The sequence below is a fragment of the Lissotriton helveticus genome, chromosome 5_1 (assembly GCF_964261635.1).
Source record: "Lissotriton helveticus chromosome 5_1, aLisHel1.1, whole genome shotgun sequence".
In the NCBI taxonomy this organism is placed as follows: Eukaryota; Metazoa; Chordata; class Amphibia; order Caudata; family Salamandridae; genus Lissotriton; species Lissotriton helveticus.
The window spans coordinates 394,557,365-394,683,465 of NC_136065.1; the positions used below are offsets into that span (position 1 = coordinate 394,557,365).

At 44.5% G+C, this 126,101-nt stretch overlaps 1 protein-coding gene across 1 annotated transcript; it reads right to left on the minus strand.

Moving 5' to 3' along the window:
- Positions 1-24,726: 24,726 nt before the first annotated feature.
- On the minus strand, positions 24,727-80,345 carry LOC144754600 (chymotrypsin-like elastase family member 3B). Its single transcript, XM_078642607.1, has 8 exons — positions 80,261-80,345; positions 72,388-72,473; positions 71,103-71,200; positions 68,217-68,351; positions 40,119-40,255; positions 36,329-36,471; positions 26,398-26,550; positions 24,727-24,971 (listed from the first exon to the last, which is right to left on the minus strand). Exons 1-8 carry the CDS (start codon positions 80,337-80,339, stop codon positions 24,954-24,956), a joined length of 849 nt encoding a protein of 282 aa, XP_078498733.1. The 5' UTR covers positions 80,340-80,345; the 3' UTR covers positions 24,727-24,953.
- Positions 80,346-126,101: the final 45,756 nt, after the last annotated feature.

A 126,101-nucleotide genomic window follows, 5' to 3' on the forward strand; every position in this document is an offset into this window, starting at 1 on the left:
AGTAGGCGGAGTTTGTAACAGTCGCGAAAGATAAGGCATAAAGTGGGTGTAACAAGAGGTGTGTACAGGGCGTATACATAGACATGTGATGTAAACGTAACAGAATATGTCATAAAAAGGGGCGGAAACATGGGGGGGCTACCTGAGCAGCTGGGACCTTTAACCTAGTGGTGCGCGCAAACTGGCAATGACGTGTTACTAGGGAGAACTGGGGGCTATGACTTCTGCACTAGAAGAGGAGACGAAAGTCTGGAGTGTCAGAGCGACATGTACCCAGGCATATCTAGTATCTGTTGTTTAGAGTACATGTTGATAGAATCCAAAAGTTATCAGGGCAAAGGCTAACAGACACTAAGACTGGTGCATGCATTATTCTACATGTAATGCTTGTGCGAGGAATATTTTATGTATATTAATACAGTATTTCTCTTACATGGAGACATAAAGGCTAGACCATGACGGAAACTATTGATGCGATTCAGTAGCTTAGGAATGCAGAGAAGGAGGGCTGGACTGATAACTAGAATCATAACATATTCTTGGCAGACTGGCAGGCAGAGCCAGGCCGAGCCGGGCACTGCATGGCAAGAAGCTAAGGGTCAGGGATATAGGTGGGGGCTGTATCGCTCCTCGGAGAGGGTTCAGGAATCTGAGTCCGGGCCCTTTTGAGGCCTAGAAACGGGGATAATTCAATGAATTAACGTGCACACTGTAAAACGTGACAACGTAGCTTTACATAGGCCTGATATTCGTTGTATTCACGAGGACTGGGAACTGGCATACTAGAGGTGGACACAACTGTAATTGCGTCTTTAATCGATCAGAGGGGAATACATGCATATCGATCATGCACATATATCATAACATGGGGAACACGTAGGCACATATAACATGGCAAAATTTACTTTTCCACATTACTGCTAATTCTGTATCCGGTGGCCTGGTACTATGCATGCATTGTGATTATAGTCTAAACTGTGTACATGTGAATGCACTCTTTGGTGACTTGTTTTGGCTGAAAATTTCAAAATAAAGTTTAAAAAAAAAAAGAAAAAAGATTCCAGTCCAGAGGAAGGTCTCCTCGGCGGAGAGAAAGATCTCTGGACCAAGGACACAAGTCTCCCCAGAGGGAGCCCTCTGAGAAAAGATAAAACCTTAGAAATAGGGATAATTTAAAGAAACCTGATAGATATCAAGATATTGATACACGTCCCTCTCAATCTTTTCAGACTTCCTCGCAGAAATCGGAAAGAAGAGGACGGTCAGAACACAGGGAAGTGCACGTCAAGTCCAAAGTCAAGGAACCTGCTCATCAAAGTAAAAAATTACAATTTCCAAAAAAGAAGGTAGCCAGTATTAAAGTAATCAAACATGCCGAGGATACTGAGGACACAGCTGAAAAACGGAGAGTGGGCTCAGACAATGCTAGACAGCGCAGCAGAAGTGAGCATAGCTCGCAAGATCCTGATGAATCATCTGGAGACAGTGGACACGAATGAATACATTCAGGTGGAATCTGCAGACACCAGAGTTAGCAAACCTCATAAAATATATACGAAATAACATTACGTATAGAGGGAGATAAGACTAGGAAAATAAGGGTTCTATTTTGGGATAATCTGTCCAAAGGCTATGACATCCTTTTAGCTGAAAAAGACTGGCCACCGGAGTTTGTCAGGGAGTGCCCTCATGGCGAAGAAATGATTATGCCTGCCTTCTCAAATCACATTCCAATTCATAAAAAATATACACTTGCAAGAAAGTGGGCAGTAGCCCAAGCTCCTGCATTATATAAAAATCATGTTGGATGGGATGAGGACTCTCCTCCTCACAAAATCCAGTTAAAATCACAACCAACTGCACAGAGGCAGTACCCAATTAAGCAAGAAGCTAAAAAACAGGTCAGGGAGATCTTAGATCAACTTGAATACCAAGGGGTGATTGAAACTTGCACCTCACAAATGAATAACCCTTTGTTTCCTGTCTCCAAGCCAGACGATTCATATCGTCTAGTTTTGGACTACAGACACCTTAACTCATGTTGCAAAACCTTTGCAGTACAAAACTCACACAGTGCAGCACTAATGAATAACATAGTGCGCAAAAAATACAAAACAACATTAGACATCTCTAATGGATTCTTTTGTCAAAATATAGCACCTGAAAGCAGATATTTGACCGCTTTCTCAATAAATGGCTCGCAGAAAATTTCTGTCGTTTGCCACAGGGGTTCAAGAACAGCCCAGGATTATTCTCAGCGAGAGTAACAGAGTTACTACAAACGTATGATGATGAGGCATTATCTTATGTCGATGACATCTATCTAACAGATGATGACTTGGATACTCACTTGAAAAGAGTGAACACCATAATACTTGGGTTCGCAGCAGAGGGTTACAAATTCAACTTCAAAAAGTCAAGAATTGCCCATCTAACTGTCCTGTTTTTAGGATATGAATTATCAAGTGAAGGCAAAAGCCTGGCTGACAATTTCCTAGAGAAATGTGCTGTAATCCAAGCACCAAGAACGCTGAAAAACTTACAATCAATTCTAGGTTTCCTGAATTTCGGAAGAACTTACATTCTAAATTATGCAGAGAGGGTTAAACCTCTCTATGAACTAATAAAACCGGATTTTAAAACAATCAATTGGACTCAAAAACACACAGAAATTTTGAGATCATTGCAAACAGACATGTTAGCTAAAACAAAATTGCAAACACGCGAAAAATCATGTGATTCGAGTCATCCCAGGAAGATGCGGATTCACATACCTAACCTCTAATGAAGGAGAAACGGTACCAATAGCTTACAAATCACATTTGTACACAGAAGCTGAAAAAACATTCAGTATTAAGGAAAACATTGTACATGCGGTTCAAACAGCTATAGCAAAAGAAAGAGCCCAGGCCCAAGGCAGATGGATTACTGTGTTAACAGCAGAATCAGCTTTTGAGGCATTAACAAGCCCATGTAACTTAACTAACGTGGCATTAAATCCAAAATGAATACAATGGGAAAATTCTCTTGCTACAGACAAAGTGAAATACTATTTTGGACCGAACATGAAAAAACTAAAAAATCTAGAATATGAAAGAGAATATCCTCTGCCAATCGACATTCTGCCCATACAACAGTACGCCTGTGTAATATATACAGACGGATATGCACAACCCTCGGTTTGGGGAAAACAAGCCTATAACGCCACATGCGAGATTATTAAATACGTGTGGCGCGGAGGTAAATTGAGACCTCTGGTAACAAAATCACACTCAGTAGAAAACAATTCAGAACAACAAACTGAAATAATAGCGTTAAAAATGGCGCTAGATAATGCGGATCGCGAATTCCCGACACTACTAGTTTGCGATTCATATTACTGCGTCAAATCGTATAATAACGATTTGCAGAAATGGGTTCAAAACGGTTACAAAGATGAAAAAGGTGCCACAATCAAGCAAAAATCACTTTGGGAACAAGTTGTTCTTTTACAGAAAGAACTACCAAAGACTCACGTGATACACTCACTGAGTCATGAACGTGATGGCGTTCACGTTTCAGGGAATTCATTGGCTGAGACAGCCACAGCTGAAGCAACTAAATCGGCTTCCGTAGCTACAAAAAAGCGTTCAGGAAAATACATAGACGGGGAAACAATGCTGGCAGTTAAAACGTCATCAAAAGGCGACTGTGCAGCGCTACCCGTCAACTATCCACTCAATTATACATACATAATCGATGCAAACTCCGTTCCTTTTGCTCAAATCGCTGGAGTGGGGGATAGAGTAATTCCAAACACGAACAGGAGAATCTTCTTAATACAAGAAGCACATATGGGATTAGGTCTAAGGCATCAGATGATCAAAGAATCTCTGACAGAATTAAAATCAGTATACTGGTGGCCGGAAATGAACGTGGATAATCACAAATTTGCCAAAAACTGTGAAAAACTGCAACAGAGATCGCAGTGGCGAACCGGCCGAAGTAGTGCCAGAATACCTAATAGAAAGCATAAGGCGATTTATACGCATGATTAAACAGGAAACATGCGTCCCGATGTATATTATTAGAGACTAGATACACTTAAAATGTAGACCCCAGCTCTCGGCTGACGCCAGAACTGTTATAAAAGATTTGCGAGTCTATAGCGGCATATACGCGATTGGCATGCTACACTCTGACCAGTGTCCTGCTTTTAAGCTCTCGAGCTTGTGGGGAGGCAATGGCCAGCATGGGCATTGCATTGCGGGACTCTTATCACTTCCTTCCTGAGGGAAATGGGATGGTGGAAAGAAAAAACCGAGGCATAGAGCAATCTATAACGGCGAGGGTATTAGGTTCAAGGGCTGGGTGGGTCAAACATTTAATAAGTGTCCAACGTAATCTTAATAATCTGCCAAGAAATTCTCTAAAAGGTCTCAGTCCGTACGAACTATTGTTCGGGACTAGAATGCTAATCCAGGACCTCGATAGTCATACTTCAGTGGTGAAAGAAAAATGCTTTGATATCAAAGATCGTTTGGCTATTTTACAGGACTTAAATGAAACAAGAAAAAACCTGAGCAACATAAAGTTGAAACAACAGCCAACAGCCACTGAAGAGAAACCACCTGTCCCAGCAAGGCCTGTCTGGATTCCAAAGATTGGGGATCTGGTCAGAGAGAAAATCGCGGTGAAGAAGGAATTTGGGCCTTCTTACAGAAAAACAGTACCTGTCTTAGCTGTCAACGGAACAAGATCAGTTGTACTACCGCCCCTTGCTGGTAAAAAGGAGAACCGAGTTGTATCCATCGACCTGGTTAAACCACAATCATGTGGCCAATAATAAGTAGTAGGCCAAGTGGACTCCCAAGAAGTAGCAGAACACCAAAGTTTGCTACAAAATAAGAGGTTCGTACTGAGAGACTAATCACATTTGATAAACCTACAGTGAATCAACAAGGACTATGCAACAAAGAAATGAATGAAATGAAAATTTGATTTATAAAGCGCTACAGTTGCCCTGAGGCGTCCAGGCGCTGGAAAACAGAAAGTGCCCTCATAGGGTAGCTATTTGTTAAACAGGAGAGTTTTGAGCTGCTTCCGGAAACTGGTTAAATTGGACGTCTTTCGCAACTGTGGAGGGAGGGTGTTCCACAGTTTGGAAACATTATACGAGAATGATCGTCCTCTTGCTCTGGCTCTAAAAATCCTGGGTGTTTTGGCCAGTGATGCCATTGAGGAGCGAAGATTCCTGTTGGGCATGTAGGGGGAAATCAGGGGGGAGTTCATTTTTGGGCCCGTTTTCCAAAAAGTCCGGTGGGCGATACATAGAGCCTTGAACTTCACTCTGTTCCTAACCGGGAGCCAGTGTAAAGTTCTAAGGCCCGTTTTTATTGAGGTCCTCCGTGGGACTCCCAGTAGCGCCCGGGCAGCACAGTTTTGAGTGCGCTGAAGTTTTTGGAGAGTGTAGTCTGGTGCTCCCAGATAAAGGGCATTATTAAAATCCAGCCGGGATTGAATCAGGCCCTGTATAATTATTTGTCTGGCCTCGAAAGGGAGAAGAGGAAGAATTTTTTTAATCACCCTAAGGAGGCCAAAACAAATAGCTGACACCTTGGTGGCCTGTGTATTAAGGCTCAGCGACTTATCGAGCCATACCCCCAGGCTTTTGATGTTGTCTCTGGGGGGTGGGGGCACTCCCATGCTTGAAGGCCATATCAGCTCCAAGGAGGAGGGAGCCGCCGGGCCCAGGAGCATGAGCTCAGTTTTGTCGTCGTTTAACTTCAGACATGAGCTCATCATCCAGCTTTTTACATCCTCCAGGCAAGCCGCTAGATCTGGCGGGGACTGGAGGCCGCTCTTCTGTGCAAGAGAAACCACCAGCTGGGTGTCGTCCGCATAGGAGATGATATTGACACCATGCGGACGAACAATCCCAGCCAGCGGCCTCATGTATGCATTGAAGAGCGTTGGACTTAAGGAAGAGCCCTGCGGAACTCCGCACCCCAAAGGCCTACTTGTTGAGAGAGATGTACCGTCAAAGACCTGGAAGGTTCTGCCCGATAGAAAGGACTCGACCCAAGCCAGGGCATCTCCGGACACTCCTAAGTTGGCAAGGCGGTTCACCAAGATTTTGTGATGTACCGTGTCAAACGCGGCACTCAGATCGAGGAGGATCACTGCCACTGACCCTCCTTGATCCAAGATCCGTCTTGCCTCCTCAGTTACGGCCAGTAGGGCGGTCTCTGTCCCGTGTTTTGGGCGAAAGCCCGTCTGGGAAGGGTCGAGGAGATGGTTTTCCTCGAGGAACATCGTCAGGGTAGTATTGACGTGTTTCTCCAGAATCTTGGACGCCCATGGGAGCAGAGAGATCGGGCGGTAGTTGCTCGGGTTGGCTGGATCAAGGGACGTTTTTTTTAATAGTGCCCGCACCATGGCGTGTTTCCAGGTTGCGGGTACTATCCCACTCAGTATGGAGGAGTTTAACAATTCCAGAAGAGTGGGGAGGATGGTTTTAGTGGCCAATCCCAGCGAGCTTGGGGGGGCAGGGTCACACGGTGAGCCAGTTTTTGTTTTTTGCGCTAGATTCATTAGGGTTTCCAATGTTATTAGAGGAAGAGACTCCAACCCCTTATCACTGTTAGGAGCTAAATCCAGAGTTTGAGAGGGCGGATCGGCGGGTGGGTTTGGAAAGGAAAGATACATTTTATTCACTTTTTGAAAAAAAAATTCAATCAGGTCGTTACATTTGGACAGTGAACTGTTATTATCTGTGGCAGTTAGGGGTGGTTTTATCAGGGAGTTTACTATGCGGTATATTTCTTTCGGCTTTGATTTGGCCGTGGTTATTTTGAAATTATAATAAGCTGCTTGCGACGATTTTATAGCCAGCTTGTAGTTCCTAATCATTTCCCTGTAAGTGGTTTTTTCTGCAAGATTAAAGGATGAGCGCCATTTCCTCTCTTGTCTCTTACAGAGACGTTTTTGACGCCTAAGGTCTTCCGTATACCATGGAGCTGATTTACTGATTCCATGGCTGATTTACAAAGCCATGGAACTTAAACCTCTTGAAACCCAAATCGCAATAATGCATCAAGAAACACCAGTCTACAATGATGTAACCACAGACTATGCTAATGAAACAAAGAAAATTCCAAAAGCAAAAAGAAATCCAGAAGCAATTGAAACAATTGACAGAACTGCATCAGGCTACTTCATCAACTTCGATGACTTTTCTGAGAATCCGAGCGAACCTGAGGAATAGCCGAAAACATCAAAGATTTTTAAAGACAAAGCAAAAGAACTCTTTCATCAACTCAAAGCAGCCTATCTGATTTCCCCATGGATTGAATTTTGGGTGGTGCAAGGTGTATTTGTCCTCATACTTTGGCTCATCATGGTAATATGCTTGGGACATTTCATTTAGGGAAAATATGTTACAATGGACACAGCAAGTCAGAATATCAACTTGGTCCTGAAGCCACACAAGTCTTCACACATCGAGAAAAGAGAACTTTCTTCAGTAAACTTCACAGCCAATCCTATACCCGGTGGGGTAGCATGGGACAAAACTGATTACGAAATATATGGCCCGGTCGAGCTCTTGAAGTATCCACATCAATTCAAGGTTTCATTAAGTGACTTTGCAAAACCGAGCACATTTTCTGATGATTGGGACTTTGAAAGTATTAATGATATGATGTCGGACTTAGGTATGTCAGCAAAATTTACAGAACATGATTATTTACAGGGTTCATCTAATTATGACCAGATGTACTGTTACAATCACTATTCTAACCATTATTTGCATAAATCTGCTCAACCTAGAAATGTTTTTAATTATAATCAATGGGAACATTGTGCAACTCCACCAAAAGGCAGTTCAAAAACATTTTATGATAAATTCTCATACTTCTCAGGGTTTAACACAAGTGATGCAGAAACGTTTTATTTCAAACTGTTAAATAAGACAGGAATGAAAACCATGCTGACAAACACAAAATTAATCTATTCAGAAACATTTTTTGAAAAAAAGAATACATTTGGTTTTGATTTCTGGAACAATAATATTGAAACGAAAACCATTTGGGGTACCAAAGATTGGCAGGTCCAAGGTATAGAATTATTATTTAGAGCCTGCATGATCCCAGAACAAATTATATTTTTGAATGACACAATTCAACAGACAACCTGTCTTGGCTTAGCCAAAATTAAAGACTTAAACAAACCGTCTATTCCGAAGCCAACACCTGACAGTAATAGCACTACAGATGTTGAGATAGACGTATCCCATATTTTAAACCAAAACAGAACACATCCTGATTGGAAAAAATGGTTGATCTGGCCCACAGACACAAATAACTGTCAAGATAGATTCCTGAACAAAATACAGGGTTTCAAATTGACCAGGCCAGACCCTAGATACTCCCAGAGACAACATCCAGGGATTGTAACTACATACAGTGTAGGGAAACTCTGCCTCGAATGGCTACGAACATCCACACTGGCAAAAATTAAGCAACACTTGACTTTACTTAAAGAGGGTGCTGACTTGCGTGATTTCATTATGGGACCACGCAAACAGCATCAAAAACGTTTCATAGCGGCCTCAATATATGCAGCTTACAACGAAGCTTGGAAAGAAACTCAAATTGAGACAGCAGAGAAAATACGGGAAATTGACCGTATTAATTTGGAAAAATCACTTTCTGTTGTGGACAATGGGTTAATGACTCTGTCTTCCAGAATATATTCACTGGACAGTATTGTATCATCTGCAATCGATATAATAGAGCAAGACTTACTGATGTTGCAACACGGTCAGTCCCAATTGCGTTCTATTGTACAGCTTGGCTGGACGTTACAAAATCTGCGTTCAGGCTACGTGCCTTGGCGTTTAATCAACACAACGTCATTATTCTCTATCTATAACCTTACTGATACACAAATCAGCTTGGCACAAAAGGGAGCAGAATATACAATTCTGAGCATTGAAAAACTCGAGAGATTACCATTGCCAATGTCAGAACGACCTGTCATTGAATGGATAATACACGGAATCATAACTATTCAGATAACAACTTTCCAATTTCGATACTGCCAAAAGTATATACAGACAGGCCAGTATGAAAGGTTGGGTAAAGGATACATTAAGTCAACATGGAAATTACCTTATACACACACATGTTATAGTGAAAAAGGACAGAGTGTATTTCTTAGTGGTAATAATTGTGAAAAATCACTAAGTGGTATACTTCTGTGTCAGGGCATAAATTTGCATGGGGCCTGTGAGGGGACTTCAAATAACCTTTCATGTCACCAGCTTGGCACACCTGCAACTCGAATAGAGCCATTCTTTAGACGGCTTTCTAACGGGAACTACATTCTAATTGTGGATCACAGATGTTGTGGCTTGCTGACAGGAAAAACGTATCTGGTAAGCGTGAGTTCCATGGTCACTTGCTGTGAGCGAGTATTGTTTCCAAACGACACTCCAGACAGGGAGGGAAAAATTTGGCCCAGTTTGAATATCTCTTCTATTCGAATTGATACTTTAAGCAGAATGAAGACTGTGCTTCTACAGACGCCAGTGCACTTGACGTCATCAAAAGAAACGTATGATCTCCAAGTTGCAAGGGCAACGACAGAGATACATGCATTATTATCAACAAATTGCCCCCTACACTTCGCAGAAATGCTAAACGAAATCTTAAACATTTCTGATACGAATGGTATCGCGAGTGTATTTAAGACCGTTTTTTCGGGACTGTTAACACCCTTCAAAGCAGTCGTGGGTATTTTTCCTAATTTTGTCCATTCTGTCTTTGGCGGACTTCCACTCCTGTTGGGACTTGTAGCATATATGAAACACAGTGAGCAACCCAGTATACCCTTGAGGGCTTGGGTAAGGGATAATCAAATAGGTAGAAGGTGCCTCCAAGGGAGTTTGATAGGAGAAATATTCAACTTTTTTTGTGTTTTTTTTTTTGAAAAATGATTTAAAGAAGGCTACTTAATAGTCCTAGTTGAGTTGAGTTCAAATGATTATAGACAACAGAGTTTTTCACACTTAACATGCAACAGTTACAATAGACAATTAACATTAAACAAAAACATCGGACATGTGTGTAGACAACAAATAGATTTTATCAAAGAAATTTCATGGGATTTTAAAATGCAAAAATACAAATATACAAACAGGAATACAGGAGAAATATAATACAATCAAATCAGTTTCTCTGTAGAGCCTGTAAAAACTTATCCAAAACAAAAAGTTAGTCTGAGTTTTTTGGATAAAGGTACACGGTCGACGTTTCGGTCTCCTATGTGTTAATCCTTGAGACCATCATCAGGACTGGTAGATGGATATTTGTAAAGCCCTATTGTAAAACGAAATACATATATTTACTATTACAATTTTTACATACTTTAAAAAAAGTCACAAAGCACTATACACACACAGTTAACAATTAGACTAGCTAAACATACCAAACATTACATACTAAACTGGTGACAATAAGTATAAACAAACAAATAACAAATATAGTCATGTATATCTTAGTGAGACCTCAATTTCATCGTTATATGATAGATCCCTATACTGTATAAAGAATCTTGTTACTATCAATGTATCAATGGAAGTTACTGTGGTGTATTAAAAAAACGGATTTGGAACCTTAATAGTTAACAGAGATAGATGGTACTTCAACAGTATATACACACATTAGGACCATCGATACCTTGTTTTTAGCGATCAACGAGGTGGTCTGTACAATATTTGCTGGAGTAAAAGGTCTGTTATAAGCAAGTCTGTGGGAAATAGAGAAATTGCTAAATATCTTTGGTACTGTAAACTAATAAGTACACAAGGAGAATAAGGAAATTAACAGTCATACCTCTAAGGGTGATCCTGATTGCGCCTCAGAGAGGGTGACACTTTAGGACCTCACAAAGGGTCTCGTAAGTGTATCTATAAGTGATTAATATTAATTTCATATTAGTAACGATAAGGTGCTACATACAGTCAATGAATAGAAGAAATAGCGTTATCTATAACTTTGTCGGGTTCCACAGGTATATTTAGAAAAATATATCACGAGAGTTTGTAGTCTCACAAATCGAAATTAACTGTCTCTCTAAAAGAACAGGAAAAATCGGGAGAAATTGACCATAAATTTAACGTTGTATATAATGCCTGTTTAAAATACGGCATCATGTAAAGCAATTACCTTGAAGAGAGGATCAAAACATTTAACTTTGCTCCAAGTCGAGTATTTTAGAGGAGTAGGGATCGTCAAAAGATCGATCTACAACGAAAACGGGCACTTATTACTAAATAGTCACACCGCTTTTACATAAGTCTAGAAACAAAATTAGCACACATTTCTGTGTAGCTATAAACTCAGTTACCTGAAAAGCAGTAACACTCTCCTCTAAAATACTCGACTTGGAGCAAAGTTAAATGTTTTGATCCTCTCTTCAAGGTAATTGCTTTACATGATGCCGTATTTTAAACAGGCATTATATACAACGTTAAATTTATGGTCAATTTCTCCCGATTTTTCCTGTTCTTTTAGAGAGACAGTTAATTTCGATTTGTGAGACTACAAACTCTCGTGATATATTTTTCTAAATATACCTGTGGAACCCGACAAAGGTATAGATAACGCTATTTCTTCTATTCATTGACTGTATGTAGCACCTTATCGTTACTAATATGAAATTAATATTAATCACTTATAGATACACTTACGAGACCCTTTGTGAGGTCCTAAAGTGTCACCCTCTCTGAGGCGCAATCAGGATCACCCTTAGAGGTATGACTGTTAATTTCCTTATTCTCCTTGTGTACTTATTAGTTTACAGTACCAAAGACATTTAGCAATTTCTCTATTTCCCACAGACTTGCTTATAACAGACCATTTTACTCCAGCAAATATTGTACAGACCACCTCGTTGATCGCTAAAAACAAGGTATCGATGGTCCTAATGTGTGTATATACTGTTGAAGTACCATCTATCTCTGTTAACTATTAAGGTTCCAAATCCGTTTTTTTAATACACCACAGCAACTTCCATTGATACATTGATAGTAACAACATTCTTTATACAGTATAGGGATCTATCATATAACGATGAAATTGAGGTCTCACTAAGATATACATGACTATATTTGTTATTTGTTTGTTTATACTTATTGTCACCAGTTTAGTATGTAATGTTTGGTATGTTTAGCTAGTCTAATTGTTAACTGTGTGTGTATAGTGCTTTGTGATTTTTTTTAAAGTATGTAAAAATTGTAATAGTAAATATATGTATTTCGTTTTACAATAGGGCTTTACAAATATCCATCTACCAGTCCTGATGATGGTCTCAAGGATTAACACATAGGTGACCGAAACGTCGACCGTGTACCTTTATCCAAAAAACTCAGACTAACTTTTTGTTTTGGATAAGTGTTTACAGGCTCTACAGAGAAACTGATTTGATTGTATTATATTTCTCCTGTATTCCTGTTTGTATGTTTGTATTTTTGCATTTTAAAATCCCATGAAATTTCTTTGATAAAATCTATTTGTTGCCTACACACATGTCCGATGTTTTTGTTTAATGTTAATTGTCTATTGTAACTGTTGCATGTTAAGTGTGAAAAACTCTGTTGTCTATAATCATTTGAACTCAACTCAACTAGGACTATTAAGTAGCCTTCTTTAAATCATTTTTCAAAAAAAAAAAAAAAAAAAAGTTGAATATTTCTCCTATCAAACTCCCTTGGGACTTGTAGCAGGCATCTTATTTTTGCTACTCCTGCTTCGTTATGGCAAGCCATGTCACAGACAAGACTCCAGCATCAATGGAAGAAACGATCCTAGCTATACGCTATCGGGACCGCATAACTAAAGTCCTTGGATTAGCCCGGCTACGAGATCTGAATATGACCTGGTTTCTTTCATTCAGACCCACCTGGCAGAATTGTATCTTACCTGTGTTATAATGTATGCTGTGCGGCGAAGAATGCGTGTTGGACACCTGTCTTTCACTACAATCAGAAGTACCATTGGATACATATACTTTGCTAAGTCCAGTAAAGGCTCATGCATTGTGTTGTCCCCAGCGGTTACCTATCCTGATGACGGCATTCGTGGAAACTTCACCACTACGACTGAAGGGTGGTGAAGTACAAGATGAGAGCAGCATCAACCAGGTACGACCTTCTGTAAGCAATGCTGATCAAAACATCGATGAGAGCAATCATGCGCACGACTGCATGGTAGCAGCATTCTCCAACTTGGTTGAACTTTCACCTGAGGCAGTAGACTGTTTTTTTGAAAGTCTGTCTGAAATGATGTTTCCCCCCGAACAAAGAGAATAACTTTAAGCAAACGAGCACACAGCGTTCCCTGAACTCTGAATTTGGCCTTCAGCTTTAAAAAACAAAAGCTACTGGGACTATTTGGAACTTTTTTCTTCCCCTGAAAACGAAAATATTTTTCCACGATTCCAAAATATTTACTTTTTTACACTCATCGTCTGCTTAAAGTAGAACTATTCTTAGAGAACAGAGCTTCTATTATTAGGAACTCTAGAAACAATATATTAAACTCAACCTCTAGCATATTTACAAGAAACTGTATTTATATGTGATGGAATGGTCTCGCATTTTTTTTCTGTATTAAGAGCCATTTCATGTGTAATTTTCGCAAATCATTCATGCTGATATAAATGTGCATCTTTTTGAATGATTACACTGCTTGAAAGCGTACAGTACCTATACTCATTTCGTGTATCTCGCATATACCATTTCAGATGCAAATTAATGTATTTTGGGGTGGATCGGTATACACATGCACCGTTAGATATGTTTACTATTGCTTAGTTTAGTAATTATGGACATGAATTCGTGGAGTGGGTGTAGTGTGTTTTATCTAGGTACCTGAATCAATATCCTATTCTTTGCCCATGTCCGGTTATTAATCAATAATATCCCTACAACGGCATAGAAACACGTTTCATAAATTAGTCATAGCGCATGCTGTCACATTAAGCAAGCTCTATTCCTCCAGCCCCCTAGAAAGCACACCGAGTTCTTAAACAAATCCAAGCCTCCAGCAAACCTGGGAAATCCCCGCCTGCTATTGTTTTGATTCGTCCGAGAACTCCTGTAAAGAACTGTAAGAACGACCCGTTCTTAGTGACATCTTATTGACGTCTTATGTCCATCCTTACGTCAAACCCAGCACCTTTCAGGTATAAATATACCAACGCTGCCTTAAGCAAAGACACTGTGGTGGTGAATCTGGAGCAGCTATCTACTTGCCGAGAGCCCAGCTGATGAGAGCCCACGGACGCTGCCCCTCCCTTTTGACGCGCTGAGAGAGACGCTGTCTTTTCTCCTGCCGAGAAATCCAGCTTCCAGCGTTTCCAGCTCGCCTTCGCGGGTGACTGGGATATCGAGTTCTGAGAGAGAGATACCAGCCCTCCTGCCTTCAAATCCCTAGGTACTGAACTGACTAAACCCTTACAGAGAATTCTTGAGTCAGATTCTTGGCAAACCAAACTTAACTTAAACTGCTACTTACTTACTCCCTCCCATGTATTAGGCTTAGGTCAGGTACACCGGGGTAGGCGTAGTTAGAAGCACCAGTTGAGTACGATTAGTCAATGTATATATGTATGTATCTATTTTATCCATTTTAAGGTATCATATGGCTAAGAAACCATATCAATGCTTTTACAGTATTATTTCATAATCCTACTTTTACTGTATGCACTTTACTTAACTATAAGTATTGCAATCGTAGCAATTCATTTCTCTTGTATGAGGAAAGAGACTGCTCAATAAATAACACCTTTTATTGAAAACGCCCATCTCTCTTTTTCTCTGCAAATCTGGTGAAACTAAGTACGCACGTATTGACTGAGTAAAATAGCTGTCTTTTGTTTTCACACGACTCTAGAGATACACTCTTAATCAGGGAGAGCAAAGTTGTCATGTTTTATGGTTGTCAGAAACTAAATCCCTTCTTGTCTATCCAGGGAGGTTAAACTCCTCCTTGCCTACTCGAGAAAGTTTCTAGTGAACTCTGAGCTAGCTGGCACACAAAACTTAAGTCTTATATAGTCAGTAGAAGACCTAGTTAACCTCTGTCCTACGTCTATACTACTGAAGATATTATTCCAATGCGCAGAGCCTATTGGGAATATAGGAACTACACTACAATAAATTCACTATACACTCTCCTTGCAGTACTCTAATGATCCAGTCTCTACGTACGTACTTGTACAATGACTGAGACAAAGTTACATAACCGAAGTTTTCCCCACTGCCAGAGGTTGCATATGCTGTCCACAGGACAATGTAATGTGGTAGGGCTCAGGGGCAGCATCTTGCATACATAATGAGCACACGGACACAGTTAGATAGATAGTGGAACTGGGTACGGGCACATGCGCTCGACTCCTTTTTATTACCAGGGTCACATGTCCAGTTATGTCTGTGCTGGATGCGTGTGGGGTGAGTGTAAGCCAGCCCTCAGGGAATAGCTGTTGCTGGCAACAAGTACAACAGTAATCATCGGATCACATACAGAGATTCAATCATAAAGGGTCCATGACTTGTGCTGCACTAAGTTAGGGGCACTAGATGTGAAATAATACACAAACGATTCTATCGGAAAGGGTTCATGACTTGTGGTACACTGAGGTAGGGGCATCCACAAAAGATTCTATCATAAAGGGTCCATGAGTTGTGGTGCACTGAGATAGGGGCAGCAGAAGCATTCCACGTGTGCACAGCTAGCGATGATGAGTGGTCCGGGAGGGCCGCACTGGTAGCAATGTCTGTTGCCTCCTGGACCGCGTCATCTGCAATCGCAACTCGATCTGAATTGTGAGCCCTGCAGTCTGCAATGTAGATGGAAGGCAGTAGTCAGCACAGACATCAAGGAATGCTTTTTGTCACTTCCTCTTGACAAAATCCGAGGACATAGAGTACAATTCTGTCTGCAAGTAATAAGTCGAGACTGAATTCAAATTGTGAGCTCTGCTGACCGCAGTGTAGGTAACAAAAGATGGAATATGTTTGGAATACATTGTCGCAATGCATAGGTTTCAGGGACATTATAGTTAGTTGCCTACTGGTCTCTGAAATTAATGAATCATGACTGAATTTGAATTGTGAGCCCGCTGACCACAGTTTAGGCCGTAGGCAGTGGCCAGTAAAGGTCCACAGCCACGTGGCGTTCATTTGAGCTGCACAGATTGGGAGCATTTGGTTTTCTTAATCGATTATAGTCTCTTACACAATTTGCATCGGTACTAATCTTGAATTGTGAGCCCTGCTGACCGCAGTGTAGACCGGAGGCAGTGGTCAGGAAGGGCCCACAGCCACGTGGCGTTGAGTTGAGCTGTATAGAGTTAGTGGTAGGTGTGGCCCTCAGCGTGTGCGCAGCCAGCGATGATGCGTGGTGTGGGAAGGCCACACTACAACTCCCATCATCCTCTAAATTTCTCGTGTGATTTAAACGATCATATTTAGGAAATGGCGTTTTGCGTTTTCTGAATATGATCGTTTAAATCACACGAGAAATTTAGAGGATGATGGGAGTTGTAGTGTTTGGGTTAGGCATGGACGGTTCAGGTGTGAATTGTTAAGTGGTAAAAGGATGGCGTGTACAGAGAAAAGAGGTGGGAAGGTTGAGTTAAAAGGAAAGGAGGGGTTAGTGGATAACGTAGAATCCGCTGGGAAGATGGAAACACGAGGATGACTACTGTTGAGCAGGTACGCGCAAAGGGGTTAATGGAAGGAAACAAGGTGTATAAACAGTTGACGAGTGTTTGTAAGTTTGTAAGAGGGTGAGGGACACAGGATACGGCAGAGAGAAGGCGGATAGAGAGGGGGGATGAGACTTCTACTGAGCCATCTAGGAATGTTAGTTTACGTGTCATTTAGATCTTTGAAGCTTTGTAATATTTGAGCAAATATGTGGAGGCGCAGTATTTATAAGGATGTTTTTGTTGTTATTTACAGTTACCCCTGACGAAGGACCCGTGGGGGTCCGAAATGCATTAGGCTGGAATAAACTGCTAGTGACGAACAAGATGAATGGTGTTTTCTGCATGTATTCTTGAACATGAGAAACTACGAAAAATTGGCATTTACCTTGCATGACTTTTTGAAGGACATAAAGAGTATAAAAATGAGTAAATGAAAACAGAGTACAAAAAACAGAAGTAACTTAAAAGAGGAGGAAAAGAATTGTTGAATTAAAGATAACTGGATGCAAATGCATATTAAAAAAGAGGCTGTCGCCACTGTCTTTGGGGCAAAGAGAAGCCCCAAAACAACGTTGTTCTGTTCAAGCACGTGCTGTTTGGGCTTGGCCCGCTAAAAGTGAGAACGCCACATGTTGAAGCTGCTGGATGATTTGAGTAAAAAAACTGGTGAAAATTTTGTAATGAAAAACGGAGTGCTACCCAGATATTTTTGACTTCACACAAGTGAACCACGCCCAGAGCCCCGGCCTATTTATTCACACTTCTACGCTGGAGTGGCGTACGTTGGACCAGCCCACTGCGCTTCCACTTACAGGGGACGACGACACAGGTACATGACCGAGATCTTCCCCACTGCCTGAGGTAACATGGTTGCGTCCTCTGTCCACAACACTACACGCACCAGCAGTATATGTACACATGGAGAGGTTTGTGCTCTGCATAGTGAGGTCTGTCCAACACATCACCGCTACACTTGGTATTGTGTGCATTATTATTGGTGGGTGACTTGCGTTCTTCACACATGTTTGGTTGCCACATCTCTCAACATTCAGCTATTGTGTGGCTGAGGGGCCATGCCGTTTTTGGAAAGTCTGCTGTCTTGTTGTGCGCTGTCTCGGTGGTAGTGGGTGGGTGTTCCGGAGGGGAGGTCCTGAGGGTGGTGGCAGTGGGTTTTGTGGCCTTCTTGGGGGTCAGAGGTGCATGATCAGTAGCTCTATGACATGTGTTGGTCTTCAGATGTGATTCTGGGCTGGGCTCCTTTTCACACTGTTGGTAGTCGTCCTACTTTACACTAGTAAAAGGCAGATGTTACATTCCTACTGCTAATGCAGCTTATCGCCTGTATTGGATCGCACCGCAGATTTGGCTGCTCGTTGAAAATATTGGGAAGTGGTATTTTCGTGTTTTTTTTGCACAGGAACGCCTACTCTGCATATTGTTAGCGTTAGTTGTTGCTCTCATTTGTGGCGATTTCTTTTTGCAGATGCTTTTGCTGGAAAACTAGCGATATCGGCTGTTTTCACCAGGTTGAGAATGGAATGATAATTTAAAATCACTGAAAAAACTATAGGTTTAATGAACTTTATAATTAGAAATTAGCATTTAAAAAAACATTGAAATTCACTGAAAAAAACCATAGGTTTCAGGGATGTTATAGTTAGAAATTAGCATTTACAAAACCTTTGAAATTAACTGCAAAAAACCATAATTTTCAGGGACGTTATAGTTAGTTGGACATTTCACTCGTACCAAACCAGAGAAATTTGAACGTTATAGTTATTAGAGCTAACCATAACTTGCGCCCCCGCAATGCACTGCTGATGATGTCACATATTACATCACTCATGACATGGTCAGTGACATCACTGATGACATCTCAAATGATATCACTGATGACATCACTGATGACATCATGTGCATGATAATCTGATGCACCTCCTCCCACCCTAATTTAATCTGTGATACACCCACTCTAAAATACAAACTACCATTTTTGAAACCATAGACAAATCAATAGCAGTTACTATATACCCACTGACTAATTCCTAGCTATACACACACATTCATTCATTCACCCATACAGTTACTCATACATGCAGACACTCATCAATACAGCACTATTATATGTACCCATACACCTATACAAACACTCATACATCGTCACTCATCCATAGAGTTATTGACACACCTTGCTAGACATGTAAAGAATCAATAACACTACCATTTCCTCACCTATACAGTTACTCAGTTACCAGTTTTTCTGATGGTAGACATGAAGTGCAGCAATGGGTTGCGGTCCTTCAACCACTCCAGAAATTTTTGTATAGTTCCTCCATCACCTTTCCATATCAGCAAGATGTCATCAATGTATCTGCGCTATAGTCTGATGTTTTGGGACCACGAGTTTCCTTCATTGTAAATGTGTTCATTCTCAGAAACTCCAATGTACAGGCCCACCAGACTCGGGGTGAAGGTACGTCCCATGGGTCTGTAGATATAGAGTGCCCTCAAATTCAAAGAAGTTCTTTGTGAGAGCAATTTCAGCCAGGTTCAAGATGAAGGACCTGGGATTTTGGTATAGCCAATCTTCAGCCTCTAGGAGGTCCTCAAGTACTCTCAAAGTTTCTCTCTGGGGGATATTCATGTACAAGGCCTCGATATCCAGGCCCAGCAGATACTCATTCTGTGGGTCAAATTCCAAGTCTTGAATCAGATTTAAAATGTCCTGAGTATCCTGTAAGTAAGCTTTCATCCTTTGCACCACAGGTTTAAGGTAGAAGTCACAGAACTGTGATAAGGGTTCCAAAATGGACCCAACCGCTGGCACAATCGGTCTCCCTGGAGGAGGACATGTTGGTTTGTGTATTTTAGGGAGTATGTGAAAGTAAGGCATCACAGATTGGTATTTGTTGAGGTAGTCTGCATTGAACACTTGCCACTATTTTATTGTGTATTTTCCTACTCCTTTAAGTGTATTTCAGCAGTGATGGGCTACCTGACTATGCACTAGTTTATAGTGCTTGTGTCCTTTTGGTTGGACGTCCTGCAATGGCTAGCCTGACATGCGCATTATAAACCTCTCAACCCATTGAGAGACTGTACAAGCCTCCAGTGTCCTTAGGAGGGGTGAGACAGGCTGCTCCCACCAGTCAGGGCACTGCTCACATGCAGCACCAGGATTGGTTAAGCCCGACTAGGCGTAACGTGATGTGAGGAGAAGAAGATGACCGGAGCGAGGAGGAAGTGTCTCCGTAAAATGTGGAAAGTACATTTTCTTCTTTTGTGTGTGTTATTGTATTTATGTGCCTTTTTAAAAATGTGTTAAACTTTTTTCCCGCCCCTCTAACCGGCGGATTTTCCAGCAATCACTGCCATTAAGATACCTGCTGCAGAGATCTTTGTGTGCACAGAAATTTGAGGGGATTATTATAGCAGTGAAACAACTCTGGGGGTTACTGCAGTTCTGGGAGTGCTCTCTGTTCTTGCCAGTCACAGGTTTCACTCATAACGTAGCATAGAAGGTTAATGTGCCTGTGGCAAAGCACATCGTGTAACATTCTGCTCACAGATTTGTAGTTTAAGTAGGAAGGCTAGTGGGCTTTTGACACTGAGATCATTTTGTAACTTCCAGTTCATAAGGTGCAATCCTTCTAATATAGCACAGTGATCTATTTAAAAGCATCGAGGAGCTGCATACAAAGTGTACTTCACATGTATGTGCACTAATTATATAGCAGGAATCTGGCCAAAAAGGCAGAGGAGTTATGTACTGGGTCAAAGGCAAGTATACAGTCAACAAGTGATAGGATCGTCTTTATTGAGCACATTTGTGACAGGTTGTTATAGAGAGAATGTAGTCTCCCACCATGTAATATATGTCTATATACAGAGTTAAATACTACAAATGAAAGTTATCATAAATGTTCAGAACATGATTTGCATTTCTATTTTAATTTTGCAATGACCACACTTCTGAGATCATCAACCAATATAACATGAAGATCTTTCAGTTTTACCAAACAGATTCAGTGCAGAGACAGCTGCGTGTCCAGGTAAAATAATTAAAAACCTTACTTGTCTAATTATACAATTTGCACACTACAGTATATGTAGAACATATTTATTGTAGTAAGAGATGAGGCAGTATTTTATGTGTTTAAATATTTCAAGACTACATAATCACGATTGCTTCATAAACTTTTGTGCTTTCTCCCTAAATTCTTTATTCAAATTTGCTTTAAAATTCACTATTTTCCACTCTTTATTTTCAAACTTTTCTCAGGGCAAAGACAAACCTTCCTAATAAATTGTATTGGACCACTTTGCTACGTAAAACTCAGCTGAAACCTTTTCCCCCACCACTTTGAAATATCACGAGCGGCCACTGCTTGAATTTTTTAATATTTATTAAATAAGACAGACTTGATGACAATTATAGCTTAAACAATGTCAATGTATACACTGGAGTAAGTTAATTGGCAGTGTTTACTAGCCACACTATAATACATTTACACTCGAATAGGACCATCAGGTGTCACTGAGGGTTTCCGTTGCATCTCGGGTGGGGACTGTCATGTTTTCTGTGAGTTTGTCCTGCCAGCCACAATGAGCTGCTGCAGGACAACAAATGTAGTCCTGGGCATGAAATGTCGCTCCACTTGCAAAGTTTTTTCCAACCGCGCAGGGTTACGAAAAACTCCAGAGTGGAGTTTTTTTACTCACTCGCACTCGCCACTGTTAGGTTGTCGAGTACGAGCAAGAGAAATCTTACTCCAGGCCACCTCCCGGTGAGATTTCTCAATGCGGGCGGTCACGGATAGTCACTACTGCTTGCTTCGAGAAACCTTCCTTTTGTGTTGAGGAAGCTGCAGCTCGAGTAGAACATCTACTCAAGCAGCAGAAAGAAGCAGCGCTCTCTTGGGCGGCGTGTGGTGCAGTTCGCACTGATTTTACATCACAGGACAAACACCCAGCCCTACAAATCAGCTCAAACAGCGAGATGTAAAGCACTGCGCCACTTGCAAAGCTCCGTGTAGTGCGGCAGAGTTTCTTCTGAACTCCACCCAGGCTTAGACAAATGCCCCTCTTTTTGCCATTGACCAGACAATCAAGAATGAAGGACTGGAGCTGCCATGACAGACATGTTGATTGAGGATGTCCAAGTCTAACTATTTCACACTTATATTAACTGTTAAAAGGCACCTCACTGAGCCTGGAGGGGATGAGCTGCAGCACAGGATGAGGGGTATAGCTTTAGAAACGCAGATACAGAATCCTTCCACCTGGCATCAACCATCCCTATAATTGTGAATTATTCCATACTCAGGTCCTGTAATGGGAATATTCCTTAGGTGTTTATTTTTTCAATTGAGCATATTTCAAAGTGCTCACTTATTGTAAGGTTAGTGAAAGAGGCATAGTAAGAGTATGATTTGTCCAAATCAAAAAAGTGTCTTAAAGTAAATTAAGACTGCAACACATTAATAGTTGTTATACCTTTACCACCACATTGAATTTTAACAAATAGGAGACTGCCTCTCTCCCACAGATATTATCCAGCCCAGTTTTCTTTTTTAACCATTCTCTTACTACCAGCTTTTAGACTGATCCAAATATTTTCAATCATGCCAAAAAGTGTAAGCAGAGGAATAGTTTCAAAAGAGGATTGCCCGAGAGCATGCAATTTGGAGAAAATGGGAAGGCTTGGATTAAAAACCGTGTCTCCTGGTTCCACACCACCCAACTAGCCTACTAGCCCACAACTAGTTTGGCACTGATTTGAATGGCAAGGTCAAGGGACCACTCATGACAGGGTTGCCTCTAAATGTTAGCCCTGCCAAGTTTACAGTCAGGGCCGTACCTGCCGTAGCGGGCACCGGGCAATTCCCCGGTGCGCCGCAAAGGTGGGGGGCCGTTTTTGTTGCAGGGCTGTTTTTGCAGCATAGCAACAAAATCTGAAAACCGGCCCTGGCAAAGAGCTCGGTGGCACCCACCACCCACAACCCCCCCCCCCAAAAAAAATTAGAGGCATCGTTGATCAAACTTTCATGCAGCACAGTAAGCTACCTTGCTGCTCTGCGTGTAAGGGAAAGTACAGAAATGAGGTGTATTCATCATTATATAGTGCATTCCTGTCCTTTCTTTGCACTGGTACACGAACTGCTGCCTAGTTCCAGGGCAGGCACCCTTGCACCATGGAGCAAGGGTGACTGCGTTGCAGACAGGATTGTTTTGTGCAGGAAAGCGCACTTTCCTGCACAAAACCAATCCTCTGCTTCATTTTCTTCTTTTTAGTGTGCTGTATTCAAATCAGGACACAAAAAAGAGGAAAAAATAATGAGAAATAAAGATACGTCTCCTTGTTGCGTGTCACCTGGGGTGTGTAGCATTTTGATGCATTCCTACCACTAATAGTAAATCTGGGAATGCGCCAAAATCCATGGGTGGATGCATGGGAACACCCACACTTCATCCTTGGACCAGCTCCCTGGGTCAGAGTAACACAACGCTTCAATTTGCTCTGCGTTGCATTACTCTAGATTTATCAAGCCACGCAGGGTGATGCAAAGTGGCCTTGTGTGACTTTACAAATCTTACTTAGTGGTTGCATCGCTTTTGCGCCCCAAGTCTTCACGCAAGGGCGATACGAGTGCTCAATAAATCTGTCTCAAAGTGTCATAGTTACATTCACTCTATTGCATCTTGTTCTGTTTTCTATGCACCCCAGTGACTTTTCCTTCATTTTTAGGAGCCCCATCAAAGATTATTTTTTTAACGCACTATCTGTATTTAGACTGTTTTTAAGTTTCATCAATATTTTCATATGATGGGAAAAAATTTAAGTAGATTGTGAAACCTTTTCTTTGGGTTCTGTGGCAGTAGGTGGTCCATAATGGGCGCTAATATTTACTATTGGTGTTTGGTTGCCTAAGACTATTTCATTCTATTTTGGATAACAGAGCTATTCATTTTGTAAACTTGTCTCTTAAAAGTGAAACTAGAGAGACTTACACCAGGAAGAGGTAAATGCATTGGAACTCAAATTCATAATGTCATAGTAATTTCCATTCGATAAACTAAATATGTGGCAGAGTTATATATTTTAACATCACCTGATTTAGAGGAGCAGCTATTGGAATGACTCATGCTCCTGCTCGCCATGCACACTAGGGTCAGATTTATTAAATTCTCATGCAATGCAGTGTAGCAGCCAAAAATGCTTTGCTACGTTGTGTGAGAAGGAGAGAGCAGGAGAGAGCCATATCTACCGAGACCACGGCACAGGATTTTGCTGCCGAGCGTCACACACACATCTTTTTGCCACAGTGCAAGAGTATGCGCATGAGTCTAGCTTAGGTTTTGTACTGGATGGGTTCCCTTCTAGTACAAAATTCCATGCCTAGACAACTTTTTAAAGTATTTTCTACTTTGTCTGCTGCACAGTACAGCACACATGCAAAGTCGGAAAAGAAAGGAGAAATGAAAACATTTTTCCTTATATCACCTGCTTTCAATTAGCATTCATTTTTTACGCAAAACCCAGTTTCAAATTTTTGGTAGATAGGGTTTTGAGTCAGAAAGCATGGGTTGTTACATGGGAACGCCCATGTACCCATGTACCGCCCCCTTGACACTAAGTAACACAAAGCAGCGCTTTGAGCTACTTAGAGTTACTTATAGGCAACTTTTCAGCACACATTTTTGGCTGTAAAGTACATAACAAAAATACATAGGGCTGGTTTGCATCACTTTTGTGAAGCAAACACAGCCCAAAATGTTTGTAAATCTGGCCCAAAGGGTCTCCACACCTACAGATTGTCCTGAGAAGTGATGATGGAAAGTTTGTCACTATACTCGGGCCCTACTGCTATCGAGCCTCCTAGTTTTTGCGGTTTGGCTCTGAAAATGTCTGTCTCAAAAAAGTGAGTAGAGGAGGAAGAAAAGTAAATAAATAGAGAAATGAAAACAGAACTTGTGAGAAGTTTATTATTTTTCAGGTATCAAAAGGAGGAACATGCCAATTTGTCAAGAACACGGGGTGATGCCCGGAGCTCGGTAGAGACAGGATCCTTCTCTTCTAGGGATCACATCAGTAAATCTCTGCCAGGATCGTGGATTGGAAGGCTTTGAGTGGCAAAGGTCATCACCTCGGTACAACACAGCGCCCCCTAGAGTCAGTCATCTTAGGCTACTGCCTAATTCTGAGCCATCGTCTGAAAAAAACGAGAAGGAGGAATAAGTCATAAAAACAGTCACAAATGTCTCAGTAATCTGACAGCATTCACGAGTGGGACTCGCCTACTGGAAAACTGTGATATTTCCCCTGCGGTGTTGACTGTGGAAGAGAGGGTTGGCTACGGCCGGTCGCATATCATACTCATCAAAATACACCTATTTGAGTCCCATTTGAGGGGTTCAGACAGAGTTAAATGAGAGGCAATCCATGGTCACAAATACAACATATTCAGCAGATCTAGGGTAATACTTTTGATCCTGACTGGGATAATATCTCCACTGCAACAGGGAGTTATGTCTGATTTAGTGCACCATTCATAATGAAGGCCTAGATGTGTCTTTTAGAGTTCGGGGAGGAAGGCATAAATTGGCAGAGCCTCACCTTCCCCCACCCACTGAATTTGTCCCCCCCACCTCATTTAGTGAAGCTGAAACCACTAGGGGGCTCACGTAGGAGAAATGTAGCATCACTGGCTGAAATCAGTGATGCAACACTTCTCAGTGTGCCCTCCTTGCGACATGATGGATGCTTCATATTTACTGTATGAAGCATCATGTGGCAAGGAATGACAGATACGTCAGTATTACTGACGTGTCTGTCGGTGCAAAAGTGGGTCATTGCTGGGGTGTGTCTGAAATCAGACGCAACTCCAGCAATGTGTCCTTTCACACGGGGCAAGCCGCATGTGAAAGGACCTGTGTTACCCCTACTCCATGAGGCAGGCGTAAGGTTTTGCCGCATTGGCTTCCTGAAAAGTGGCGCAGTGAAATCTTTCACTGCACCAATCCTACAACCCTTTCTTTCAGGGGAACGCCCACCCTGCATACATTATTCCTGATGCAGTTATAATGTAGCGCAGGGGTTTATGAAGTGACCCATCTGCCTAGATGCGTCCCTTCATAAATATGGCACTGGAGCATTATTTACATTGGTGCAGCATCACAAAAAGTGACACAACGGCGGCATATATGTGATGCAGGTTGCCAGAGCCACAGTTCACTCTGCCATTGGAAACACATGACCAGGTGGTCCATCTATCACAGGACCTGTGGGTCACAGTGGAAATGGACCTACATTACAAGTACAGGGCCACTGTTGCAGAACCGAAACCTCCCTGCCCTTCAGGGCCATTGGTATTTTGCTCTTCAGATACTAACTCCTGCTTTGAGCAAAATGAGCTGAGCGGGCCAAAAACATGGCACCCTGCTCTGAATTCAGTTGTGCCTTCAGTGCATCAACCGCACAAGTGAATGCACTGCAGGCGCATAGACCTCCTCCAGGCAGGCAGATATCTCTAAAGATGGTGGGTAGTTTACGAATGGGAAAAGTAGTCAAGGGCCTTCAGTGACCCTTCAGTGACCCAGCTGTCAAACTTGGAAGACAGTGAATGGCAATACACTTACCTCCTCTACCCAATCATTGAAGGCAGAGACCCGAGTGAAGACGGTGGGCTTCTTCAGGGCATTGCAACCAGCGGAGGATACAAAGCTAGCAATGCCATGGACGTGCCATGTCCCATCTCCAGCCTGGCAGTTCAGGGGGCCACCAGAATCACCCTGAAAATAACAAAATGAAAGGACAGGATGCATAATCTGGACGAAGAATAGCCAATCTGATTTTAAAAGTTTCTTTCATTAAATACTGTTGCAGTTTGCAGATCTAGCATCTATTTAATATATTGCATGGGCACCCACACATCCCAACGTATATGTCCTACCCTTTCTCTTAAGAAAGTACCTAGACTTGTCAGTGTACTTGCATCAACATCACCTTCTGTCACAATTATGCCAATTGAAGCACGGCTGTCTGTCAGATGGGTGCACCATTGGGCAAGACTCTTCAATCAAACAATTGTCCACCCAAATGACCGTGCTCATGTCTACTGCGGAAGGAGGAAACTTGGTAAGATTACAACCAGATACCTGAACGGGATTAATTATTGCCATTCTGCAAATACCTACTTAAGGTCTCTCAGCTGCTATACTTGCATTGTCAATAAAAGTTGGCCTTCTACATTTTATTCCATTTTGCATCATTCTAATTTTCCCATTCAAGATGGATCTAGCCCTGATCTCTTGACTGGGTGAGAGTACTCTGCTTAATTCAGAGACTCTGTCCATCACCACCCCTTGTTGTAAATATTTTTGTCCACCCTAAGCGTGGAAGGGTATACTCAGATGTGAGTCCCTTGCTCATTGCACCATCAGGATTCAAGCAAGCCGGGCCGAAGACGGCTGAAATGCCAGAAACCGGTCCCCGGAAGCTTGTTTCCTTCCCAGTGTAAGAATTGGCTTTTGTAGTCTGGTCTGCCCTGTTCCCATGATGCACTGGGCCAGGGACAGACTAATTTGCATACAGCCAGGTTCTGAAACTGGGATGGTGCAATGAGCTAAAAAACGGTGTTGGATCTAGCCCTGATCTCTTGACTGGGTGAGAGTACTCTGCTTAATTCAGAGACTCTGTCCATCACCACCCCTTGTTGTAAATATTTTTGTCCACCCTAAGCGTGGAAGGGTATACTCAGATGTGAGTCCCTTGCTCATTGCACCATCAGGATTCAAGCAAGCCGGGCCGAAGACCGCTGAAATGCCAGAAACCGGTCCCCGGAAGCTTGTTTCCTTCCCAGTGTAAGAATTGGCTTTTGTAGTCTGGTCTGCCCTGTTCCCATGATGCACTGGGCCAGGGACAGACTAATTTGCATACAGCCAGGTTCTGAAACTGGGATGGTGCAATGAGCTAAAAAACGGTGTTGGATCTAGCCCTGATCTCTTGACTGGGTGAGAGTACTCTGCTTAATTCAGAGACTCTGTCCATCACCACCCCTTGTTGTAAATATTTTTGTCCACCCTAAGCGTGGAAGGGTATACTCAGATGTGAGTCCCTTGCTCATTGCACCATCAGGATTCAAGCAAGCCGGGCCGAAGACGGCTGAAATGCCAGAAACCGGTCCCCGGAAGCTTGTTTCCTTCCCAGTGTAAGAATTGGCTTTTGTAGTCTGGTCTGCCCTGTTCCCATGATGCACTGGGCCAGGGACAGACTAATTTGCATACAGCCAGGTTCTGAAACTGGGATGGTGCAATGAGCTAAAAAACGGTGTTGGATCTAGCCCTGATCTCTTGACTGGGTGAGAGTACTCTGCTTAATTCAGAGACTCTGTCCATCACCACCCCTTGTTGTAAATATTTTTGTCCACCCTAAGCGTGGAAGGGTATACTCAGATGTGAGTCCCTTGCTCATTGCACCATCAGGATTCAAGCAAGCCGGGCCGAAGACGGCTGAAATGCCAGAAACCGGTCCCCGGAAGCTTGTTTCCTTCCCAGTGTAAGAATTGGCTTTTGTAGTCTGGTCTGCCCTGTTCCCATGATGCACTGGGCCAGGGACAGACTAATTTGCATACAGCCAGGTTCTGAAACTGGGATGGTGCAATGAGCTAAAAAACGGTGTTGGATCTAGCCCTGATCTCTTGACTGGGTGAGAGTACTCTGCTTAATTCAGAGACTCTGTCCATCACCACCCCTTGTTGTAAATAATTTTGTCAATGTGGCATGCGTATCATTTGAATTTAAAACTCATTGGGCAATGCTTGTAGAAGCACTAGCGAATACCATATTTAAAATTAAATTGATTCATATCCTTTATTCATAAGCAGAAGCACTTTACTAAGATTGAGGAAAACGATGCTCTCCTCAATGAAGTAAATAATATAGTGAAGTAGGTGGAACTGAACTTGGTTTTGAATTTATGTAAATTATTCTAAAGTAATGTTAAGGATATTTTATGTTGGGGGCGTGGCCAAGCAGCATGGCTGACAGGACGTGAGCTCCTTCAGCTCCCGGCCGGCTCAGCTTATAAATCCTGATTAATAGCAGATCCTGTCGATCTCGGACCGAGAAACGGAGGTCCAGGAGTCCTGATCGCCTGGGGCTTCTCCCGGACCCGGGGGTCGAACGGCGGACGGCCGCTGACTGGAGGAGGTGACCGGGCTGCGGCTCGCCGGACCCGTAATTCACGCGAGGCCGGTGCTGTGGCCTGGTCGCGGCCTATCGCCCGAGGTCCCCTGCGGTCGCAAGTAAGGACTGCGTGTAGGCAGAGGAGGAGCCCGCTGTCATCCGGGTCCTCTTGTGAGGGGTAGATCCTGTCCCGCGAAGGTCGGACCATGGGACTGCGGCAGCGCCCTGCATTGGAGCGGAGGAATAGACCGGAGCTCCCGGGACCCATCGGGGTCTACTGCTTGGTGGAGCCGCGGCGAGAGGGCGCCCACTGCCTTCGGAGGCCTCCTGGCACTGCGGAACCCCTAAAGTAATCTGGCCCTGCGGAGGGCGGACGTGAGGCGGCGACGACGGCTCGGGATCCTGGTGTCCATACCTTGGGCCTAGTGTGGAGCTTGTCCGGCCCTGCGGTGGGCGGAAGTTGTGATCGCGGCGATGGCCGGAGCTTGAGTGGCGGAGCTGTCGGGCTCCTGGGACCCCTCACATCGGGCCTAGCGGGTGGTGGCCGGGAAGGCGCCTGATACCGCCGGAGCTCTGGGAACTAGTACACTTTTACTTGGAAACACCTGGCCTGCCCTCAACAATTCAGGGGAACCTCCGCGGCTGCTGGGGGGACCCCAGCCATATCCTGAAAACCCTGGGGACGGCGACTGGAGGAGTAGTGGGACCGGGATTGCGGCCTGCAACAGCGGAACCAGAGGACTGAAGGGGGTGCTCCCTGGCCACATTGCCACCCTGGTTGGATGTCGGGTGGTGCGAGGAGACTGCTGAGTTATCCTGGGCACTTAAAATGGTCCCCGCTGTCCGAGTTCAGGGCGGAACCTTCTCCCCGGGACGGCCACTACGCAGCTGACACGGCGGTGAGTGGGATCTAGAACTGTACGTGGCCGTGGTGGCGCACCGTCAGTGGAACTGCCGGGGGACCCTCAGCATCTCCGAGGACCATTGGAGAGGGGACTGTCTGGAGGCACCTCGATCGTTCAGACATCTGGGAGGGGTCCCCATAGACTCCTATAATGCGAAAAGACAGGATGGCCAAAGCCTCGCAGCCGAGCACCATCACACAGTACACCACCCAGCGGTTCCCTTCACGGTGCATCACGGTCAGGATGGGGAGGGTGAAGTCCCTGGCGACCTCGGTGAGCCCTCCCGGGCAGAGCTAATGAAAGCGATACAGGGGTCCCACACCGCCTTGGGAAGACAGATCGAGACGGTGTCCATAGATGTGAACCTCCTGAGAGCAGATCTGCGTAAAGTGATGGATAAAGTCACCACTGCGGAGGGGAATATAGTCCAGCTGCAGGAGGAGGTGGCGTCCCTCAAACCATCCTTGGAATTCCGGAACGCGCGGAGATGGGGAACGCTGAGCGCTTCCTGGAACAATGGATCCGCACCACACTTTGCCCTATGGGACTGTCCGATGTGTTTGTGATCGAGCGCGCCCATAGAGCGTTGGTCCCGCCGCAGAGGCCCGGCGCTCCCCCGCGGGCCCTCATCTCCAAACTCCTAAACTATCGAGACAGGGACTGTATCCTGAGAGCGACCAGGGAAACCGGGACCTCACTCTGTGTCCGTTTACCCAGATTACACTCGCCAAGTTCAGGAACAACGAAAATCCTTTTTGGCGGTCAAGCAGAAGCTCCAAGACCTACACCTGCAGTACATGCTCCTTTACCCCACAAAACTTAAGGTCATTTCCCAGGGGAAGGCACATTTCTTTGACGGCCCTGAGGAGGTATGGGAGTGGCTGGAGATCAGAGGGGATGCCCTCCCGCCGGGGGAACGGGGTGGAACCAGGAGTACATGGGGGACACGTCCTGCAAGGAACGGTAGAACCAGACTCCGGCGCTCGCCTGACAACACTGAGCATGGTGCCCCCTCTCGCCGTTTCTGTTTGCCCTGGCAATAGAGCCTTTGGCAGTTCGAGTCCGTACGGAAATGGCACAGTGGGGCATAATGGTAGGGGACACGTGCAATGTGGTTTCCTTGTACACGGATGACACCCTTTTTTACTTGATGGCCCCGCGGGAATCGCTGCCTATCCTGCTAAAACACCTGGACCGCTTCGGCGAGGCTTCGGGTCTGAAACTTAATTGCGGTACGTCTTTAATCTTCCCTCTGGTGGGATATGGTCCAGGGCCGCTGACAGATCTGCCGAACCTTGGGCTGCGCTGGGAACAGGAGGCATTCCGTTATCTCGGAATCCAAGTGGCCCCAACGGACGCCCAGCTGTTGGCCCGAAATGTCTATCGGATTCTTACGACCTTACAGCAATCTGTGTCCTTTTGGAACTCCCTGCCACTCTCCCTTATGGGGCGGCTAGCCGTCGCTAAGATGGTAATGCTCCCCAGGACGCTTTACGTCCTCCAGAATTCATTGTGCCCTCTCCCCCGCGAGTATTCCGCACACTAAACACGTTGCTTACGTCCCTACTTTGGGCAGGACGGCGTAGCAGGGTCGCCCTTCATACTCTTGTCCGAAGCTGGGAGGAGGGAGGTCTGGAGGCGCCGCGATTTGATTTATACTATTACGCAGCACAACTACTGCCGGCAGCACGGTGGTTCGCAGACGCAGACAGCTGGCAGATGAAACTTTTGGCCGGTAGAGCAAATGTGCGGACACTACAGGTTGCTTTGATGCAGGGACGGGGAGCTGACAAGGCCCTCCCATATGTGGTACGCCACACGGCAGGCATCTGGAAGTGGTTTGTGGAAAAGATTTTACGACGGGCCCCCTTCCATAGGGAGCTGCCGGTTTGGATTCTGGCCCCTATAGTTGCCATGGAAGAGCACATGTCCTTTCGAGACTGGCGAGCGGGAGGCTGCGAGACCTTGGCTGACCTCTACCCCAGCGAGTCCTTCCTGTCTTTTGAACAGGCCGAGGAGAACTTTGGACTTGGAGGTGGGCAATACTTACATTACCGGGGGGTCCAAGATGTGGTGAAGGTGGCCTGGCCCCAATTCCCGGACGAGCCCAAATGTCCCATACCCTGAACATCCTTCTTTCCTGTGGTAGAGGGCGTAGATTAATCTCCCTGCTATATTCAGCTATGAGGCAGGACTCAGCCCCGCCGGTCCCGCCTTCCTGGAGGGCTTGGGAGGCAGATATCGGTACGGCCCTGGAACAGGGGCAGCGGAAGCGTATAGGGAGCCTCATGCGCAAGGTATCGTGCAATGCGCGGTTCAAATTAATATACTTCAATTTCATGCATCGCACCTATCTGACTCCGATTTCATTTAAATGCATTTCTGGGGATAGGGGGGACAGCTGCCCTAGATGTGGTATGGAGGGGGCGGGATTCCTGCATTTGGCCTGGGACTGCCCATTGGTCAGGAGCTTCTGGACGGCGGTGGTGGAACATATAACCTCTGCCACCGGCCTTCGGATAGTCTTGAACCCGCTTCCTTGCTTGCTGGCTCTGGTCCCCAAGCCAAAGAAAAGGAACCTTTCCTACAAACTATTACAACTAATGTTGGTACTGGCTAGACGGAGGGTAGCGATTACCTGGATGGGGCGGAGGGCTCCCGAGGTGCCTGCCTGGCTTAGGGATGTGAGGAAGTGGTCCCTGGCCGAGGAGACACATATGCAGCTTACACGCAGGGAGGAGAAACTGCAGGATGATTTACTCACCTGGCGAGTCATGTGTACTTCGGGGTTGTCTCTGAGTGACTCTGATGGGACGAGTGATGAACTGTTTTCGCCAGAGAGGTCGGGGTCTGATGGGGAGGGGGGGGGACTGTTAGGTCTTTCTTATTGTGAGGGATTGTCTTGTGCTCAGTTGCTTCCTCATGCTCCTTTTCTGTTTATTTTATGCTTCTGTCATTCCTCATGGACTCAGCTTGTCCCACTGACGCCTGTACCCACCAGTGCCATAATGAGGTCATCGAACTGTCTACACGTGTTTTTATTGATGCCAATTGAAGGGGGGGATTTTTTTATACATGTTGTATAATCAAAAATAAAGTAAAAAAAAAAGGATATTTTATGTTCTAAATGTTTGAAATCATTTTTGCAGTTCTGGCTGGATTTTCCAGTGGATTTAAATGAATGCATTTCTTTGTATATTCGTACAGAAATACTAATCATTTAAGAAAACGTGATTCAAAGGTTTTTGCACTAAACCATTTGTGAAAAACAGAAGAGCCTCATGCAGAGAGCATTTGTTTTGCATAGTTAGGGATTCTATGCCATGGCCCTTATTAGGCGTGCCCTCTTAATTCTGATTTGGGTGAAAACAGGAGTTTCTACCAAATTAGAATTATGAGTCATGTGGTATAACTGAATTCAGGAATACCGCATGGGATAAGGCGGACAAATCCACTGGTCACATCTTTTAGATATGTCTCGGCTTTCCTGTTTTTAGTTTCTATTTTTGGCAAAATCTGGTGGGGGTTTTTCAGTTTTTTCAATACCTTAAAAAAACAGTAGTTATCAGTGGATACACATTTTCGCGGTGTTATAAACAACAGAAACCGTGTTTTTCCGGTGTTTATGGAATTTTAATTTAATTTACATTTTTGCTAGCCTTCCACACTGATAGTGCATGTGTATAGATACCGTGTGCACAAGGTACATGAGGTCCAAATAAATTTTTAGTGCACCAGAATGGACCACAAAGTCAATAGCATTCTTCATTATCTCTGAAGATTGAAACGGTGCTTTCAGCATACCATCTAGCCAGTGACAATGATCTCTTTCAGGGAAGCACTTCAGCTCAGGTGTCGATTTTGACAGGCCATCGTACAATTTTTTCATATACGTAGCTGAATTACTGCAAATACAAACAATATCACTCCAATCTTTGTTGAACTTGGTAGGAACTTTTTCCAGCAGCATTCCAGACACTGCATACCATGTTTACTAAACATCTGGCGCCAGATGTAGATAAGTTCCATTTACCGATTCTAAAATACTGAATTTTACCGATTCGGTATTTCAGAATCGGTAAATGGTATGCAGGTAAGTATTTGGTAAAGTTTACCGAATCGGTAATATTCGATAATTACCAATTTGGTAAATACCAAATCGGTAATTCCCATTCATTCCTATGGGCTCGGAGGCCCATAGGAATGAATGGGAATTACCGAATCGGTATTTACCGATTCGGTAATGGGGGAACACATTCAAGGGTGGCAGGGTGTCACATTGACACCCTGTTGCACCCCTGAATAGTGCATGGGTACACATGTGGCACACATACATGCCCTGAGGGCATGTATGTCTGCCACATGGCACTTTTGAAAAAGGCACACATTTGCTTTTTCAAATGTTTTCAATATTTACCACCAACTTTTATTTGGTGGTAAATACCGAATCCTTAACCATGCAATGCACTCATTTGAGTGTTCCCTACATTTCAGATTCAGTAATTTACCTATTCGGTATTTTAACCTTTTCCGTGCGACCGCGATTCCCCCTCCGGTGCTGGGCCGTAATAAAAAAGGGTGTGGTTGTGACGGAACCGTTCCGTCATGAGCATGGAAGGGGTTAAGGAATCGGTAATTTACCGATTCCTTAAATTACCGATTCGGTAAATTACCGAATCTGAAATGTAGCCACCTACATCTCAATAGCCTAATACCGGTCGGTAACGGCCAAAATTCTGTAATTTCGGCCATTACCGACCGGTATTGGGCTACCTACATCTGGCCCCTGGTGTCATATTTTCACCACTATCTCAGATGCTTGGTGACAACATTCTTTTCACATATACCTGTCACTACATCTTGCATTGAATGTTTAAAGCCTGGCGTGTTTGGCAATTCACTTACAATCAATATTGACTCACTAGAAAAGGGGGCTGATGTATCAAAGGATTTCACCTATTCTCTGTCTGTGGATACATGTGATGATACATATTAGGAAAGATTCTTATGAAACCAGCCATTTTACCTATCAGTTGAATCAAATGTAGCCAAAATACCAAGTATGATTTTGATACTTCTTGATTCTCTGCAGTCTATAAAATAACTAAGACCTAAAACATGTATCTAAACACTCCATCTTTAGACTAAAGACCACAAAACTAAAAAAAACAGAAGGAAGAAGAGACAATGTTTTAGTGACATCTCTAAACAACAAAACTCAAGCAGAGTAATGTTACCCCAGTCTTTCTTGATGCTACCTTGTTTAACAAAGTTACATTGTATTGACCCCTTCAGGAAAAAACAAAAATGACTCTTTCACTCATCTTTTCCATTCTTTGAACGGCACTTAGTTTGTGGTTGTAAAGGTGTTTTTTCAGTGTTTATATGTTTACACCGGTGATGGCTATTTTCCTTCTGGTGGGGTTGTATCAGTTATTATAGGTTTAAACCTAAAACCAGATAGCCTAGGTATGTTCCTGGAAGAAGGTCAGGAAACAGGGAATTTCATGTTGAAATTGGGAAGGCAATATCAATTTGTCCATGTTAATCTATATTCCAGATGATCAACTCATAATGGCCAATATAAGCTATGGGCATACAGTGCAGTATCTGTAAGGATGTGTGTGGTTTAACCACACTTGTTTACTAGGCCACATGTATTGATGATCAATACTGTCTCCATAAGGATTTATCGTGTCATGCTTCCATTTCTATGGCCCCTTAGTGCTTTCAGACACTGGATGCTCTTAGTGGTTCTGGAATTGTGTTTAAAGGGACTTAGAAGCATATTTACAAGGAGTTAACGCCACTAGAATGTCACTTTTTCCACACTCTGGTGGTGTTTATTCCTTCGACTTATTTACAAGGCGGCATTAGGACGTAGCTTTATGACACCTTGTAAATAATACTCAAAGGGGCGTACATTGAGTGTTGCATGGGGCACTCTGCCACAACACCCATTGCTTTTTGACGCTGCCCCATATTTACGAGATATGGGGCAGCACTAAAAAAAAAATGGTCTTAAGCAGGCGATACGAGGAGAAATGTTTCATTTCTCCTTGTATTTTGCTCTTTCCACGTGTGCACACATAGATAGAGCAAATCACTTGTAAAGATTGTTTATATGCAGGACGATGTCCCTTCCTACACATACAATTGCCCCTGCAGCACATGCACCCTAGCAAAATGGCACTAAGGTGTCTGCGCTGGCTCTATGCAGCTTTTTAGCGCCAGCGCTGCGGGTAGCATAAGGGTGCACTGCATTGTTGTGAATACGGCGCCTACCTGTGTTTTGAAACTGTCAGAGCACAGCTTTACCAATTTTGGCGTAACACAGCGCTCCGCAAGTTTCTTGTACATATGCCCATTAAAGTGTTGCCTCTCTCTTTCGCAAACACATAACACATGTGTGCATGTACGCTTGTGCACACACACGGTGACAAGCACCTATCTCATAATCACTTAAATATGGTACTCACATTGCAGCCAGCTTTGATGTCCCCGCCAGCACAGACCATAATATCCTTGACAGTACTGCCCCACCAGTCCCTCTGGGTGCAATGAGCATGGTCTACCGCTGGGAGCAGTGCTTGCTGCAGAGTGCCAGGAAGAGCTCCACCGGCTACAAAGGAAAAAAAAACAAGTGGATTCAAAACAACAGCGAAGCGCTCGCTGATTGGTCTGTTTATGTAACTAGGGATTTGTCCCCGCCCCCCCTTTACCCTGGAAAGGCCCCGCTGACCTATAGGATCCTTCCAAAATTCGTCATCGCGGAGACTGCTTGCAGAATGTGTAAGAAGCATTGAACTTGCTTGAAAATCATGCACTGAACTTGCTCTTGGTGCCTATAAAATCACCTAGCACTCTAAAAGTAGATTTACAAAAACTCTAAAATAAATAAATGCTCCACATAGTCTGAACGACTTCCATTTGGAACTGGGAAATTATGTTTCACAATCTCCAGAGGCAGATAATATCTCAAAACAATGGGCAGCAGTGGTCATGCATGCAGAACACCATAATGTCATGTTTACGTGACATACGCATTGGATTGTACTTGGATAGTTGTTTGTGGAGACTGTTATGACAGCGCTCTCACATTACTCAGCTCTGTCCATGAGAGACTCAGCTAGTCCTGGTATTTTGCTTTGCATTCTGGTATTTTTAGTTCTCCGTATTGCATTATTTATTTGGGCCTAGAATGCAAAGAAAAATCCAGGGGCCTCATTTATGAGAAATGACGCATCGCTGCGTGAAAGCAGCGATGCGTCACTTCTCAGTGCGCACTCCTTGCGACATACCTGATGCGTCATATTTAATGTATGACGCATCATGTCGCAAGGAGTTACAGATACGTATCTGTAAGCGCAAAAGTGACGCATTGCTGGAGTGTGTCACAAAAGTGACGAAACTCCAGCAATGCTTCCTTTCACATGGGGCATGTGAAAGGGCTTGCGTCAGTCTTACGCCTGCTGTGAGGCAGGCGCAAGATTTTGACGCAACGGTGTCCTAGAAGTGACGCAGTGAAATCTCATAGATTTCACTGCGTCACTTCTACGAAGCTTTTTGCGGGGAAACGCCCCCCTGCATACATTATACCTGACGCAGGTATAATGTAGCACAGGAGTTTACAAAGTGACGCATCTGCTTAGATGCGTCACTTTGTAAATAGAGCGCAACAGGACACATGTTTTACGCCACAGATGCATCACAAAAAGTGACGCATCGGAAGCGCAAAACTGACGCAAGGCCTCATAAATGAGGCCCCAGGACTGGGCGAGCTACATACTGTTTCCTGTTAGTTTTCCACATAACTCCTGGACACCTTCCTGCACATAAACAATCAATGATGTTTTGCTGTTTCCATGTGCGCTGTACAATGCAGCACACATAGAAACAGCAAAAACGAGGAGAAATAAAGCATTTCTCCTGGTTTTACCAGGGTAAGACCAGGTTTTGTTCTTAATTTCGGCACTGCCCCATATTTACGCTACCCCTGAAATATGGGGCAGAGTCAAAATCAATGGGTCAATGGGTGTTGCGGCAGAACGCCCACCGCAACACCCATTGCTATCCCCTTACACGCTAAGTATAGCGTGAAAGGGTGCCTTATTTACAAGGAGGCTTTAAACCACGTTAAGGGGCTTAACTCTGCCTTGTCAATAAGGCGAAGCCCCTATCGCCACCACAACTCACTAAAAGTGATGTTCTAGAGGTAATAGGGGCTTGTAAATATGCCCCTGAGTGCCCTCATGCACAGCTTCCATAAAGGGATTCCATTGGGATGTCGGGCTACGATATATTGTGAATCCTATTCAACAGGTGCTTCTGGACTGAACATGGCTACATTGTTAAGAAATTGGGATGCTTCTGAAAAGCATTAAAGGTGTTCATGGATTGATATTGTCTGCTCAAACTGGATTTTCCTCAAGTAAGTCAAGTATTGTCTGTATGAGTGCGTTATGGGCATTTGTTCCAACATGGTCTACCCAACCAACCACAGTAATGAGGTCACTCCCTCAGAATCCAACATCTGAGGTAATACTGTGAAATCGATGAGATTTTGAGACTACAATTTCCCACAATAAAATGTTTTATGGACAATTCGGTTGTTTAAGCAATGGAAAAAAACGTGTGTTCACATTGTACATTTGGTGTCAATATTAAATGTATTTTTTTTTAATTCAACCTGACTCTGCAATTTCTATTTTGGCTTCGGGTGTCATGGTTGTTGTATTATTAAGACCTTAAAAAACATGAACTTTACTCTATGAAGGCCACCATTATGAGTGATCGGGAGATTTGGGTCATTAGTACAGCACCTGGCAATCCATCACTCCAGTCTTATTTCAGGGGGCAAATTCCTCCAGGTTTGTACAAGGCGAATAAAATAGAGGACAACTGCTCTCAGAAACACCTGCTGCAGTAAACAGAGCAAGTTCTCTTCCTGCTTTGGATATTTTCAATCAAACGTGATTACGCAATAGGATTGCCCCTGTTTTGGAAACAAATACCGGACAATTGTATAATGTATTCTGTTCTGGAGCAGACAATACGTTTTTGCAACGTGCCAACCATTCCCCTGTTCGCTCTAACAATAGTTCTGAAACGATTTAGAGCTATCAAACAGATTTTGACTGTTTTTTATGTGCTTGCTGTTTTAGGTTTTTGTTTCAGAAGCAAAAAAATGCCAAATTTAATTTTGTCTCCTGATATTTATTTACCGACCTGGACTTAAAAATATCAGCCAGGCCTGTAAAAACAAAAAGTTAGGTGGCAACCCTATTACCATTTCACGCACAATGTTGGTCAACAAGTTATACACACTCCTGAGAAATCCAGTTTAGACACTAACGCACTATCATCAAACCATTTTTTATGTATATTCCTGCTATGTTTGCTGCATTTCTATAATAAAGCGAGTAGGTAAATTCAGTGATATCTAAACAGTGGCAGAGTCTCGGTGGCAGATACACAAGTCTTGAACCTCTGTAGGCACCATGAGCTACCAGAACCCTGCATGACACCTTCTCAACTACTCAGCAGGCGACCTAACTCTATTAGTGAAGCTTGAGATCTAAAGACTAAGGGCCATATTATCAAGAAAGGGCGATACATTATCGCCGCTTTTATCAGCAGGAAACTGCCGCTAAAGCGGCGATAATGAGCTTGATAATATGCCCTTCTGAATTCCCATAGAAGGCCAGGTTAACAACAGAACCTGGGCTTCATTGGGAATCCACAAGGGCATATTATCAAGCCCATTATCGCCGATAAAATCTGCGATAATGTATCGCCCTTTCTTGATAAAATGGCCCCAAATCCAAAGCTAGGAGATTGGCACTCTCAGTGCAGAAGCATTCGGATTAATATTGCCGTCTCCCATCAGATCATAACAGGCGCTGTCTCCAGATATGGATTTTCATGTGATAAGCGAATCCATTCGCGTGCTGCAGTATTGTTTTGATTACTTTGAAATGATTTGTAGTGAGAAATTGAGAACCAGAGACAATGTAAGTAATGACCTGGAGTGAAGTGGTCACCCTTATGACAGAGACATACTTCTACGCCATGGAGCTAGACTTATCAAATGTACTAGAAACATAGGCTGTGAAACAGAATGCTGATGTTGTAGTGAGTCCACCCATTGAGATTAACCAATCCTAGATTGTCCCTCAGAAGATAAAAAATGATTGTAAGTTGAACTAGTTTGACTTCACATGAGTTATTTAATATGAACGTTCATGGTTGGAAGGGCAGAATACGTACTGGCCAGTCGCCCCCAGCCGCTGATGTAGCAGGGGTAGTTATTTTCAAGAAGTTGGCCGGCGGGTGCAAGACATCCAAGCTTCACCATGTCATTGAGCTCAGCAGGCCTGGATAACTTCATCAGGGCAATGTCATTACTGCAATCAAAGTAAGCAGATGGGTTAGTCACTAAATAAAGACTATCCGATCCAAGACAATAAAAGGCGGTGCACCCTTTAACACCCCACTCGTATTCATACTCCGTGATTGCAGTAGTACTCTTGGGTCACCAATGGAGGTTGAAGCTGCTAATGTATACTTCACAGGTGTGGCCACGTGTTTGTCATAGAATTCATTATATGGTTTGAGCTACAACCCCACAGACATAGAGGCTCAGGACTTTAAGCTGTAAAATCAGCACTTTGTCCTCTTTGTATCTAGTGCTTTGCTTGTATTGTAAACCACACAGAAATGGGAATCCTCCTCCCATAAAATGCTTTTTATACATCACTCGGGTGGTCTGTAACAAAATCATAATATCAGAGTGCCTCGACGCCTCGTCAAGGGTTGTAAGCGCTACAAAAATTCAATTACAATACGATACAACTAATCACCCCAGTAAACGCACTTCAAATAGTCATTTGCTGCCAAGACTTGAAGATGTGGATGTGTAATAGTTACCTCAAAGCTGTAGGAATGGTTACAAAACGTTACTGTGGGTCTGTGTATGATTTATGGCTTAAAGGCCTGATTTAGAGCTTGGAGGGAACTGGAAATCGTCTTATCTCCGGCAGAAACTCTGAATAAGGATTACAGTCGACAGCTGCATTTCCTCTACCAATAAGATATTGGGCTTGGATTTTAAATTCCCCGTTTTGTATCTTAGTTTATTTTTGGTTGGTTTACCCTTGTTTTTAGCTTCCCGTCCTGGCCCTCACTAGCACTGTAATAGTATAACACCGCATTTGGCGGGTCCATACTCACCTAGACCGAATACCAGCGCCATCTTGGAGGTAATTTTGTATGCTCGGCAGCGCCATTGGGGTTAGCGCGCTAGGGCTTGATCAGCTACTTAAGGCGAGCGAGGACTGGAGCTCAGGGCTTGACCAGGTAATCGCGCATTCGTTCTTGCAAGCAGCATTCTAATCAGGCTGCGCTCAGGTCGCGCTGAGACCTGTATATTCTTAAAATATCCTCGCCTAGGCTTGGATTTTAAATTCCCCGTTTTGTATCTTAGTTTATTTTTGGTTGGTTTACCCTTGTTTTTAGCTTCCCGTCCTGGCCCTCACTAGCACTGTAATAGTATAACACCGCATTTGGCGGGTCCATACTCACCTAGACCGAATACCAGCGCCATCTTGGAGGTAATTTTGTATGCTCGGCAGCGCCATTGGGGTTAGCGCGCTAGGGCTTGATCAGCTACTTAAGGCGAGCGAGGACTGGAGCTCAGGGCTTGACCAGGTAATCGCGCATTCGTTCTTGCAAGCAGCATTCTAATCAGGCTGCGCTCAGGTCGCGCTGAGACCTGTAAATTCTTAAAATATCCTCGCCTAGGCTTGGATTTTAAATTCCCCGTTTTGTATCTTAGTTTATTTTTGGTTGGTTTACCCTTGTTTTTAGCTTCCCGTCCTGGCCCTCACTAGCACTGTAATAGTATAACACCGCATTTGGCGGGTCCATACTCACCTAGACCGAATACCAGCGCCATCTTGGAGGTAATTTTGTATGCTCGGCAGCGCCATTGGGGTTAGCGCGCTAGGGCTTGATCAGCTACTTAAGGCGGCCATGTATACGCGCAGCGTTCGCGCGCAGCGTGAGCGCGCCGGAGTCACGCCAGAGTCCAGCCCGTCTGCGCCCGTCCGCGCACGAACGGGCCCAGGGGCTAGGACTCTTGGCCAAACCTACACCTATTCTGCGGATCACCTACATTTGCTTAACGCAAATAAGGTGAGGCTGGAGACGAATGTTATCGGGAGGCTGAAGGAGTTGCATCTTTTGAGATCTCTGGAAGTTATGCCCTATCGCCAGAAACACATTCTGAAATTGGTTAGTCTGAACACGAGATCTCTGCATAAACATCATCTCGACATCTTTACTCTACTCCAAGAGAGTGAGATTGATGTTCTAACCTTAACTGAAACGTGGTTAGATGATAATCCTGCCCCAGATATAGTGGCCGCTTTGCCCAGTGAATATGATGTCATTTGGCATAATCGAGCTAACAACTTGCGAGGTGGAGGAGTTGCTATCTTTTATAAAAGACAGCTAACAATGGAAATCTTGATGTCAGTTTCGATAGACCTGGCGGATATACTTGGCGTCAAGTTTACCTTTGAAAATTCATGCTGGGTGATCCTTACCATCTATCGTCCCCCAAACTCCTCGCCCGCCTTTAATGATCTTTTTTGCCCTATAATATCCGATATTTGTTACAGATACCAAAAAGTTGTGGTGACAGGTGATTTTAACCTTCACTGGGAAAAATCCCCTAAAGTATCAGTATCTCGACAATTGGAGGAAGTAATGTCCTCAATTGGCTTGACACAGTTGGTGGACGGCCCTACTCATGTCAAAGGACACACGCTTGATTTGATCTGGACTTCTGACCCTGTGGTGTCCATAGACAGCATTCTACCATGCTTGTGGTCAGACCATTTCTTCATCTATTATACTATCCCTATTGGTGGGAAACCCCCATGTCAAGTTCCTAAACTGAGTCGGGTACGCCAATGGAGGAATGTAAATTCACAAGCGTTGCTAGACACTCTCCCACAACATCTTGCTCCGCTTAGCGGAAATTTGGATGAGGACTATCTGGGTATAACCCAGACTATCTCTCAGGCAATTGATCAGATAGCCCCAGAGAAAATACAACGAGCAAAGGGTCTGGGGAAGGGGGCACCATGGTACACCCCCCCCCTGAGAGATTTTAAAAAAAAGCTTCGTAGTATGGAAAGGAGATGGAGGAAATCCAAGGAGGAATCTGACAGGGAACAATACAAAACCCTTTCAAGAGAATATAAGAAAAGTTTGTTGAGGGCTAAAGCCGAACACTTTGATATCCGCATTAAGAGGGCACATAATGTGCAGAAAGAAACCTTTAGTATCTTGTCTGAATTGACAAAGAAACCAACGAATGCGGTTACAAAGATTGAGTGCAATACGTTCCAACACTACTTTTTAGAAAAAGTTGAGATTATTCTTTCCGAGATCAAGTGCAATTCGGTGAGCAGCCTTTATGTACCACAGATGATTGAAGTACCGCAAGAGTGTACTATTTCATCCTTTCCAGAGCTGGATGTCAGGAGGCTGGAACATCTTATGTCCTCTATAAAGTCAGGCTCACCGGCAGATCCTTGCCCTCCGACGATTTTTCGAGGAGCATTAGCATTGATGTCGGACCATATTATCTCCTTTTTAAATAGCTCATTACGGACGGGATATCTCCCAACGAAGCTTAAAGAAGCTCGGGTACGACCCTTATTAAAAAAACCTGGAGCTGAACAGACAAACTTGAAAAATTACCGACCAATTTCTCAGCTGCCGTTAATGTCCAAGATCCTTGAGCAGCATGTGCTAAAATCGTTGGCTGTCTTCCTGGAATCACACAATCTCCTCCAGGGACGCCAAGCAGGTTTTCGGGCTCACCACAGCACTGAGCTGGTGATGCTCTCGGTGTTGGATGAGCTCAGGGACATGGCTGACAGTAGGAAACCGAGTGCCCTGATACTTTTAGATCTATCAGCGGCATTCGATACTGTCAGCCATGATCTGCTCTTGGACAGACTGGCTAATGTTGGAATAAAGGACATAGCCTATAAATGGCTAGAGTCCTTTTTGACAGGTAGGCAGCAGAGGATTCAATTGGGAGAGGAGATCTCCGGGTTGGGCAGTTTGAACTGTGGGGTTCCGCAGGGATCTGCATTATCACCGCTACTTTTTAATCTCTACCTGCAGCCCCTTGTTGAATCCTTGGTACAGATGGGCTGTCGGGTGTTCAACTACGCAGACGACACCCAACCACTCTTTAGTATTGAGAACTCTAAAGTAGCTCAGCTACATATACAGGAGGTACTTAGGTACACAGTCAGTTGGATGAGTGACAATCTGCTGAAGATCAACCCTGAGAAGATGGAGGTTTTGGTGGTGTCAACTGGCACTTCTCCTTGGGGAGATCTGTTTTGGCCAAAAGAACTTGGGCCCACCCCAATACCAAAGCCCAATGTAAAAAGTCTGGGTATAAAGATCGACAAGGAATTGTCGATGATTACCCAGATTTCTGGTGTTGTGGGCACCTGCACTGGCCTAATTAGGCAACTGCGTCGACTAGTCCCTTTGTTATCCGAATCTATGCTCCGGACAGTGGTCTCGGCCACTATATTATCAAGATTGGACTATGGTAATGTCCTGTACTTGGGTCTACCAAAGAACTTGATCCAAAGACTGCAGGTCGTTTTGAACGACGCTGTACGCCTAATTTTTAAACTTCCGAGAAGCTCTCATGCTTCCCCTCTTTTGTCTAAACTCCACTGGCTTCCCATGAAGCAGAGGATAGAATTCAAGAGCCTGTGCATTGCACATAAGGCAATTCATGGGCGTGCACCTGGCTATATTAAGGATCGTCTAAAGCCCTACAATCCGAAACGTATCCTAAGATCATCTGATGCTTCATTGTTGACCTGCCCTCGTTTTAATTTAGCTACAAAAGGAGGTAGGTCCTTTTCCATACTTACCCCATTGTTATGGAATAAGCTACCAGTGTCTTTGCGTAAGGAGTCGAATCTTTTTTGTTTCAGGAAACAGCTGAAAACGATTCTGTTTAGAGAGGCTTTTGGTCACACAAGTTAAACCGACAATCTGGTCTAAGTTTCTGTGAGTAGGAAGAAAGTGTGTTTTCTTTGGTCTGGAGCACCTCGAGACCTGGTGGTGAGTTGGCGCTATACATCATCATCAACAATCTTTATTTCGATCTGTATGATCATAAAAGATGTACAAATAAACAACATTACAATATTTAAAACTGTAAAAAGGGATTAATCAGTTTAAAATCCATGGAGTGAATCTCAATTTTTTTTAAAAGTGCATCTTTTAAAATACAATCATTTCCAATTTTTACAGTTAAGTTCTTAAAAGCGTATAGGGAGGAATTAGTCAAGACACAGTGGAGTCTCTTATGATTCTTGCGCGTACTCTCCACATAGCTGTCAGGAACTTCGCCATTGCAAATACTGTGGGAGATGAAAGATCAGTTTTAAGGACTCTGTAAGCTGGGGCATAAGTTCGAAAGCCCAAATTCCTTAAATATGGCATGAGCCAGAAGCTCCTAATGTTGCGATAGGCTTTACAAAATAAAAGTACATGCACGTCGTTTTCTAATTTATGGTTGCATGCGGGGCAGTTGGGTGAGGCCTGCTTGTCGTCCCAATTTTTAGTGAGCGACCTCAAAGGAAGAGAGCCGTATCTCCATTGTAAATAAATTTTTCTAACATATACAGGAGACATTGCATCAAGGACATATTCAAAATTGTAGATGTCTTTTGTTTTGATGAATATGTCAGTTAAGGAGCCCTCCCGAATTGAGGTAATAGATCTCTGGAGCATGAAACCATAAAAAAGTTGGGAAAGTGCTTTCCTGGGAAGCCTTAACGATGTTGCTTGTGGGTCATTCCATAGCTCTGGGACTCCAAGGGTCATGCACATGTCTCTTATATACTTGAGCCATTGAATTTTGGATACGGATATCGTTCTAAGAAGCTCTTGCAATTCGCTTCTGTAGTGGCTCAAATCTTGGCTACTCCAGAGGCGCCTCCAATAGGTCAAAGGTTTGAGACTCACTTCTTCGCTAATAGGGCACAGTGCTAAGTCCATTCTCAGCGAAATTAGTGGGGTGCTTAAAGGGAGACCCGTCAGCTGCCTAATAAAGTTATTCTCAGCAACTTGGATGGAGTGAAGCGGAGTGTGGCCCCATAGTTCAGCCCCATAAATGATACCACCCCGTGCTTGGGCCTTGTAAATTTGTATTGCAGGTGCCAATGGGCGAAAGGGGGATTTTTTCGCGATTCTATTAATTGCACCCGCCCTCTGGATTAGTTTAGTGGTTGCTTTTGTTTTGTGCGGCAGCCAAGTTAAGTTGTGATTAAGTGTTACGCCCAAATACTCAATCTCGTTAACTCTCTCCAGAGGTGCATGCCCGAGACGTGGATTTGGACAGTTTTTATGTTTGCGGCTTAGGATCATGAATTTTGTTTTTGTTGGGTTTATTTCTAGGCCCCTTTTGTTGCAGAAGTCCAAAAATCCATCCAGGATCCTTTGGAGCCCCATTGGCGTTTTTGACAGCAGCAGGGTGTCGTCCGCAAACATGATCGCGGGCACCCTACTGCTGTTCAATAGTGGCGCATCAATGTTGGCGATTTTGCGGAGGTGTTCTATCACCCCGTTTGTAAACAAGCAAAACAGGGTCGGCGCCAACACACACCCCTGCCTTACCCCACGTTGGACAGGGAACCTATCTGTCAGCCTGCCTCCCTTTCCATACCTTACCCGGGCGTAGTTGTTAGTGTGAAGCCTAACGAGAATCTGTAGGATGTCTCCAGGGACGCCCATGTCCTCCAATACCGCCCACAACCTGGCCCGAGGGACCAGGTCGAAGGCGGCACGGAGGTCCACAAAAACTGCATACAGTGACCCCCCTTCTACATATGCAGTTTTCCAGAATAGAATATTTAGTCTCAGAATTTGGTCCACTGTAGAGACACCCTTCCTAAAACCTGCTTGAAGAGGGCTCAGGATCTCAGTCTCTTCCATCCAACTTTGGAGTCTATCCAGGATCAGCCTTCCGAATAGCTTTTGACTGACGTCAATGAGGCTAATCGGACGATAGTTGGCGGGGAGCAGAGGCGAGCCCTTTTTATATATCGGTACCACCTCTGCTCCCAGCCAAGTATCTGGTAACCTCATCCCCTCTACAACTGCATTAAATAAGACCATCAAATATGGAGCCCAGATCACAGGTTCCTGCCTGAAAAGATCGCCGGGGATCCCATCTAATCCCGGGGCTTTACCAGATGACAAGCCCGCTATGGCCACTTCAACGTCTTTCAAGGTGAAGGGGAGTGATCTGTGTGTGTTGGTAATACTAGCTTCAGGTGATTGTAGCTCCTCTGCCTCGGGGGCGTAAAGCCCCTGGTAGTGATCTTGCCAAACATTGGCTGCAATGTTTGGTTCAATTGCAGATGGGAGATCTGCGCAGCCATGGTTAATAATTCTCCAGAATCTGCGAGAGTCCCTGCTGGCTAGGGACTCGGCCAGATTCTCCCAGTGTTGTATGTCCCACTCCAGTCTTGCGTTATTCAGGAGTGACTTATAGGCACGCCTTTTGGATTGGATCTCCAGTATACTGCCTCCCTCTTTTATGGTCGTGATAAGCTCTTGTTTTGCCAGACGGCATGAACGGTTATACCAGGAGTTGTTAGACTGCCCTTGTATTTTTGGGCGTGCCTTAGTGAAAAAAACTAGTTCAAGCTTCTGGGTCAAATGGGTGTAATTTTGGACTAAGGCCTCATTTCTATCCAAAGTGGACGGTAGACCCCCTATCTCGAATGCCTTCTCGAGAGTGGGAATAATCCCAGCATAAAGAGAGGTAAGCCTTTCTTCGCTGGAGGCGAGGGTGTCCCATTTTATCCGCCTCCTATTGTTCTCCAGAAGTTTCCTCCTGTCTGTTTCTCCTCGCCAATCGCTTTATCGCAAGGGATCAAAAATTCTAGTTCCAAAGTATTATGGTCACTATCCTGTCTTGCTGATATTTTGAAATCAACCACCCTTTTCCATGACTTTAACTGTACAAGGAAGTAGTCAGTTCTAGATTCCCTCCCTTGTCTGTTGAAAGTGCATTGTGAGGGGATGTCGGACCGAGTACGGCCATTGCAGGCCCTCAGCCCATATTTAAGGTTGAGGGTGTTGATCTGCACTGCCAGAGTTGTCCATGCTCTGGGAGGGGGTGCTTCTGTCCGAGGAACCTGCCAACTCGAATCCTCCTCAAGGGAGGGTCCATCGAGAAGACCAGGTAAAGGCTCGAAGTGGGAGTTTAGGTCACCCCCTATTAGATAGGACAAGTTCTCAGGGATCGTTTCCAAAGTACAAGAAAGGAGCTCTATAGTTTTAGAGGTGGACCCCTTTTTAACTGGCCGTGAGTAGATATTAATGACCATCAGCTTCAATTTGCCTGGCCAATCAAGGACAACTGCCAATATATCCGCACAGTCTACTGGATATCTTGAGGCTTGGCATCCTATATCCGAGGCCACCCAAGTCTCCAAGCCCCCAGATGGTCTGCCTTTCCCCCTCCATACCGCAGGAATTGAGAATATGTGGAAACCCTGGTAGTGGGTCTCCTCCCTTGACCAGGTTTCTTGAAAGAGACAGACACTGTTTGATTGAATTAACTCCGCCCATGCATCTGTATCTACTTTATTTAACAGACCCGCGACATTCCACGAGAGAATGTTTAAAGTTTGTGGGGATTTTTGGGTGTCTGATTTCTTTAGCATAGGGGTTGTATTTTCTGGGAAGTGGGGTCTAATTATTTCCCTCTGGTCTGCCGGCGGGGCATCTCTGGTGATGTCCGATCTATTTGGAGCTATACAAACCGAAGTAACATAACATAACGTAACATAACGTAGTGGAAATTCAGCTGGTGGATTCTACTCAATATGTAGTTTCCTATAGAAACTGCAGTATTTTCAGTTGCCTCTAACTTCTTATTGAGGCCCTATGTCGTGCTGAAGGTCCTTTTGTTTACAAATTACATATAATTCATCTGTTTAGGTGATATGGAGACTTTTCCCATTTTCTTGACATTATTTAAGTCTGTACCAGGAATTTGCCTTTACTCAAGTAAAAATGAACTACTTACTTGTCTCTGTTGGACAAAAGCGGTGTCATATTGGAGGACTCCTGGAATGTTAGTGTGAGGGAAGCTGGGGGTTCAAAGTTTTAGTAGAGCGGTTAGAGGATGCGCTAAAGGGTGGGGATGAGAGTTGTGCTCTCCGGAGGATGCTCATTGTTCACGGAGGATGCACTGGAGGATGTGCATTGAGTAAAAAATCTCATGCAAAACATTTCTCCATCTCCCTGGTGCTGTGGCTAAGTGCATAGCATAGTGCAAAAACTGATTTTTAGGTCTCGCTGAGCCAGCACAAGCGCTGCCTTGTGAGAAATTTAGTGAGTGGCTTTTGAAAGTGCTACCACACGCTTTTCCTGGCCTCAAGCTTGCGTGCACACGCGCCTGCAGGCGCGCAGCAGCCATGTGGGTTTCTGTCAAGGCTCATTAAGCCTTGCGTGCCTCTTTCTGCCTTGCTTGCTGGTGCTTCAATTTCTTCCCGATCCCCCACCACAGATCAGATCATTCTGCTGGCCTCCACTCCCCCCCACCACCCCGCCTCTCTATACTGCAGCATGCTTTTTAAAAATGTTTCTTTTAGCGCACCGCACACATCTCCCGGGCTTGTTTATTCTGGGAGCCCTGTCCAGCTTGGCCTCCTAGGTTCCAGCAATCTTTCACTGTCAGCAGATGCCACTTTCACTCTCACGGCCGCGCGGCCAATGCTTGTTGACCCTGTTTTGGAGATTATCCGTTTTCTACGAAGAAACAATGAACGACCCTGAAGACTTAAAAATTTTGCAGGCTTTGACGTGTCATGGTCTCCTATACACATGTATTCACACTCATGAACTGATAAAACAACCAACATTTGCATTTTGCTGTTTTAATAAATAGATTTGTATCCACTTCCATGAGCATAGTGAGTGAAAAAGGAAAGTAAGCATGGTTTATTTTTGCAAAACGTGGGTCTCACATCCAATACCAGCTCTTACCCACCAACTGGCAACATCTTCGTTCCAAAGACAACACATTCCACCTTGGAATTTTGGAGCAGCATTCTAGAAAACACTAACTTTGCACATAATGGTCTGCTTGTGATCCGAGACATAATCTGCCCTCCATGTTTCTTGTATGTGTACACTATATACATCCAAAAAGAGAAAAAGCGAATGGAAGAACAATAAAAATTGGTCAATACCAAATCAGTGGTTGATTCCATGCTCGAGTAGCTTGTACAGTAGGGTACTACTTTATTCTTGGTGCTAACTGCTTGCGAACATCAAAGCGTCTGTTAGTATCAGTTCCACATCTAGATCCTCCAACCGTGCCAGGGCTACTCTTTGCTTAGCACACCAGTACAGTGCTGTCATTCACACCGTTCTCACTTCTTTACTTTTATCAGGTATTGGAATGCAAGGAAGTCTCACTGGTCATGGGATCCCAGTCTTGCTATAAAACTCTTAACCTGTAGTTGCTTTACCACTGCCCAGATTCCAATGACCATCTTTCAAACAAGTTACACGTCACACAGCCTCAGTTGTGACCATTGGTGAAACAAAGTTTTTTATACCCTGACATTTCTTCACACTATTCGTGGGGTAGGGTGATGTGATCATAAACTGTTTGGCTGATTCCATCTTCAACTCTTCATTGAGCACTTTTCCCTGTGTATGTATAACTTCCCCCGATCGCAGCTAGATGCAACTTTTTGGAAGTGGCTGACATTTCCAACAACGGGGACAGAACCATCATCAAAACTTGGTTCAAAATTACTTCGGATGGCTTTGGTACGCTCTATCACATAGGTTGTAATTTTTTCTGGGCAATATGTGGATACTGGTGCAATTTAAAGCACATTGGGCCATCAACTTTGCTCTCAAATTAATGTTCTTTAGTGGGGGTGGAGGGGTGTGAAGATGCTCACTCAAGGAATTGGCAGTGTTCAGTTTTAATCCACATTCTTCATAATTAGCAGGATGTGGAATTTCGGATTTTAGTTTCAGGACAATCAGTGGCAATTTGTGCATTCTGAAAGGAAGAACTTGAAAACAACTTCGACAAAATATTCCTCTCTAAAGGAAATTGGTAGCTATGGTTAAGTGTAAGCACATTTCCCTGTGTATGGTTAACTACTCGGGGCACAACTAGATGCAACTTTCTGGGAGTGGCTAAGATTCCAACAGCGGGGACAGAGCCATAATCAAAACTTGATTAACAAGCATTTACAATGCAATAGGTCTCGCAGCATTAAAGTTTGAGTCATTGGCATTGTGTATGACAATGCGTTGCGTAACATTTTTTGCAAACTTTGAATTGGTGAGCAGTGATAGTGTGTGCAAGAGTATGCTGTTGCTCACAGCTGTTATTATTCACACAGCTCTGATGATGCACCTCACGCACGGGGCTGACGCTGTTATTATTCACACAGCTCTGATGATGCCCCTTAGGGACGGGCTCACAGCTGTTCTTATTCACACAGCTCTGATTATGCACCTCACGCACGGGGCTGACGCAGTTATTATTCACACAGCTCTGATGATCCAAAACTAAATCATGGTCATCACATGCACAGAGAGAGACTGTGTGTGTGAATATGCTAATTGCTCTTCTGGTACAAGCATTCTTGCCTATTCATTCCACTTTCCTCACTGCATGCTCTAATCGTTAGTTAAGGCCCTTAATTAAGCGTTGACACTCAATAGTCGTAAATGATGAGCCTGCAGCAGAAAGCAACAACGCTTAATCAATGCATTTAATGTAATGTTGGGAGCGTGACAGCCATCAAGGTGATTCCACTGTGGTCTACAACAATTAAGACACGCCCTCAGCAGAAGCTCTCCTGACACAAAGTCCAACTGAGGAGAGGGACGGAGAAAAAAAAAAGAGGGCGACAACACTGCTACAATCATAATCTAGCAGTATTACTGACCTTTGAGTCAGTCAATAGTTTCATTTCCTTCACTGGCCTTCTGTGCATTTTCTACTCATAAATCGAGAGAAGGGCAATAATTTTTAATGACGCGCTCCGCGTTGAATAATGCTTCAGTGTTTACCATTTACATCCTGCACACTTTAAGGTAAGCGGTTTCCTAATGCTTAATAACAGGTTTTCCAATTTCCCAACTGATTAGTCTGCATAGCACTAATCTCAGAATGATGAAACTGTGACCCTTGACCCCAGTGTACACACTGCCTTTGCTCAGCCCAGTCAGTGAGTGTGGAACGCCGCTGCTGAGACAGACCTGTGCCAGAAAAGACACTCTGCACCAGGACGCCCGTCCTGTTAAAATCTAGATTGTGGCGTAAACATTATCGGCGCCATCTTGCCTCCTTTCAGATCCATGCGTGCGCGTAAGCAGCAGCCATTTTTGAACGCCATGACCCCTCTGCCTACTGTCGATAGCCAACGCGTCTCACCCCCTCACACCCCGGCTTCGCAAGCACACCCCCCCCCTTTTCGACAGCCCCCGGTCTCTCCTGCTTGGCCCTAAACGCACCTCCAGCGTGACCCTGCCTCCGAGCCACATCCCGCGCTGAACCCCCCCCCACACCCTTTCATCTCATTCATAAAACAGGCCCCTTTGATAACCTCTTCCTCCTTGCCCGATTGTTCGGCCCGACCCCAGGCCCTCACTTAGCCCAACAGATGCGGTTTATTGCCTCTACAGTAGGACCTCACCTCACTTCAAAGGAGCGGGGATTAATCAATGCCCTCACACCCCTAGACCCGATCGATTACCCGCATTTCCGTTCCCAGCGGAATACCCTGCTGCGCGACAGCCATCATGCCGAAGTTAGGGGTGGGGACTCCTACAGTAGAGATGTGTGGGAGCGGACCTAAACCGGGGATTCCAAAGACGCCTTTTTCCGGACTTCAAAGCATTACTAAGAATGTGTTGCATGTAATAAAGTAATAAACCAGTGTATAAGAGGCCAGGCCTCAGAGATGTCGAGAGAGCACCTCGAGAAGATACCCTGTTGTCTGATTTGACGTGTTCTGTTCCGTCGGAAATAAACTCCTGTTTCCTGCCTTCCAGTCTCCAGCGCCTGCCTCTTTATTTTGGTAATCGTGAGTTGGGTGAGAAGCGGCTAACGCCCGGCAAACCTAGGAAAGGGATAAACGACCTGATCCGCCTGAACCCTTTTTCTACAATTGGCGTCCCAAACGTGGGGCCCATCAGCGACACGTGGATCCAGTGGGAGAGGTCCCGACGACGGAGTGAACGACTGCAACGATCGGGAAGAGCTCCTGCCCGATAGACCCTCGTCTGGCAGCCGATCATCCGAACTTCACTGGTTCCGAACAGACCTCTCTCGAGTGATCTACGGTCCTGACTGGGAACCATCAGGAGTGCCACAGCAATTACAGAGAATAGAGGACGATCGGGCGCTGGAAACGGAAGACGAGAAACTGTCCATACGGTCCGGGTAAGGTCGTGTAACACGACAAACTAGGAAATATTTGATTGTTTGTTTGGAAAATACTAGTATTGCTCTCCGAATTGTTGGTTCTCTTGGAGATTCTCTGTCTGCAAACTGAGAGGGATAAAAGTATTCTCTCTTCCTTTGCATGCAGTGAAGGGTAGGTAACGCAGGCTTTTGCCCCCGTTGTAATCCGTCGTGCCTATCTTTTCTCCCCCACTGATTGATTGTTTGCCCGAACATTGTTTGTTCGAGGATTGTTTTTCTCGAGAATTCTCTGTCTACAAACGGGGAAGGGTAAAAATATTCTGTCCTCCTTTTGCAGATAGTGAAGAATAGGTAACGCAGGCTTTTGCCCCCGTTGTAACCCGTCGTGCCTATTTCTTTCTCGCCACTGATTGTTTGATTGAACGAACATTAATTGTTCGATATTGGTTCTCTCTTTGGGTATTACCTATTCCCGAATACTGTAGAATAAGAAATATTCTGTCTAGTCTTCGCGAAGTAGTGAAGGATAGGTAGTGCAGACTTTTGTCCCCGTTGTAACCCGTCATGCCTATCTTCTCCCCATTGGTCAGTAGCTGGTTCAGCCCGGACCGCTTATTAGAGGTGGATCATCCGGCTCCTCTGGAGGGCACCCCTAATAAGGATATGTTTTTAAAATACGGACTAGTCGCCGTAGCTTATAGTAGGTTATGGAATAGATATACTAAAAAGGATCAGGAAAGTCAGTGGCCACTGATAGGATCCTTCGATGACACAAAAATAAACGTGCTGGAAACAGCCCTTTGTAACAATAAAACCTCGCCCACTATGCTCAATAGTTTCGGCATGTGGCGCAAAGAAGCAGAACAGCGAAAGAAAAGAGAAGAAGCGAGAATAGGAAAAGAGTTGCGAAAAGCGGCCCACCTGGCCGCTAAGAAACTAGAAGAAGATATAAAAGAAAGGGAGAAAGCCAGACAAAAACAGGAATCTGAATCGACAGGCCAGTGTCCTGTTAGGACCCCCTCTACGCTCTACCCTGATCTGACCTCCAAACAACGGGCGAACGATGAGCTGCTGCTAAGTCCTCCGATCATCTATATGCCCCCCCTTATGCCCCCTCCCAACCTCTAGTACAACACCTGCCAGCTCCGAGCGCAAATGAGAATAACCTTGAAGCTTGTGCCCCAGCCCTCACGGCCTCCGCTCCGGCCGCATTAGTAACAACGTCAGATGAACCCGAGACTAGCAAGCAGCCACCGGCTAGACTGAATAGATTGAGCAAAGACGAGCGGGAGGGAATCGACAAGATAGCAAAGGCACTGGCAGACCGGAAGGAGAGCGAAGAATACACGGTGGATATGCACAATTCGCATGCCGGCAGCCACAGACGGCATTTTATTTTACGGTTTAGTTATCACACCCTGAACGCATATGAGGACAGGTATCAGAATCGGGGTCCTACTAAACTGACAGCGTTATATAGAAAAGTCGATGTAGGGGACGAGACCGAGCGTGACGCGGCGGACCTCTTCATGCAAACGCTTGAGGTTTTCCGCCACCTCACGGAACAAAAACCGGAAGTCAAGATTACAGTTCCCGAAACGACTGGGTCCCCATCAGAAGTAGGCAACACCATGATGCCTATCAGAGAAGCCGCCCCTTACTGGGTTCCCCCACGAGGTCAGGGAACGAACGACAATATCAACCATGCAGATGCAAAGGGGAGGGTTGTGTACAACTGGGTTTATCAACCATGGGACCGGCAGGATATTTTAACTTTTAGACAAACCCTACCCGATTTAAGAAAGAACCCGACAGCATTTTATACCGAACTAGGTACAGCCTTAGGCTCAACCATAATGACTCTAGCGGACATTGACTTGTTTTTCGGGTTATGTCTGCCGGCTGATGTGTGGAAGCAAATCCGAAAGGCCGACCACACAGATCTGTTCGGACATACCTGGAATCAACTCAGTGAACTAGATAGGCAACGGGAGCCCGGAAAGAAATCGGTAAAAGACATACTGGAACTCCCGGACAAAATAGTTCAGAAGCTAAAGACATTGATCCCAGAGAAGAAGGTAGACTGGTCGGTAGTCACGGCTTGCCGTCAGAAACCCCAGGAAGACGTATCAGAATACTTCTCCCGATTTGAGACGGTGTTCTCCGACTACAGTGGCCAAGACATGACCACTGCAACCGGACAACACCTATTCATGCAAAACTATGTGAAGGGTCTATCGCAAGAGGTCTCCCAAAAGTTACAGATGAGCGAGAGTAGTTGGGGGGCCTCCAAACCTGCAGCTATCCTTCAGATGGCTCAGTATTACGAACACCAAAAGAACGAGAACGAGAGGGCGACTGAGAAAAAGAAAAAGGACTTGAAAGAGCGAGTGATGATTGCTCAATTACAAGGAGTGACGACAGGAAGGGAACGGTATAGAGGAAACTACCAACCAAATGCACCCCCTAGAGACCGCGCACCCACACCCGGCGCCCCACGAACAGACCTCGATGAGAACCAGTGCGCGTTTTGTAAAGGATTTGGTCATTGGAAGTCTCAATGCCCGGTCCTCCTGGAAATGCTTAAAAATAAAGAGACAAGAGACATGGCAAATGGCCCCAAAACTAGAGGGCAGGGGCGAGGGCACACCCACGACACCAACAATGACAGACCTGGCAGACCGAACACATTTGACCGCCCCCGACAGAACCAGTGCCAACAGTCTGACAGCGACAACACTCACGACTTTGCATAGGACCGCCAAGGGCAAGGAAGGGATCCAGTCGAGCTCTGTGTTGACCAGCAAGGTCCTTACGTCACCGCTAAGGTCCTAGGTACGAAGTCTCCATTTCTGGTAGACACTGGCGCGACACGTAGTGCGTTATCTAAATGACTGATTCCAAGGGCACCCTTGTCTGGCTCACACATAACATCAATAGGCTTTGATGGAACGCCCTCCACTAACCCTTTATCCGCACCGGTTTCCTTCGACTTGGACAGTAACCCCACTGACACGACGTTCCTGCTTTCCTCCAACGCCCCCGATGCCATTATGGGACTTGATTTACTAAAGCATTTCCGAGCTACTATCAGGTGTTCACAGGACGGGGTTCGAGTCATTCTGTACGATAACCCGACTCTGCTCAGACATCATCATGCACTACACATGTCTTCCATCTCAGACGCTGACGCATCTTTACTTGACTCTCTACCTCTGTATCTGTGGGCTAAAACGGACGCTGATGTAGGACGAATGATGATCGATCCCGTGCGCATAACTGTCCGCCAAGATGCGATACTCCCAAAACTCCCACAATATCGGATATCGCCTGAAGGTGAGAAGGCATTGGTAATGATTATTCAGTCCCTGGTAGAGGCAGGAGTGGTAGAGGAAGTAGTCAGCAATATTTGCAACAGCCCCATCCTACCCATTGTGAAGAAGCAGGGCGAGGGAGATGAGAAAGCGTACCGCTTCATCATCGACCTTCGAGAGGTCAACAAGGTAGTCGTACCCCAGTACCCTGTAGTCTCAGATATCGCCACCATTCTGACCCTGATTCCTTCCACCGCCACCACCTTCACTGTAATAGACCTCAAGAACGCTTTCTTCTCCATCCCCATCCACCCAGACAGCCGCTACCTTTTCGGCTTCACGTTAAAATCCCGCTCATATAGATTTTGTAGAGCTCCCCAAGGCTACACAGAAAGTCCCAGCATCTATAGCCAGGCCCTCAAGAGACAGTTGGACGCCGTTCAACTACCGGAGGGAGTGGTGTTGATACAGTACGTCGATGACATCCTTTTGGCGGCCGACACCACTCCACTTGCAGTCACAGCCACCCTCCAACTCCTGCACTTCCTCGCGGAAAACGGGCACAAGGTCTCCAAAAAGAAGTTGCAATTCTGCCAACCCCAGGTCACCTACCTGGGCCACCTCTTGTCCAAAGATGGGAGAAAGCTCACACCTGATCGGATTCAGGCCATTCTGGAAACCCCCGTCCCAAAGACCCAGAAACAAGTCCGCTCCCTGGTAGGCCTCACCTCCTTCTGCCGGCAGTGGTTGCCAAATTTCAGCCTCATTGTAAAGCCGCTACTTTCCCTACTAACCAAAGATGCCCCCTTCCCACTTCCTTGGACCCTCGAATGCCAATCGTCCTTCAAAGAACTTCGAGATGCCCTTTGTTCTGCACCAGTCTTAGGAACCCCCGATTACACAAAGCCCTTCTCTCTCTACACTCACGAAAGGGAGGGGTGCGCTTTGTCTGTCCTGACTCAAACCATTGGCCCCAAGCAACGACCATGTGCCTATTTCTCTGCCACCCTTGACCCCGTAGCAAGAGCCTTGCCTGCCTGCCTTCGAGCCGTAGCTGCCGCTGCCGTCTCTATCCGACAGAGTGAGGGGATCGTACTCTCGAATTCCCTCACGGTGTTAGTGCCCCATGCTGTTGACACCCTCTTGAACCAGACTAAGACGCAACACCTGACTAGCGCCCGACTGACTGGATATGAACTGACTCTGCTTGCACTCCACATTACGCTGAAAAGATGCACCACACTGAACCCAGCCACTTTGTTGCCCCTGCCCGAAAACGACCAGAACGTCCCCCCTATACATGACTGTGTGACCCTCACAGACGAACAGACTAGGAGTAGAGTTGACCTCCGAGACACCGCTTTCACAGACCCTGACGGAGAGCTATGGGTAGACGGTTCTTGCATAAAACTCCCCGACGGCACCACCTCAGCTGCCTATGCAGTTACCACAGCCCAAACCGTAGTTGAAACTGTCCGCATCGCACAACGATCCGCACAGGCGGCAGAGCTGATTGCCCTCACACGCGCCTGTATTATTGCGACAGGGACTACTGCAAACATTTACACGGACAGCCAGTACGCCTTCGGAGTGGTTCACCATTTTGGACTCTTATGGAGGGAGAGGGGATTCCTGACGTCCCATGGCACGCCCATCCTCCACGGAGATTTAGTCTCCGCCCTGATTGTAGCAGTTCTCCTTCCCAAACGATTAGCGGTAATCAAATGTCAGGCACACAAGAAGGTGACAGACTTAGTCGGACAGGGAAACGCGCTGGCCGACATCACTGCCCGAACCACAGCTGAGAATAGGACAACGACACGTATGTATGTGACCAGGTCACAAGCAGAAAAATGGACTGACGTTAGGGAAACGATTAGGGACATCCAGATGGCCAGCTCACCACACGAACTGATTGAATGGGCTTGGGTGGGATTGAAAGACGAGGAAGGCTGCTGGTGGACAAAGGACACCAACAAATGGTTGCTACCCAATTCATACTTGATCCCCATACTGACTATGGCACACTCCCCTGCACACATAGGATCTGCCCCCATGATCGAACTCATCTCCAGGGTTTGGCACAACGACAAGATTCCCGACTCAGCCAGACGCCTGGTCCAGCAATGCCTTATCTGTTTGCAACACAACCCTGGGAAAGGAACTGTGGTACCCCGGGGAGGGTTTGGGGTCCCCGACCATCCTTTTGAGATCCTCCAGATGGACTACATCCAACTGGAAAGATGCCAAATCTTGAAGTATGCATTAGTCATTGTGTGTGCTTTCAGCAAATGGGTAGAAGCCTATCCAACCCGTGATAACACTGCCATGACCACTGCCAAGGTACTGCTGAAAGAGTTTTTTCCTCGCTACGGTCTTTGTCGAATTCTGTGGAGCGACAACGGCCCCCACTTCATAGCTGAAGTTATCCAACTAATCCTGAAAGGGTTGGGTGTAAAACAAAGGTTTCATGCAGTTTTTCACCCCCAATCTGCTGGCTTAGTTGAGCGACACAACGCCACACTGAAACTAAAACTGTCAAAGATAGTGGCCACCACAGGACTTAAATGGCCAGATGCCCTTCCACTGGCGTTGCTATCGATGCGCTCCACTCCCACTAAGCACCATTTGACCCCCTACGAGGTTGTATTTGGGCGACCGATGAACCTCTGGACTGCCCCTAAACCGACCTCCATTCACGACGTCCCGGACGTCCTACTGTCTGATTACTTGTGCAAATTGACTAAAACATTGTCTATCATTCATCAGCAGGTGCAGCAGGCCATCCCCGATGCTTCCAGGGGTCCGGGTCACGATATCCAACCGGGAGATTATGTGCTGATCCGGAATTTCCAACGGACAAAGAGTCTGGAACCCCGGTGGACGGGCCCCTGGCAAGTACTGATTACCACCCGAACGGCTCTTCGAGTGGAGGGTGGAGGGGAAGCGACACTGGCTGCAAGCTCACCACTGTAAGAAGGTCTCCTCGACCCTGACCACAACAGAAAGCGTCAGCACCCAAGAAGAACTGCTGAACAAAGACCGGCCATCATTGAACTGTTATCCTGATACCGAGGCACTCGAACTTGCAAAATTCTCTGATCCCACTGTACCATCCAGGGAAGGGTATTTCCTGCGTCGAAAGGAGGGAGCTTCGGCTAAGTAGACCACAGACTAAGTTGAATCTCAGAACGGTAGCCTAAACACAACCTAGGGTTACCCAAAGAGAGGCTAAACGAAGTCAGCGGTTCTGCCCACTACCTCATTGTCCTCCTCTTTTGCCTCCTCCTCATGACTTCCTTCTGGATCATGGAAGAGAGTGTACCCGCTCATCAGATATTGCTGACCACTGCACAGCCAACTACAACAAAGGAGCATCACCTGATCTCCCTTTCGCCTCAGCTCCGATAAAGGCGTAAGGAGTTCTGGAACAATTATTTCGTGCAACTATTGCACCAACACAACCTTGCCGCCAACGCCACCAACTGCTGGATCTGCGGGTTGCTCCCGTATGCCACCGGACACTCCATCCCTTTCAACCCTTCCCCTTTCTCAGTTCACGGTTCTTGCCTTGCCTGGTTTACCCTCTTGCAAGAGAGCTACAGGGACAACGCCACTTCTGGTCAGACAGTGTCGCACTTCTACCACGGGTTCTGGCTGAACAAAACCGGAAGGACTTCTGCTCCCTTTTGTCCTTTGACCTCTGGCTCCTCCTTCCAGATGGACATCCCTGCTAAGGAACGAGTCGAAATGCAGGTATTCCATAATCCAGCCAGACCCACCTTCTCCTACTTACGGAAACGAACTGCTGCCACTCTGACGGTGGCTCTGTCTGTTATCAATGTCACGGGCCTCGTGTGCCTCGAAGGCCTGGGAACACAGCCGGTGGGTCACAGCTCCTGCCACATCACCAGAACATTGGACGCCATTGATCCCCCCTCCTTTGTTGCTTCTCCGAACATGTACTTTGTTTGCGGCACCAAAGCCTACACTTGGCTTCCAAAAAGCTGGGGGGGTACCTGCTACGTCGCCTTCGTTCTCCCTCCAATGTACGTAGCCCCAGCAAACCACCACAGACAGAAGCGCGCAAAAGACATTGAACAAGCCGACTCCACTGGAGCACAGTTCTTGGATGCAGTGAAAGGACTGGTTCCTCTGTGGGGCCCAATGGCAAACAGCCGCGCCATCCGCCACCTGACCCAGGCAGTAGAAACAACCATGAACATCACGGCTGGCATCCTCACTAACAATACGGCCGAACTTCAGGCAGTCCGCCTGGTGGCTCTTCAGAACCGCCTTGTTCTAGATGTGGTTCTAGCTGACCGAGGAGGAGCATGCCGCATCATTGGGCCCAGCTGTTGCACCTACGTACCAGATAACTCGCCCTCAGTCTACAAAGCAATCGAACACCTCCACAGACTTTCCTCAGAGGTTCACCAGGAACAGGAAGGATGGTCGCTTGGAAGCTGGTTTTGGGGCACCTTGAAGGACTGGGGATGGAGGTTATTCACATTTATATTGATACCGGTCGTGATATTGCGTGGGTGTTGCCTCGGTATTCAATGTTTGCCACCCCTGTGTTCGCTCATTGCTAACTGCATGTGCCCTAAGACTTCGGACTACAAAACTGAACACATGAAAGCAGTGTATGACCTCGAGAAAGGGAATATAATGGGGATTGACATAAATTGACAAGCTGGCTAGATATGTTGAAAAGGGAGGACTGTTAAAATCTAGATTGTGGCGTAAACATTATCGGCGCCATCTTGCCTCCTTTCATACCCATGCGTGCGCGTAAGCAGCAGCCATTTTTGAACGCCATGACCCCTCTGCCTACTGTCGATAGCCAGCGCGTCTCACCCCCTCACACCCCGGCTTCGCAACCACACCCCCCCCTTTTCGACAGCCCCCGGTCTCTCCTGCTTGGCCCTAAACGCACCTCCAGCGTGACCCTGCCTCCGAGCCACATCCCGCGCTGAACCCCCCCCAACCCTTTCATCTCATTCATAAAACAGGCCCCTTCGATAACCTCTTCCTCCTGGCCCGATTGTTCGGCCCGACCCCAGGCCCTCACTTAGCCCAACAGATGCGGTTTATTGCCTCTACAGTAGGACCTCACCTCACTTCAAAGGAGCGGGGATTAATCAATACCCTCACACCCCTAGACCCGATCGATTACCCGCATTTCCGTTCCCAGCGGAATACCCTGCTGCGCGACAGCCATCATGCCGAAGTTAGGGGTGGGGACTCCTACAGTAGAGATGTGTGGGAGCAGACCTAAACCGGGGATTCCAAAGACGCCTTTTTCCGGACTTCAAAGCATTACTAAGAATGTGTTGCATGTAATAAAGTAATAAACCAGTGTATAAGAGGCCAGGCCTCAGAGATGTCGAGAGAGAAGTGTGGAGAAGTGTGGCTCACTGGTTAGAGGAGGCAGACCCGGACGCTGAGATCAGACCCGGGACCAGGGTTCAATTCCCGACGCGGCAGGGTCTTGAGCCCAACATGTCCACGGACTCGGTAATTCTCGCTTCGGTGCCTACTGAAATCACAGGTTCACACTCTGCAACTCTGGGCAATAGCTTGCTTAATCTCCACTACGGCCCCCCGCGGCGGGATGCCTGGCTTTCACCTTGGGGATACCCAGTAGGGGCTATCTCACAGGGAAAAACCTGGACGGGTTCCCAATGCAAAGCGCTTTGAGACCTGGCGGTGATATTGCGCTATATAAAAACCTATCCATCCATCCATCCAGAGCACCTCGAGAAGATACCCTGTTGTCTGATTTGACGTGTTCTGTTCCGTCTGAAATAAACTCCTGTTTCCTGCCTTCCAGTCTCCAGCGCCTGCCTCTTTATTTTGGTAATCGTGAGTTGGGTGAGAAGCGGCTAACGCCGGGCAAACCTAGGAAAGGGGTAAACGACCTGATCCGCCTGAACCCTTTTTCTACAATCCTAAAGACATACAAACGGCTGTAGAGTGCCCACGAGCGCCACAGGAAGTGAAGCAAGCGGGACTGTTTTTCACGCTGAGACAGTCTAGTTTTATGTTTATGCAAGTCTGACCACGTAGATGAATGTGTTTATACAACTGGAATGCCTTTTTATTCAGGTCTCTTGTTTGTGAGATCTGAGCATTGAAACCCTTTATAAATGTGCTATTAAAACTCAGTGGGTTAAGCGCTTGTTGCCTACACATTGCACTGCTGAATATCTAGGAGAGCCTTTCATCCTAAAACATCCATGAAATGAGCACAAGTTCAAATGGGCGAGAACAAACGGCTACAGAAATGTTCTTTTGAGCGCGCCGTGGTAAAAGCCTGATATAAAGAACAGGTTGTATGATTAGAAGGAGTAAGTCATTCTCTCCGCTACGGCAGGAGTTGCTGCTAGCGAATTTCCTGCTGGTACTTTGTTTAACTGGAGTCAAAGCAGAGAAAAAGCAAATTTCTCAACCCATTAAATCTCTGGCAGCGGAGACTTGAGGCTTTCTCTTGATGTTACTTTTCTCTTGTAACACACCGTTTGCTACCTTTTACATTTTGTTTGCCTTTGATACTTGCACAAATGCCACCATTGCCTCATGTAACGTTTGTTCTTGTGCTGGAGTGTCTGCCATGTATTGCAGTATTATACTTCTACCTGTACTTTGCACGCTTTTGTAACCTGCACACATGTCACTTTTTCCTCCTGGAATGTACCGATTGCTACCTCTTGTATTACGTTTGCTCACAATTGTCACTTTTACCTTATGTAACTTAACTTTTGCTTTTGTAATCTGTGTAATGTTCTCCTCGTATATCAGTTCTGTTCCTATTGTGAAGCGCTCTGACACCTTCGGGTAAAGTCCGCGCTATATAACATTGCATAAATAAATAAGAAATACGAGGGAGCGTGAACTGTGTGAATATATATAAACACGCATAAATAAAATACAATAAAATAAATACGGATGGGCCGGCTGGGCCTGCCATGGCCTGGGGCAGAGGCTGGTGTCGACGTCAGTTTGCCTACCTTTGAAGTGCGCGTCACCGTGTCTCTTCAAGGGCTGGGGTCCGGGGCTGGGCCTGGGTGCTGCTGTCGCAAGTTCACTGTGGTGTGGGTCCTGGGTGGACGGCAGCGGCCGGCAGCGGCCGGCAGCAGCAGTGACACACGACGAGTGTCACCAGTGACTCACGAGTCCTCCTCCCGACCTCCGCTCCTCTCCAGCAAGCAGCCCAGGTCGACAGTCTGTCTAAAGTCACCGGCCGGCCGCAGGCACCACCACTAACATCATAGTCACTGCACCGACCGTCCGCCCGCACCGAAAGAGAGAGGTGAGGTCAGCCCCCCGCATATATGGGAAGCTTGCGGGTGCTGACCAACAACTGCTGTCCAGGGCCGATTGCCTCCGGGTCCCTCGCAGTCACAAGCCTTCCCGCTACACTTAATAACACGACGTGAGCGAAAGTGAAACTTGTTGTGGGGCGGGACTTCCGGCTTCTGAAGCCCACGCCACAGCTTGGTTTGTGCACAATGAGAACGAGAGGGCACCCCGGGGCTGGACCGTACAGATGCCCTGCTGTTCTTCCTGTCCGGTGGAGGCGGATTGCAGCCCGTGCTCCCGCAAGCCAGACGTGGAGCTCAGGAACTCGACACCGAGGACTGCGTCGGCAGTCTGGCTCTCACGGGAAGGTAAGAAGCGTGCGGCGCCAGTGAGTCTGCTGTGGCCGGGGGAGAGTGGGGCTAGGAGGAGCTGACAATGTGAAGCGAGAAGTAATTTCAGTGATCAAAGGAGGGTCCTCGGTGTGGGAGCCGATGTGATGTGTGAACGGAGCACTCCTGTGCGCGGTGATGGGCAGTGGAGCCGGCGGCGGAGGGGGGAGGGAAAGTGAAAGTAAGCAGCAGGCTTCACTGTCTGTGTACGCGCGCATTGCAAGGCAATTGTAACTTGCTCAATGGAGCGCGCGTTCACACTCTTCGACGCTCACAGTTCAATGTGTCTGTGTCTGGAATGCAGCGCGCGTTCTTGTGCGCGTGGCCCGCTGAAATCGCCTCCTTCAAGAGGCAATGCGCGCGGCCAGGTGCTGTCTCCTGGGAAGCAGACCCAGCGACAATAGATCTCCTAGCGGACACAGCGCTTACGCGCTGTTAAATGCCACGAGACCTAAAAATGACTTGTGGTGGCGCCTTGCACTGTTGTGGTACACTATCACACAGATAGTCATTTTTATGGGCAATATGTGGCTAGTAGTGCATTTTAAACAGTGGTACAATAACATTGCATACAATTTTTTTTTATGGAGGGTAGGGATGTTTATTTACTCAAGGAATTTTAGCAAAATAAATGGACAATGCTCAATTTTAATATACCTTCGTCCTAATTAGCAGGATGTGGAATTTCGGATTTTAGGACAATCAGTGGCACATTGTGCGTTCTGAAAGGAAGGGCTTAAAAACGTACTCTGGTAGCATATAGTCCACTATAAGCCTTGTTCCCAGGTTAGTGATCTGCTGTTGAACTTGATACCCTCGGGCACTTCCATATACACCTTTGGAAATATGTTGGCACGGTTAACAACAAAAGCACACATGCTAAGCTCAAATTGTGGTGATCAGTGGTGGCCCCTTAGCGTGCTTGGATATTAGTGTTAGTGTTAACCAGTAGAAGAAGCAGCCACAATTGGTCTGTCTCTGAGGCATGAAGACATTTGGCATGATCAGGTAGTAATGCAGGCTATAAAAGCTCATCCATCTTTCTGTATTTTACATTTTATTTCCCTCAATCAAGAGCCTGAATAGCAACTAGAAGGCCAATGAGCGGGGCCAACTCGGCGATGTCACTGATGCTCAGAGAATGTCTGACGTCACTTCCACTGCCTGTTCATGACTTTTTTTCTATGAAGGCATAGAATCAGTGACCAAGCTTACACCAGACAGAGGAACAATAGTAGTAGTACCGTGTATCATTAGAACACCATTTGTGAAAATAGTTGGGATCACTGTATGAAGAAGAACTCACTTTCAACATGAGCTGGTGTGATTATTGTCGAAGTTTTACAGACGGCATAGTGTGTACATTTGAGTGCTATTGTTGTGTGAAGCAAATGGATCATGAAACAACTTGGGGGAATGTTCAGTGATAGAAAAACAAAATAATTCCTGAAAGAATGGTAGATACATGAAATAGGCTTCAGAGAGGAGCGACAGGGCTAAATAAAACAAGCATTGGCATAGCCAATAGGTCTCGCCTTTGGGACCTTATAAGTGTTTAGTTATCCAGCACAATATCCTTGGTGCTACAACATCAAGTGTTGCATGGCTAAACACTATAGGGTCCCAAAGGCGAGACCTATTTGCTATGCCAGTGCTTGTTTTTAATGCTGCGAATGTCGTTATTGACATGCAACTCTTTGTAATACATAATATTTTAGGTTTTGCACAGCACTGTAGTTTTCCCACAGCGTGGCAAGGATTTTAGTAAATCTGGCCCTCAGACTGTGTATTCTTCACTGTTACGTAGAAGGCCAGACAACCATCTCCCTGATACCACACTGGAGCTACCCAGGATGTAGCAATTCTAATACACCCAGATTGAAGATAGTCCATAGAATCAAGTGGTGACTGAAGGTCAATCTGACAGCAGAACACATCTGATATTAATGATATGTGACAGTTTTATAGTCAGTCAGTCACAACACTTTATTTTGCATCATTTAAAATGCATAAAAGTACATAAAAACAATAAAAGTAAAACATTTGATGCAAGTTTTATGCAGCCAAAAATAATGCATAAAAATACCTAAAATCCATAACGTTTGACTCATATTCTGTACAATATCCCACACATTATCCCGTAAATTCAATATGTAATTCATCAATCTTAAGACTCATCCATAAGGTTTTATTCCAAGCACCTACTGGATGTACATGCTTAAACTCAAATAAACAAAACCATATACCGTCATCATTCTAGTACTATAATTCATCAATAGATGCAAGTCTATAATTCGATAGGTCTGTGATACCCCTCCGTAGCCGCTCTACACCTCCAGTAACTTCACACACTTCCAAAACTAGACAACCCCGGTACAGTTTGTCGTAACATTACATCTCCTGCTGATCTATGAGCATTATGCCATACTGTACGTCCATAAATATTTTCTATATATGTCTTACAAACAGTCTTCCAGTCAATTAGTGATGGGCTATCTTCTTATTAGGAGCTTTAATCAATTTGATTAAACCGCATTAAACCGAGTCACACTAAGGATGGTGCTCAAGAAGATCATCGCCACCACGGGCACCTCAAAGCATGGTGTGGACCTTAATGCATCAGGTTTCATTATTGAAACAATGAAGGAGGACGATATCTACCTGCCCATCAGTTAGGAAGTTTGATGTGCTGAGGCAAGTTGTTGCATGGGGACATTGTAGTCAATATTGGGAGGGCTATAGGCAGTGTTCCAAGGAAGGGGTGTATGTTACATCATCAAATGTCAAAATCCCGTCCGGCCTTAATATCATATCCAGATTATTGTCTACCTATCATGAAGGTAAGTACTTATAGGTAAGTGAGGATTTACTATACTTTTCTCCATGCCTGGGTACATTGAAGAGATGTACACATTGTTTTTTTTTTTTTAAATATTATGTACATAGATCTGAAAATAGTAAATCTATAAATCCCTATATTTACTTAACTTCTCCATGTTGTGGTTGATATTATTCTGGATACGATATTTTGGCAGGGTGATATTTATTACTCTACATATTGATAGAAAACCCAAGGAAGTTTCCTTCGGTACTGCGCTGGGAATAGTCTTAAAAGGAAGGGGGCATAACTAAGCACACATCTTTAAAGATTACTGATACAGTGTATTTAATAGATTGTATGGTTGAGCAATGGACCGCTAGAATATATAGTGCACTTAGCATGAATGACAAGCAACTGGTGATGTCTCAAATAATCTGCACTAAAGCTGCTGGTATATTGGCACTTGCTGATGGCTATCAATTAAATGTATGCAATCAATGGAATAGTGCAAAATTAAGGGACCCCCATGCAAAAGGAGAAAAGAGCATCCTTAGTCTTTCATATCTCACAGATAGTCACTGGCCTTGGGCTAAATGGGGCCCCTTTGAAGAGTTGAGGGGCCCCTTGAATGGTTGGTGGCCCTTCTGGGCTGCAGGGGCCTTTGTTATGAACCTGGTTTGCATAGTTACAGGAATATGGACAGCGCTTGATTGCAATTATCTGGTAAATGTTTTCGTTATTTGACATTATTTAACACATTGCATCACTCTTTTGATCCATTCAGTCAAGATTATTTTTTGTTCTAAAAAGTCAAAGATTGCAAAACAATCCTTCATTTTGTGGCTTCTTTCAAGACAGAGCAGAGTGAACAATCAATCAGATTTACACGCGTATCGCAATAATTAGAATAAGTAAGATATTAAAAGTGAACAGGAGCATAAACTGATAACGACATAGTAACGCAAAGAATGCGGGTGCTATAAAAGTGAGGAGACTTACCCGCATGCTGCACAAATGCTGATCCAGCGAGGGTGCACAAAGATTTCATCACTATTGATGGAGATGCGCTGTTCACTGCCCTCCTCCACATCCCTGTTGTGTTCTCCCAACACCACCTGGTACTGACGTCCTTTGCTGCAAGACACAATAGACAATTACAAAGGACAATGACATATCTTTGAGATGTCTCCTACAAAATGGAAGACTCGAAGTTGTCCACTAATCTTAGCTGAAGGTTTGTGTTATGATTCAATGTTTAAAGGATTATGGGTATACAATCCATGGCTTCCAGAATCTAGACAGCCCTCTGCATATCATGACCTATCTTCCAGCTGTAGCCTTCATCACAGCTCAGTCCCTGGGATTCAGTCAGTCGTTCTGACTTTGGATGAACCAAACATCAGTGGCCTCTTGAGGTGCAATAGCTGGGGGTGGATAAGAACTTTGAATCACCTAGGCCTGTTTCGGAGACAGCATGAGAAAAGGGAATGTAAATTGGGTGGCCTTGTGAGCTTCAACAGCTAGAAGCAGCTAAGAACTTTGAACCACCCAAGACTGGCTGCAAAGCTAGTATGAGCAAAGGGAAAGTGTATGGGAAACTTATATTTTGTAGGGGGCTTTCTTAGAGTTTTAGTGAATTTGGGAACTAGAATTGTGTTAAAACAGTGTGTAGGGCAATGCATAAATAAATGGTGATAACTGTAAATTGAAGTATTAGCTAACTCATTGGTTGCCATTTAAAGGAGTACTGAGAGGCATTCTGGCTTTAACTACTGTGCCCCTCTGACTGCAGATCAGGAAATGAATAAAGGAAGAAGGTAAGGATAGAAGGAAATAAGGAAGGCAGGAGAGAAATCACAAAGAAAGGAAAGAAAACAAATGAAGGACCAAAGGAAGAAAAGAAAGAAAGAATGAACGGAGGAAGGAGGAAATGGAATAAAAAGGGAAGATGAAGGATGGAAGTTCTAAAAAAAAACTTTTAGACATTTATTTAGCAACGAACTCTATAATACTCGATAATCTTGTTTGGAACACAATTGCATTGCCTTAAAAGTGGTTGACTTTCAACTACCAAAGAACTTTATGAGCTCACAGATTCTTGGTCTGGTTGGATAGGTGGCCAGTATGGCTACAGGTGTTATATCATGAGCTGAGATTACTCCTCACCCCTAAGGGCACCCGTGATTCGAGTGTGTGCAGTTTTAGGTAAATCCATGGGAATACACGTGGGACCCTGATGTTCTCCTCGGAATTGGGAATACTGCACCTGATTCCACCTTCATCTTTCATTTTCTCCACAATTTAAAAAAACATTTTGCCACCTTGGAGTAGGCAAATTACCAGGTGAAAGACTGCACTAAGTTCTCTCATAATTTCCAAGGCGCAAGTAACCATGCTTTCCACCTCATTGATTTTAAAGAGGGACTCGTACGTTTTATGTATGCAGTACCAATAGATAAGGTGGCAACAATCCATGTGTAAAACCCTAGTCTCACACTCCAAAATACTGAGGAACAAAGCAGCATGCCTCACTGAAATTCAGAAATCCCTTGTTCTGGAAGAGTGTTTACTTACTTAACTAGCTAGGTTGATCTTGTTTTATTTTATTTGTCTGTGAGAAAAACTCAGAATTTCGGGTGACTTATTCAACTCAAAGGAAAGTCAATGAAACTGACCAAACTCAGAGATATATGAACGAGTATTTAAGAGCCCTGAAAGATAGATGTTTGCAGAGTGTTAATTTCACTAATGCGACAGAACATTCTTTACCAGGTCAACGAGAAACAGATGTCATAACATTAAACCCATAGCATCAGTTGTACTCCTTTGTTAAAGTGAAATGAGCCATGGAGTACAACAGTAAAACATTAGACATCCTGCTTGGTTAATCACCTCATTGTTGGGTTGGGGTTGAGAGTGATTCTGGAAGCCTCTTACTTTCCTTATAGATATTGTTAACCGGTTCTACATTTGCAACGTTACATCTGCTTTCAAGTGGTTATTCAAATTAAGTCTAAGTCTCTCATTATGATCGTGGGGCTATAGTCTGATCTCTTTGCACAGGTATTGGTGAATTTTGTGAGGTTAAACCTGCTGAAATATATCACACTAAAAGGGCCCAGGAAAACTTGTGCCAGATTTACCACTTACCTACTTAAGCAGCGCAGGCAGAAGCCACAAATGCTGCGCTGTGTGAATAGGATAGAGGAGGGGTGCGCCATATTTACAGAAATATGTCACTCTCCTTCCCTTTCCCTAGCCCTGGTCCTGAAATCAGCTGCCATGCGCCACAGAGACACCTTTGTGCCACATTGCAAGGGTGTATCTGTGAGTCTAGCATAGGTTTTGTACTGTAGGGGTTCCCTTCCAATACAAAATACTATGCATAGACTGACTTTAACCCTTTTCCCTCTTTGTGCTTGTGCAGTACATGTACAAAGTTGGAAAAGGAAGGAGAAATTAAATAATTTCTGCTTCGTTGAGCTTACTTCAAAAGGGTGCAGTTTTCTGATGCTAAACCCTGTCTATTTAGTAAATAGGGTTTAGCGTTAGAAACCTTGGGTGGTGCATGGGAATAGCCATGCTTCACCCATGGGACGCCCCCTTGGTGCTAAGTAATGTTATTTACTAGTAATGGTAAACACCCAATCCTATTTCGCACATCGTGGAATCATACCTGTGTCACTAGCATCACCTTCTGGATATTGGCAAAAATAGACTTATCTACTGCACCCTCTGAAGAAGCAGCTGCAGGAGGAATGACTCACAGAAATTACAGGCACTATCTAAAAACACACAAAAATGTTCTGAGTTCCGAGTTCCCCAACAGCCTGCCCTTGCTTCCAACCATTCCACGTAATTTTCCATAGCATTTTCACCACGTACGAGATGCAGTGCGCAGCTGTCATGACCCAGTTGGGGGCAATGAGGGACCCTCCGCAGGTGTGGTAGTATGCACTTCCACTCAGGTACTGAAGAGAGACCTATCAGAAAAGGAGAAAAAGATGACATACTTTAGTTTTCTATTCAAGCGTCTCTTCTTCTCCCCCATGCTTTTCCCCTCTCTCTGCTCTCCAGTCTCTGGAGCCTCATCTCCTCTCCAATTTATCATCAGCAATCAGTAAACCTACACTTCATCTCCTTCCTCCACTCTCAGTCCTCAGAAGTTATCTTTTCTCTTCAATGCCCTGCATCATTGGGACTGCAAGTGGAAAGATCATTTTGAAAGAGGAAAACGCCTCTCTGAATTTTATTTGTGCAGCAAGGTGTGCCTTCCTGCATAAAAACAATCCTGCATGTAACAGAGACACCCTTGCACCATGGTGTACGAGTGCCTGCGTTGGCATTAGGCAGCAAATTGTACATCAGCCCAGGTGATAGGAACAGGAATGCCCTGCATTTTATAAATATGTTCCGGTGCAAACTCTCTGGACATCCACATTGGGATTTCTATAGGACTCATGGGACCCAACAGCCTTCTTTCTGCTAGGATGGAGGAAATGCTTAATTTTAGCAGGTGGTTTCAGGTGCTGTCAGCACCGGCTATAGTGACAGCCCACCACATGGTGGCGCTGTCTGAGATATGCACAACAACTGAGTTTATTAAGTTAAATGGGACTGAAAATGAATAATACCTGCCGCTCACCCCATTATTATAGTTTGTGTGGCCTGAGATAGTCTGAATTGTCACTCTTGTAGGAGTGCGATGGTTAGGTGTTATGTTGGTACTGTCATTGGCAGCACTGGCTGGGGCAACGCGTAGTGCAGGCTGCAGTGACCTCTTGAGAAGGGCCCTGGTACTTAATTGTTTACAAATTAAGCACTCGGGGTTTATTAATTGGCGCCATATGAGTAAAGGTCACAGAGTTACTGCTTCTTGGCTTGCTGTGAGGTGGGAATTATTCCCATGCTCATCAGCAGTGCACATTCTGTAACATTCTTCCAATGCTGGAGCAGAAACCTGCCCTGTAACCCATCCTGTGTACCACGTCCTGCCCTTGCTGTGGTGCGGCCTCTTCTGTCATCTTGGTCCTGTTGGTTATAGTTTCAATAGCACCTGTCAATGGCATATGGGGTCTCTATAAGAACTAAACAGAGCTTTATGAAGACTTTTTGATGCTTTCATGTACCTTTTAATGTATTCCAAGATCTGGGAAGGGACTTCTCTTACCTGCCAGGGCCAGCTGTGTGGTCTGGCATCTTCGCCATTAACCACCCTGGAATTAGGAGTGTAGTGGGGTCTACCACAGCCATAGGCTAAAGAAAGAGAACACAATGAAAAGATGTTCAGGCAAGTAATGTACACATTTCTTTTATTTTTTAAGTATTATACTCACTCATCATCAACAGTTCATTTAGGTGCTCCACACAGAGTGCATACACACATCAATAAAATAGTCCTGTTATGTCTTTGGCAAACAGCCAAAATTGAAAGAAAACAATTGTCTAAAGAAAAGAGTCAAGACTTGTAGAGTTTATTGGTGACTCGAGGAGTAGTGAAGGGGAGACTCAGGCTCTGGGAATATACTCTAGTCAAGCGTCAACATTCCCAATATGAAGACACGGAATAACCTTTTGTAATTTCAAAAAGAATGATTGCCATATTCTGCTTGACCTGCAGCCGTTGGATTAGATATTGTGGTAGACCGAGGTACAGAACATTGGCATAGTCCAACCTAGATACAATGAGAGACCTAACCACTGTTACTTGGGCCTAATGAGGAAGCAGGCAAAGAAATTCCCTCCACATGTGCAAACTCCAAGAGCAAGTTTTCACAACTGCTGACACCTGTGCCCCAAATGAGAGCTGGACATCAAACATCACACCTAAATTCCTAACCACCTCAATTGGAGAGGGCGGAGAAGTAACTCTGTCAGGACAGGCACCAGCCTATCCCGGAAGGGAGTCCTGCCCAAACAGTCAGCCAATTAAGCAGGGCCGCCGTGCAGATGGCAAATGAAACCCTTGTTCTCGCAGAATTCCCATCGTATGTGAGCAGGAGTTGAGTATTATCTGCATATGAGATGATCTTCAGGTTATAGGTTTCCTCTGAATACGCCAACGGGGACAATGGCCGGTCCTCGAGTCTGAAATCTGCCTCGGTAGGGAGATGGAGCCGTCCCCCTCTCTCAATAAAAATACATGTTATAAAAAAGGCTGGTCCCCAGGGGATTGGGCCCCCGTGGCTGAAATCAGACCGGGGGGTCTCGTGGCCCCCCCTCTGGCCCGCTCTCCCATTACAAAAAGGCTGGGTCCCGGGGATGGGGTACCCGGGCCAAAATGGGCCTTGGGAGGTGGGCCACGTGGCCCCAATCTCCTAATAGCATTTTATGGAACAAAAAGGCTGGCCCCAGAGGAAGTCGTCGAAGGCCGGTCCCCTTTCTCCACCACTCTGCAAACCAGCCTCCTGGTACACAACGTGTTGGGGGATGAAGTCCCTATGGCTCCTGATGGCCCTTGGGGGCCAACAACCCCTCCAATTACTTCCAGTAAATCCCACACAGTGGGATTACTTGGACCTCATGGTAGGCTCCACCCCCTTTCTCCACCACTTGGGAACACGCCTCCTGGCACACTACTGGTTGAGGAATAAAGTCCCCTTGGCTATTTAGGGTCCTAGGGGTCAACTACCCCATCTGTTAACTCCAGTTTGTTCCACACAACAGGATTGCTGAGAGGTCATCCGAGGTCCCACCCCCTTTCTCCACTACCCTGCAGACATGCCTCCTGGTGCACTACTGGTTGGGGGATGAAGTCCTCGTGGATGGTGATGGTCCTTGGGGGCTAAGAACCCATCCTGTTACCTCCAGTAAATCCCACACTGCAGGATTGCAGAGAGATCGTTGGACTCCCCGCCTCCTTTCTTCACCACTCTGCAAATGCGTGTCCTGGCACACTACTTGTTGGGGCATGAAGTCCCTTTGGATGCTGTGGGTCCTTGTGGGCTTAGAAGCCCTTCTGTTACCAGCAGTAAGTCCCAGACAGCGGAATTGCTGAGAGCTGATCGGAGGCCCTGTTTCTTTTCTCCAACACTCTGCTGATGCGCGTAGTAGTTAAAAAACCATAGAAATTCACTCAAAAATCCAAAGGTTACAGAGACATTGTAGTTAGGAAATAGAATTTTTAAAACACCTTAGAAATTCACTTAAAAAAACAAGGATTACAGGCACGTTATAGTTAGGAAATAGAATTATAAAAACCATAGAAATTCACTGAAAAAAACAAAGGCTTCAGGGACGTTATAGTTAGGCTCAGATTTCACTTGTTCAAAACCCTTTGAAATTCAGCCGTTATAGTTACCTGAGCTAACTACAACTTATGCTCCTGCTCATGACCTCACATATTACATCACTCACGGCATGGTTAGTGACATCACTGATGACATGACTGATGATATCATCCACAGAATCACTCATATGCCCACTCACATCACCATATAACCTCTTGTACGCCCACTCACACAGGCAATCCCATACCCATTCAGAGACCCATACAAGTACTCTCATACCCACTCACTCCTCCATAGAGCCACTCAAACACCCACCCACTCACTCATACAGCCACTCACACCACCATACACTCACCCATATAGCTACTCACACACAGACTTATTCACGTATACAGCCACTCACTCACCCATACAACCACTTACACACCCAGTCACTCACTCATAGAGCCATTCAGACACCCACTCACCCACCCATACAATCACTCACACAGCCACCCACTCACCCATACAGCCACTGACATGCCCACTCACTCACCAACATAGCCACTCACACAACCACACTTACCCACACAGCTACTCAGATACCTACTTTTACACCCATGCAGCCACTCACCCACCCATGCACACACCCATACAGCCACTCACTCACCCACAAAACCACTCACACACTCACTCAACACCCATACAACTACTCAGATACCCACTCACACACCCATACAACGACTAACACAACCACTCACACACCTACAGACCTAGTCAGAGACCGTTCGATTGATTCACCCACACAGTCACTCATGCATGCACTCACACCCATACAGAGACCCACACACTGATACAGACAGTCACACACCCACTCAGATCACACGTTAGAGATAGTATCACTCATAGGTAGTACAACTAGCTTACTAATCTAACTTTTGTAGTAGGTTAGTATATATGTTTAACACCAATAAACTCTTAAAACCACTTACACTCACTTAATGATGCCATCAGTGATGTCATTTGAGATGTCATCAGTGATGTCAATCACCATGTCATGAGTGATGTAATATGGGAGGCCAAAAGTTATAGTTAGCTCAGGTAACTATAACCGCTGCATTTCCATAGTTTTGTTTGAGTGAAAGCTGAGCCTAACTATAACATCCCTGTAAACTTTGGCTTTTTCAGTGAATTCTACGGGTTTTATAATTTTATTTCCTAGCTATAACGCCCCTGTAACCTTTGTTTTTTTTCAATGAATTTCTAATGTTTTTTAAAATCTATTTCCTAACTATAACGTCCCTGTAACCTACGTGAATTATATATATAAAAAACACTTTATACCTACATTTAATACTTACCGTAACTTTTTTCTTTACTACGACTATGCCTTTCCCATTCATGCTTTTACAATTATATTTGTTGCAAAGGCAACCATGGTAAAAGCATCTCATAAAAACATTTGTTGTAAACTCAGGTGTTGTACAGATGTTGTAGTTGCAATGCCTTCATTGTAAAGCCATCTCATTGTTCAGCCTTCATTATAAATGCTGCTACCCCGGAGGAAGTAGTGTCTTTTACCATCGATGAATCATTCAATACATTGAAAGATCAGAAAGTGGGGAAAGCTCCTGGTATTGACGGGATCTTCTCTGACTTGTTCTGTGCCGAACCTCTGATATGGTCTCACTATATAAATATCCTGATTAATGCACTCTCTGCGGGTGCCCCTATCTCTAGTTCACGGAAAGGGGCTGAAATAATACCTTAAAAGGGCAAGAGCCTGGTGATTACCACCACATATCCCTGATCGGTAACATCCAAACAATATACAGTAAACAACTTCTCGTATGACTTTGCGATTGGATTAGATCCAATGAGGCCTTATCCCACCAGCAAGCTGGTTTCATTACCAAAACTAGCACAATGGATTAGATTTTCCAGTGTATGACCCTAAAATGGAAAGTTGCTGACCTTGAATAGGGGGCTCTCTTCATCGCCTTTGTTCATCTACGCGTAGCGTTTGACCTTGTCCCAAGGGCAAAACTTTGGGAGGTCCTCACGAACATCTTTGTTCTCTCAGGGCTATTGATGTTGATTTGGAATCTGTACAGCAATAAACTATGTCAGAGTCAGATGGGGCCTGGGGGACCACAGATAACTTTCCAATTAGGAGTGGTGTTTGGCAAGGTTGCGTCCTTGCTCCCACAATATTTGTATTATTCATTGATGAAAGTATACCCTATTTAATGAATTTTGTGAATGTTGCTCCCAAAATTTCTGGCTCCAAAATATCAAGTTTACTTTTTGCTGACAATGAACTTGTCTTATCCAAAACTGCTGTGGGCCTTAACGTCCTTTTGTGGAAGTGTAACTAATTTTGTAAAGACCATGGCCTTGAAATAAACAAGTCTAAAACAAAATACATGATATTAACACATAGCAAGAAAGTCAAAAGGATTGTAGCTCTAGATGGAGCCAAATTTGATAGGAGGACCTAATTTGACTATCTAGGGTGAGGTTGTCTAACTCCACTAATTTGGTCAGCGCTGATAGGAAAAGCTTCTCTGTCCTTTAACTACAAAGCCAGGTCTATCGTCAGATTTCCGAACAAAGCCTCCTCTTATCCTATTTCACCAGCACTGGAAATATATAGGGCCCAAGTGTGCAGTGCTGCTCTTTATGGTTCTGATTTGTGGGGAAAATATAATCTGGACATGTTAGATAAAGGCGAAAATTCAGTTTTAAGATTTTTACTGAAGTTTCACTACTCCACTATTTCCCCTAAGGTTTCACCTAAATGTTAGGCAAATCTCAGACACAGCCCACCTTAAAACTATTTTGTTTTGGGCAAGGATATGTACACCCAAGCAACGTGCAGAAATTTTAGCCCAGTGCTTGGCCCTTAGGATCCCATAGTTAGCCCATGTCAAACTATGGCTGGTTAAAATAAGGATTACATAATTCCTGGCTCCAATCAATGACCAGCAGATCCCGACTTCTCATTAAAGACCACTACTGGAATGTTGTCGTTGGCTCTAAAATTTCAGCGATCCCCTCAGGCAGTTTATCAGGTCATTACCAGTCTTTTAAATGTGGCTTCCATTTTGAAGATTTTATGGACTATGTGAATATGCCATTATCTAGGTCTCTTTATATCAAATTTAGATTGGGAATTTTCCCAACTGCTTCTTTTACCTCAACTAGGAGGAATGTTAACTTTTCCAAACCTCTACCCCTTGGGTTGTCAGTCAGTGGAGAACGACAAGCACCTACTGTTTTTCTGTAGTGCACACACCAAAACGCATGCTCGTTGGGTTATCCCTCTGTGTCGCCTCCTTGGGCTTGATAAAAGGCACTATGCATTGAGCATATGGAGGGCAGATACTAGGAGCTGTGTTGTTTAGTTGGTTGCTAGCTACTTAAAGTCTATATGGCATGTCAGGAAAAGAGTTATGAATACCCTAACACACCATTCACTTTTAGTTTAAAAAGGCTTACGGCTCTTTTTAAGAGATTTTAATTTATTTTATGCTTTTGTATATTGTTAGCTACTAGATAATAGGATTTGGTCGAAAGGCCCTATTAATTTCCTGTTTGTTGGAAATAGAATTTCTTTCAAATGTTTTTTGCTGAATTGAAATGTTTATACTGTGCCATGCTCTTAAATTTATGCTGCTATGTGTTCTTTTATGGGTTTTTTCTGAAACTGAAATAATGTCAAATGATGATGAACATGAAAATAGGTACATAATACATTCGAAATGTACCATTGTGTTCACTACAGCTATTTTAAATGGAAAGAGGTGCATCAATTGCTTTACATTGCCGCATGATTTAGTCACCATGTTGCACTATCTGGTCTTTCGCTACTGCTTAATTCCTATGGCCATGACTTTAGTGTGCTGGGCATACATTACCATGAAGTGACCCAATTTATTGGACAACTGCACAATAGTCTGCCACAGCTAAAACTTTATATAGTACAACAATAATGTTCAAATTCAAAGCATTAGCTTCTGAATACTGAACGGCAGTTTCCCAAAATTAAACAGTTATGAATGAATGAGTGAGTGAATGAATGATTGGGGTTTTTTAAAGCGCGCTGCTACCTAGGAGTGTCCCGGCGCTGATCCAACTACAGGTCCAGTGTGGCGTGTTATAAGGTGAATAAATGGGTTTTTAAGATTTGTTATCAGAAAACCTCATTATTGTATGTAAATTATCATTTATTCTGGTGAATGCTACATACACTACACTGTATTACTTACAAGGGACTTCACTTGAATGCTGTCTGTGGGGAACCAGTTATATTTAAATATGTATTTGCTTACTTGTGTATATTTAGTTTTACGGTGCTAATCATGTCGCTGTTTTGCCACTCCTGAGAACTTGAGAGGTATTAACAGGTGCAAATTTAGCATTCGCTTTTTAATCATATCCATGGGCACGGATATTTTGTGTACTTTGTCTTGCCAAAGTTTTAGATGTGGTCACAGCACTTTTTTCTAAATACAAAAAGCAAATCAAAGCACATCAAATGCATTGAAAACACATTTTCTGAATATTAGGTATGACTTTTTTCGGACTTGTCTTGATGAGGCCCTAAATATTTAAATCCTAACACAGGCCCTCATTTTGGGTGCTGCCGGAGTACCCTTATCAAACGCAAACACGGTTGCATCAAACCATCAGATTGTTCCCATTCGAATTTAGCCAGGTAACACCTGGGGAAATTCCCATGGAGAAAAAAACAGATCAGTATGAGAAAAAGTGAACAGAATCCAGGTGCTGTAACTCCAATTCGGCAATTAAGTCTTCATTCCAATTTGGAAAAGTCATAAATTCACCCTGGGACAAAAACCTATGATCTGATAATTGATTTTATCGAAGCAAATGTACCGCACAGTATTTCTGTGGGTCTACAACCAGGATCGGAGTGTCCTAAATACAACACATTGTAATGAAAAGACCACTCACTGTAAAATATACCACTGCCCTTCAGTTAGTAGAATTCTGATATAGCCTGTTGCAAATGCGTGGCATTAGCGCAAAAAAGACCACAGTAAAATGTACCACGTAATGTCACTTAATACTGAGATATAGGCATGCAGTGACCCACGTCAGCAGGTGAAAGCCAAAAAATCCATATAATTGTTTATGGAATCAGAGGATTGCAATTGGATAACTACGTGCATTTCCACAATTTCTTTAAGCACTCTGCACTGCAGGGTGCTTAAAGAAATTGTGCATATTCTTGCATTGCAGTGTGCAGATTAGCAGACATTCCTGTAGGAAATGCTTGTGATATATTCTAGATCCATAACTTTGCACTAAAAGTAATATGGCGGGTATGTGACATTTCCACTCCAATTGTACCCATGTTGTACTTTCCCCATCAGGCCGATTCCAGTCTATGCAGTCATCATAATTACAGTACAGGACCTTTAGCTACATTAACATGCCCAATAGACTTCCATTTACACCAGGTGTGTCAAGCGTCCATCCAATAAGCTTAGAGCCACACCTGAGTTTTCAGATAACCAGACTTTATAAATTATTCCTTATTTAGATTCATGCAGATCTCCTAAAGATCTGGCCTGGGTCCAACCCTTGAGGACCATTGTTGAACAACCATTATTTACACGTGATGGGTTGTTAAATGGGACAGCTGAGATAAAATGGCTGCCGCTACCATTGTGAAACATTGACCCAAGCATCCATAAGGCAGCTCTGGAGGCTGCCTGGTTAGGAAGAGCGGCCATGTTGAGAACTTGAAATGCGGTCACTAGAGGAAGAGAGGACACATTGAGAGGGTGCCAGTTTATAGCTTACCGCCTGCGGCCAGCAGAACTGTGACCAGAAGTTTCAGCATCTCTGCAGAAGGGTTCAACGTGGACGAGGCGCCTGCCATGTGGCCTCTTATATACCCCCCTTATCTAGCAGCCCTGAGAATGTAACCTCGCTTCACAGGTGTGAGCCACGCAGGTGTTTCAGACAGTCACCCTTGGCTGTGGCACAGTTTATTCTCAGACTCCTCTGTCCTTGTGAGACCAAAAATGGTCTCATTTCCCAACAAGACAGATTTCTGAAAGGTACACAACAGGTAGAACGCTATGTGCAGGGACAGGTATTTGACCATAGTTAATCTTGAGCTGACATAAGCAGCACAGCATACCAAAAAAATGATTAAGAAAATTACAGATTAATTGAAACCGACACATTTCTGACTGGAGCTGCTCTTTAAATGTGATTGAAAAACTTGGGGCATCTATAATATTCTGGCAGATGAGAGCTAGATTACATTGGGAGGTGCTGTGACATCTTTTACCTTTAAAACTAAACGTATTTCGATTAAAAGAGATTATAAAACCGGACTGTAAGCCTGGTTGCCGAAAGAATTGGCGCCAAAATATGTGACAATGATACGGTGCAAATAGTTTACAAGAAAATACCATCCTACAGTGTCATCCAGCTCTTTTCTGTCCACCATCTAATACATTCTTTCAAATAAATTTCACTGGGGAGATGAATCATGTCACTGATGGCATATATGTTGGAAGGATTGCTTGCATGATGCAAATAACCAGGGCACAAGTCGGGGGTACACGCGGGTACACAGCATCACCCACTATTTTCACAGGTTGGACGCCATTCCCGCTGCAAAGAAGTTGGGCCCCACAGAAATATGCTGAACTTGTCCCGTGTAATTTTTAGACACCGGGGACACGTTCAGCAGTGCCTGCATGTTGTCTGCTTTCGATTCCCAGCAGCAACCTGCAGGCAGTGAGGGAGCTTTTTTTCACCTCCAGTTTGGCCAAAGTTAATGGGCCGCCATTAGGCCTCCTTTTGTTTGAATATCCTGACTAGGGGAGGCCTGGAATCTCACACTTAAATGTAAATGTCACAGATGGGAAACAAAGGCACACATATGCTAGCATCTGATGTGCGGAACAGGAGGAGCTTCGAAATGAGCAAAAGCGAAAGCCCTGGACATTGTTTTTCCTTTAAAGAAACTTTATTAATGGTTTTAAATGGCAGCGACCCACATGGGTGCTTACTGACTACCAGTTTTAGGATGCAATCTTGTAACTCACCTGAGTGGAATTACGATAATAATAAAATAAATAAGGGACTACACTGGTATCTTTTGCTTCCCTTTATTTGCACCAGCTGTCCTGGGGAAGGGCGTTGGCGCGAAACGCGTTAACAGTAGGATAAGAGGATTATGTTCAAGAGGATCGCTTTTGTCTACTATCATCCACCTCCTGGGTGTGCAGTTCCACAGAGGGGCCACCTTTGCATTTTTAATATATATATATATATATCAGGGGCGGCTGGTGACATTTGAAAGTGGTGAGGCGTACACTAATTTGCATATTGCACCGCAGCGAGCGCAGCGAGCGAGCCCGAACCACCTTGCATCCATCCATACATCATTCATGCATCCACCCATCCATCCATCCATCCATCCACCCACCCACCCACCCATCCACCAATTCTGCATCCATCCTGCATCCATCATTCATTCATGCATCCACCCATCCATCCAGCATCCATCATTCATTCATGCATTCATCCATCCATCCTGCATCCATCATTCATTCATGCATCCACCCATCCATCCTGCATCCATCCATCATTCATTCATGCATCCATCCATCCATCATCCATCCTGCATCCATTCCTGCATCCATTCATGTGTCCACCCATCCATCCACCCATCCTGCATCCATCATTCATTCATGCACCCATCCACCCATCCATCCTGCATCCATCATTCATTCATCCACCCATCCACCCATCCATCCATCATTCATTCATGCATCCATCCATCCACCCACCCATCCATCCATTCACCCATCCATCATCCATTCCTGCATCCATTCATGCATCCACCCATCCATCCATCCTGCATCCATCATTCATTCATGCACCCATCCATCCACCCTGCATCCATCCTGCATCCATCATTCATTCATCCACTCATCCTGCATCCATCATTCATTCATGCATCCACCCATCCATTCATCCACCCATCATTCATCCTGCATCCATTCATGTGCCCACCCATCCATCCACCCATCCTGCATCCATCATTCATTCATGCACCCATCATTCATTCATGCACCCATCCATCCATCCTGCATCCATCATTCATGCACCCATCCATCCATCCACCCATCCATCCTGCATCCATCATTCATTCATCCACCCATCCATCCACCCATCCAGCATCCATCATTCATTCATTCATGCATCCATCCATCCACCCATCCATCATCCATCCTGCATCCATTCCTGCATCCACCCATCCATCCATCATGCATTCATGCACCCATCCATCCACCCTGCATCCATCCTGCATCCATCATTCATTCATCCACCCATCCTGCATCCATCCTGCATCCATCATTCATTCATGCATCCACCCATCCATTCATCCACCCATCATTCATCCATCATCCATCCATCCACCCATCCTGCATCCATCATTCATTCATGCACCCATCCATTCATCCTGCATCCATCCTGCATCCATCATTCATTCATCTACCCATCCACCCATCCTGCATCCATCCTGCATCCATCATTCATTCATGCATCCACCCATCCATTCATCCACCCATCATTCATCCTGCATCCATTCATGCATCCACCCATCCTGCATCCATCATTCATGTATTTTTATGACCATATAACTTGCACACAGCTTGTCAGTGTTTAATACCAGTCTCGAACCTTGTACTCCAGCACCAATGATACATGATTAATATAAATTGTTTTTAAAAACATGTATTTATTCGACACCAATTTCACACCTCAGTCGGAACATCATTTTTATTTGTTTTTTAAAATATCTATTTATTTAACACCAAAGTAAGTCATGTATACATTTTTATGGTTCGATAAGAGGCTCGAACCTGGTTTCCCAGCACCAAAGTCGGCCGTGCTATCCGTCAGGGGTTATGTAACCGGGCTATGTAGTGACCAGCCAATCCTGCGCCAGGATTGGCTGGGGGGGCACCATGACTCCTCGCCCAGTCGCCCTGTGTAACCCCGGGGGCTGCGGCCCGCCCCCTGGTCCTCTCTCTAAGGGGGAAATTCACAAGAAAACGATCTGCGCATGCGCGGGCATGTTTGTGCCCAAAAATACACTTGCGCAGCTGCAGCAGCGCGATCCTCCCCCCCCCACCCCCCCCCCCCCACTTGCGCACTCCGGGGAAGGTCGGGTGTCTCCCGGTTTCCCGGCCGGCAGATAGCGCGATTTTTAAAAATAATTGTGTTTGGCTTCTAGTGAGGACGTGGTGGGTCCATGGGGCTTAGTGGGGCTTCGCCCCTACGCCCCAATGGACGCACCGCGCCTGATATATATATGCCTCACGAACTCTCGACTCCACCGCCACCAGGACGACCAGAAACCAGGACACGAACCACACGGCAGGTAAGAATAAAGTGCTTCTTTTTATTTTTCTTATGCAGACATGACGCGTTTTGTCCGGTGCTCCCGGACTTGATCACATGACATGTCGTGACCACCAAAGTGCTTAAGTACCATTCCACAACATAGCATGCTCCTCCCCCTCTCTCTCATGGGTATGGAAAACAGACTTCACTATTCACATTCTACTGCATAGTGCAAAGATATTGTGAAAAAACATATATATATATATATAATCTTATATTGAATTATATGTGAGATGTTATGCAATAAAACATAGGCCAGTGCCTCTATATCCGATATGCAACAAACTATCACAAATATATGTAAGAACCATAAAACAATGCACAAAAAGGAGGGCCAGTGCCCAAATTGTCCCTATTATACTCTATTTCACATGAGCATAATTGAAAATGTGATTGCCATGTTTTCCCCTGATTTTGTGCCTGGAACAGAAATAATAACGTTTTAGTGCTAAACCAGAAACCAGTGAGAATTAAAAACCAAATAAAATAAACTTAAATGATAAGGTACCAATCATGAGCATTGTTATGAAATCACATGACAACCAAAGAGAAAATGTATTATTTCTTTTTCTTCACATCCCTTTTCACTCATGTTGTACTATTGATTTAAGGAGTTCATAACAATAATTCTATACCTAGAATAGGAAAGCACTCTAAAGTGCCAAGTGCAAGATGCAAGGAAATACAGAATAAAGGAATCAATATTTAATGAAGAATTCAATAATTCATCTATCTATGAAGCCGATACTATACATCCATCTTATCGTTATCACACGTGCAAACTACAAATCAGCAAACCCCCCACTCATATACACCGAATAAAAACCAGTAAAACTAATGAGTAAAACTAGTTAAAATCCAGTAAAAACAAGTCGAAAGCTCAACCGACATGACATCAACACGTGTAAAAACAACAAGATAAAAATAGATATCAAATAACACATAAAAACTGACACATTAGGATAAGACAATTCATTATGCATCCACTGGTCCCAGTAGACGCTGCTAGTCATTGTGTAACAGAATATGACTTGCTAACAAAAAAACGCTCAGATGGTTATAAAAAGGTGTATAAATCTTCCCCTGTATTCAAACCGTTAGGCATTTTAGTGTCAAACTGCATAATGTATCGGCTTTCCAGCTGACGCAACTTTTTATCCCTGTTACCACCTCTAATCTCTTTTGGCACCGCATCTAGAACAAAATAAGTTAGGTCTTTAAGATCATTATTATGTACAAGTTTAAAATGGCGGGCCACAGGGTAGCTGGCGTCCGAATTAACAATGGCACGCAAGTGCTGTAAAATGCGTGTAGACACAGGTAACTTAGTGCTGCCTATATATTTTAGTTTGCAGGTACATTCTAAAACGTAGACCGCAAACTCCGTTTTACAGTTGAAGAGACTGTTCAATTGATATAAATCAGTTGAAAACGCATCTTGGACCTCCATGTATTTATCCTAAATTTACATGCTCGACATGAGCTGCATTTCACAAATCCTTTTATCTTGGTCAACCAATCACTTTTAGTTATGGTTTTGGTCTGGGTCTCAGGCATGGCTCTGTCCAAAGAATCTCTCATTGATGGGGCTCTCCTATAGGTGATACTAGGAGAGTCACCTATTTCAGTAGATAAAATCATATCTGATTTCAGAATTGGCCAGCTTTTGGTTATAATTTGTCTAACACGTTTGTGTTGACAATTGTATGTCGTTATTAACCTAACGGGTGCTTTTTGGTAAAGACCTGTCTTGTTGAGACCTCTGGAGGCATCTGATTGGACCTCATTGGGGTTTTGACCAGTCCCTATGGTATCAAGTGTAGATAAGGATTTCTTGAGGTCCTCTATCTTATAACCTCTGGCTAAAAACCTTTGCACAGATTCATCTAGACATATTTTTAAATCATTAGTTACTGCAGATACGCTTAATCCTTAAAAATTCCCCGTAGGGTATGCTTTTTATTAGATGTTTTGGGTGGGTGCTACTGGCATGGAGGACGGAATTTCCAGCCGTGGCTTTTCTGTGGAGTTTCGTATTGATCTTGTTGTCTTTAATATAAATCTCCACATCCAGAAATCCCACTCTCTCCCTGTTAATGTTAGCCGTGAAACTGAGATTCATATCATTGGTATTGATTGTATCCACAAATGCCTGTGCTGATTCAACAGAGCCCTGCCAAACTACATAGACATCGTCTATAAAACGCCACCAGGCAATAACCTGATCAGGAAAGGACTCCAATAGGATGCGCCTCAGGACATGCTCCTCCTACCAGCCCACATGCAAGCATGCGAAACTGGGGGAGAAGCATGCCCCCATGGCCACACCCCGGAGCTGTTGGTATACAGATGTATTGAATAGGAAAATATTGTTGTATATGCATAACCTGATCATGTCCAGTATCATTTTGTTGTGTTCATAGTATTTAATATTGCGCTTGGATAAATAATATTGTACTCCTGTCAGACCTTTTTCATGATCTATGCTTGTATATAGAGCACAAATATCCATCACAATAAATCACACCAGACTAGTTCATTCAGCTTTGTCAAGAAATGTCCTGTGTCCTTTATGTAGGATTCCAAATTTTCCACATAGTCTCTAATAAAAATGTCAGCGTATTTGGAAATTGGTTCCATTAGACCCCCTTCCGCTGATATAATCGGTCTTCCGGGTACGGGTACTGGATTTACTTCTTTATGTACCTTAGGTATTAAAATATAGCGTGGGGGTGATAGGGTGGTCTATTTTCAAAAAGTGATATTCTTCCTTGTTTATGAGGCCCATCCGTTTCCATTGGGCTAACTCTTTGAATACCAATTCCTTGACTTTATTCAATTCATTAAACGTGACCTTTTTGTACCACAATGCATCATCCAAGTGTTTATTTGCTTCTTCTATATAGAGATCTCTCGGCCACAAGACAATATTTCCGCCTTTGTCTGCGTTTTTGACAATCAAACTGTTGTTATCCTTAATTTTCTTCATCATTTTAGTATATTGTCTTTCCTTATAGCTCCTGTTAGGTTTTTTTTTGTCATTTCTCTGTTCAGTTTCTTCAAATCCTCTACAACAACATCACTGAAAATGTCAATTGCATCACGTGGCATGACCGGCATGAACGTTGAAGTGGGCTTGAATGGACTCAAGGCAGAGCTACTGCATGCAATGCCCATGCTCCCCAATTCCCGTTGTGTATTTTCATATTCAGTCTCTTCATCATCACATGCCAGAGATTGTGCAACTCTTAATCCCGGGATATCAGAAACCTGCAAAGTCTTGCTAGGTGCACTTTTATCGATGATATTAGTTGCTCGTTCATTGGCTTTTTTTAATTTGTGGAATTTGATCAGCTTCAGTTTCCGGATGAATTTAAAAACATCTATTATTGTCTGGGTGTATTTGAAGCCGGTTTTGGGGCAGAAGGAGAGACCTATTGACAGTAATTGCAATTCTGCAGTGTCCAAATCCAGATTACTGAGGTTTATTACTGTATTGCTATTCTCAACATCTTCCACTCTTACTGCGTTTTCCCTCTCCCTCCTTTGCCTCTCCAATTCCCTCTTGCGTTTCCGCCTTTGGTTGCGGTATTGGGTACGTTTGGACCTTGTATTTTTTGTTGTTGCTGTTGTGGTATCCGGGCTCACAGTGTTTGCCTGCGATCCTCTACGATAAACCCCAGTTCCTCAGACGGAGTGAAACTGGCTTGTCCCAAGTTTGCTGTCACGTCGTCCTCTGATTCCACATTGCTGCTGAATGAATTTGTGGAATTAGTTTCCTCTTGAGATGACAACTCATTATTTGTAGCTTCCATTGGTGTTGCAGTCGACTTTGATGTCACTGTAGCTGTTAGTGCCTTTCTCTTGACGTTATCGAATTTCCTAGAGAAGGTGAATATTTTTCCAGTCTCATAGGGGCATATTATCAAGGGGGTTTATCTCCGCTTTTTTGGCTTTAAAAGCCAAGAAAGCGGAGATAAAATGATCTCCCTATTACCTAGCTGTCGCCTACACCAGTTAGCGACAGCTAGTAGGAGATAGCGACCATCTTGGGCCCCGCTTTGCATGTCAGTGATATTTATCACTAATGACATGCAAAGTGGGCGTGCCAAGATGTTAGCGACTGGAAACAGTCGCTAACATCGCTATCTCCTATTACCAACTTTTGGAGATATTCGCGCTAAGCGCGAATATCTCCATAAGCTAACACCTGCCCCTGAGCAGTTCTTAGCCATGTTATCCAATGGTAGGTGGATAACATGGCTAAGAGCATTAGCTCGGTAATGCATGAATATCGCTGACTTTTCAGCGATATTCATGCATTGCGGCCGATTTTTATCGCTTAGGAGATATACCTTGATAATAGCAAGGTTCCTAAGCGATAAAAATCGCCGCAGCTCGGCGATAAAAATATCGCCGCTAAACGAACATAGCGATAATTATCGCTAGTTGTTGGTAATATGCCCCATAGTCCTTTCTGTCTCTGGCAAACTTGTAGACTTTTCTTTCTTTGATTATCTCCTGATGTTTGTCCAAACGTTTTTTTATTATTTCTTTTTCCTTTTTGATCATTTCTTGATTTTCGAAGGTACCCAATTCCACTAATAGAGCATCAATCTCCTTAACTATTTCTGCTCTATCTATCTCGACGTACTTGATGAGCATGCAAACCATGTTCATGGATGCATCTAAGTTATTAGTTGCCCATTCTTGTAGCATTAGGGGGTTGGGTTTTTCAAAAGATGGCGCTATCAATACCCTCAACCCCCTAGGTACTCTCCCGGCTTCTTTATACTTTTGGAGAGACTTGCTCTCCCACCACTTGGTTAATTCATTTTTTTGTAGTTTTTCCAGTTTTTTTAAGGCTGTCTTAACATTGGTTTCTTTCCTATTTTCCTGCGCATTGGCACTTTGTTTGTCCTTATCAATATTGGGTATGTTGGCTTCTGCCATTGCTTCTCGGTCACAAAGCTCGTCAGCTGCTTCAGCCATATTAGCTTGTATGAAGATTACTTTGATATGCACTGCAGCTTTAAATGGGCTCGTTCGCAAACGCCTCCACTACTGCGTTATCAGTTGTTCTCCCGTATCCCCTCTCCCGCTATTAAGTCAAATATGTTTGGCGCTCAATGCAAAACGAGCACGCTCACCTCGGATGCCTGAAGACAAACCGCTCTGGTTTGGGTGATCAGCCGATCCTCCCCGTTTGCGCGGGTTCGTTTTACTTAGGCACACCTCCGGCTTCAGCGTTCCCGACAATGCACGTCTCAGCTTAACACTTCCGGGGGGCTGGCTCGCTCTTTAGGTCTCGCGACCTATCGATGCGCGCATGCGCATCGAGCGGAGCGAGAATTTCATGCGGCGAAAACATCATGAAACCACCAGCTTTTTGCTGGCGTTTTCATGAAGTTCATGTGAACCACGTGTTCAAACATGAACGCGCATCAGCCTCCCTCCCTCCTACTTGCATTTGCCGCAGAGCACATCAAAGGGCTTCGCCCAGCGTGCGCTCTGCGGCTTCTCTGCTTCTCCTCCCCTAATTGGATTTCTCCTCCCCCTCCCCAGCCAGCTTCCCCCAGGCCGTGTTTTCTACTTTTTGATACGATGCTACAGAAAACACTTTTTTAAACACCAAAATAAGCAACTTGGCAGAGCGTCCCTTTCACTTTTGCATACACTTCCCGCACTGTGAACCTCAATAATGTTAGCGCATCCAAAAACCATGTTGCACAACCTAGACAGCCACCTAACCCCTTGCTGGCACCGGACGTCACAAGAAAATCCTAACTTAAAAAAAAATTAAAAAGAAATCATTAACTTCCTACATCAGTGCAAGCTCATTTCACTGTACTTGAATTGCTACCAGGTTTTCGCCGTGTTTTCTACACTTTGATACGATGCTACTAAACATCCAGAAAACACTTTTTTAAACACCAAAATAAGCAACTTGGCAGAGCGGCCCTTTCACTTTTGCATACACTTCCCGCACTGTGAACCTCAATAATGTTAGCGCATCCAACAAGCATTGGCATTGCCAATAGGTCTCGCTTGTGGGACCTTATAAGTATTTAGTTTTGCAGCACAATATCCGATTATGCAACAAGGATATTGTGCAGCAAAACTAAATACTTATAAGGTCCCACAAGCGAGACCTATTGGCAATGCCAATGCTTGTTTACTCCTTGCAGAGTTATGCACACGATGCCGCAAAACGGCTTCTGCTGTTTCTATGAGCCAACCTGCTCACGAGGGTGGGTCCGTCCAAACCGGCTGCAGCAGACAACCAGGAAATTGTAATGCCTCACGAACTCCCGACTCCACCGCCACCAGGACGACCAGAAACCAGGACACGAACCACACGGCAGGTAAGAATAAAGTGCTTCTTTTTATTTTTCTTATGCAGACATGACGCGTTTCGTCGGGTGCTCCCGGACTTGATCACATGACATGTCGTGACCACCAAAGTGCTTAAGTACCATTCCACAACATAGCATGCTCCTCCCCCTCTCTCCCATGGGTATGGAAAACAGACTTTGCTATTCACATTCTACTGCATAGTGCAAAGATATTGTGAAAAACCTATATATATATAATCTTATGTATATATATATATATATATATTACCTACTGGCGGTCGCCAGTAGGTATATATAGTTAGGATTTTTTCTCTATGGGATTTTTGAAAATTCTATGTCTAATAACTTTGGCGTTTGTGGACGGAATTGGCTGAAATTTTCAGGAAAATGGAACATTTTGTTTCTGAGCAGCCCCTGAAAATTTGGGGGGGGGTTCGTCAAGGGGGGGGGCCGAGAAAAAAGGGGGGTCCCAAAACGCGTTTTTCCCATGTTAATTTCCATAGGGCGGTTGGACTCACTTTTAGCTCGAACGGCTGAATGGATTTGCACGAAACTTGGCAAAATTGTAGGGACTGGTAGCCCGATGTGCCTTTGCTAGGTCTCAATATATGTGCTCCAGTGGATTTTGAGAAATTAACGTTCAAAAAAAGATATATATCTGTGACAGCGCTCCGGGCAGCGCTCCGCTTCGCGTACTTTTCGCGTTACGGAGCTTTGCGAAGCGAAGCTGATTGGTTCTCCGGCGTCTGTAAACATTCCAAACAGTCCGTAGCGGCCGCCATCTTGTCTCTCGGTAGGATCGAGAGACAAGAGGAGGCCAAAGCGAAGGGGCAAATGACCATAAGGGGGCATAGTAGATCCTCCCTGACCCCCTAGGTTTGATGTGGAGGTTTTAAAAGGGCCCCGCGGGGCAAAAAAAATTAATAAATAAATCGAACGGGTGAATGGATTTGCATGAAACTTGGCAAAATTGTAGGGACCGGTAGCCCGATGTGCCTTTGCTGGGTCTCAATATATGTGCTGCAGTGGATTTTGAGAAATTAACGTTCAAAAAAAGATATATATATGTGACAGCGTCCCGGGTAGCGCTCCGTTTCGCGTACTTTTCGCGTTACGGAGCTTTGCGAAGCGAAGCTGATTGGCTCTCCGGTGTCTGTAAACATTCCAAACAGTACGGAGCGGCCGCCATCTTGTCTCTCGGTAGGATCGAGAGACAAGAGGAGGCCAAAGCGAAGGGGCAAATGACCATAAGGGGGCATAGTAGATCCTCCCTGACCCCATAGGTTTGATGTGGAGGCTTTAAAAGGGCTCCGCGGGGCAAAAAAAAAAAAAAAAAAATCGTTTTTTTTGGTGGGGTGCGCCCGGTTAGCGTAACGGGAAGCGGACTGGGGAGCGTACTACAAGGAAACAAGAATGATTGACTTTTAACTTATTGTATGTTTATAGACTTTTTTAAAACTTTTTTTTCTGCTGAGTGACGTCTCGGCCTATCTCCACGGGATGCAGTCCCTACCATCTCGGCGTTTAAGCCCAGGGGGACCGGTAGTGTGGGAGAGATAACGTCTGTTAATGTTCGATTCGAAGGAAATCAGGAAGTGTTGAAAAACATTGTCTGCGCCATCTTGCCTTTTTTCAAATGCCACACTTTTGTCGTGCACGGCAGCCATTTTAGATGCCTTGACCAGACCCACTCTCTGCACGCTGTCGATCCTTAGCATGGCTCCCCACCCTCGCAAGCATCTCCCCCAGGCACTGGTCACCCCCGCTCTCTGTCTTATGCATGGGCAATAAACCTCCCCCCATCTGCGCTGCTCTTCCCTGAGAATCACACTCTGTGCCCGCCCGACACCTCCCTTTCGCCCTATTCACTACCGCACCCTCTGACACTCCTCTTCCTCTGTGTCCGATTGTCCAGGCCGGTCCCAGGCTATCAGGTAGCCCTGCAGATGTACTTTATGGCCCCAGCTGTAAAGAATCACCCCTCTTCAAAGGAGTTACAGTAGATCAAGGCCCCCACCCGATGAGATCCGTCACACCACACGCGTTCCTACTATCTGAAAACCATCCTGTATTGTGATTGGGGAGGGGACCGAGCCTGAAACGGAAGATTCCAGGGATGCCTCTTTGTACATCAAAGTTTTTACAATTATGTGTCACATTAAAAATATATAGCACTCCAACAAAGTAGTAGGATTATAAAACTTTAATAACTTATAAATATAAACAACGCAACAAAAACAGTAAAAACATTTAAACAATTTTAGGAAAAAAGAAGGAACAATGGTCAGTAGCGGTCGGTTGTGCGAATAGTCCCAAGGCAGCACAACGTCCTGAGTTCTGGACGGCACCCAGGTGATGTTGCCTGGGTGCCGCACTGGTTTTGGGTATCCTACAATGCTGCTCCGAATAACGGCGTGGGGCGTCCCGGGGGGTGGCTCGTCAGTAGCGGTCTGTTGTGCGAATAGTCCCAAGGCAGCAGAACGCGCTGAGATGTGGATGGCACCCAGGTGATGTCAAGTAAGTTGCCGCACTGGTTTTGGTATCCCACAATGCTGCTCCGAATAACGGCGTGGGGCGACCCGGGGGGGGGGGGGGGGTGAGGCGGCGTGAACGGGCCTCCCCAGGTGGAGGCTCGTCTGCTGTAGTGGGGCGCCCCTTTACCGTTTCAGTTGCCATTCCGCCCGCTTTTGGTACACTGTGTCAAAATCCGCCATTCAGCTGAGTTGCGCCCACTCTTGCGGTGCAGCGATAGGCGGCTGCCACAGGACTCTCAAAATGGCGGCAGGCTCTTTCCTTTTTGGGCCTGGTCCACTGAAATGGCCCTGGGACACCTTGGAAATCAGACGCTTGTCTGCTAGGTCTTGGACCCCATTCTCGAAAGCGTCCCCTCAGCCTTGAGGATTCTACAAAAGTCTTGGGGGCCCCCGACTCCTGCAGGCTTCCGGTGGGGAGCGGCTGCCATGATTGCTCGCGGAATGACCACGACGGAGCCACGAGATGGTGGTGCTCTCATGATGACGCCAGCTTCAGTCTGAAACATCCAGAAACAAGGTGGGGCTTTCATCGTTTGGGGGAAAAAAAAGTTTTCATCCAATGAAAAGTGTTATTTTTAGGTCATATGACCAAGCCTTCCATCATTAGGAAACCAAAAGTAAAATGAACCAATGAAAAGTTTTATAAACAAGTCACATGACCTGTTATGCGGCATAGGGTATAAAAAGCGTAGAAAATCCGTTGGCACGTGAGGCGGCGTCAGTAGCGGACCGATGTGCGAATAGGCCGAAGGCAGCACAACGCGCCAAGATCCGGATGGCACCGAGGTGGTGTCTAGCAAGTTGCCGCACTGGTGTGGCCATCCTACAATGCTGAAAGTCGGCGTGGGGCGCCCCGTTGGCCTGTGAGTTCGCGTCAGTAGCGGACCGATGTGCGAATAGGCCGAAGGCAGCACAACGCGCCAAGATCCGGATGGCACCGAGGTGGTGTCTAGCAAGTTGCCGCACTGGTGTGGCCATCCTACAATGCTGAAAGTCGGCGTGGGGCGCCCCGTTGGCCTGTGAGTTCGCGTCAGTAGCGGACCGATGTGCGAATAGGCCGAAGGCAGCACAACGCGCCAAGATCCGGATGGCACCGAGGTGGTGTCTAGCAAGTTGCCGCACTGGTGTGGCCATCCTACAATGCTGAAAGTCGGCGTGGGGCGCCCCGTTGGCCTGTGAGATGGCGTCAGTAGCGGACCGATGTGCGAATAGGGCCAAAGGCAGCGCAACGCACCAAGATCCGGATGGCAACGAGGTGGTGTCTAGCAAGTTGCCGCACTGGTGTGGTCATCCTACAATGCTGCGCCGAAAGTCGGCGTGGGGCGCTCCGTTGGCCTGTGAGTTCGCGTCAGTCCGTGGGGGTTGTTTGAGGATCTGACTGCATTGGAAAGCAATGTGATGCTGTGCGTCGCCCCCAAGATGAAGGTTCCTCGGCTGCAGTGGGGCGCCCCTTAGTGTTTCACTCGCTATGCAGCTGAGTTGCGTGCGCACTTGCGGCGAATAGGCCGAAGGCAGCACAACAATATTTTCTGAATAGAAGACACCACAAGGCGCTGAGATTCGGTTGGCACCGAGGTGGTGTCTAGCAAGTTGCCGCACTGGTGTGGCCATCCTACAATCCTGCTCCGAATAACGGCGTGGGGTGCTCGAAGGGGGGGGGGAGGCGGCGTGAACGGGCCTTCCCAGGTGGAGGCTCGTCTGCTGTAGTGGGGCGCCCCTTTACCGTTTCAGTTGCCATTCAGCTGAGTTTCGGCCGCTCTTGATGCTACAGCGACAGGCGGCTGCAACAGGACTCTCAAAATGGCGGCCTGTTCTTTGGATTTGGGCCTGGTCCGCTAAAATGGCCCTGGGACACCTTAGAACTCGGACGCTCGAATTTTTTTTCCTTTCCTCTACATGCAAAAAAGGTAAATGCCCGGTACGTTACCTGCCTCATCTGCCACGATGTACTCTCCAGAGGAACCGAAAAAATATATAGTTATGGTAACTATACCATGCATCGTCATATGGAGAGGTGGCACCGATTAATTATAGTGCTGCACAAAAGAGAGATTCGGAGGAGAACCCCCGACCTGCCAGTACATTCACCAAAGAAGTGGCACTGACAGCATCAGAGGCAAGGGAAACGGTCCCAAATATTTAGAAGAACTTTGGAAAGATTAAAATGACATGTTTAGATTGTGGCAAATTAATTTCATGTGGACAGATGAGTGTTACTCTAATAAATACAGCATATGAACATCATCATAGTCGATGGTTGGTAGGGACATTTTGACTATATCCTGGACCTGCCCGTCCTCGCCCAAAATGGCGCCGGAATAAATGGGACTCGTAACTCCTTGTTGTGTACTGGTTGCTGAACCTTGAAATCACGAGATACGTATGCAGTTTTGAAGCACATGGCGGGCGGGGACGAGAATTGATTGAATATTTCGACATCCCTATTGATATTAAGTTCTGATGTGTTATTGATTACTGTACTATTGAAAGTTCGAATTAACGTCATCCATGGTACTTGCCCGCAAATGTATATCTAGATAATTTTATTGTAACTGGCTCTGTCGTATTTTAATTATAAAATGTACGTCCACCGATTCCGCAACTGTTAGACACCTTAGTTCTTGCAACCTAATGGCCCGCCCGTTACGTTCCTCTACAGTGTAAATGTCTACTCATCATATATGATTACAGTTTGCTCCGTGGCCGGCCCACGTGGTTATAGGCCCGTATTTGTATACTGACATTTTCACAATAAAGGTTTTTAAAAGAAAACATGGTAGTAGTATTTACATTGGTAAAGTTTTTAATAATAGTCACTGTTTTAGAATCAGTAAAAGGCAAGTGAAATAAAGCAGTCCAATTACATGAAGGGTAAAAGGTATAATACGCAGGAACGCAGTAAAGATAAATGGTCAAGGGCTGTTGTGTTTCTACTTCTGCAACATAAAGTGATCGATAAGAATCTGATATTCAGGCGTATCGGCGACTAAGACAGCAGGCCGAGCCTCTTTTGCTCAACGGCTCCGTCATGGGACGAAGAAACGCCCTTTTTCTCGAAATAGGAATATATTTTACTTGCAGGACAGTTGTAAATTTTCCGGGAAAGTACATTAGCCTGGAACATTATAACATATGTTTAAGAAAAAATAATGTTCGAAAGTAATAAAAAGCGTAATTTTTAGGTCATATGACCAAGCCTTTCATCATTAGAATAAGAAAAGTAAAATGAACCAATGAAAAGTTTTATTAACAAGTCACATGACCTGTTATGCTTACGTTACGCGCTGCGCGCCGCGCCCCGGATCGCTTCCGGGAAGCTGCGCTTCGCGCACCGGAGCACTTTCGAAAGAGCGGGCGGTAAACAGCTGAATAGCGGAAGAGGCACAGTGTAGCAAAAGCGGGCGGAATGGCAACTGAAACGGTAAAGGGGCGCCCCACTACAGCGTGTCTTTAGGTGAAACGGATTGTGGGACAAGGTCAAGAATGGAAGAGTCACCAAAAGGCAAAAAGTTCCGCTTGACCCCGGGAGCCGGCCACCTATGTCGGGGGCGATCTCAGGCCACACCAGGGCAACACGACTTGCGGAGGGGGCCGGAGCCAAGCGCCCCCTCCGAGTCCGCGCCATGACACCGTCCCTCGGGGGCCTCCGTCAAGCGGTTCAGGGTGGCACCGCATCACATTGTTTTCAAATGCAGTCACGTCCTCAAACAGCCCCCACTTACATTGAGAATAGTGAAGCTGTAGCAAGTGCAAATAGGCTTCAGACAGTGTTACAAGCACTCCTCAAAACTTTGAATTATCAGAGTGCATGAGTTTCATGCTCGATCGATTGAGCTAGCCGGATCGGGCAACAAAAAGTATAAAATAGTTATGTAAATAGTTATTTAATAAAATGTTTTACCCTGTTACTTTGCTGGTGTGTTGTATATATTTGTAATATTTGCATAGAGTTTATTGTTATTTTGGGCGGGGTGGGTGGCGGAGCCGAGCTGTCTTGCAGCCATCATGGTGTGGAGCTCAGTTCATCTCACTAGTTTCGTATTTCTCATGAGGGGTTGTTCCTAATGTTTCTATTTTAGCGAGGTCAAAAAGAGATCCCATTAGTGGCCTACTGATTTTGCTCGATTCCTTTTGGTTTTTTACACGATTTTTCACTATCTGCAAAGACTAAACAGAGTATTGCGACTCTGTGCTTGTTTGTAAATAGAGAATGAACCAAAGAGAACCAATTCTAAAACAGTAAATGCTTGGATAACAATCAATCAAATGGAGAGAGAAGCAGGCACGACGGATTACAACGGGGGCAAAGGCCTGCGTTAACTACCCTTCACTATCTGCAAAGAGAGAGTACTCCTAATAGAAATGAGGGGGAGGGGGGGGCAGCATTCAAAGCAGATCAGTGTGCATAAACACGAAAATGTTTTTACTTACCACGTACTTGACATTCGACAGCTTATGATATTTGCTATTAAAAAACCATTGAAATTCACTGAAAAAACCATAGGTTAGAGACCATATATAGTTAGGAATTAGCATTTAAAAAACCTTATTTTACTCACACAAAACCATTGAAATTCCATATATAGTTAGTTGCACTAACTATATATCGCGCACCCGCAATCCACTGCTGATGATGTCACATATTACATCATTCATGACATGGTCAGTGACATCACTGATGACATCACTGATGACATCTCAAATGACATCACTGATGACATCTCAAATGACATCACTGATGACATCTCAAATCACATCACTGATAACATCTCAAATGACATCACTGATGACATCTCAAATGACATCACTGATGACATCACTGATGACATCTCATTTGACATCAATGACCACATCACTGATGATATCATTCATGTGACAATACAATGCATCTCCTCACACTTTAATATAACCTCTGTTACACCCAGTGTTAAATACAGAGTATAATTTTTGAAACCATTGACACACCATTACTAGTTACTACATACGCACTCAGTGATTCCTATGTTTACACACACATTCACTCATTTACCCATACAATCATTCATACATACAATCACTCATCTTTACAACACTATCATATGCACTCATACACCTATACAGACTCTCACACTCTGTCACTCATCCATGGAGTTACTCACACACCTAGTCAGTCCTGTAAAGAATCAATCACACTTCCATTTTCTAATCTATACAGTTAAACATAGAGCACCTTACATTTTCAAACATATACTAACACATACTTACTCTCTTATACAATCATTGATACAAGTACACATTGATCTGCACAGAGTCACACACCTCCCAGCCAGCCACACACACACTCAGTCTCCTATACAAATACTTGGGCAATCAATCAATAACCCATATAGTTACTCATATAGCTACTGATCAACACATGCAGCAGTTTACAGAACAACAGACATAATGATGCACAAATTAAGACAGTTTAGTCACTAACCCATGCACTCAGTGAGACACATTTAATCACTCACTCATAAAGTCAGTCACGCACCTACTAAATCCTTCATCCAGACACTTCTACATCTACTCATTCTTCAATATGTAAAACATATTTAAACTTTACAGAAACACACAGTCACTGGATGATGTCATCAGTGATGTCATTTGAGATGTCATCAGTGATGTCATCAGTGATGTCACTGACCATGTCATGAATGATGTAATATGTGACATCATCAGCAGTGGATTGCGGGTGCGCGATATATAGTTAGTGCAACTAACTATATATGGAATTTCAATGGTTTTGTGTGAGTAAAATAAGGTTTTTTAAATGCTAATCCCTAACTATATATGGTCTATAACCTATGGTTTTTTCAGTGAATATATATATATATATATATTACGAGAACTCCGCTGGCTGGATATCTTTTAATCCATACAATCATGGACAAAGACCCAGATCAGTGCTCAGAGGTATTTTATTCACCCGTCGCCATTAAGCGTTTCGGCTCCGTAAAGCCTTGATCACATGACATGGATAATTGGGTAAGTGCAAAATTTAAAGTGAACTGTGCCCACATTCAGGATACCACATGATTATGAACATAGAAAACATCTCCGTTTACGTTCCTTAATCGCCTGAAATTGCGTTTAAGAACTTTCACATATTTCTGTTGATTTCCTAAATTGTCTTGGCCATTTTGAAATTCATTTATAAATAGCAGCAAATTCAAGACTTTCATTTCAATACTGGTAAAGTACCAAATCACTCACTAATACCAGTTAATTCCATCTTACAGTATGTTTCTATACATATTTATTTCTCCTACTATATCCTGATTGGTTTTTCGTTACATAACATCAAAAAAATTGGCTAAGTGTAAAATGCAATGTGCTTCAAATATAAACAAATATAATTTTCAAATAATCATTATTCCTGTTTCCTACTAAGTTCTCCTTATCAGTGTTTTTCACACTCATTTATATCCGCTAAAATATTAATTTCCAGATGAGCATACAGATGTTAATGGATCCCGCATGTGCAAATATATGGTTTAAACAAGTAATTTGTATATATATATATATATATATATATATATATATATATATATATATATATATATATAGGCATTTGGATAAAAACATATAAATCCTCAAATAAATATGTACATGTACCTGTGCTATCATCCTGCATGTATACAAACGTGTAACTATATAAATATATAAACATATATATATATATATATATATATATAAATATATAAATAATGATTGCCACTAATAAATATGAGTAAAATACTAAAATCCTACATATTTAAATGTCTAAAAACTGTTCATTCCATACTGCAATACTTTGCCATCTTGTGATTTTATGTAAACTGTACTCATCAATATCACTAGATACATAATCCCTGTGACTATCACAGTATCCTAACCTAAACATGTATGCAGATCCTTAGTTGCATTGAGCCCCGATGGGACTTTAGAGTCAAGTTGTAGAATGTATCTAGTTTCCAACTTCCTAAGTTTAGTGACTCGTGCTCGCTTCGGCAGCACATATACTAAGTTTAGTGACTCTATTCCCACCACGTCTACTCAGTGGGACAGCATCTATTACATAGTATTTGAGATCTGCGTTGTTGGAATTATGTTTTTCTTTGAAGTGGTGCGCCACTGGATAGGTGTTATCCTGATTAGTTATGGCGCGCAAATGTTGTAGAATACGTTTGTGTACCTGCAGGACCATGCTGCCAATATATTGCAAACCACAAGGACATATACGGCAAATTCTGTTCTGCAGGTGAAAAGTTTGGTGATTTTGTACTCTCTGTCACTGAACGGTGTTATATAGGTTTTTTTGTTGATACCATGTGTACATGCCTTGCACGTTTTGCATCTACTGAAGCCATTTCTCATTTGTAATCAACTTCCACTCTCAATCACCTCCGGGCTTGTTTTTACTATCTTATCACGTGTTGAAGGGGCTCGGCTATGTGTAATGGATACTTTTTGTGGAAGCAGGGGACCAATTATTGGGTCACAGAGTACCATGGCCCAATTTTTCTGTATGATTTTCTGTATTGTTCTGTGTTGGTTGCTATACTTTATAATCATACAAATAGTAATGTCTCCTGTTCCTTATTGTCACCCTGCTTCTCTTTTAAGGCTTCTGTTCTGCTATACTCCATAGATTTCATTACGACCCTGTTGATCGATCTTTTCTGATACCCTCTCTCTAAGAATCTTTTCTTACTGTTGTTTTGAGCTACCACTAGCTCATTCTCAGTGCTACAGATTCGCCTTAAACGTAGCATTTCGCCATACGGTATGCTATTCATAAGGTGTTTAGGGTGCATACTACTCGCATGGAGCATTGAATTTCCAGCTGTTTTCTCCCTAGAGAGCCTGGTTTCCATCTTGTGATCCTTAATATACACTTAGGTATCCAGGAATTCAATCGAACTTGAGCTAATGGTGGCAGTAAACTTTAAATTGATGTCATTAGTATTTAGGGTATGCTCAAAGTTAATAGCTTCTAACTCAGTCTCTTGCCACACTACAAAGAGATCATCAATGTAACATCGCCATATTTGTACATTTTCCAACATGTATTGATTGTGTTCATCCCCGAGGACCAGCTCCTCCCACATACCCATATGCAAACAGGCATAACTGGGTGAGAAGCTGGCCCCCATGGCTACTCCTCTGGTCTGTTGATACAACTGGCTTTTGAACATAACAATTTTATTATACAAGCAGAACTTGATCATCTCAATGAGCATATTACTGTGTTGTTTAAATTGCTCTGGTCTGCGTGATAAGTAATATTTGATTGCCTCGATTCCGTCTGTATGTTCGACGTTTGTGTACAATGATGTCACATCCAATGCTATGAGTAAGTAGTCTTCTTGCCATTCAAATTCGGAGATTTGTCTTAAAAAGTCACTTGTATCACGTTTAATGTTGGTAGCATCTTGACAAAATCTTGTAGGAAATAGTCAATGTATCTGGTGGTGTGTTCCAATAAGCTATCCCTGGCAGAGATGATTGGTCTGCCAGGGGGATTGTTCAGATCTTTGTGAACTTTTGGTATGAAATACAATGAGGAAGTAGTGGGATTTTCTTTTTTCAAATATTTGTATTCATCTCCAGTGATAAGGTTAGCATGTTTCTATGTGTGTAATTTTCCATGGTATTCCTTGTATGAAGCACTAAGGTTGGCCTGGCTGCTCCGATTGTAGCACAACCTGTCATTGAGCTGGCTATATGCTTCTTTGTCATAAAGTTTTTGTGGCCATAGCACAATGTTGCCCCCTTTATCACTGTTACGAACTACAATCTCCTTATTTTCCTTCAGTATTTTTATCAAATTGTTGCATTGTTGATCTTTATTTTTATGTTCTTTTCCTTCATTGCCACTACTCTGTTAAGTTTTTTTATTTGTGTTGTTATGGATTCATGGAATAAGTCGATGGAATCCCTAATCATGATAGGGTTAAACGAGGATTTAGGTTTGAACGGGGTCTGTTGCATATCCCTTGTGATATCGCAAGCTGCTAGCATAGGCCTTGTAATAATTGCAGTCCCTCTGGCATTCTCATTCCAAAGCTCTTTAATAGTTTGGAGCAGCGTTTGATCTGTTTGCGATTCAGCTGTATTGTTGGACATCTCATCAGAATTTGAATCTCTGCGAGCATTATTTTGTTCTTTATTTGTCTTCATTTGTGTATGAAATTTCTTTAATTTTAATTTTCTGACACCTTTGTAGATATCCAATCTCGTTGTTGCATAATCGAAGTTCTCTCCCGGGGCATATGATAGTCCCAAATGTAACATATTGGTCTCTTGTCTTGATAAAGTTACATTGGTCAAGTTGATAATTGTATTGTTTGATGTCCTAGTCTGATTCGATTGTGTTACCATACTCTCCTACCTCCTCTCTTGTTCATTTTTTGTACGCTTCTTGTTTGCCCTGCGCCTCTGCCGGCGCTTGTAGTTGGCATACCTACTGTGTTGTTCCTTTGTTGTGGCCCTGGGCGTGAGGTTTGCTTCTTTTGTGGCAGATAAAATTTAGGGGCATATTATCAAGAACGGCGATAATGGGCTTGATAATATGCCCTTGTGAATTCCCATATAAGCCCAGGTTAACACCAGAACCTGGGCTGCTATGGGGATTCACAAGGACATATTATCAAGCGCATTATCGCCGCTTTAGCGGCAGTTTCCTGTCGCTAAAGCTGTGATAATTTTATCGCCGTTCTTGATAATATGTCCCTTAGTTCTTCCCCCGGTGATGGTGTAGGGGTTTGTCTTTCTTCACTTGTTTTGCACATCTCGGATTCAGACTCACTTTCTCCCAATGAGCTTGCCTCAGATTGTGATGTATCAATTTGATCTATGTGTCCTCTTAATGTCTTTGTTTGCCCCTCTACACTTTTGAACTTTGATGTCCTGATGGCGTCATAACGCAAAGGTAAATATCTGTCCTAGTTCGTAGTCCTGTTTGTCCCGTAAAAACTTAAAAGCCTCTCTTTCTTTGATCTTGTCCTCATCTTTTTTAATTCTCACCATCATTTCTTTGCGTAATTTCGCTTGTTCATCCTTAGATTCCATTTTTTCCAATTCCTCATTGATGTCATAAATTTCGTTTAATACCTTCGCTCTGTCGTTGTCTGCTTATTTGATTAGTATGAGTGTTAGATTCCTGGACGAGTCAAGATTACATTCTGCCCACTCTCTCATAACATCCAGATTGGGGTCCTCATAACTAGGGGCTGTGAGGATTCTTAGCCCCCTAGGTATCCTCCCCACATCTATATATCTTTGGAGGGACCGTGACTCCCACCATTTATTTTGTTCTGCCTTCATCTTTTTTTCAAGCAGTCTGAATTTGTCCCTTATTGAGTCATTTTCAATAAAATTTGTTGCTGCATTTACAATGGCTTCCGTAGAAATGGGCAACGCGTCGGAAAACATTTCCATTGCCGCTTCTTCACGTGCGCGTACCATGTCAGCCAACATGTTGGGATATCTATGTTATTGAGTATGAGTGACTTGCATTGCTGTATATTATGCTTCCCGCCCTTCACTCGTTTTGCACACCTCTTCTCTCCACAATATCCACTTTATCCTACCTGGGATTTTCCGCTGCCTTCGGGTCCTCCGACTTCACCGGGCTCCTTCAGGTTTAAGCTCATAGGTATTTTCTTCACACGTCGCCATTACGCGTTTCGGCTCCGTAAAGCTGTGTGTATATATATATATATATATATATATATATATATATATATATATATATATATATATATATATATATATATATATATATATATATATATATATATATAAATTCAAAAGCAATGCCTGCTGTGGATAGAGCCACTCAAACGGGTATTATATGCCAAACTTCTTTATTGTAGGATGTGGCGAGGGCATTGCTAGCCAGCACAGAGATTCAGTCCGGATTATACCAACGCGTTTCGTGATTCTTCCACTTCGTCATGGGCTCCGGGTCAGTTTCACAACAGGTGTTTTTCGAGCACTTCCTTTTAAAAGACAACGTCCCGCCCGAGTGGGCGTGGCCTCACGCATGGCATCTTGGAAGTTGAAGTGCCCATACTTTTGCTCCAGTGAGCCCCCGTGTGAATGTCTTTCTGTCATTGATAAAACCACAGTGGGTTGTGTTGGGAAGCATCGAGTCCCCGCTGCACATCTTGTTCCCAAGTTCTTGTTTGAGTGGCTCTATCCACAGCAGGCATTGCTTTTGAATTTATATTGGCGGCTCCGTCTGGGCCGCGGAAAGAGCCCCGATGCCTGATCGGCATCCCTGCGATGACGCCAATTCGACGCCAACGTAATGGAAATGGGAGCCAGTGATTGTGGGAACAAGATGTGCAGCGGGGACTCGATGCTTCCCAACACAACCCACTGTGGTTTTATCAATGACAGAAAGACATTCACACGGGGGCTCACTGGAGCAAAAGTATGGGCACTTCAACTTCCAAGATGCCATGCGTGAGGCCACGCCCACTCGGGCGGGACGTTGTCTTTTAAAAGGAAGTGCTCGAAAAACACCTGTTGTGAAACTGACCCGGAGCCCATGACGAAGTGGAAGAATCACGAAACGCGTTGGCATAATCCGGACTGAATCTCTGTGCTGGCTAGCAATGCCCTCGCCACATCCTACAATAAAGAAGTTTGGCATATAATACCCGTTTGAGTGGCTCTATCCACAGCAGGCATTGCTTTTGAATTTATATTGGCGGCTCCGTCTGGGCCGCGGAAAGAGCCCCGATGCCTGATCGGCATCCCTGCGATGACGCCAATTCGACGCCAACGTAATGGAAATGGGAGCCAGTGATTGTGGGAACAAGATGTGCAGCGGGGACTCGATGCTTCCCAACACAGCCCACGGTGGTTTTATCAATGACAGAAAGACATTCACACGGGGGCTCACTGGAGCAAAAGTATGGGCACTTCAACTTCCAAGATGCCATGCGTGAGGCCACGCCCACTTGGGCGGGACGTTGTCTTTTAAAAGGAAGTGCTCGAAAAACACCTGTTGTGAAACTGACCCGGAGCCCATGACGAAGTGGAAGAATCACGAAACGCGTTGGCATAATCCGGACTGAATCTCTGTGCTGGCTAGCAATGCCCTCGCCACATCCTACAATAAAGAAGTTTGGCATATAATACCCGTTTGAGTGGCTCTATCCACAGCAGGCATTGCTTTTGAATTTATATTGGCGGCTCCGTCAGGGCCGCGGAAAGAGCCCCGATGCCTGATCGGCATCCCTGCGATGACGCCAATTCGACGCCAACGTAATGGAAATGGGAGCCAGTGATTGTGGGAACAAGATGTGAAGCGGGGACTCGATGCTTCCCAACACAACCCACTGTGGTTTTATCAATGACAGAAAGACATTCACACGGGGGCTCACTGGAGCAAAAGTATGGGCACTTCAACTTCCAAGATGCCATGCGTGAGGCCACGCCCACTCGGGCGGGACATTGTCTTTTAAAAGGAAGTGCTCGAAAAACACCTGTTGTGAAACTGACCCGGAGCCCATGACGAAGTGGAAGAATCACGAAACGCGTTGGCATAATCCGGACTGAATCTCTGTGCTGGCTAGCAATGCCCTCGCCACATCCTACAATAAAGAAGTTTGGCATATAATACCCGTTTGAGTGGCTCTATCCACAGCAGGCATTGCTTTTGAATTTATATATATATATATATATATATATTTAAAAAATGTGTTTCCTTTGGAAACTTTGGTCCTAACTATAACTACCTACTGGCTATTGCACTCACACATAACAACTGGGACAGGCAAGATATAGAAGTAAGACTAAAGGCTTTAGTCTTTCGTTTATTTTTGTCGTGTCCCGGTTTTTGGTTCTCAAAATATGATCACCCTACCCAAAGAGGCTCCACAGGCATCTAGTCCTGCAAAAAAAAACAGTCTTACTGCTGTGTGCTAGGCAGCAGAGAAGAAGGTAAGCAACAGATGAGAAATGCAGTTGCAAGGGCCTTAGCGTGCTTGGTCCCAAAATCACACCATGACATGACAGTCCAACAGACAGCAGAAACTTACCTGATTGTCATGGACACCATCAGCATCCAGTATCCAGGAGAACCTCTAATCGAGCACTACCATTTTCATGGTCAAAACCCCAGTGCTAAGGATTGTGACGGACTTCCATTTCTTTGTCACAGAATAATTCAGTTTAAAAATGTTGTGAGTAGTCATTACCAACATTCTGCCATCTTTTTAAACAGGCCTGCAAATTAGAAAATTGCTGTCCCTTTTATGAACAAGTCTTAAATGCAGGGAAAATAAGGTATTGGGGTATCCTGAGTTGTGGCTGGGTCATTGATTACACACTCACACCACTGGTTCTCTTACAGTCCAGGAAACGTTGAACTATTACCTACTCAGTGCTTAATTTGAGGCAGTGATTGGAGGTTGGGTCAACTGGGGCTGAGGGTGGGGGTGAGAGTGTTTGAATGTGTGTGTGTGTGTGTGTGTGTGTGCATGGGAGCGCATGCATGTGTGTGTGTGTGTGTAATTCACTGAAAAAGCCAAATGTTAATAGGACATTATATAGTTAGACGAAAATGTCAGTTAAAACATACCACTCCAAGCAAACAAAACACTACTGAAATCCGACAGTCATCGTTTTCTGAAGTAACTATAACTGATGGTCTAAAGTAACTATAGCTTGCGTCCTCGCCATGCACTGCTTATGACCTCATATATTTCATCACTCATTTTTTTTTAAAACTCTTTATATATTTCATCACTCATGACATGTTCTATTAAAGCATTGATAAAATCACTGTAACATATGAAATGACATTGTAGATGAGCATGGCACGGGTTCAATTTATAGTTACTTAAAAGCACGATTTATAGCTACCTGAGATAATTATAACTTGTGAATATCAGTGGATTTGTTTCTTTAAAGTGGTATGTTTTAACTGACATTTTTACCTAACCATAATGTCCCTTTAATCTTAGTTTTTTTAGAATGTCTATTTTTTAAACGCAAAGTTACATATTCTTACCATACGTAACAATAACATTACTTTAACCTTTGTTTTTTTCAGTGAATTTCTAAGTTTTTTAAAAACGTAAAATAATATTTTATTACCAAATGTAATGCTAAGCCCATGCCATGCATGTTCTTTGCCATGCACAGCGTGGGGTTAGCTGCAGGCTAGGCCCTGCATCCAACCGCTCCGCAGGCAGCCAAGCCCTCCCACACATGGCCTACAGCTGTGCGTGGCATAGGGTTGGCCATGAGGCCTAGTCTGCTGAAAGACCCTGCGCCCAACTCCCTGATGGCGGCTAAACTATTTGTTTCATTTTAGTAAGACTGACCTACTGACTTTGTGAAAGGGTTGTAGTGTAGTTCCTATCTTCCCAATAGGCTCTGCGCATTGGAATAGTACCTACAGCAGTAAAGGCCTAGACCAGACGTTAACTAGGTCTACTACTGTCGATACTAGACTTAATTTTTGGGTTTGCCAGCTAAGCTCAGAGTTCGCTAGAAACTTTCTCGAATGTTCAGGAAAGAATTACCTCCCCTGATTAGACAAGAAGGGATTTAGTTTCTGACAACCATAGAACATGACAACTTTGCTCTCCCCTAATCAAGAGTCAATCTCAAGAGTCGTGTGAGCACAAGGCAATTATTTTACTCAGTCAGTACGTGCATTCTTAGTCTCATCAGAATGTAGAGAAAAGGAAGAGACGGGCGTGTTCAATAAAAGATGTTATTTATTGATCAGTCTCTTTTCTCGTACAAGAGAAATGGATCGATATTATTGCAATACTTATAGTTAAGTAAAGTGCATACATTAAAAGCAATAGTATAGAATAATACTGTAAAAACATTGATATGGTTTCTGAGCCATATGATGTTTAAAATGATTAAAATATATTTACATACACATATACATTTGACTAAACGTACTCAACTGGTGTTTCTAAATACGCCTACCCCGTGTACCTGACCTAAGTCTAATGCGTGGGCGGGAATAGAAAGTTACAGTTTAAGTTAAGTTTGTTTTTGCCAAGTGAATAACTAAAGAATTCTCTAGGAGGGGTTATTCAGTTCTGTACCTGGAATTTAGGATGAATGAGGAATGGTATCTCTTTCTCTGCTCTCGATATTCCAGGCTGCCTGCGAGGGCTACCCGGAAGCGCCGGTGCTGGGTCTCTCGGCTTGAGATAGCAGCGCGTCTCTCAGCGCGTCAGGAAGGCGGGGCTGCTGCCTGCGGGGTCTGCTTCTGCTCTCGGCTTCGGCAAGTATGGCTGCTCCGTCTTGTCACCACGCGTGTGTTTGCATAGGGCAAGGTCGGCAATATTTATACCTTAAAGGTGCCGAGATTGACGTAAGGATGGACATAGGTACGTCAATAAAGATGTCATACGACTTGCTCGTTAGCACATTCTTTTGCAAAAGTTCTCTGTGAAATCAAAACAATGGCCGCACGGATTTTCCAGGTTGTCATAGGTTTGATTTGTTATGAGAACGTCGTATGCCTTATCAGGGGCTGGAGGAATGTCGCTTGTCTAATTAGATCTCAAGCGTTATGACCTAATCAGATAACACGTTCCTGTGCCGTAGTGTGACTGCGTCAGATAACGGTATCTGCATCATGGGGGATTTCTTGCCTCATGGGCTGACTGTTAGTTAACTAGCTAGGTAGTTTAACCAGAATAGGGTCAGGAATAGGGGGATCGATTCAGAACCTATAGAAATACACGACACCCACTCCACGCTAACTATGGTCATATCTACTAATCTATGCATAGTATAACATAGTACAACATACTATAGAGTATAGTGTATACCTTACCACCCCAAAATACATAAATGCATTTCGAAATTTTCAAATATACTGAAAAATTGCAGTCATATATATTGTATGCACTTAAGCTATGAATTAAATGCAAAAGTAAACACGCATTGTTATGCATTATTGCTTTTTGGTATATGAGAAATACACATGAAATGGCTCTTAATATAGCTATACAGAAAGGAAGTCCGAGACCATTTCATCACATAATAAAATATTTGTGAACATACCAGCGGGCAGCTAAAGTCTATATAAAGTATCTAAAATAGAAATCTTAGTTCTCTAGGAATAGTTTCTTACTTTAAGCAGAAGATCAGTGTCCCGGGGAAAAAATATATAGAAAGATATTTTAAGGGCTTGCTGAAAAAAGTTGCTGTCCGTGAACTGGATTGTAATTGTTCATGTGACTTTATTTTTAAAGGTTGAAGGCCGAATTCAGGGAACGCCGTGTGCGAGTTTACTCAAAAGTCTCTATTTCTGTTCCGGAGAGAACATCATATCATTCAGGCTTTCGAAAAAACTGTCAACAGCTTCATGGGAAAGTTCCACTAAGTCGGAAATAGGGGTAACCATGCATTCGTGCGCATGATTGTCTCCATTGACATTCTGATTTGCATTGCTGACAGAAGGTCGTACCTGTTCGATGTTGCTTTCATCTTGAACTTCACTACTCTTCAATCGCAGTGGTGAAGATTCCAGGAATGCCGTCATCAGGATTGGCAGCCTTTGAGGGCAGCACAAAGCGTGAACCTTGGTAGGAACCAACAGTGTATCTGCATCCACCGGCGCATCCGATTGTAGCGTCAGACAGGTGTCTAACACGCATTCTTCTCCGCATAGCAGACACCTTAGTACAGGTAAAACACACCTTTGCCACATTGGTCGAAATGATAGAAACCAAGTCATGTTTAGGTCTCTAAGCCAGGAGAGTCCCAGGATTTTTGATATCCGGTCCCGGTATCCAATGGCTAGGATCGTATCTTCCATTGTCGCGAGAGTTTGATCTGTGACATGGGTTGCCATAACGAAAAATAAGGACTAGGAATAGGATTCCTGCAATTAGTCCCAGGATCAGGGGAAGTCCGCCAAAAATCGAATGGACGAAATCTGGAAAAATACCCAGTATGGCTTTGAATGGTGTTAATGCCATCGAAAATACTGTCTTAAATACCTTTGAGACCCCAGTGGTATCAGAAATATTTAAGATTTCGCTCAGGATTTCCGCGAAATGTACGGGGGAATTAGTTGATAATAATGTATGTATCTCTGCAGTCGTCCTTGCGACTTGTAGATCATACGTTTCTTTAGATGACGTGAGCCTTGTAGGCGTCTGAAGAAGGACTGTTTTCATTCTGCTTAAAGTATCTATTCGAATAGAAGTAATTTTCAAACCGGGCCATGCCCTTGCCTCCCTGTCTGGTAAGGAGCTGGGGAACAAAGAACGTCCACAGCACTTGACCTTCGCCGTCGTGGTGACGAGATAAGGAGTCCCGGGCATAAGACTACAACATCTGCGGTCTACAATAAGAATGTAACTCCCATTATAGAGTCTTTGAAAGAATGGTTCTATTTCAGTTGCAGGTGCGCCTTGCTGGTGACATGAAAGGTTGTATGAATTCCCTTCACAGGCTCCGTGCAAACTAATACCGTTACACAGAAGCGTGCCGCTTAGTGACATAGCACAATTGTTGCCACTAAGAAACACTTTCTGTCCTTTATTACTGACACATGCATGTGAATAGGGCAGGTTCCAAGTTGTTTTAAGGTACCCCTTTCCCAATTTCTCGTACATGCCAGCCTGTATATATTTTTGGCAGTATTGAAACCTGAAGGTTGAGATTGGAATATTTATGATTCCGTGGATTATCCATTCACTGACAGGTCGTTCTGACATTGTCATTGGTAATCTTTCTAGTTTTTCAATGCTCAAGATTGTATAATCAGCACCCTTCTGCGCCATACCGATTTGTCTATCAGTAAGGTTAAAGATTTGGAATAGTGACGTTGTGTTGATTAAACGCCAAGGCACATAGCCTGAACGCAGATTTTGTAACGTCCAGCCAAGCTGTACAATAGAGCGCAATTGTGACTGACCATGTTGTAATAACAGTAAGTCTTGCGATAATATATCGATTGCTGAAGACACAATGCCGTCCAATGAAAATATTCTGGAGGACAGAGTCATTAACCCATTGTCCACTACAGAAAGTGATTTTTCCAAATTAATACGATCAATTTCACGTATTCTCTCTGCTGTTTCAATTTGAGTAACCTTCCAGGCCTCATTGTATGCTGCATATACAGAGGCTGCTATGAAACGCTTTTGACGCTGTTTGCGTGGTCCCAGTATGAAATCACGCAAGTCAGCACCATCAGTAAGTAAAGTTAGGTGTTGCTTAATTTCAGGCAGTGTGGAAGTTTGTAGCCATTGAAGGCATAATTTGCCCACACTGTAGGTTGTTATTATCCCTGGGTGATGTCTTTGGGGATATCTAGGGTCTGGCCTGGTCATTTTGAAACCCTGTGTTTTATTCAGGAATCTATCTTGACAGTTATTTGTATCTGTGGGCCAGATCAACCATTGTTTCCAATCAGGATGTGTTCTGTTTTGGTTAAGTATATGGTTTATGTCTATTTCTTCATCTGTATCAGAGCTATTGCTAAACATTGTTGGCTTTGGAATAGACAGGTTATTTAAATCTTTGATTTTGGCTAAGCCAAGACAGGTGGTTTGTTGAACAGTGTCATTTAAAAATATCATTTGTTCTGGGATCATGCAGGCTCTAAACAAAGCTTCTATACCCTGTACTTGCCATTCTTTTGTACCCCAAACACTTTTCAAATCAACATTTTTGTCCCAATAATCAAATCCAAAAGTATTCATTTTTTCAAAGAATGAATCTGAATATATCAATTTCGTGTTGGTTATCATGGTTTTCATCCCTGTCTTGTTTGACAATTTGTAATAAAATGTTTCAGCATTAGTTATGTTAAAACCTGAAAAATATGAATATTTGTCATAAACGGTTCTAGAGCTCCCTTTTGGAGGTGTAGCACAATGTTCCCATTGATTATAATTTAAAACATTTCTAGGTTGTGCAGATTTATGCAAGAAATGGTTACCATAATGGTTATAGCAATACATACTATCATAATTTGTAGAACCTTGCAAATATTCATGTTTTGTAAATTTAGCAGACATTACTAAGTCAGACATCATATTGTTTATACTTTCAAAGTCCCAATCATCAGCAAATGAGTTTGGTTTTGCAAAGTCACTCAAGGAGATCTTGATTTGGTGTGGATATTTCAGGATCTCGACCGGACCATAAATTTCATAGTCAGTGTTGTCCCAGGCTACCCCACCAGGTATTGGAATTGCTGTGAAGTTGGCTGAAGAAAGTTCTGAAGAAAGTTCTCGTTTCTCGACGTGTGAAGATGTGTGTGGTTTGAGGACCAAGTTGATGTTCTGACTTGCTGTGTCCATTTTAGCATATTTTCCCTCAATGAAGCGTCCCAAGGTAAATACCATGATGAGCCAAAGTATGAGGATAAATGCACCAAAACCCACCCAAAATTCAATCCATGGGGAAACCAGATATGTTTCTTTCAGTTGTTTCAAAAGTTCCTTAGCTTTGTCTTTAAAGGATTTTTGATGATGGCTGTGTCTTTTGTTCGCTGAAACCTTCAGAGGAATCATCGAAGTTGATGAAGTAACCAGATGCAGTTCTGTCAATTGTTCCAATTGGTTCAGGATTTTTGTTTCTTGCATTTTCACTTGGAACTTCATTGTAGATTGGTGTGTCTCTGCTAAATGTTTTTATTTGGGTTTTCAGAGGTCTTAGTTCTATTGCATTGTTGCATAGTCCTTGTTGTTCTTCTGTAGGCGTTTCGAATGTGATGAGCCTCTTTGATAGGACCTCTGTACTGGTAGCAAACCTTGGTGTTCTGCTACTTATTGGGAGTCCACTTGGCCTACTGTTTGTTATTGGCCACATGTTGTGGTTTTACCAGGTCGATGGATACAACTCGGTTCTCCTTTTTTCCAGCAAGTGGCGGTAGTACAACTGATCTTGTCCCGTTGACAGACAAGACAGGAACTGCTTTTCTGTAAGAAGGCCCAAATTCCTTCTTTACCGCGATCTTCTCCCTGACTAGATCCCCGACTTTTGGAATCCAGACAGGTCTTGCTGGGACAGGTGGTGATTCTTCAGTGGTTGTTGGCTGTTGTTTCAACTGTATGTTGCTCAGGTCTTTTCTTGTTTTGTTTAAGTCCTGCAAAATAGCCAAACGGTCTTTGACATCAAAGGTTTTTTCTATTACCACTGAAGTCTGACTATCAAGGTCAGAGATCAACATCCTAGTTCCGAATAATAATTCGTACGGACTGAATCCCTTCAGAGAATTTCTTGGCAAGTTATTTAGACTACGTTGGACACTTATTAGATGTTTGACCCACCCAGCTCCCGAACCTAATACCTTTGCTGTTATAGATTGCTTTATGTCACGGTTTTTTCTTTCAACAATTCCGTTCCCCTCAGGGTGAAATGGACAAGAGTACCGCAATTGCACGCCCATGCTGACCATGGCCTCCTTATAAGCCCGAGAGCTAAAAGCAGGACCATTGTCCGAATGCAGAATGCCAATTGCGTATGTGCCGATAAAGACCCGCAAATCTTTTATAACAGTTCTGGCGTCAGCCGTTCGCTGGGGCCACATCCATATGAATCTCGTGCATGAGTCCACTGCGACCAAGATATATTTATAGTTACCGTCCCTTTGTAAGGGACCGCAGTGGTCTAGATAAACACAGGCTAATGGTTTATCTGAGATTAGAAGGGGCGTCTGTGCTGGACGTCTCACAGTTGATACTTTCAGTTTTTGACATATTTCACATGCTAGAACATAGTTCCTTGTTTGTCTTCTCATTTGTGGCCACCAGTATCTCTGTTTTAATAATGATACTGTGGCTGAGACGCCAGCATGGGTAGAAGCAATCCCTTCGTGTGCCGCTATTATTAGTCCTAATCTGTGTTCCATGTTTGGAATTGCCCTATCCCCCACTCCAGGGATTCGAGCAAAAGGGACGGAGTTTGCATCGATTATGTATGTATAATTGAGTGGATAGTTGATCGGTAACGCTGAGCAGTCGCCTTTTGATGACGTTTTCACCGCCAGCAATGTTTCGCCGTCAATGTATTTTAATGTACGCTTTTTTCGATCTACGGGAGCCGGTTTACTGGCTGCCGCTGCGGCTGTTTCAGCCAATGAATTCCCTACAACGTGAACGCCATCACGCTGGTGACTCAGTGAGTGTGTCACGTGAGTCTTTGGTAGTTCTTTTTTCAAAAGAGCTACTTGTTCCCAGAGCAGTCTCTGCTTTATTGGTGCATCTGTGTCATCTTTGTAACCGTTCTGAATCCATGTCTGCAAATCCTTGTTCTATGCTTTGACGCAGAAATATGAATCTGACACTATAAGTGTCGGGAATTCGCGATCCGCATTATCTAGCGCCATTTTCAAAGCTATTATTTCAGTTTGTAGTTCTGAATTAGTTTCTACTGAGTGTGATTTTGTTAATAAAGGTTTTAGTTTACCTCCGCGCCACACTTCTTTTGTAATCTCACATGTGGGGTTGTATGCATGTTTTCCCCAAACGGAGGGTTGAGCATGCCCGTCTGTATAGATTACACAGGCGTAATGTCGTAGAGGCAGAATGTCGATTGGCAGAGGATACGTCTTTTCATATTTTAGATTTTTTAATTCTTCTAGTTCTTAAAAGACTGTCAACCAGGCAATACTTGATAATTCATATCCTCCGTACTGGATTTTCAGATGGGCAATTCTGGATTTTTTGAAGTTGAATTTGTAACCCTCTGCAGCGAAACCAAGTATTATGGTGTTCACTCTTTTCAAGTGAGTCTCCAAGTCATCATCTGTTAAGTAAATGTCATCGACATAAGATAATGCTTCATCATCATATAGTTGTAGTAATTCTGTTACTCTCGCTGAGAATACCCCCGGGCTGTTCTTGTACCCCTGGGCTAATCGACAGAATTGTTTTTGAGTGCCATTTACTGAGAATGCAGTTAAAGATCTGCTCTCTGGTGCTATGTTTTGACAAAAGAATCCATTGGAGATGTCCAAGGTTGTTTTGTATTTTTTGCGCACTATGTTATTCATTAGTGCAGCACTGTGTGAGTTTTGCACTGCAAAAGTTTTGCAACATGTGTTAAGGTGTCGGTAATCCAAAACTAGGCGATATGAATTGTCTGGTTTGGAGACCGGAAACAAAGGATTGTTCATTTGTGAGGTGCAAGTTTCAATCACCCCCTGGTATTCTAGCTGATCTAGTATTTCATTTACTTGTTTTTTAGCTTCTTGCTTAATTGGGTACTGCCTTTGTGCAGTTGGTTGTGATTTTAACTGGATTTTGTGAGGAGGAGAATCCTCATCCCATCCTACATGATTTTTATATAAAGCAGGTGCTAAGGCCACTGCCCACTTTCTAGCAAGTGTGTATTTTTTATGAATCGGTATTTGATTCGAGAAGGCAGGCATAATTACTTCTTCGCCATGAGGGCACTCCCTGACAAACTCTGGTGGCCAGTCTTTTTCAGCTAGAAGGATGTCATAGCCCTTGGATAGGTTATCCCAAAATAGTCCCCTTATTTTCCTAGTCTTATCTCCCTCTATACGTAATGTTATCTCGTATATTTTGTGGGGCTTGCTAACTCTGGTATCTGCAGTTTCCACTTGAAGGTATTCATTCGTGTCCACTGTCTCCAGATGATTCATAAGGACTTTGCGAGCTATGCTCACCTCTGCTGCGCTGTCTAGCATTGTCTGAGCCCACTCTCCGTTTTTCAGTTGTGTCCTCAGTATTCTCGGCATTGTTAACTACCTTGATACTGGCTACCTTCTTTTTTGGAAATTGTAATTTCTTTTTCAGTTGAGCAGGTTCCTTGTCTTTGGACTTGGCGTGCTCTTCTGATCGTCCTCTTCTTTCCGATTTCTGCGAGGAATTCTGAAAAGATTGAGAGGGACGTGTATCAATGTCTTGATATCTATCAGGTTTTTTAATATTATCCCTATTTCTAAGGTTATATCTGCCGATATTCGTGTGCCTCAATTACGAATATGACTGTGCCACCTCTAGGTGTCAGTCCATTTTCTATAAGTTTTAAGGTTATAGATCTCCTTTTGGCGACCTGGATGAGTATTATATCCGGGTCTGCTGTTTGCATGGTAGCATCAGCATCTGCTATTTCAGTAGCTAATCTAATTGCCTCTCTTTCATCATCACTCTCTGCCATTTTACAGACAGGATGGTATTATGTTTGTTTGCAGATCAGGTTTCTTATGGAAACAGAGATTAGATGCACAATATTTTGGGAATGTTTTTATCCTTCAACGTTGACTATACCAAGAACCATACATAGGAGTTCCCTCCTGCGAGGTTTTGGAGGATATTACCTTTCACCCACTCCAGACGTCTTTGGAGTATAATGGAAAAAGGGGTCTGAGTGAGAAAGCACGACTGAGTTACTCTAAATGTCTTACGTTAGTTTTATCGCCCTTTCCAAACGCGTTGGGCGCCATGTAGTGTAGTTCCTATCTTCCCAATAGGCTCTGCGCATTGGAATAGTACCTACAGCAGTAAAGGCCTAGACCAGACGTTAACTAGGTCTACTACTGTCGATACTAGACTTAATTTTTGGGTTTGCCAGCTAAGCTCAGAGTTCGCTAGAAACTTTCTCGAATGTTCAGGAAAGAATTACCTCCCCTGATTAGACAAGAAGGGATTTAGTTTCTGACAACCATAGAACATGACAACTTTGCTCTCCCCTAATCAAGAGTCAATCTCAAGAGTCGTGTGAGCACAAGGCAATTATTTTACTCAGTCAGTACGTGCATTCTTAGTCTCATCAGAATGTAGAGAAAAGGAAGAGACGGGCGTGTTCAATAAAAGATGTTATTTATTGATCAGTCTCTTTTCTCGTACAAGAGAAATGGATCGATATTATTGCAATACTTATAGTTAAGTAAAGTGCATACATTAAAAGCAATAGTATAGAATAATACTGTAAAAACATTGATATGGTTTCTGAGCCATATGATGTTTAAAATGATTAAAATATATTTACATACACATATACATTTGACTAAACGTACTCAACTGGTGTTTCTAAATACGCCTACCCCGTGTACCTGACCTAAGTCTAATGCGTGGGCGGGAATAGAAAGTTACAGTTTAAGTTAAGTTTGTTTTTGCCAAGTGAATAACTAAAGAATTCTCTAGGAGGGGTTATTCAGTTCTGTACCTGGAATTTAGGATGAATGAGGAATGGTATCTCTTTCTCTGCTCTCGATATTCCAGGCTGCCTGCGAGGGCTACCCGGAAGCGCCGGTGCTGGGTCTCTCGGCTTGAGATAGCAGCGCGTCTCTCAGCGCGTCAGGAAGGCGGGGCTGCTGCCTGCGGGGTCTGCTTCTGCTCTCGGCTTCGGCAAGTATGGCTGCTCCGTCTTGTCACCACGCGTGTGTTTGCATAGGGCAAGGTCGGCAATATTTATACCTTAAAGGTGCCGAGATTGACGTAAGGATGGACATAGGTACGTCAATAAAGATGTCATACGACTTGCTCGTTAGCACATTCTTTTGCAAAAGTTCTCTGTGAAATCAAAACAATGGCCGCACGGATTTTCCAGGTTGTCATAGGTTTGATTTGTTATGAGAACGTCGTATGCCTTATCAGGGGCTGGAGGAATGTCGCTTGTCTAATTAGATCTCAAGCGTTATGACCTAATCAGATAACACGTTCCTGTGCCGTAGTGTGACTGCGTCAGATAACGGTATCTGCATCATGGGGGATTTCTTGCCTCATGGGCTGACTGTTAGTTAACTAGCTAGGTAGTTTAACCAGAATAGGGTCAGGAATAGGGGGATCGATTCAGAACCTATAGAAATACACGACAGGGTCAGAACACCAAAATGTACCTATTGGCTTTATGAAGCGGTCAACATATTAATATACATAAAGCAAACCTATTATCTTTATCAAAAAAGTAATTAAATGTACATTAAATAAATTCACAGGTTCCAAAGTTTATAAAAGTGATTGTGTTTTTTAAAAATACATCCTTATTAAAAAAAAAATCAACATGTCTTTGAGTATTTCTTTTAGCATTTTTCAGGCCCCAAAGTGCCCCCATCGCAGCAACCACAAGAAGGCCTTAGACACCAGCTGATGAGCATACAGTTCCAGCTTGGAGTGCTTTAGAAATTTGGTAAGCTCTCCTCGAGTCATCGATTTAATGACCCAGGAGACTATATTGTGTTTAGTTTTTTATTGTTGCTGGGGGACACCACCAGGCTCCAAAAAATATAATTAAAAATCACTTGTAAAGCATAATGTGGCACTCCTCAGAAGGAGCAGAGAATGATAAATCAGTGGCAAAAAGAAATAATTTACTATTCTTTTAATTTTTTTAACAGTTTACTCTTTTATAGTTTCCTCGGTACACACCCGGGGCACCCACACCTTTTCTTGGCACTGCGGTGGGAGCCCCAAGGCCCCCGCTGCCCCTGTCATCTCACTGGCCACCTCAGTGGTGAGAGCCAGCTGTTTCCTAGATTTCTGTTTAGGCGGATGCCCCCATGCCCAAGGGGGGCACCAACCGCTTTTTCATGGTTGGGGGCTGAGAGGAGCCAAAGGGCCCTGTGGACCCTGTTGGCCACCCTTGCAGGAGCTGGTCGCTCCCTTTATTAGTGGGTGTCCTGGTGCCCACCGGGGGCACCCACAATCCAAATTTAGGGGCCGCCGGGGGGGGGCAGAGTGCCCACAACAACCCAGCTCCCCAGCCAGCACCCATCCTGGTTCTGATGGGAGCTGGCATCATTCTCCTTTGCTCCCACCGAGCAAGGACAGCTGTTTTCACTGCTCCCACCTAGGCAGAAGCAAAGATGTGTGTTGTGCCTGGTAGAGTGTGGGCAGAGTAGGCTCCCACTGTTCTGGGCAGAAACTAGCAGAAACCAAGGGGACTTAGATCTGGCACGGGGTATTGGGGCCCCCAGGCCTGATCTGTGGCACGATGAGAGGGGCTGCATGCCCCAGCCCCAGATCTGTTAATCCCCCCTCCCTTTCATAAAAAAGTGCCAGGCCCCAGGGAATGGCGCCCCTGGGCTGACATTAGCTCAGGGAGGGGGCCCTCACCCCTCTCCCCTTCAAAAAATGTGCCAGCCCAGGGGAATGGGGTCCCGATGCCATAATTGGCTTCGGTTGGAGGGGTACCCACATATGGCCACCTCCATATATTTAAATAAAAAATATATATGTCTTTATATTTGGCCCTTGCCCACTGAAAGGTTAATTTCCTGATAAAAAAGGATACAGATGCCATTTTAATTTTTTTACCACACCACACCACCCGACCTCTGCCTAGGACTCCTGCTCGACCGATTATTGCCTGACTCCTAAATAATAGAGATCGTGACACTGCACTCTGTCTCGCAAGACACAAGCTTAATTTGCAAGTTGACGTTAATGAGGTGACTCTTTAGTGAGATTTCACTATGGCTGTCCAGGAAGCAAGAAGAAAATGTTTACCAAATAAACAGAAACAGACTGCCATTCCATACACAATGTTGTATCCTACTAGACTTCACATTTCCTTTCAGGGAAAAGAACGCTTCTTCACCAATCTCCAACTGTTGCAGGTTTTTTGCACCATCATTCCATTCGCTCCACTCCAATGAAGATGCCTGTAGCTTCTTTTAGGGATTTCTCACCAACTTCAGAGCTGGGCTGACAATGATATCTCTTATGCTAAATTGTATGTTCTTGGTTCATAAGTCTTCTCTGACGCCCTTAATGTTAAATACCCATTTCCCTTTTTTTATCCATGGCGCCAAGAGACTACCACTACCCTCCTCAACCTTTGCATCCTACATTGGATGAAATAATGATGGTAATTCCTGGACACCCTTGTTTTAAATGAGGAGTACCTCTGCTGACTCTCTAGATTGCCTTTACTAGTTACCCCTGGTTAAGATTGATAACCTTAAGTTTATCTCCCCTTTTTTAGGTTTTGCCTGGCGAAAAGATGCGCTCTGCGCATCTTTTTCGCGCAGGCGAAATCCTGATGAGATCTGTAGTGTGGCTTTGGGTCGGCCCTCGTCATTCATTGGCTGGCTCCATAAATGGAGCCTAGCCATTGGACGAGGGGCCTGTCCGTCAATGCCGGACCAGATTCGGGGGCGTTCCCGAGATTCTTTGGCTTTTGCCGACGTCATGCTACGTCAGCCGAAAGCCGATTCTCGGGAACGCCCCCGAATCTGGTAAGGCACTAGTGGCACCCCGAGCGCTCTGCCGCCTCCTACTACGGTGCAAACGCTGCCTCCCTGATTGCCGCCGCTGCCCGGGGCCGAGAATAACAGGAGGACCTCGCCGGGGCCGCGGAGAGCAAGAACGAAGGAGCTGCCCTCTGCTCTGCGCATCTTTTTCGCGCAGGCGAAATCCTGATGAGATCTGTAGTGTGGCTTTGGGTCGGCCCTCGTCATTCATTGGCTGGCTCCATAAATGGAGCCTAGCCATTGGACGAGGGGCCTGTCCGTCAATGACGGACCAGATTCGGGGGCGTTCCCGAGATTCTTTGGCTTTTGCCGACGTCATGCTACGTCAGCCGAAAGCCGATTCTCGGGAACGCCCCCGAATCTGGTAAGGCACTAGTGGCACCCCGAGCGCTCTGCCGCCTCCTACTACGGTGCAAACGCTGCCTCCCTGATTGCCGCCGCTGCCCGGGGCCGAGAATAACAGGAGGACCTCGCCGGGGCCGCGGAGAGCAAGAACGAAGGAGCTGCCCTCCCATTGGCTGAGGCGGTCGAGCCCCCTCAGTGCCGCCGCGCTAGGAGTGGTTCTCGAGCCGCCGCGTCATCGCTGGAGCCGTGCTGCGATTGGCCGCAGCTTCGTTTCGTCAGCCTACACACAACGGATGTTTTCCCTTCATAAATAGAACTCCGCCTCCGCCCGCCTCCGACCGTCCCGCCGCAGCGGGGCCCTGCAGCAGCCTCGGCCACCAGCACTACCATGGCGGGCGCTCTGCCAGGCTCCCGTGAGCTGCGGGAAACTTCGCCGCCCCCCCTGCCTGAGCTAGAGACGGGCCGCCGCGCTGCCCGCGGCGACCCGGAAGTGACTAGCCGGCCGGCCAATCCTAGCGCGGCCGGCCGGAAGTGCCGGAAGAAGGAAGACGGCAGCAGAAGAAGTATGGCGGCCCACGCGGGGCTCCCGTGGCCTGCCTGGAGGGAGCCCCGGGAGAAGCGGAGGACGTTGCCGGTCTCCCATGCTGAAGAGGGAGACCGGAGAAGTGCTCGCAGCCCACCGCCTATGTCCGCCCTTTGTATGGGGTCGTCACAGTCCTCTTTTTCACATCCCCCTCCTCTACACTCCCCCCTCTCGTTTCTCCTCTTTATTCTTTTCCTCTCCCCTCTTTGCTTCCGTTATTCTTGCCATTTCTTTCCTTCCGCCTTCACATCCTTTCATCTCCTTCACATCCTATTTTCTCTCCTCGTCCTTCTCCCCCTGTCTACCCCCCCCCCCCCCTGTCCAAACAGGTTCTGCCAGGCTGGCTGGAGCTGGCATGGGAGGGTAAGTGGCTTGTGACCCACCCTCTGCTTTTGTGCCCTTTAGCCCCGCCCCCGGTCTCAGCAGATATTGCCCGGCTCCGCGGCCTCCGTGGACTCCACTCTCTCACCCTCGCCATGAAGATGCTCGCCCTCCTGTGCCTCGTGGCGGTCGCTGGTCTGGCCTCGGCGGTGCCCATCTCATCGTGAGTACTTTTACAATCACTTGCTTCTGGGATGGAAAGGGTCAGGTAGCCCGCTCGCTACTGGTAGTAGTCATACAATTACAAAATTAAATCACTTTAGTGGTCGCATGGGTTAAACGTAGCAGGGTTTACTTTCCATAAATTATGCAGTAAAAGAGAACTGAACATTGTAACAGTGAAACAAAAAGCCTGAAATAATAATGAGAGAGAGAATGTCCTAGTGTGGGGGAGGAGACCAAAGTGCACAGAAGGGGTAGCAAGTGACAGCGGTCAGCTAGCGGTGCATTTATATATAATGTGTGGATTATAATGGATGGGAGTGGTATAAACATGAGGAGTGAGAGAACTAATTGTACTTTCAAGGAGGTCTGGTGTCATCCTTGAAACTGTCTGTGAAGGAGTAAAGTAAGTCTTCCCATTGAATATGGAAGAGGGCGTTTCCATAAACCTCTAGAAGCCTCATGCCTCAGAGGAGTAGATTCTGCTGTAGTCCACCATATACATTTGCATTGCCAATGGGGTACAGGTGATATGGACGGGGATTTCCAGTTCATAGTGATAGAACGCCGAGCTAACAGGAAGGCAAGGTCGAGAAATGTGTTTGCTGCTTTGGCAATTTGGAGCATTTAAAGTCCATCTATGCAACTTTCCAGGTTGTAGCGGCCTTGACGACCAGTAAAGGTTAATACATTGCAGATGTCATTCCACTAGGGGGTAACATGCGAGCATCCCCAGAGCATGTGTTTCAGGTCTGCTCTAGTCTAGTGGAAGCTCAGCGAGGCAATTCGAACTAGTATTTATATATATATATTGTTCAATTGGTCTCGAGTCAGGCGCGATGTAAAATGTTATGTTGTATTGTTGGAAATTTGGCATTTCTCAAAATTTTGTGGGGGGTGACCCAGTATTTTGTCCCACCTTTGTTTTGTAAATGCACAGCATATATCTGCATACCATTTGAGCTGCATGGATGCCAATGGGTCTTCTTCAGTCCAAACTGGAATGGACCTAACGAGGATATTGGTTTGCGTCCTGAGCTTATGGTAAATAATGTTTGAATCAATGAGTGACAGGAAGGCTCTGTGGGTGTAATGGCCCAGGTGGAGGCGAGTGTCAAAGTAAGGCACTTGTGAAGTAGGACTTGTCCTGGTGGAGGGTCACATTTCTCTGAAAAGGTCACAAATGGGCTGGGAGTCCCATCTTGAAAAACCAAGCAGGTGACCCCTGACTGGTCCTATGCCTCAGCTGCTGCAACAGACATGTCCTTACAGAAGGATCGGATACTCAACAACAGTATCATATGAGCATATGGGACTCTTTGAGGATGGGAATTCAGCGCACTGCGGCAGCTGGTGTGAGCTATGCCTACAAGTCTATTAGCTGGGTTAGGTAAACTAATGCCTGGGATGATTAGTTCACGTATTTTATTTTTAATCTCATGTGTGTCTGGTACAGACCAACTAACCAACAGGCAGGCCATTGATGTTGTGCTGCCAGATAATGGTCGAAATCCAGGGACAGTAGACAACATGTTCAGTAGGGAGTTCTAATTTTGCTAAGGAGATCCGATGTCTACCATTAGTCCATATAATGTTCCCAATTATGCTACCTTATGTGCAGAAAAGACACTGCAGGAGATAAACAGGTAATTTAGAGAACAAGTAAGTAAGTCTGAGTAGCATTAACATCTTAGCAAGGGCTGGTCTGCCTGGCACCGACAGGTGGCGCATCCTCCAAAATCAGATCTGAGACCCGAGTGAGGATACTGTTGCTCATCAAATGTCCATTGATAAAATCTTTATGTTGACCCCTAGATAGTGGAAAGTGCTGGGTAACCGTTTGATGCATTGACCGTCTATGTCAACGGCTTGCGTGGGACAATCTGGGTTTAGGGGAAAGGGGCAAGACGTGGTCCAGTTAACTCCAAGCCCTGAGGCTATATTAAATGATCTCAGTTGCTGTGTCATATTGTGACGGATATCTCTGCTGTACATCAGAACATCATCAGCATAGTGGGATACATTATGTGTCTCTCTATCATGCGTAATGCCCAGTCTTCTCTCAACTGATGCAGATGTATTTATAAAGGTTCCATTGCGAAAGCAAATAGGAGGGGGAGGGGGAGAGGGCAGGGGAGAGGGCAGTCTTGTCGGGTGCCTCTCCTAACAAGGATAGGATCAGAGATAAGATGACTTATTTTGGGGGGCTCTGTGTGGGGGGGCTTTGTGTGTGTTTGTGTGTGTCATTTGCGAGAGATAAAGCTAGTGGCATTGTAAATGACAATGCCATGTATTTATGTTAAAAAAAAACATAAATAAAAATAATGTCAAGAGCAATGCCAATAGCTCTAACTTTAACAAAGGCAAAACCATTGCATTGTAAATGCTTGTTTACCTAATGCTGCAGACAGTACTGTCTGTGATAGCCCATGATTGCTTCTAATTTTGTAGTTTCTAGAGGGACTGAATGGGTGCAGGATGCAATCTGGCTGGGCTTGGGCCGTCAGACGGGGTGGGTGGGATTGTTTACTGTTTCATGTTGTGCCACATGCTGTATGATGCTGAATCCGCAGTGTTGTCAACTTACCAGACCTCCCACTAATTCTTATTGTCTAGACCTCCCACACCCACCTAAGTATGTCCAATACACCTATCGAAAATGATATCTCCTCTCACATAGTATATGAATGTATCACTTGGAATATTAGAGGCCTTGGATATCCGCGAAAGTGTAGGCATATTTTATCCTGTCTTGATCGACATGGTATTCACATAGTCCTGTTACAAGAAACCCATTTGGCTGATTCGACAGGCAGGACATTTGTGGCCTGATGAGCTTCCCACAGACAATTTTCCACATATTCCTCTTATACGAGAGGGACTGTGACACTTTTTCGCAGAGGAGTGCTGTATATTTCACAGGGCTCAATAATTGACAAACAGAGCCACTGCTCAATTATGTGGAGTAGGCTTAACTCTCATGCTGTTGCAATCGTTAATTGCTATGGCCCTAATATATATGGCCCAAATATATATGACCCTACTTTCTTTGACTGTCTTTGGGACCAGTTCACAGATAAATGCCCATCCCTAGTGTTGCAGCGGGTGATTTCAATGTAATCCTAAATGCAACATTTGCCCATACACTTATTGTAGTGTAGCTGCTTGTCATCTCATGGATATTATGGAGAAGCATGATTTACTTGATGGTAGTATTGCTCTCCATCCTTCGAAAAAATAAGGCACTTTTAATTTGGGAGTGCATAACTGCTCGTCACGCTTGGATTGTTGGCTTTTTTCCAAAGGTCTGGGGTCTTGGGTACATGAGGTCTCCCACCTTGTACAAACATATTCATATCACGTCCCTGTCTTACTTACACTCATCCTCCCCACTAGGGCTCCTACTGGTGTGACTTGGAGGCTGTCCCCACGATTGCTACTGGATGCTCTACATCGTGAAGAGATAAGACAAGACATTTTAGATTTCTTTTCGAGAAACACAAATTCAGAGTCAATGGTTACCACAGTTTGGGAGGCGTTTAAGGTTACAATCTGTGGAGTCTCTCTTGCCAAAAGTGGGGGAGTGTTGCACCCATTGCAAAATGATTTTTGTAAACTTGAGAGGAAATCCAAACAGCTTGAGGCACAGTTGGGAGTTGTAGATAAACCCCATGTGACTCAGCAAATTAGGACAGTCTTATCTGACTTTCAGGAAAAAGTCCAAAGGGAATTCCTCTACAGAGGTAAATATGGCAAAGCTCAGGCATATGGGGAAGGCGAACAGCAGGAACACACTCTTGGTACCATGACTCAAAAACAACCTCTGCCAAAGATATTGTGGAGGTGCGAGACGATCAGGGGCACATCCATAGGCATACCCTCGATATACTTTGCACTTTCTCCTTGTTCTATGGGCCTCACTATACCTCTTGTAAGACAACATCCGACGTGGCTTCCTATCTGGAAGATGTAGCTCTGGGATGGTTAAATGACGCCCAACTGAATTTTCTGGCCAAGATCAGGGAGGCGATCATGCAATTATGGCTAGTAAATCTCTGGGGCCTGATGGCTTGCCGGACGACTTTTATACAGCTTATGTGGACCTGCTGGTGCTGGTGCTAAGCTCAGTCTTTCAAGATTCAACGAAAGAGGGTATCCCTCTCCCCTCTATGGGGAGGCCATTATCATTGCTCTTCTCAAACCGGGCAAACCACATAATCGCTACAATTCTTCTAGACCATTATCTCTAATTAATTGTGATTTTAAAAATCTGACTAAAGTACTCCCCAACCATCTCTCATTTCTTATGATGTTTTTAGTACACCTGACCAATCAGTCTTTATCCCTGGATGATCCATTTCACATAATCTGGGATATTGGCTGTGGTGGTGGTCTTCTTAGACTCCACCAAGGCCTTTGACTCCAATGAATGGAATTTTTTAATGGCGGTCTAGTGCTGGATGGGATTTCCCAAATCTTTTTTAGCCTTGGTGTCCGATTTATACTCACAACCAGTCGCAACAGTTAGGATTCATGGGTCAGTCTCTTCCCCTATGACAATCACCAGAGGCACACGACAGGGCTGTCCGCTCTCACCCTTACTTTTTGTTCTAGAGATGGAGCCACTAGTTGCACAATTAGGCCAATTTCATCGAGATTATGT

Bases quoted from the DNA above. Each gene is read 5' to 3' on its own strand.
- LOC144754600 (XM_078642607.1), bottom strand. From the start codon at position 80,339: ATGGCAGGCGCCTCGTCCACGTTGAACCCTTCTGCAGAGATGCTGAAA. The intron at 40,256-68,216 runs GTAAGTCTCCTC...CTTTGATTGCAG, and splicing joins AGCATTTGTGCAGCATGCGG to TAATGACATTGCCCTGATGA. The intron at 36,472-40,118 runs GTACGTATTCTG...TTTCCTTTGTAG, and splicing joins CGGCTGGGGGCGACTGGCCA to CCGGTGGAGCTCTTCCTGGC.